Source organism: Acomys minous (genome assembly GCF_964271855.1).
Source record: "Acomys minous genome assembly, chromosome: 14".
Classification (NCBI taxonomy): domain Eukaryota; kingdom Metazoa; phylum Chordata; class Mammalia; order Rodentia; family Muridae; genus Acomys; species Acomys minous.
In genome coordinates, this window is record NC_140496.1 from 96767682 (window position 1) to 96911860 (window position 144179).

Here is a 144179-nt window from a genome sequence, read left to right on the forward strand (position 1 = left end):
TGTATTTTTTCAAAGGGGACTATGCCTACACACACTCAGTAAATGGTTGAATTTTAATGTTTTGTAATTATGTCAGAAGAAATAGATGATCTATTTTTGTGCCTAGATACATTCATATTTCCCAGGCTGAGAATGGCATCCTTTATATGAATGAAAGTTTGCTCTATTTATCTCAATTGACTATAAATTTTAAGAGATTGTGTAGACCTCTAAGCTGTGCCATCTATTCATTCATAGAAGAGATATTTATTATGTACAAAAGAACATTCAAGAGAAGCAATAATGAAAACACAATTCTTACTTCTATGCAATTTACATATTATGTAGAATATAGACAAGAGGGCTAAAGAAGAGAAGGCTCATAGGTTAAGCGTGTATATTACTATCCCAGAGAAGCCAAATTTTGTTCACAGCACCCACCTCAGGTGACATTACAACCACCTGTAACTCCAGCTCCAAGGGATCTGACACCCTCTTCTGGCACATGCACACAGAGTACATATACACAGACACATAAATTTAAAAAAAGTATTTTAAACAACTAACAACAGTGACTGGCCTAGAAAGGCATGCCCACACATGTGGCACATGTGGCACAAATGTTATGGAAGTAATTAACCACCTTCTCAATGGATTGAAATCCCGCTACACAAGCTGAAACTCATGCCTGGCACCATTACTGTGGCCAAGAACCTGTGGCTAAAACAGAACATAAACCCTAGGGAAGAGCCTACTACTGTTACTCTGCTAAATGGGCATGGTATTAATCTGACTCCTAATGATTTAGTTTTATACCCATCGATGAAAGCATTGGTTATTTCTCCTCAGAGAAGCTTTTTTTTTCAGTAGATGGCAGTTTACACAGAGATTCACAACAGACCAAGGTGCAAAGGATGAGAGACACCAGAATGCTCCTCCTGAACAGGAGACCTATATCATCCCTCTCGTCCAAGGTTTGGGGATAATGGTACAAGAGGAGGTGGCAAGATTTTAAGAGCTGACTACAAGGAAACAGTATTTGAGACATTATACAGAAGATATATTATAGCTCAAACAAGACAAACTTACAGCATGGGGAGGGGAGGTGGACACATAGTTCTATGTTTTATCTCAGAAGTTAGTGATAATTGATGAGTGTCTCCATGGGCTGATGCTAAGATCCTGTCTGGGAAAGAAAAAAAAAGATCATAAAGATTGAGCTAGGATGGTTACTATATCTGCAATGGTTTTGTAATCTTCTTTTTAAAAAGCAGTGTCTTGTGCAGGATAGGCACTGTACACTAAGCTGCATTCCCAGCCTGTTTGTCTTTGTAAGCTTTCTCTTCAACATTTCAATTAGAGAAAACTCACCTATGACAACAACAATCCTTCCCTCTGCTGCATGGTGCATTTCAACACCAGCCTTTCCAGTGACACTACAGTGTCACCAAGGGTAAACTGTATAAGCCAATGTAGGCACAAGTTCACTAATGCTACATCTGTACGCACTTAAATCTGATTGCATCCTGAAATGCTTTTGAGGTTAAAGCTCTCTGTCTCTGCTGGCAGATGGCTCTGTGTTAGAAAGGGAAAGGAGTACTGTCCGAAATGTGGACCATCCCATCACTATTTATTGCATTGATTCTTTAACAATCAATACAGGAAAAGGATCCCCACAAGAGATATGGAAAACAATAAAATCAAAGCCCAGTTCCTTCAAGGAGAGGATGTACACCAAGATAAGGCTTTGCATACTTTATTTTGTTTTTATTAATATAATAAGAAAAAAGTGCTTTGAAAATAACTGTTATTTTACACTAATTTTCCTATTACCAGGGCAGAAAGATTATTATTTCTATGACCTATATATTTATTATTTAGTATTGATTCAATAAATATTAAGGTATACCATCCATTCCAACAAACAGGTTATCTAATTTTCAAAGGCTGTATGAACATATTTCTTTTCTTTCCATAGAAGTAGCAAACACTATTTTGATTTTCCTGCTTATAATGTTGTCCACTCCCTTTCCTTTCATTATAGCTTTGACATATACATATATCTCCCTAAATATAGTCTTTGCTCAGTTTTAGTGTAAATGTTGTGAATTATCCTATTGCTTACTTTATTATCACCGTTTATGTTGATACATTTTTATTTTTGTATCTTTCTTAGGTTTGTATTTACTGTGTAAATATTGTAGGGTTGGGTATGTGTAGATGTCAGAGGACAGTTTGCGGGAGTGTGTGCATCCCTGGAATTGAACTTAGGTCGTTAGACTTGGTGGCTGGTACCCCCCACCCCCATCCCACATACACAAAATAAGAATGTAATTAAAAATACTGATCTGCTTTGCTAGAAATTTTGAGTAAGAATATAAGAAGATAAAATAGCAATATGCCTTCTTGTACAGTGAATGAGTCAATACTTAATTGCTATGAAGTTTTAACAGAGTTGACCCACCTTTAAAGACCAGCAAAATGAGCCACAAATATTTAAAATGAGGTAGAGGATAATGCTTTAACATTCTATAAAAATGTATTGGTACAAGTAAAATTCATAACCACCAGATCATGACTTCTCAAAAAACAAAACAAAACAAAACTCAACTATGCAAATCTACCAGGGTAAAAATGCCAGATTTGATTGTATTGAGTTATAAAGCCAGGGCCTATATCCTACGCCGAGCGAGGTATAATCTGGTCTCCCTTTTCCCTGCTCTGCAACTCAACAGTGCGTTCGCGTTCCCGCAGATGCAAAAGCACATTGCGTTCCTAAAAGATAGCCAGGGAAGGACATTCTACAGCCGTCTCTCAGGAATTTGCTCAGTATTTTACAACTCGCTGTGAGGAAGCTGTTCTTTATATCTAGCCCCAATCTCCCAAGCAGAAAGGTTGGAGCCGTTGCCTTTGGCTCATCTCTCTGTGGGGATGGAGAACAGCTGGCCGCCATCTGCATAGCATCCCCTTTGGAAGTCAGTAGGCTGCAGGTCACACCGCTTCTTTCTCTTCTATTGGATGATGGTCACATCTACTTAGCCTGTCTTTGTGTCACCTATTTTCAAACTCTTAATCATTTTTATTCAGCCTTTTGAATTCTAAATGTTTCATGTTTCTCATGAATTATATATAAGACTCTAATATTCATAGCACAGTTGACAGTAATTTCTCTGCTGCATCTTTGCCCATAACTCATTTCTCATTTGAGTGAGGCTCTTCTCTACCTTTAAACAATAGTATGAATTTCTCATAAATCACCGTCTTTTTTCCCCCTCTGATTACCATCTTCTTAGCCAGGCTCCATACTCTTTAACTTAATAATGTGAATTTTCTTCATTTATACTTGGGTTGATTTATAAACATAAATCTTATTGCTAGGTTGAATTAAAACAAATTCTACTTTTCTTTTTAGCTAGTCCAAAATCCATCTCCTCTCTAGGGTAAATACCAAATATCCATTAATGTGGTCATCAAAAATTCAACACAAACTCTATATAATATTTGACTCCCAGGACCATATTGCTTTTCATGACTTTTTCCTCCCTCAGGAGACCATTGCACTGCTCACTAGCATTCACAAAGCATGTGATGAGGAGGACACATGTATGCACAGGGTGTGTTCAGGTATTGATGTGCGATGTTTCCTCACTGGGTTTGTGATGAGAGCAACCCTTTCTCTGCCTGTGTTGACAGGTCACAAATGGCTCCCTGTGAGCTGTGCCATTTGGCTTGGAAGACAGTGGCTTGATCTGTGGCATGGTCACCCTCCTTCTTTGGTATGCCACCAGATTGTGGCTAGGAGCTGCCGCCAATATTCTTCCCATAATGACAAGAAGTGGCATGTTTAGAAAGCTCGAGCACAGCCTGACCAGCAGCTGGCTGAAGAAAGGGCTGACACAGCACCCCAGGCTATGTTTTTTCTGGGGTCATGGTTTCAATTCCTAGCATGATTCTGTTCACATCAAGACAAATTATCCCCATTCTACACAGCCCCGTCATTCCGCTCGCACACACGTTAGACTGGCCTCGTAGGATTTTCCACAGTCATGCTGCCCATTATACCATTGTCCTGACGTGTTTGCCAGTCGGCTTTATAATTTAGCTCTCTGGAGGAAAGAGAAGTAGAAATTTTCCTTTTGCTAATTAAAGAGTTGATCGTTAACTCAAGGTTAATCTTCATCAAACTACGTTTCTCAAGACAAGGCTTTTTTGGTTTCCATCTTCGTTTTATAAGTGAGTGGTTTTATATTTTATACTCTATCCAAACCTTGTGTCTTTGTTTATTCTGATAGCAGCCAGGCATGGTGGTGCATGCACATGCCTATAATCTAAGCACTATGTGAGGCAGAGGCAGAGGCAGGCAGATCTCTGAGATCAAGCCCACACTGGTCTACAAAGTGAGCTCAGGACAGCCAAGGCTACACAGCGAAACTCTGTCTTGAAATACCAAAAACAAACAAACAAACAAACAAATAATTCTGATGGCAGTAGGATATAGCCAAACAATCACAAGAAAAAAATTCAACTTTTTTATAACTACATAATCATGAGTTGGGGTAGGGGGCTGCCAAAGAAGATGACAGACATTGTAGAATGCAGTTATATATAAATAGAAGGAAGTTTATATTCACATTTGTCTTTTAATCTAATATCTTTTTTAATGGACAAACTGAAGGTTGACATGCTGGCACAAGCCTTTAATTCCAGCAGTCAGGAGGCAAGTGGACCTCTGTGGGTTCCCGATGGTCTATGTACTGAATTCTAGGCTACTCAGAGCTACGTAGTGAGGCCCAGACTAAAAAAGGAAAAAAAAAAACTTGCAAAAATAGGAAAATGACATGATGGATGATGGCTTTCTTTGCCTGAAAGAGCTTTGTTGGTGCCCAAGAAAGACTTTCCTGGATAAAAATGTAAACCTTCACATCTGCAACACTTGTTTCTCACTCTCTAACAACACCTCCCAGAGAAAGGCGAACAAGCCAGAGAAAGAGAAAAGATGAGCTTTTAGTCTCCAACATTTAAGGAGTAGTCAGGAGGAACAAATGCCAAGCCTAGAACTTTGCAGTTTCCAAAGGGCCACCATTAAAAAGACAAGCATTATGCTGAATTTTAACTGACAGGATTTGTAGTTAATGATTGGCAGCAACAAAGCTGATGCAGGAAGCAAATTCTTGAATTGGTCTTTTTAAAATCTACATAAGCAGGTACAGTGGAACTTTTCAGTATGTTTCTTCATTGTTTCCAAAACATGTAGAAATACAGAGGATGTCCTATTTCAAGCTGGGCATATATCAGGTACTTGCTCTTTGCTGATGTGAAAAAAAAATGACCTGCATAACTAATAACTTAATCTAATTTCCAAACTAAATTTAAAAATTGAAATGGGCAGTGAGATGGCTCAGGAAGTAAAGGTGCTTGCTGCACAGGCTAACAGCCTGAGTTTGACTCCTGGGACCGATGTAAAAGAGGAAGGAAAGAACAGACTCCAGGGAATAGTCCTCAGAGCTCCACACATATTCTTGGAGAACTTCTATTTAAAGTGTGGGTAAAGTAGGAGTGGGAATTCTCAGAGTCTCCCAAGGTCCATGTATCAAAGGCCGAGTCCCCAGGATGGTGGTATTGGGAGGTGGAAGAATCCCCAGGAGAGAGGCCTGGTATTAGGCCGTTGTGGCTTGTCCTCAAAAGATATCGTGCAAGGGGCCCTTTCTCCCTTTCTAATGGTGCTGAGTTGGTAAGGTAAATATTTCTACTCTACCACATGCTTCCAATATGATGTGCTCTGTCAGTGAAGGCCCAAGGCTGAGAGGCCCAAGGATCATATACCAGAACCTCCAAAACAATGTGAAGATAGGTTTTTCCTCTGTGCATGTTACTGACGTGAGGAAGCTGACTAACGTAAGCACTAATAGAAAGTAGATGGTAAAAGATGAAAATTTGCCCATGTGGAAAGGACAGTCTTCAGTCTGTGAGGGAAAGAGTAGTGTGTGTTCCCAAGTACAACTGCTGGCTTCTATTAATGATATAACAATAACCTTTACCAAAATAGTATATGGTTCCATTACTGGAGGGGTGCTTGTGGTGGTGGGAGACTGTGGAGGTATCAATAGTTACGACAAATGACAAAGGCTAGTCTGAGATCCTGGATGTTAATGACTGACAGGATGATGTATAGGGTAAATGGAGGCTGGAATTCAATCACTAGTAGCTGACTGGCTGAAATGAGGAAACATCACCTTGGTTACACATTACCATGAAGAGTTTTAATCCATAACATGGCTGTTCTATCCAGGGATCACATCCATAGACCTTCTGGGTCTATGTGATCCAGCTGGAATACGGACACACTCTGGATTACAATATGATTTGGCTGGAACACAGACATCCCCTTAGTATACATCTTTAATCCCAAACAATGATGGTACGGTTACTTTATAGAAGGAAGCAGACATGTTTGAAAGTGACATCTAATTTAGAGGCAGACAAAATGGTGAGTTAGAGAAAGGATATGCCCAACTCTCATGAGAACTGGACAGGAAAGAGAGGGGGAGAGTTTTCTTTTACCAAGAGTTTTTTTTTAACCTGTTTTACAGAGACAGGTTGCAGAAAGAATAAGCTAGACACAGGTGAATGCAGAAGGATCCAGAACATGTTGCCAAAATTAATTGAGGCCAAGCAGAGTAATTTAGTCACAAGCCAAGAGAAGCCGGTTTGAATCAATCAGCTTGGTGAGGAGTTTGGGCCAGAATAGCTGAGTTGAGACCTCCAGTGAGAGTTCAGAAAGAGCTAGAAAGGCTTGGGGATGGCTCTCATCTCATCCCTTCATCTGAGGGAATAAAAACAACATTTACATGTTTTCTATCTCCATACTGTCCCTAAGAATTCCCTAACTATAGGGACAATGAAAATAAGTCATCATTAAAAGTAGTCAACTCTATTGGTGTTTCTACTCTATGATAGGTGCAAATTCAGGACATTACAACAGGAATCCAATACTCTGTTTCCAATTCCAGTCACAAAAACATATAAAGGAGAGAGAACAACATAGAATCCTTTGGCGGATTTACAGTTCCTTTTAATGAGGCTTCACTGACAGCAATAGCTTTGAGCTTTGACTATGCTTGGCACTCACAGATATTCTCACACCCTGGCACAACGTACACATTAAAAACAGAATGGCCGAGCCACTCACCACACATGTGTGCAGTGGGAGGAAAGGTGAGAGAGGAAAGTTGGCATGCCTCCTTGGACACAGTTAAATTCTCAGGAAGACTGCTTTAAAGGAGGCTATGCATGAAAATTATGAATAAGGAAATTGATTTCCCTAAGACTTTCCATACTTACATGGAAAGGTCTTTAGGTGCCCAGTCTGTAAATTACTGAGACAAGGAACTACACATTTAAAACAACCTTTTTACTAAAATACTGTCTGAAAAAAACAAACGTACGTAATTGACATGGCTGTTTATTTCAATTAATACACAAGGTAAATTAAAGCCGAAGGAAGGGATGTCCTTTTCTAAATAAACGGTTGTTGTGAACGTTTCCATTTAGCACCGACTCCTCTATTTTTATTACATTGTATAGCATTTAACTGCCTAAACAGTGACTCCAGGGGTGTGTGTAAATCCAACCACCAGTGCAGGAGAGGCCCAAGGAAACCTGCTCTAACCAGAGTAGCTGAAGACACAGATTTAGTAAGCCAGGGGGCTCGGCAGGAAAGGGTTTCCAATGTCTTTAAACACAATTCAGCCAACACCGTCAAATACATTTGTACAAGCCAAAGCAAATGGATGTTCCTGCAAGCTGCTGAGACTACAGCAGAGGCTGCAATGAGCTTATTTATAATTTGAGTCATGACAAAGATATAATGATATATATGTAAGGAAATGTCACAATGAAACATTAAGTACTAAAATAAAATGAACAACAATGTTGACAAAGAAAGAAAAAATTGATTCATGCAGATAATAGCCAACAGAGAAGTCTATAGATAGCAGAGATTCTATAGTCAAAACTAGCAACCTATAACTAAATCAAGAACTTATATTTGCTGCTAGTACCGACACACATTGCTTCACAGAGGGCCGAGATATCCTTCATGATAAACTGGCAACAACTGACTTCAATGAAAATCATTATCCTTCATCAGAGTACCTCCCCCTCTGTTTGCCTCTGATAACAGACATAATGTTCATTTTCCTGATGTTTAAAAATAAAAATACGCTTATTGGGAGAGGTTGAAGAAAGGCAACAGGATGGGAGCCTTCCATAGATGTCCTCTGAAAAACTTCACAAAGCAGGGGATTGAAGCAGATGCTGAGGCCCACAGCCAGATTTTGGGCAGAATGCATGGAGTCTTTTGGAAGAGTGGGGGGCGGGAATAGAAGGACCGGGAAGAGACAGAAGAAACAGGAGCTCCACAAGGAGACCAACAGAGCCAACAGATCTGGGCCAAGGGGCCTTGTGGAGACTAACGCACTAAGGACCATGATGGAGAGGACCTAGATGTCCTGCTCAGATGTAGCCAATGGGCAACTCAGCCTGCATATAGGTCACTAGTAAGGGGCCAGGGGCTGTCTCCAACATGAACTTTCTTGCCTGCTCTTTGATCACTTCCCTGGAGCGAGGTAGCCTTGCCAGGCCACAGAAGAGGAGGGTGTAGGCATTTTCTGAAGAGACTTGATATCCTGGATCAGTTGCTAAAGGAAGAAGCCTCTCTCTCTCTGAGGACCAGGGGGCATGGATGGGGGAAAGAAGGAGGGGGCGACTGGGAGGGGAAGATGACCAGGATGTAGAGTGAATAAATTAATAAAGAGAAAAGAAAAAAAAAGAGAAGAAAATAGAAAGTCAGAGGGAAAACCCACATTTTCTGGATAACTTACAAATAATATATTTTTTTCATATGCTTTTAGAAAGTTAAGAAGCTCAAAATCAAAGTTCCAGCAGGTCCTTCTACGCAATGAGGGCTCACTTTCTAGCTTCAAGATGGCTCCTTCTTGCTACATTCTCACATGACAGAAGAAACAGAAGGCCAGACAGTACACTGGAGACTCTTTAATAGGGGATCAATTTCATTCACGAGGTGACGCCTGATGACTTAAGAGCTTCCAGAAAGGCTATGCCAACTTTACACCACCACGAAGGGGATTGCATTTCAACATGAACTTTGGAGAGATGCATTTAAACTAGAGCAACTTTCATCTTAAGAGTAGCGAGTAACTGATGGCAGGGGGGCAGGTAGTGGCAAGAGCTACCAGTAAACACTGACATGGGGTGAGCGTGCATGCACGTGCGTGTGTGTAAGTGTGAGTGTGTGTAGACCAGTGGTCAGCCCTGGTGTCTTCCTTAATTGCTTTCCACCCTTTGAGACAGGATCTCTCACTGAACCTTCATTGCATGCACTCAGCAAGGCTGGCATCTTCTTGTCTCCCCTCCTTAGTGTTGGGATTATAACGCCCAGGTTTTACCTGGTTACTGGAGATTTGAACTCAGATCCTCATGCTTGCCAGACAAGCTCTTTACTAGCAGAGTCATCTCTTCAGCCCCTACTTTGTTATTTTAAAGAAGCACTTCAGCAAACATATTGTTGAGACGTCATGCATGCTACATTCCTGTCATGTCTAAAAGATAGTAGCTTGCCCCATTAGTCTTGGTACTACGGCTCTTACATAATTCCTGGTTCCCTCTTCCACAATTTTCCTTGAGCCTTAGGTGAAAAGGTTACATTGTATCGACCAGGTTAATAAGCATCTATAGTCACTTGAGAATTATTCATACATGAGTATACAAAGTCATTTTATTAATTTTGAGCAATGTACATAAGATTCTACACTTCAAAATATTTTATAGTTAGAGCTAGAGGTTAAAAATGACTATTCAAACTCAATCCTTTCTTTTCTGTGTTATTTTGAATAAAGAACTAGCCAGGCCCCGGTGGTTACGTCATCTCTCTCTAGGTGCTGAAGCTGGGACTCCTGGTAGCATTTGATCACCACATAGTGTGACATGCAGTAACACACACAGGGTCCTTACATACCGGCCATTCCTAGGGTTACATGGGGGTAACACACATAAGGTTCTTACACACCAGCTATTCCCAGGGTTACACGGATGGGGTAACACAGACAGGGTTCTTACACATTGGCCATCCCCAGGGTGACGTGGGGAAGTGGTTTCTTATTCCAAATAATTTCAAAAAGAGGTAGTATGAAATTTATGAAAGCATGAATAGTTTGAAATGTTTAAGGTTCTGTGTATAAGAATGCAATTTGTCAAGAGTTCCGAAGGAAACTGTATGATTACCCTGACACTGAACGCTTGGACGGTAAAAAGTCTAAACAAGTTGGAGTAGCATCACGTGTACAAATAAGCCTTTCTTCAGTTTCAGCGATGGTTTCGTTAAAATGCTCTTTTATAGGAAGAAGGAAAAGTCATAAATAAAGCACAGGGAAAATGACTGCTAATGTTTTCCCATCTTAAATGAAGTCACCACCAGAGAGCTATAAATGTTTCTTTTGTACTTTTCCGAGTGTGGCTCAGAATGTTTACGACTGGAAAAATTCATTTCCAAGTGCTTTTATGTATTTGCTTTGCCATATGTTTGAAACGGTGTTTCAAACCAGCTCCCTGGATACATAAGTAAGCTTACAACAGTACTTATTTCCAAAGGAATCCTGAAGAAACACAAGAAAAATGGCAATAATGAAACAATTTGAGTGTGCTGTCCAAATGTACAGAGATTTCAAAGAATCAAATGTTTGGCTTATTTCCCTTGACTTAAAATCATAGGAATAATTTATTTATAAAAGTGTAGCAGAAGGCTGACATGATGGCTCAGTGGGAAAAGATGCTTAATACCAGGCATGACCTACGTTCAACCCTCAGTACTCACAAGCTAGAAGAAATGGTTCAACTCTCACAAGCTGTCCTCTGACCTTCACAGGTACAGTTTATATAAATATAAAACATTTACATTGAAGGCATTAGTTATAAGGCATCTACTTTTATAGGGATAGAATATGTATTTTCATGCTTACATTTTTATTGTAACTGATTTTTGAAACCTTTTGGGGACCATTGCTGTAATAAACGGGATTAGCTTTTCGTTACTGGAGTTTTAAGCAAAATAGTATTGCTATTTAGAAAGATTAACTGAAATTCACAGGATAGATTGGAAGGGGTAAGACTGTAGGTAGAAAGAACAGTTTCTTTCTTTTTCTTTTTTGAGACAGGGGTTCTCTGTGTAACAGAGCCCCTGGCTGTCCTGGACTCTTTGTAGATCAGGCTGGCCTTGAACTCACAGAAATGTGCCTCCTGAGTGCTGGGATTAAAGTCGTGTGCCACCACCACCACCCAGCCTGAAAGAAAAGTTTCTAATGATGTAATTTAATGTTCAGGACAGGATACTCTTTCTATGTCCTCAGGTATAGAGTACTGGCAATTTTTAACAATTCCCCAGAAGTCTAATTATCTAATGCAATTGGAATTGTCAGTTATGGAATACCAATTTTTCTTATCAAGTGTGAAAAAAATTAACTGGATTTCATAATCATTACCCTACATAATCAATCAACAGTCTTAGCATAACTTTTCAGAACTGTATACTAGGAGACTATAAATAGTATATTTTAATAAACTGAAAATAACTTTACTTTCAGACTATAGTTGCTGCGGTTTTCATAATGTGGTCTAGAATAAAAGATTAAAACTTCTACAGGCAGCTTAGACTAATTTTTAGTTTGTTTCCATGTTGTATATTTTTGCAAAATTAGTATTTTAAACCATTTATCTTAAGGAGAGTCAAGTCAAGAGATGGGGACAAATTTACATTTGCCTTCCTGATGTTACAGTTAAGGAGATAAATACATGTTCAGCATCCCATTCCTGGATCTCCCTGCACACTGTCATTATCATGTTCTTTTTCTCAGAGACATGCTCTCGAGAAGCATCAGTTTGCATGACTTTCATCATCACAGTTGCCAGAAGCCTCAGGCTTGGACAAATAATAGTGAGCAGAGGTGTGCAGCCATGAGAAGGCTCAACTGGAAAAAGCATTGTGGTACAAGTGTGATCACTTGCCCTTCCTCCTGCAGCCCACCTGTCACCCTCTAAGGTGGTAAGTGACTCCTGAAACTTGTCCTCTGGCCACCACACATGTATCTTAATGCCTGTTCCCACACACACATGTCACAACACACACAACAATAATGTATGACGTTATATTTTAAAGAGAAAAGAAAGATGCTAATGGAAGAGTATGGGATTGATTTGCACGAATGAGAAAATATAAGGGGGAGTGTGTTTGGCAGGATGGTCCAGTAGTTAAAGTACTTGTTGCTCTCACAGAGGACCTGACTTGCTTCCCAGAACCCACATCAAGTGCTCACAGCTGCTTATAACTCCATCTTTCAGGGATCAGGCACTATCTTCTGGCACTTCCCTAATACTAGTGCTCTCTCTCTCTCTCTCTCTCTCTCTCTCTCTCTCTCTCTCTCTCTCTCTCTCTCTCTGTCTCTCTCTCTCTCTGTGTCTCTCTCTTTTTCTTGTAAAAGAAAAAGGATATGAAAAAGGCCAGTAAAGGAGAAAAAGAGGTCTGCTAGTCTCAGCCTCAAACTACATATTCCTTTGGTCAATATATTTGTTAGACAAACAATGATCTTCATGAGTTAGAAAAAGCAGATCAAAAACATGTTCAAAAGTGGTCATATTCACAATATAGGAATGCAATTATTATAGATAAATAAAATAGCACCAGACTCAGGGACCTTAGTGTAGAGAACTTTTGGTGTAATACAATCCTGCCAGGCTTCTAGGGTAAGCCTTACACCTAAAGAAGTCAGTTTTCTCCTTACTTTATAGAGAAGATTCTATTATGTGATGAGGAATAAGATATTTTCCCAAGCTTTGCTGTACTGTTTCCCATAACCAGCTAACCACATGCTATGCCGCTAGCTTATCTGTACACGTTAGAGCTCTTGTCTCTTCTCTGAGTTTCTTCTGTACCTTCTGCTGCTGAGATTCCCACCTTCTTTACATGAACAAGGCTGTCAACAAACAGAAGAAGGTATAGAATGTCCATGCTCCATTTAATGAAGTGCCAAGGAAAAGTCATGAAAGAAAATTATTTTTTCCAGATCAGTATTGTACCTTAATCAGTATGTATACACACACACACACACACACACACACACACACACACACACACACACATATATGTGGGTATATATACACATGCCTAATATATCTATATATTGAGGAAACTCTAAATTAGACATTACTCACAAAAAAAATCACAAAATTGAGGAAAAGTATATAAAAACTGTGGACTAGGAATTGAGGGTGCACATTACTTCACAAATTCCAATTAGACTTTAGGTAACTTTAAATATCAAAACAAAAGACGAGCATGGTGGTGCATGTTTTTAATCCCAGCACTTGAAGAGGCAGGTGAATCCATGTGAGTTCGAGGCAAGGCCAGCCTGATCTACAAAGAGAGTTCCAGGACAGCCTTACACAGAGAAACCCTGTTTCAAAAAAGCAAAAACAAAAATGAAAAACAACAACAAAACAAAAACTTTTAGAGCCTGTTTTGGGCTTGTAATCCTTATTTCATCTTCCTTTCCAGAAACTCCGTTTCAGTTTCTTTTATCTGATTTTTTATTCAATTTACTTCAAACTTATCCAAAATAATTAGAGAATTATGCATAATTAATATATAAAGTTTCCATATGTGTATACTTTGTAGAGTGTGTACTAAGTTTAAATACAGCCCTCTTCTCAAACATTCATCACATCTTTACACTGGAAACTTCGAAGATTCTTTCTTCTAGATTTTGGAAACGTATAGTACCTGTTTGTAATCTATAGTCAAACTACTGCATAATAGCACACCAGGAATTTGTTCTCTTAGCTCTAACTTAATACACACAGATCAACCTCTCTCAAACCTGTCTACTTCCTCTCACTCACCCTGCCTCAGCTTACCACCACGACACAGTCAAGTTTATGACATGAGTTTTTTTCTAGATAACATATGTGAGTCAGATCACACAGTAGGTGCTCTTTCTTGTCTGGCTTATTTCCCTTACCATAATATCACCGTCTCCATTCATATTGTTTCCAATGATCAATACAGTACTTTAAAGAATCAATGAAAAATGCAGAATAATGAAAATATCAAAATATAAGTAATGATAGGCTCATAGTTTTTATTGTCTTCTTTTGTCTCTGTTTGCAGCAAAGCTGAGGCAATCTGCACTGAATGAGCTATTATCTAATGTACTATGTTAGAGTTGATAGTTGGATTATTTACTGAATTCTGATTACTTTCCATGTTTGTTTCTGCTATGTGTCCAAGTTTCCTTAGAAGATCTTGGATTGAAAACTAGGGATAGAGAAGAGCAGGAAGAAGAAGGCTGCACCATGGGTTAGAGGAAAGGAGGAGCACATGGCCAGAGTAGATGGAGATTTGGTCCAGATGATGATAATTAGCAAGTATTTGGGATTATGGATGGGAGGTAGCTCAATAGAAATCATTAGAAGCAGATGCCATAGGATTGGGGCAGGTATACCTGCCCCAATACGGGATGATGTTTAAGGGATTAATATCTGCAATGCCCCAGGTTAACTAAGCCTATTTTAAAATAGAACAGATGTCCATGTCTTGATTGATTATAGGCCTGGTAATAAATATTATTAGGCCATACTGATAAATTAACCACAACATATTATTGCCCAACTAAATTCACGTACCCACACCCTTAAAAGTCATACTTTGAGTCCCCTCTCCAAGGGGCTGACTGTGCCCTTTTCAGGAATGTAGCAGCTTGGAAGAAAATTGGGCATGCCCAAGTCTCTGCTGAACAAGGGACACTTGTTTCCTTGGCCTGCCTTTGGCTGCTTACATGTAAAAAAAAAAAAAAAAAAAAAAACAACACACATTTGGTCATAGCTTGGTGCGGAGAATATGTCTCAGAGAGATAACCCAAGCTTAAAATCAACTACGGGCAAACAGGAGACAAACTAAACAGACTTAGCAACACAGAGCTGACTGCTTCTGGAATGGTTCATTAACAATGGTGGTTTGTTTTGTTTTTGTTTTTCCAAAAACCTTTCGAGGTTCAAAAGGCACACATGCTAGCTTAACACACATGTGTCCATGGGCCAGAGCATTTCACAGGCACTGCTCCCAGCTGCCTCCAGGCTTAACTCTCATGGAGCAGAGATGGCTGCAGACACATGGCAGGTTGGAGAGGCAGAACTAGGAGGCTGGAGGTCTTCTAAACCCATCTGGGAAATGGAGTTAACTGCCTAAAAAATAATAAACTAGAGACTGCTCTGATCTCTCTCCAAGTCGCCATGGCAGAAGGCTCCTGGATCTCTTTTGGCTTTGTTTTGGCTGTTATTGTTGTTGTTATAGATTTGTTTGCAAGGTGCGTAGTGGTAGTCAAACCTCTCCATACCCTCTCTAAGAAAGTTCAGGGAGGTAGGCAGAAAGCTGAGAGATGTGAGGCTACAAGAAGGGAAGAAGGAACACAACTCTTCTCCATAGGGTTAATAGCAGCTGTAGTTCAGAGCTCCTTAGCTGTGAGGTGTTTATCAGCTCTTTCTGAAAAGGGCCCACCTATGTGATTTAGCAATAACTGAATTCCAAGGAATGACAGACAGGGCTTCGCTTACCGAAACCTAAATTTGCACAGCTGATCCAAGGCTTAGAATTTTTCTGTTTCCTTGCTTGATATTTTGCCCGAGATTTTTGAAGATTTTGACTGAAATTGAGATGAAGTATTTTAGCAGGGTGGTGGTGGTGAGTAGCTCTGAGACTGGCGGAGACTCAAATGTCTGTTCCTAGCCAGTCCTTCTTGTTGGGCACAGAAGCCCTGCGACTTATTATTAGATGCCATTCTTCCTATGGCATAAATGAAGATTTGCAGATGTCTTTCTTCTGCTCATACAAAGAGCAGAGAACCAGCCTTAATTGTTCAGTGCATCCTGCATACCTCATACATTTATAATTCTAGGACTGTATAATGTTTGTGAGAAATTGTGTTTTCAGAACAAAAGAACTGGACCTCAAACACTGGATCAGACCTGACAGGATTCATCCTCCAGCATGCTGAGGCACTGGCATCATGTATCCTTCATGTTCCAACCTCAAGTGCTTTGGTTGTTGCTCCTCAACAGAAGAAGATAGCTTCGAAGAAAGCCCCTGATCCCAATTGATTCAGCATTTCAGACTGTCCCACACAGGACTTTAATTAAGCCTGGAATTCCTGAACATTTAGGAACTGGACCACAAATGCTATTCCTAGCTTGCGTAACCATTTTTCCCACTTTTATTTGGGCCCCTACAAAGATATTATTTGTCCCAAAGCAACCAGAAGAAGCCTTAAAAAGAGAATGATGCCCCATTTCCCTTAAGGGAGTTTGGAGGGCTTGGTTGTTTTCTTGGGCTATGGATGTTTATTTTCAATGGGAGATGGTTATGTTATTACTGATCTTACTCAGAGAGGAAATGAGGGTGGACTCAGGAATTTCTTTCTTTTCCTTTATCCTTCTTTCTTAGGTTTGGAGATAAGGATTAAAAAGAAAGAAAGGGGAATATAGAAATATATAGGGATGACAGGACAAAAAGTAGATTATTAAATCTACTCAACTTAAGGCCTTAATTGTTACTCACAAATAAAGTTAATTTTAATTCACTTTTATAGAGTTTTATATATTGATACAAAATAAGTTTAATTTTGAAACATTGGTATAGAATTCAAATTTAAGGTTATTCTTCACATATTTTCTATATACTTCTACTCTGACATGAAGTAGTACACCCATACAACTCAATTATAATACAAGATTTACTTCCAATACTTTGAAAGTGTTACTGCACAATTACTGAATAATTAAGTAATACAAGTTAATTGTTAGTTGATCAACTTATGGTCATGTCAGATACTAGTCTATATGTATCACAGGAATACACATCCATGTTTAACACATAGATATGATTCTATAGATAGATAGATAGATAGATAGATAGATAGATAGATAGATAGATAGATAGATAGATAGGGTAAAATAGGTAGATAAGGTCTTCAAAACCCCCAGAGACCTATAAAATATGGCATGTAAAGATATTTTTAAAACGGAGTCTTTGACAAGAAGATAGGTTGACTCTTGGTGACACCTAGCCTGCTTCAAAGAAGATGATGAGCATTAAAGAACCTCCTTATGGAGATGGCTTCAAATGTGCAAACCAGCCACTGGACAAAAATGTCCTTTTCTGCCACAGACAGAATTCTGCCTGAAATGGGCAAGCTTGGATGCAGGCAGAGTTGACTGCCAAACTCTAACAAGATAGGGTAAGCAAGTCCTCAATAGTTCCTGCCTCAGAAATATGTCTGTCAGATATACTGGGCCAGAAGGCTGAAGATGATGCTCTAGTGTAATAGAGAATTTTAGGTGACTGTTCAGGCAGCAAACTGTCTCAGTCATTTGTTTTTGTTTTTGTTTTTTTCAGTTTGGAAGCTGCTAATCTGTACTTCCTGTTTACTCAGTTAATCAATATTATTCCTTCTCAAATCTCTGATGGGGTTGAAGACCAGATAGTTTAGCTTTACAATTAAGCTTAGTTATTTAGGAGTTAAGAAGATACTTTTAGGTCTAAATAGATGTTTTTTGAGTGATAGATATGAGATGTGATAGATATTGATTTAGGTTCGAAACTTTAAATACACCAAGATAGAATAGATAATATTTTCTTCAAGGTTGCCAAATACCTTTTGTATTTAAGTCTTATCTATTGGTTTTTATAATTTTTCCCAATTGTTCTTACTGCGTATTATTTTTTAAAATGGCCTTTTTATTTAGACAGAAGAGGGGAGTTGTTGGAGGTTGATCTGATATACTTTGATGATGATTGTTTGTACCTTGCCTAAGATCTTATTCCTGTGTGACCAATAAAAAGCCACCACACCTGGGCAGGGCAAATGGGATAGGCATGGCTAAGGTTCCCAGGCTTTGGAAGACAGAGAGAATCTTGAGAAAGATGAGAGACCAGAGGAGAAGAGCAAGAAGAAGAAGAAGGCCGCATCATGAGTTAGAAGAAGAGAGAAGTACATGGGATATGAGGTTATTGCATACAGCTAAACAAGGAGTCAGAGCTTATGGTTATGGCTAAATCAAGCAGACAGATTTAGCTAATTTCCATAGGAGTGTCCTCTGGAGGTAAGCAGTCTTCAGGTTGTAGATTTGGAGGAGGGAGAAAGCTATAGTAGACATTTTCTGCACACACTGTCGACATCTGCACGCGGACCAGAGGAGGGCTTTGCTATCCCGCTAAGCCTCATTCCAAGGTGGGGAAGGCTTTGCCCTTTCCCATGGGTCTGAGGCTGGGGTGGCTGTTGCGGCCTTGCCCATGCCAAGCAATGCACATTCACTTGGGATCTTATTAACTCGGGCCTTCCTACAGTAGGACCTTCATGCCTGGCTCTAAAGGCACCTTCTAAATACTGACTTTTTGGAAAATGAGTGAATGGCAGTGGGGAGTTGGAAAATGATTGATTGATTGATTGATTGATTAAATGTGACTGTAGGGTCTTCACTCATGACACAGTTTCCACACCTGGCCTGAATAGAACTCTGTTCTCACTACTTGCGGAGTGGAATGTTTTCAATTTCATCTCTCAAGTCTTGTGGGGTGGATTGGGATGGATCTGTTTCTGGCTTTCAATTCGCATAGAGGTGGCATTCTTACAGCCGCTTCTTGTAGAAGAGGAGGTTTCACGTGTCAGCTCCCATTTAGTTGCTAGACTGCACCTGCCAATACAGCCCATCCAGAAGGGAGCCCTCTGGAAATCAAAAGCAAAGGAAGTACTGCTCGGTGGAGGTTCTGAGCTCAGCAGCTGCCTTGCTCTTGCCTAGAGTAGTTGTCACCAGTGACTCTGAACAAGAAAGGACATTAAGAGTGGGCACTGTAAGATGTTTACATTTGCATCCTATTCTGTCACTTGCTACCTCTGGGGCCTTGAGTAGAGTCATCTGGGCCAGACTCCACATCTAGAAGGTTCATTTTTTCTGTGGTCTGATTATTAAGGTAAGTGGTAACAGATTTGTGATATATGATCAAAGGCAGAAAAGTTGGGGAATTGTGTAAATCTACTACCAACAACTCTAATTTCCCATATCTAAAAAGCATCCTGTGTGATCACGGTTCTGAAATTGTCTGGAGAACAAGGGTAAAATAAATAAACAAATAAATAAATATAAAATCTGATTGCCTGCATATTCAGTGGATCCTATTGTGTCTAGATTGTTTCTACAAAGGAAACATTTATCTCTTCACACCCTTTAGCTTGAAACGTACTGCTATGGAAGTCCCCATGAGAAGTCTTTCTTCAGTTTGTGAGAGTTTTGATTCTTAGGAAGGCAGAGGCAATACACTCAATGGCTTCAATTGTCAAATAATAAAAGACACATGATCTGATTCCTTGGGGGTGGGAAAAGGTTAATGTTCTGCAAGGATAGTATTCAATGTCACACACTGCTACATAGTGTAGGCTCCGATAATACAGTTTCTCTGTGCTCCAGACCAACAGCTCTGTCCCCAGGGCTTAGTAAGACTTTTTACAAGTACCTCCCTCTAAGTTTCAGGATGAAATAATCACTCCTTTTCTAATTTCCTTTCCAGTTTTCTAGGAAGATTTTGAGGCATATCCAACCCAAATCAGTGTAATATTTTCCTATGGTATCACCAATTACTTAAACTCTGCCATTGTGTTGGAATTTGTGACAATTGGAGACCTTTGAAAATGCGTGACTATCTCATATCAGGTACTGTTGCAGAAATGATGGGTTCATGGCATAGCCAACCAAGACAGAACAAACAGAAGAGGTAATAAAGAATAGCAAGCTGCTTTTCTGGCCAACCTAGCCTAAGATATTTTCAGTTAAACATTTATTGGATTCTGGACAACAAAGTGATACTAAACTTGTTAAAGAAGCAGCAGCCAAGCAAAACTAGGTAAATCGCTCTTACTGCTAGCCACATGATCACTCATGTTTAAACATCCCGAATTTCATTTGCCTCACTTACAAAATGGGACACAGTATTTGTACTGTCCTGGTTAGGATTGCTATTGCTGTGATGAACACCATTACCAAGGGTTTATTTGGCTTACATATTCAGAGTTTCAGTCTTCTGATGGAAGCCAAGGCAGGAACCCTATCTGGGCAGGGATCAGGAGGCAGGAGCTGCTGCAAAGGCCACGGAGGAATGCGGTGTAACAGCTTTCTCATCACGGTTTGCTCAGCCTGCTTTCTTATAGCACCCACGACCTCCAGCCCTGAGACAGCACCGCCCACAATGGGAGGGGCCATCACACATCCATCACTAAGTAAGAAGATGCCTTACAGGTGGATTTTATGGAGGCATTTTCTTGGTTGAGGTTCCCTCGTTTCAGATGACTCCTGCTGTGCTAAATCAGGACAATTACTTATCTTGTAGGTCACTAATGGGATTAAAGAAGGTAGAGTAAACAAAACAAAACAAAATAGCCCCAACTTACCCCAATGCAAGATACATGCAAGGTCACAAGTAAATGGTATTCTTCCTCTCTCTGAGAGTAGAAATGGTAACTTTGAAGAACTCTTCATAGCTCTTAACACATGATATGGAGGTCACTAGTAACAGTGTTGTCACAACAAATGAACACATTTTGGGAACAGAGGTGATTTTTGAGTTATTTGTAATAGTTTCCATAAGTCATCCATTGGAAGTAAAAAGAGTTATAAAGTTAGTTTCCTGTTGTGGGAACTAAGGTGTCTAGGCAGTGTTGTGACAACGTCTGGATGGAGTAGCACACACCGGAGCATGTTATTCCATAGGTGACTGCAAAATTCAAGTAGCCATGAAGAGCAAATTGCATATACATTTGCATAGCCAGCATACTCTGGGGGTCTCTAGTGGATGACCATTTGAGGTGGGCAAATACCCACATTAAAAAATCTTTTGTCACTCTGGTTTTCCTTTCTCATCATTCTTCTAGGGTACTTTCATCTTTCTGGCTTATGAATAAAGTGTTTAATAATATTGGCTTAAGTGAAATAAGGCTTATTTGCAATTTGATCTTCATTTGGGTCCCCTAGTAAGTTGGGCGGGTGCCATCTATGACATGGGACTCTCTTGCCTACTTTTGATCACTTCCCCCTAATGGGACTGCCTTGCCTGGCCTTAGTGGACAAGAAGGAGCTCAGTTTTGATGAGACTTGATGTGCTGGGGTGGGGTGGGGTGGGGTGGGGTGGGGTGGGGTGGGGTGGGGTGGGTGGTGGTGGAGGTGATGGCTCCCTTTTCTGAGGACAAGGGGAGGGGCATAGGGAGAAGAGGGTGGAGGGAGGGACTTGGAGAAGAGGAGGAGAGGGCTACGATCAACATGTAAAGTGAATATATAAATTAAAAAATAAATTTTTAAAAAGTAAGAAAAAAGAGAAATGGATAAAAGTATGATGATCTTTGGCAAAACTGTCTGGATGAGAACCAATTGTGGGTACAAAGCTAACACAAAATAGACATCAGTAAAGGCTCTTCAAACACAACTAAATGATTAAAATAAATTTAAATTAACGTATTAAACTGTGCTTTCAATGGATTAGTTAATATAGACGTTTTGGAGACTGCTTGTGAGTTTGTTGTGGTGGCTAAAAAGGAATTCTGAAAAAGAATTTAAGAGTTTTCAGTACCAAATATGGTATTGTTGTGCATAAGTTTGTAAGTAATTTTGTCTTTAAAATGTTTCCTGTCTTTCATTGTGTTTGTTGTACTTGAGGTCCAAATACTGGCTTTTCCTGGAGAAAATTTTACATCTATACTGGTTTGCAAGGTTTCACGTGGAAGGAATCCAGATATCTTTGGTTGTGTAGCGCCCTCTGCTGGACGTCTGCAAAATGGATGATTGTTTAAACAATTACTTCAATCATCAGGAACTCAGTCTCTGTCAGGTACCAGGTCCTGACCACCCCATTCTTGTGGACTGCTTTCCTGTGGGGACAATTCCTTTCCACAGACAAGTCCTGGATATGTGTCAGAGCTCACAGAAATAATAAGGACAAAGTCTTCCCTAAGTGGTTATCAGAGTTTCTCCGTTTCTTCCCAACTTTACCTGGAGTATCTAGGACCGCACGCTGGAGCTGAGGTCACCAAGATGCCCATGGGAGATGAATACCCTGCAAACACCTTGAAGCTGACTCTAGGTGCCAGCCAGGGCACTGTCTGGAAAAGGATTGGTGAGTTAGAGGTGAAAGACACTTTGTGCTTCTCGTCATGTTTTAAAGAAATTCTACATTTGAGGGAAGAGTGCCCTTCATAGAAACTGAGTTTTCGATTATTAGACCTTCACAAACTACAATAGAGCTAAGTCTACCTAGGATGGGCAGAGCCTTGATGCATACAGTTCCCAGAGCTTATATACGGTAACCCTTAACTGTAGAATCCCTAAACCACAGGAAGAATATGGCTAAAGGAAATTGTCAGGTGTTACCAAACTAGTAATAAACATAGAGAACTGCTAAGTGACTTTATTTCACTAAGAAAAGCCTGACCCCAGAACAATGATTTGAGGGAAAAGAGTGACTGTTGAGTCAAATGTGTGCATACATGCACACACTCACACAAGCATATTTTTACAAGAAGATGCATGGTGTTCATCTGAACTGCCATTGCTTTTATTGAAAAATAACATTCAATAGTAACTGAGTAAAAATCAAGATGGAACTAAATGAGCAGACAACAGTAGTATGCCCTTATGGTATTTAAGGCAGAAAGTAGGTGCCCTGTGGAAGTCCTGCTTCTGTCTACCTGATTACTCATTGATTGATTAACTAAAGTTTATTGATTTTACAGCAATCGTGATGTATAGACACTCTTCAGGAACTTTTCACAGTATTAAATAAAAGAATGTATGAAAAGTACTCGATATCAGTTTTTATTGCATTGCATGGAGGCAAAAAATAGTTAAAATGTGGTATATATAGCATTTTCATCAACTCTGAGTCCTGCGTCAAGAAAAGAGTGGCTGTAGGTATAGTGAGGTTTCAACAATGTGATAAGGAGATCTATCTGTGGTGAGGTGATGTTTGAACAAACATTCCATGTTGCCCTTTGTGGTTGTCCTTACTCCTCCAAGCTCCAGAGAAGTTTGTCCAGGGAAGCTTGCCTGAGATCCAGCATGCTGGAGGACTGGAAAGACCAGTCAGACAAATGGGGGACATGGGTCAGTGCGCTTTATGCCTATAAGCTGTGAGAAGGGAAGAAGGCTGCTTCCTGGGGAGCAGGCGGGTCTCTGTGTTCTCAGGCAGGGAGAATGCAGCCTCTGTGGGAGGGAACTTCCGCTGCACCTCTTGAGCAGAGGAAGGGAGTCCCTTGGCCAAGGTAGCCAAACTTGGGGGCCAAAATGAGGTAGCTGAGAATCAAAAGACTAAGCTTCAATGCATCCTAAGTTCCATACATTCAGTGTAATAGAAAGAGTCCAAACTAAGCCAAAAGCTTAAAGGGACCAACAGGGAAGGGGAAGGAGGAAAGAAAAGATAAGAACAAAGGAGCCCAGAGGACACAAGAAGGACAAGAGTGCCTCCCCAACCCAGGGACCCCAGGTTTAAAATTGAAGGGTAGTCCCAAGCAACGTATTGCCTCTGTTTACAGTAAGTTTCCCCAGAGCCTGTCTCAGGAACTGGCCCCTTGTTAATTCAGAGTCAGCTTTGAAGTGTCTTACCAAAGTGGAGCCAGGGCTGTGACACCTATTACCAACTGGTCTTTTGTTGCCCGCTGCAAACAGGAGGGAGTCATTTCCCCTTTCCAAGTGCAGATAGACTGGCTTTTCCAGAAGGGAGTGCACTCTGTCCAGCAATAGCCTATAACTCGAGGCAGCAGAAAGAAAATGTCCTCAGATAATAAGGAGGGGAAGCAGGGCAGATGTGTTTGAAAATACAAACCCAATGTGGCTGGAATTGAAGGAGTTGGGAACACAGTAGGTGAGACTGAGGAGACAATGAGGAGCCAATGAGCATGGGGTCAGCTGTCACTGTGGGAAGGGAGCCCTGGTAGGTTTTGAGGGGGGAAAAAAGATGTATTTTGTCCTATAGTTTAGAGGGTTCACTATGTATGATAGGTACAAGGTACCAGATATTATATTATATGAGTTTTATTGAATGAGAATGGGGAGAGAAGGAAAGAGGGAGGGGTACCCCAGAGAGAGAGCAAGAGAGAGAGAGAGAGAGAGAGAGAGAGAGAGAGAGAGAGAGAGAGAGAGAGAGAGAGAGAGAGAGACAGAGACAGAGACAGCGACAGAGACAGGAAAAGTAAGAAGAAGAAGAGAGAGTAGAGTAAGAGGGAGTAGAGAGGGGGCCATGTGGATGGTTTGTCCTTTTATACAAAGCCTTGGGCAGGGCCACACCCCTGTGGCAGATAAGCAATGACATCACAAGTAGGCAGACTGAAACAGAATCCTAACATTCCTACCTTTTCCTATAATTAAAAAATGAGGAACATTGGATTGCTTTTATATAAGGTAAGTTAAAGTATATAAATGTAGGTTCATTGGAAGCAGCTTTTGGCTGCCATGTAAGGGGAAAAGAGAGAAAGAAAGGAGAGAGAGAGAGAGAGAGAGAGAGAGAGAGAGAGAGAGAGAGAGAGAGAAATAGTATCAAAATGTCCAGATTGTATGATGAAGAGGAAGGAAAAGTTCTACCTTGAAAGTTCAAGGTAGAAGCAGGCTACACCAGCCATGTCCTGCAGCAGGTAGGGACCAAGGAGTGTTGGGGAAACCTGGAGCTATTTGTCCCAGGCCTGGAGCACACCATTTCAGCCTTTTGCAAATAGGATAAAGAGGTGAAGTAAGTTAGAATTCTAGGTTAAACATCTTTAAGGCAGTGATTTAAATTTTAACATTGTAAACAAATGAATGTTAATACAGTAGAACTTTATAAAAAATGGTATCAAATGCCTTAGCCAGCAATGGTTGAATCAAGGTTAGCTGATGACAGGAGGAACAGCACTTATTTACTCGTCTAGGAATTAACAAAAACATAACTTACTAATGAAAAAACATTTTGGATCAGGATAAAACATAGACAATAAATAATTGTATACCCACTAAACCATCATAAGTTTTTTGTTTGTTTGTTTTTTGAGAGTAGAAAAAAATTAGGGAGAGATCAGAGCAGCAGAAATTGACCTCAGCTTAGAATCGTGGCAGTCTTAAAAGGCTGTCTTGAAGGCTTGCTTACAACTGGCTTCACGCAAGCACGGGAAGTGGGAGAGCAGGACAGTATTTTGAGAAAGGAATTTAGACAACAGAATGGCCCTCTGGACTTATTATCTGAGTCACATGCACCAATTTTATATATAAAAATAAGGTAATAGATACAAGATACCAGATATTTTGTTATATGAGCATGGCGGGGGAGAAGAAAAGGGAGGAGGGGTACCCCAGAGAGAGACAGAGATAGAGACAGGAAGAATAAGGTGAGAGAGAGAGAGAGAGAGAGAGAGAGAGAGAGAGAGAGAGGAGGGAGAACAGAGAGAGAGTAGAGTAAGAGGAGAGAATGGAGAGAAAGAAAAGGGAAGAGGAAGAGAGAAAGGGGGCCACTTGGATGGTTTGTCCCTTTATATGGCCCTGGGTGGCGCCATGCCCCTGTAGCAGGTAAGCAATGATACCAGGATGAATCGGAGACAGGATACATCCAACTCTCACAAGAACAGACAGGAAAGAGAGGCTACTTAAGAGCAGCGCAGGGACAGAGTCAGTTAGTAGGGATACAGTGCAGTGATTGTGGTGCAGTGGAGTTGAGTTTTCTCGTGAGTTCATGCAGCTCAGCAAAGGCAGCTGAAGCTAAAGAACACGAAGGAACCAGAAGATGAGAACAAATTGCCAGGATTAGTTTGAGGCCAAGCAGAGCAATTCAATGAGAAGCTGACAGAAGCCAGATTGAATCAATCACCTTTGAGGAGAGGAGTGTGAGGCAGAACAGCTGAGTTGAACCAGCTGGCCAGAAATCAGAAAGAACTAGAAAGGGTAGGCCTATGCAGCAGTAAGCTTCTGCGATGACAGTTACATCAGATGAATAAAAGTTGGCATATGCCTTTAATCCTAGCACTCGGGAAGCAGAGACAGGTGGCTCGCTATGAGTTGAGGCCAGCCTGGTCTGCAAAGCAAGTCCGGGACAGCCAAGGCTACACAGAGAAACCCTGTCTTAAAAAACAAAACAAACAAACAAACAAAACAAAACAAAAGTTGCATTTACACCTGGCACCCAAAGTGATTGGAGGAGAAAGCTCATCAATTCATTAATGTTTCAGAAAGCAGAGGACATCTAACAGAAACATCGCTGAGAGCAGGAGACATCTGACAGAAAGCTGCAGAGGAGAAATTCGCCCGGAATGGTCTCCAGAGAAAGCATCAATTCTTTCAGTTCACCAGGGCTGCAGGAACCTCTGAGACAATGGATCATAGTAAGCCACCCACAAAGACAATTTGCGTTATATGGACAGACTCTTCTTGCACTAAAAAAAAAGTATTAAAAAATGGGAACCTCCACTTCAGAACCCTTGAGATCAAGGGAAGGACTTGAGGGGATAGACACATTACTTGAAAAAGGCATCATAGTATTTAATTGCAACTATGACCACAGGAGTAAACCCCTCCCTACTTTCAATTGCAATCTTTATATATTTCCTCTCGAAAATGGCTGAAAAACTAACTGTACAATAAGAAAACTGCTGTAATAGTACAAAGACACCAAAGACAAATGAAAGAAGAAGTAAAAGAACAGGAAGTGCTTAATTGTGAACCTACGATACCTAGTGAAATTGAGGATCCAGATAGACAGCCCATTGAGCCTATAGTGCCACCTATTGGTGAAATTGAGGAAAGGTGAATACCCCCACTAGCTTTCCCAATTACTTGGGATCAAATGCCAGAAAATAGCAAAAAATTCACAAAATGAAAAATTAGCCTGGAATCCTGCTAAAATATAAGATCTTAAACATTTTAAAGAATCAACAATAACTTATGGGATGCACCCTCCCTATGTGGGATAGATATTCAATACCTGGACTAGCTACCCAAAACAGGATTATCACAGAAGACTGGAAAGATTTAGCAGAAGTTGTACTGGAAGCTGGTTATCAATTACAATGCCTGACACAGTGATGAGAAAAAGCTGCAGTTATGGAAAATCATAATTAATCTAAAGGTGTTCATATTGTGAAAGACCAATTGTCATGAGAAGGTCAATTTGCTGGTTTAAGACAGCAGATGCAATTTGATGACTCTATTATTACTTCAGTAGCTTCAAGAGTCTAGAATAAGGTGGAGGAACAAAGAAAAAGGTCCATGTCATTTGCAAAGATTATGCAAAGCCCCAAAGAGAGTTTTCCTGATTTCTTACATAGATTAATGCCCACTGTGGGCAGGGCAATATCAGATCCAGATGTGAAACAGTCACTAACTGAATCTTTAGCTTTCAAGAATGCAAAGTGTAAAAAATTCTTAGACCTTTAAAAGCTCAGTTAGCACTCATGGATGAGTGGATTAGAACTACTGCAGGTATTGATCCCAATGACTATGTAATTGGGCAAGCAGTGGCCAATAATCCTAGATATCAAAATGTCCATTATTTAAACTGTGGGAGATGAGGTCATTTGAAATCCCTCGGCCTTCTGGGATTTGTAGAAAATGTGGTAAGGTTAAGCACTGGACAAAGAATGCAGATTAGCAAGAGATATTTGAGATAATCCCTTACCAAAGGGAAACTCCCTATGGGATACAGTAAATACGGGAAAGTCCCTAAAAGGCTTAGCTCATGCCCTAGCAACAGACAACATGAGCCAGGTACTTCCTGTCAGCAACCCACAGAGCAACTAGAGAAAACTCAACTAGGAGTTGATCTAAAGCATGCTACAGTCATTAAAGCAAACCCAGTCATTAAAAAAATTCAATGCTATAAATTACCCACGGGAGTTTATGGGCCTCTATCCACAAAGACAGTAGAAATTGTTTTAGGCAGAAGTAGCCTAACATCTCAAGGATTCACTGTGCATCCAGGAGTTATAGTGAGAAGTTCTAGGGAGAGATTGAGATCATGGCTTACGTAAAGAAAAATATGCAGTTTAAAGCAGGCCACAGGACTGTTCAGCTTCTACTGCTTCTGTATTTCAAAGGCAAAGCAGCTCCTAATGAAAGAACAGGAGAATTTGGGAGTACTGGAAGACTGGTTTTCTGGCAAATGGTTACCAATGACTAGAAACCAAAATTCAGATGAAAATTAATGGTATTGAAATTGAAATTGAAGCTTTGATGGACACAGGAGCTGATGTAAACATAATTTTATGAGAATATTGGAATCCACATTGGCCCATTCAGAAGGTATCTGCACAGTGTGTAGGGATTGGAACATTATCCCAAGTAAAACAAAATGTAAGACAAATTAAATGTGTGGAGCCTGAAGGTCAAATAAGAAGACTAAAGCCTTATATGAGAGATAATAGCCATAAACCTATGGGGGAAGAGATCTATTACCACAATGGGGAACTCAGATTAATATTCCCACAAGTCTCAGACACCTATTTTAGCTGACACCGAATGTTGACATTTTATGTAATATGGCTTGATTGTTTCTGTGTTTAATTAGGTAACACTAGTGCCTAATAGTATAGTTCTAAAGGAAAAAACTGCTAGCTCTTAATATGTGTGGATTCATAAAGATCTAATTGTACTTTGATAAATAAAGGTGAAAAAGTCCCAGAAATAAACTAAGTAATGCTTTATTGACTTTACATTTTTTGAGTGCCAATGAGGCAGGAACAACAGCTGCTGAGAGACACTGTATTATAGGAAAACTAACTAACTAACTAACGAACTAACTAACTAACTAACTAACTAACTACAGAATTAGATCAACCTGTATAATTTAAAGATATTTTAATATATGAACGGAAGGTTTTTGTGTGTATTTCTGCTGTGATGAAAGGCTATGGGCTCTATCAAAATTGATAAAGATCTGATCCAAGTAAGGGAAGCTTACATGAGTGGCATGACCAAAAAGAGGAGGAGATACAGAAAGACAGACAGACATGCAGGTGATGCAGAAAGTGGATGCCCCTCCTTTCATGAGGACAGCTCAACAAATCAGCTAAGAAAGGACTGATCAACATTCGTAAGACTAGTGGATTAGAAAACTTTGATGCTGAAATGGACATTTGTTGAAGGACAAAGGATCAGCACTGCAATTATAAAGGATCATCACATCAACGGATCTTCATAAGGACATTTGGACTCTTTAGATTGTGTGGTTGGTTAATTGTTTCTGTTGTACCACTTAAATTGTGTAAAATTTTAAGCTTAAATAGAAAAGGGGGAAGAGATAGAAACATGGATGCTCTGGCAAGGGATCACATAAAAAGATATGATCTGGTTGGAATACAGACACACCATTAATCCCTCTGACTGGACTACAGACAGGTCTTTAGTACACACCTTTGATTCCAAGCAATGATGTCTAATTGAGTGGCAGACAAAGTGATCAATCAGAGAAAAATTTGACAGAATGAGTCAGAGATAGGATATGCTCAACTTTCAAGAGGAAAGGGAAGCTCTTCAAGCAGTGAGGGAGAGAGTTGAATTCAGTTTGGTTCCTTGTGGTGCAGTTCAGTTGAGGAAGTTGAGCTCAGTTCAGAGCAGAGCAGTTGAGTTCTGAACAATTCAGTTTGTGGAGTTCAGAGGCAGTCCTTCCAAGCAGAGCAATTCAGTGAGAAACTGAGAGAAGCCAATTTGAATCAATCGACTTGGAGAGGAATGTGAGGTAAAACAGCTGGTTTTAACCATCCAGTCAGAGTTCGGAAAGAGCTAGAGCTAGAAAGGGTGAGTTCATTCAGCAGTAAGTCTCAAAGGCTGAAACATTCTAGGTCTAGGTTAGCAGTTGGAGGCTGGAAGCTGAAGCCTTGAAGGTCCAGGCTTGCAGAAGATTAGATTGTGTAGAAGCTACAAGCTTCCAGGCCTAGGGATAGTTAGAAATGCTGTGGGCTCAGCCCATGTCTTTATAAAGCTTGGGCATGGCTCTCTTACCTCATCACTTCATCTGAAAAATAGAAGTTACATTTACATTTACAGCTTCTAATTTTATCATAGAAACAGAAGGTGGGGTCCAAAGGACACTATAAAGAAAATCTTCAATGAACTGCATGCTTGCCAATGCCTGTTTATCTATGAATGGTTTTAGATAACATTTTTTTCAGAAGAAATGGGTACAATCTCTGTTTTTTACTCTTTGATATGAATGTAGACACTTTAAAAAAATTTTAAAAATACATATATTTTAATTTGATCACGTTACATCCCTATTGTAGCCCCCTCCCTCATTGCTTCCTGGTCCCACCTTCCTTCCTTCATACCGCCTCCCCGCTCCCCTAGTCCATAGAAAGGGGATGCTCTCCTCCCCTAATATCTGACCTCAGCCTATCAAGTCTCATCTGGCCTGCCTGTATCCTTCCTCTGTGCCTGCCAGGAAGAAGTGATCAATGTGTGAGCACCAGAGTCCATGTCAGAAGTGGTCACTACTCACCATATTAGGGTACCCACAAAGAGACTGTGCTGCTTATCTACGAATGTGGACACTTTAAAAGGTTATCCCATTTTAACTTTGTCAGCAAGGAAGAAAACCACATTCATTTATGGATAATTAGAATTTCAATAAGGACACACATGTTCAAGGAAAATTGGAATGAATGTATATTTATGTTAAATTCATAAAAACAGTTGGTGGTTATGATATTTGTTAGTCAAGAATCGAGATAGTGCTGACTAATTGAGGCTGCTTGATAAGAAAGGGGTTAGTGTCCAAATCCTAGCCCACAACTCTGTTAGAATACTCCTTCTCTACCAGAGCACACATGGGTACCAGAGCCCCAGGTAAGACCAGCCTGCAAATAGCCAAAGCTTCCTTAGAGCCCATTTAGCTTCTCCAACAGCAAACCCTCCCCTTGTCTACGTATCCCAGTCCATAACTCTGGCAGAAGCTCCCTAATCTACAAGAAGCCCACGCAGGTGTCCAGAACCCCAGAGGCAAGAGGGTAGATAGTAGAGTGCTTTCTCCAGGGTTGTCAAATACAAATGGACTGGACATTGTGAATGTAATCCTTACCTGATTGTTTTCATAATTGTTCTTATTGTCTATAGTTTATTAGTGTAAGAGAAAGAGCCTTTTATTGAACCAAAGGGGGTAATGTTGGAGGATAATTTCATATGATGATTTCTGTACCCAGAGAGCTGGTTGCACCCCAGACTTTGGCACTGTCATTACTATGGAGTATCTCCTGTCTTGGTATGTTGTAAACATTGTTCTCCATCACCTTCTGATTGGTTAAATAAAGAGCTGAACAGCCAATGGCTGGGTGGAAGAGTATAAGGTGGGACTTCTGATCCCAGTGAGGGGTTCTTAGGTGGGGACACGAGAGAGAGAGAGAGAGAGAGAGAGAGAGAGAGAGAGAGAGAGAGAGAGAGAGAGAGAGTTGCCATGAGGACGTGGATTGAGAAGGAACAGCCAGGGTGAGACTAAGATGGCAGGCCACATGGTAGGAAGGTAGCCCAGGCCAGTGTTAGAATAGCTGAGTATCTGCCCAGCTATAAAGCCTGAAGCTTTTAATAAATATAATAGGTTTCTGTGTCATTATTAAGCAGTTTGAGGGGGCATAAAAATTACATTCACACCAGATATATGAAAATCAATCTGATCTACCATATAAACAAACTGAAAAAAAACCCATATGATCATCTCATTAGATGCTGAAAAGGCCTTTGACAAAATCCAATACCTCCTCATGATCAAAGTGTTGGATATATCAGAGATACAAGGAAAATACCTAAAAATAATAAAGGCAACACAGCAAGCTAATAGCCAACATCAAATTAAATGAAAAAAAAAAAAAACAACTCAAAACAATTCCACTAAAATCAGGGACAAAAGAAGGCTTTCCACTCTCTATATCTGTTCAATATAGTACTTGAAGTTCTAGATAGAGCATTAAGACATCCCGTTTATTGTTTGTATAAAGGAGGGCTACTGGGTTTGGATTTTTTGTTTGTTTTGTTTTGTTTTGGGTTTTTTGTTGTTGTTAATTTTGTATCCAGCCACTTCACTGGAAATCAAAGAAACAACACCCTTCACAATAGCCACAAGTAATGTAAAATATCTTCGTGTAACTCTAACCAAGTAAGTGAAAGACCTGTATGGCAAGAACATGATGTCTTTGAAGAGAAAAATTGGAGAAGATATGAAAAGATGGAAATATCTCTTATGCTCATAGAGCAAAAAGATTGACATAGTAAAAATGATTACCTTACCAAAAGCTACAGATTCAATGAAATTCCCATCAAAATTACAACAGTTATTGAAGGGATAATAGTCAACTTTATATGAGAAAATAAAACATTCAGGTTATATAAATCCTCTACAATAAAAGAACCTGCAGAGGTATCACTATACCTGTCTTCAAGCTGTACTGCAAAGCTACAGTAATAAAAGCTGCACAGTACTGGCATAAAAACAGACAGGGTGATCAATGGAATGGAATTGAAGACCAAGAAATAAACTCAAACAACTATGGGCACTTGAATTTTGACACAGAAACCAGAATTACACAGTGGACAAAAAAAAATCTTCAGCAAATAGTGCTAGTCTAACTGGATGTTTGCATGGAGATATATCACACTGCACAAATTTAAATCCAAGTGGATTAAAAACCTCAACATAAAATCTAGATCTGATATACTAAACCTGATGGAAGAGAAAGTGGGGAATAGCCTTGAACGTGTCAGCACAGGAGACAGCTTCCTGAGCAGAACACCAATAGCTCAGGAATAGGAACTGAAGTTGATAATAAGTGGGACCTCTTGAGACTGAAAGCTCGGTTAAAGCAGAGGACACCATCAAAAGGGCAAAATGACAGCATACAGAATGGGAAAAGATCTTCATCAATCCCACATCAGACAGAGGTTGGTATCCAAAATATAAATAACTTAAAAAGCTAGACATCAACAAACCAAGTAATCTAATTAAAAATGGGGTACAGATCTAAACAGGGAATTAAAAAATATTTTATTAATTTATTCATATTACATCTAAATTGTTATCCCATCCCTTGTATCCTCCCATTCCTCCCTCCCTCCCATTTTCCCCTTACTCCCCTCCCCTATGACCGTGACTGAGGGGGACACAGCTCATAGGGTATCAAGTCTCTTCTTGGTAGCCTGCTATCCTTCCTCTAAGTGCTATCAGGCCTCCCCATCCAGGGGACATGGTTAAATATGGGGCACCAGAGTTCCTGTGAAAGTCAGACCCCACTCTCCACTCAACTGTGAAGAGTATCCTATCTATTGGCTAGATCTGGGTAGGGATTCGAAGTTTACTGCACGTATTGTCCTTAGCTGGTGCCATAGTTTGCACCTGACACCTGGGCCCAGATCTAAACAGGGAATTCTTAACAGAGGAATCACAAATGGCCTAGAAGCACTTAAAGAAATGTTCAACATACTTATTCAGCAGGGAAATGCAAATCAAAATGACTCTGAGATTCCTTCTGACACCTGTCAGAATGGCTAAGGTCAAAAACACCAGTGACAGCACATTCTGGTGAGGATGTGGAGAAAGGGGAACACTCCTCCATTACTGGGGGTGGGAGTGTGTAAACTTGCATGGCCACACTGGAAATCAATGTGGTGCTTTCTCAGAAAATTGGGAACCACCCTTCATCAGGACCCAGCACTACTGCTCCTGGGCATACACCCAAAAGATGCTCCATGATGCTCAACTATCTTCATAGAAGCTTTATTTGTAATAGCCAGAACTCAGAAACAACCTAGATATTCATCAGCCAAACAATAGATAAAGAAAATGTGGTGCATTTATACAATGGAGAATTGCTCAGATGTTAAAAAAAAACAACATCATGAAATTTGCAGGCAAATAGATGGACCTAGAAAAAGGTAACACACACCAAGAAATACAAACATGGTATATACTCCTTATAAATGTATATAAACTATAAAGTAAATGATAATATTTTACATATACTAGACAGGATAAGTAGTAAGGAGAGCTCAAGGCAGGATACACAGATATCCCTGGGAAGGGGAAATAGAATAGATATTGAGGTTGTACTAGGCAGGAGGGGATGGGAACAGAAAGGATCAAGTAAAGGGAGAATGGAAGGAGAGAGTACTGAGAGGCATTTGGGGGCTAGATAACTATCTAAGATTCTTAGTAATGGGGCATAAGGTGCTTGAACTGGCCATCTATAACCAGGCAGGAGTTTCAGCGGAGAGATTGGGACACCAACCCAGCTGCAAAATCTTCTGCCTGCACTGTGTCCTGCTAGAGAGAAACTGGGATTGGCCAACCAATGACTGGTCCAGTTTGAGACTCATGCCACTAGAGGGAGCCAATGTCTGACACTGTCTGGATGGCCAATAAAGCAGAGGCTGGATAGCCCAGAGATCCAAGATAGAAACAAACCAGAGTAGCAAAACCTAAACCAAACCAACCAACCAAACAAACAAAAACAAAGCAAAACACCTTAAGCACCCAAAACCAAAAACCAAAACAACAGCAACAACCAAACCAAACCAAACCGAAACACCTAAAGTCAATGAAATGATCCTTAATGATATATTCATGGACAGGAGCCTATGGTAATTATCATCAGAGAGAGTTCATTCAGCAACTGATGGAAACAGATACATCCGGTGAAAGAGGAAGGATTGTAGCAACCAGAGAGGTCCAGGACACCACAAGAAAACCCACAGAGTCAACTAACCTGGGCCCATAGGGGCTCACAGAGACTAAACAATCAGGGAGCCTGCATGGGTCTGGCTTAGAACCTTTGCATATTTGTTATGGTTTAATAAATTCATGTTCTTGTGGCAGTCCTAGCAGTGGAAGTACGGGCTGTCTCTGACTGCTTTTGGAACCCTGTTCCTCCTACTGTGTTGCCTTGTTCAGCCTTAATATGAGGGAGGAGGTGCTGAGTCTTACTACAACGTGATATGCCATTTTGGTTGATATCCATGGGAGGCCTATCATTTTCCTAAGAGAAATGGAGGATTGGCTGGAGGGAGAAATTGCATTCAGGATGTAATATATGAGAGAATAATACATAAAATAAATAAATAAATAAATGAGGTTGGATGGCCTTGGTATCTGGTATTGGAATGAGGAGACCACAATGAGTAGAAAATAGTGTTTTGGGAAACTGAGTCTTATCTCAGTCACGGGACAGCTCACAATGGGACTTGAGGTGGACTATCTGTGGCCCAGTTCAAAGGTCAGAGTGTAAGTGGTTGTATCTTAGACCTGACGTCAATGATTTCTCACCACTGCTCCAGTTTTTGCTTTTGCCTCTAGTCACTTGCAGGATGACATTTTTTAAACCTTTATAAAGGCATTTTTTCCCTACAGAACACATTAACTTTACAAATACATTAGGAGACAGATGACTGTATATAGATTCTGTAACAGCTCTTTTGTGACTTGCAGGATCATTCTTTGTCATTTTTCCCCAGATAATTTTCCCTCACCTTTATTGCAAAATTACTCTTACTTTATTCTCTTGCCTAAACCAGGTATTCGCAGACTTCTTCTATAAAAAGGCTTGAAGGAAATTATTTAGGTTTCTTGGTACATGCAGTGTTTCTTGCTCTAATCTGCTCCGTTCTTGTGTCATAATATTGGCTTGGACAACATGTACATGAATGGAGACAATTGTGTTTAAATAAAACTGTATTTACCAAACAACTAACAGAGAGGTTTGGTCTACAGGCCAGCGTCTGCAAATCCCACTATAGGTTAGAACTCATTTTCTCTTTTAAACAGTGTAATAAAATTTCTATTTACTTTATCTCAAATACGTTAAGGACATACTACTGTTGTCTACACATTTAGTTCCATCATGAGTTTTTACTAAAGTTCCTATTGAGTATTATTTTTAATAAAACCAATGGCAGTTCAGATTAACACCATCCATCTTCTTGTAAAATATGCTAGCAATGCACGTGTGTATGCATGTCCTAGTGCATGTATATGTGTGTGTGTGCATGTGCATGAGTGTGTGTGTGTTTGTGTGTTTGGCTTAATAGTCATTATTTTCCCTTAAATTATTGTTCTGGGATCAGTTCCTTTCTTAGTAAAATATACCCATTTAGCATTTCTCTATTTTTGTTTACTGGTTCAGTAACACCTGAAAGTGGCTTTTTGTCAAACTCCCGCCTACAGTTTAGGTGATTCTACACCTGAAGGTTATCATGTACAAGATCTGGAAAGCTCAAAGTGATGACTTTGCTGCATATCTTGACTTCTGTGAAGTTTTATAAGTTCTAGCTGCCTCTGTGGTAAACTAAGGTGTTTACTTAGCTGGCTTTTGAGGTATCTTCCTTATGAATCAATATAATTCATAAGGCTGAGAATCATATTTTTTTAATTATATTAACTGTGAACTTCAAGAATCACTTTCTTGTTAGATTGTGTTTCTTTTCCTTTTTCATTCCTACTTTTCTCCCTTGGAAATTTCTTTTAATTGTTTACTTTGTCTTCTCCCATGAAGAAGGGTTGATGCTCATATTAATGACTATTTGTGAGCATTTTGGAATGTGATCAATGTGTTTATTTAAGAAAGGGACACAGGCTTTGGGGAACTGAGAACAGGGGATTGGTCCTCAGCTGCAGCACCCCTAGAAGCACTGGGGTAAAAATGCTCACCTTACTTCTTTTTGTTATAATTTGCTTAGTAAGTTTTCAGCTAAAAGTCAACAGAATCAGACATCTCACAATTATTTTCATTTTCTGTGCAAAACATTAAATAATTAGTATTATATTAAAATGCCAAAAGATTGTTAAAATTGTGAAGTGTAAGTAAATCCCTAAACTTAACTTTGTTTACAATGTACTTATCTTTTGGATCATGGGCTTATTTTGGGTTGGAGAACCCCAGACCAAAATCTACCATGGTGGGAAGATGTTGTACCTGCCGATGAACAGAACAAGAGTAACACATGTCATGACAATGGGACCCCTCATCCAGAAGTCATGCTTCCAGAACTGTAGGAGGGAATTTCTATTGAACGTTCAGGTGTAAAGAGCAGAATTCCTGTATGAAAGATGAAAACAAAGTATCACTTTCCAACATTACTGCATCTGTTCATTCAAAGACTATGTACTGGCTACTGATGTCTGTTGGAGGTTGGTCTGGTGTATTTTGATGCTAATTACTGTTGCTGTCTCTGCCCCACCTGTACCATGCCTAAGAGCCTAACCTATTTGACCAATAAAAGATCATCACACCTAGGCAGGGCAAATGGGATAGGCATGGCTAAGGTTTCCAGGCTTGGGGAGAGAGAGTGGTCTGTCCTATGGAGGACAGACCTGAGGAGAGGAGAGGGGAAGAAGGCTACACCATGGGTTAGGTGGAGAAGAAGCTCATGGCCAGCATGGATGGAGACATGACACAGATGATGATAATTAGAACGTATTTAGGTAGCTTGATAGAAATTATTAGAAGCAGATGGTATGTGATTGGGGCAGGTATCTCATACCTGCTCCACTATGGGAAATAGTTTAGGGGATTAATATCTGCTCTGCCCCAGGTTAACTAAGGCTATTTTTAACTATAACAGCTGTCTGTGTCTTGATTGATTGCTAGAGGGTTAGAAAATACTGCTGTAATAATAATTACAGGCCTAATAATAAACATTCTTATGCCATACTTGTAAGTTAACCACAACAGACATGAGCTGGACATGAGGGAAAACAGCCAGGTTGTCCTCACAATCAGAAAAGTCATGATTCTCGTGCTGTATTGTTTTGGTTTTTAAAAAGAAGACATTAAACAGTAATGCAAACAAGCTATACCAATTTCTGCAAAGCTCTGTAAGGGAACAGGAGATGATGTCATGAGTAAGTATAGAAAGGAGACCCCCTCGTTGGGCAGAAATAGTTCCCTGAGGGATGCAGAATTAAGATACACTTTCAAGAAGAACAAGGTTCTCAGATAACAGATGATAAAAAACGTGCTCTGCGTAGAAGGATTTTGTGTGGAACTCCAGGTTGGGTGAGTGTTTGGTGTGGCTGTTTCTGGGTGTAGGACTGTGGTGATTTGGAGATAGACTGAGCTTAAAAAGGGACAGCACGGGGCAGACTGTGTACAACACTGCAGACTGGCTTTTAATCTGAGAAATGAAAGTGTTTATAACTGTTGGGCAAGCGATACAATTAGTGTGTGTGTGGGGTGTGTGTGTGTGTGTGTGTGTGTGTGTGTGTGTGTGTGTGTGTGTGTATTAAAAGTCACTGTGTCTCTCACATAGAATAAATTAGAGTTCAAGATGGTGATTCACATTTAGGACAAAGCCTAGCAGCAGGCCTGTCTGCATTCTACATGTATTCTGATCCTACAAAGATGTTAAACAAACCCATGTTATCCACTGACTCACAGACAGCAAGAAGGCAGGGTGGTGCTGGAGATCTGACACAGGAGGTTTCATTCTCCAAGTTGAACGCACTTCCGGATATTGTGTTTTCAAACAGCTTGGCAGGATTGTTCTCCCAGTGGGAAAATGAAAGCTCGAGCCAGAGCACAGCTCTCCAGAAATAATTTGATAGAAACTGAAAGCACTCAAATCTCTGCTGTAAGTTGGGCATTTCTAGGAATTCAGTTGTTTTTCTCTAGTAGCAAAATAAAAATGTCACCTTTTTAGGTTTGAGGGATATTAAACAATTAAGCAACTTATCTCTGTGGAATTTTTATTTTCTATCTTGTGTGTATGTTCTCTCTCTCTCTCTCTCTCTCTCTCTCTCTCTCTCTCTCTCTCTCTCTCTCTCTCTTTCTCTCTTTCCCACCCCTTCTGTGTGTATCCGTGCTTGTATGTGTAAGGTGCAGCCACACATGTGTGCTACACTCATGCAGGAGGGATGCTTTCCACCTTGTTAAAGGCAGGGTTTTCTGCTTCCTGTTTCATAAGATGTGCTCATGGCCCCACAGGTTTCCAAGGATTGTCCTGTCTGCTTACTTTTTTTTTTTTTTCATGAAGAGTGCTGGGATTACAGGCTCACAGTACAGCATGTGGCTTTTCTGTAGGGTCTGGGGATTCAAACTCCGGGTCCTCATGATTCTACCGGCTGAGCCATGTCTCCAGAGGTGCTTTCGATGACCACTTTTAGACACATTTTCCTTCTGAGAACATCTGTCATTCATAGTCCCGAAAATCTCCTGGCACGGACAATGTTGCTGGCTGGGAACTTGGCCAAAGGTTTGGAATCATCGCTGCGTCTGTTCAGTGTCTTTGGCGCCCGTGTCTTCCACATGGCTTCCAAAGTCAGCGTGTCTGCGTTATTTCCAATTTTGGCTATTCTCATGCAACATCCCCATTGCTTGACATAAAATCGCTACTGGAAAGAACAGCATAAAAAGACAAAACCAGAAGCTTATTGTTTCCAAGCATGACCCGACAATTATTGATAAAGAGGACTGCACTCATATTTATAAAAACTCTTGAAATACTTGTAGACATATGGGAAGGGTGACGGAAGATCATAAATACTGGAAGAAACCTAAATAATAGAAAAATGACACCAAAGTCTCATTAGAGATTATTTTCTTGCTTTTCAAGCAGAATAACGCAAAGAAGGGTGGAAGAACAAGACAAAGGAGAGTGTAGCCAGGTGGAAAGGGCAGAGCAGAGGGGCGAGAGCCTGTGGGCTCCCTCAAAATGTGGCAGAGAGGGCCTTAAGAAAAGCAGCCTTCTAGACCCCCCCGTGGAACACCTGCACTCAGTTGTCTGTGAGTTTTGGAGGCTTCCGTTTGGAAATCGGGGCTCCCATACTGTGCTCAGTCCAACTCTGTTACGGTTAAGTTACTGTCCACAAGCCAAGAGGCCACACTCATGAGGACAGAAACAGGCCTGCTACTGCAGAACTCAGCCCAGCATCCAGCCGCCTCTGAGTTCACTCTGGCAACACAGGAAAACAAGACGAGTGTGGGGTTGTTTTTTTGTTTGTTTGTTTGTTTTTTGTTTTTTGTTTTTTGTTTTTTGTTTTTTGGAGGCCATGTATCTGAGATCACATGTTCAAGTTAGACACTACTTTGTCTCGGGAAGTGAGTGAGTCCGTGGAAAGAGAGTCTGTTAAAGGGATCCAACAGAAAAAAATATTAAAAACTAATATAATAAAAACAAAACCAACCAACCAACCAACCAACAAAATGAAGGTGACGCTAGAATAGAAGGACTTCCAATGCTCACAGATAAATAGAGTTAGTGTAGTGATAATGGCTACATCACCCAAAATCATCAATGTAGATGGTGCTAAAAATAAAGTTGAAGATGCAGGAGCACCACCTGCTCTCCTAGGGTGCAGTCTTACTTTACCTGTCATCTAGGTAGAATACCTTTGACTCTCTCAGAAGGCTGTTATGCTAGGCTCCTGTCTACAAGCATAATGGAGTATCATTAATAGTGTCAGGGGTTGGCTGTCTCCCTTGGGGTGGGTCTCAAGTTGGGTCAGTCTGAGTTCCTCAATCTCTGCTCCATCTTTATCCCTACACTTCTTGTAGGCAAGACAAATTTTGGGTCAATGACTTTATGCATGGGTTGGTGTTGCCTCTCCTCCACTGGAAATCCCACTTTGTTACAGGGGGTGTTGACTTCAGGCTCCATGTACCCCTCTGTTAGAGGTCTCAGCTAGGAATACCCCAACACACTCCTGAGGGTCTCTCCTGTCCCAGAGAAGCTCCTCTACCAAATTCCTTTCTCTCTCCAGTTCCCCCCTCTCCCATCCATCAACCGCTGACCTCCATTCTCCCCAAACCTGATCCCATCCCTATTTACCCTCCCCACCCCTTCTCCCACACAGCTTCCTCCCTCCATCTACTTAAGGTGTCTGCTCTATTTCTTCTTCTTTGTGAGATTCAAGCATCCTCCCTTGGGCCCTCCTTGGCTTCTTTGGGTTTGTGGATCGTATCATGGTTATCCTGTACATTGTCCTGAAGGAAACAGATGCAGAGACCCACAGCCCAACAATAGGCTGAGCTCCAGGAGTTTTGTGGAAGAGTGGGAGGAAGAATTGAAGGAGTTAGAGGGGGCAGGAAGTCCACAGGAAGACCTACAGAGGGTCCAGGAAGTCCACAGGAAGACCTACAGAGGGTCCAGGAAGTCCACAGGAAGACCTACAGACTCAACTAACCTGAGCCCATGTAGGTCTCATAGAGACTAAATCACCAGCTAAAGAGCTTGCATAGGCTGGACCTAGACCCCACACACGTATGTAGCAGATGTGTAGCATGGTCATCATGTGGGTCCCTTAACAATGGGAGTAGGGGCTGTCTCTGACTCTGTTGCCTGCCTTTGGATTCCTTTTCCCTAGTTAGGCTGCCTTGTCTGGCCTCAGTGGAAGAGAATGAGCTTAGTTCTGCTGTGACTTGAGGTGCCAGGGTGAGTTGATATCCCTTAGAAGCCTCCCCTTCTCTGAGAAGAGATGGGGGAAGGGGAGAATAGGAGTGAGAGGGCAGGACTGGGAGAAGAGGAGGGTGGGGTTAGCATCTGGCTGTAAAATGATTTTTTTAAAAATTCTGTTGACCCACACCTTTACTCTGAAGCACGGTTGCCCTCCTGTCTGAGGACATAGAATCTTTTGGAACAGGCCCAGTCACTTAGACTCCTATAGAAAGGGGCTGCCTGTGCTATCAGAGTGTGTAATACAGTGTTATTGGCTCTTCTGACCTCTTCTCACCTCCACACCCAATGCTTTAGAGGTGCTTCTGCTGAAATGTGAACACTGTTTTGAATTACTTCACTTTCAATTTCAGTTTTGGAGAAGGATGTTACTGTTCTGAGCTTATATAAAAAATGATACAGACAGGCAGAAGGAAGAAAGTGAACCATGTGTGGGAGGCAGCTGAGTCTGTACTCGGACCCCCACTATAAGGAGCAGAAGTCTGTGAATTCTACCCCACTCTTCCCCTCTGCAACTTAGTCTTGGTCTTGACTTGATTTCTGCTTCTAAGAGGCAGTTGAAGAAGAGCAGGAAGGACAGGTTACTTATTTTCTGTTGTTCAGGGTTCTGGAGAAGTCAAGCTTCTCTCATAATGACAAATGCAAGGTGTCACTGTTTTGGCTGCTCCAAGTGACAGTGGGACAAGCGTCCCTGCTGGCCTCGCCATATCCTGCTGTGTCTCTGGATCATAAAGCAAAGACTGTCTCTACTGAAAAGCTTATAGGCAATTGTAATCTGAAGAGTTTTCTTTTAAAAATAAGATAATAAGATGCCAGGCAACACACATTAGACATGGAGTTTTTTAAATGAGCATGGGGAGAGAAGGAAAGGGGGGGAGAGGTACACCAGAGAGAGAGACAGAGACACACAGAGAGACAGAGACACACAGAGAGAGACAGAGAGACAGAGACAGAGAGACAGAGCAGAGACAGAGGAAGAGAGAAAGGGAGTAGGTAAGAGAGTAAGAGAGAGAGAGAGAGAGCCATAAGGAGGATTTGGCCTTTTATAATCTTGGGTAGGGCCACGCCCCCACACCAGGTAGGCGATGACATCACAGGTAGGCAGATTGAAGCAGAATCCTACCAAAGAGAGTGTGCTTATCTTTCTGAGAGTTAAGCTCCAAGTCTGCAAATATCAATGTACTGATCCATTCAGCTTCTACGGAACTGGTTCTCATTAGCTACATATAACCATAGCTCAGAATTCCATGTGTATGTGGCATTTACCTGTGTTTCCTTGTCCCAACAGTGTCTGCTGTATCATCTCTAGGACCTGCTAACATACTGATTATTTTGCCATGGGTCTTAGGAAGGTGGGGGAAGTATAGCTTTGTTGAAGACTCATTAAGGTAAGGCTATTTCTTCTTGGTAAAGCATAGCTACTTTATAGACCTATTTTTAAAATTATTTTAATTCACTCTGTTGCTTGAGATTTGCTCATAATAATTGGACTTGGATCATATCTGTTAGGACTCTGCTTTAGTCTGCTCACCTGTGAGGTCATTGCCTACCTGCTATGGTGGCGTGGCCCTGCCCAGGACTATATAAATGGACAATCCTACCTTGTCCCTCCCTCTTCTTATTCTTCTTCTCGCTTCGTCTTTCTTTCTCTTCTTATCCCTTACCCCCTTTCTTTCTTCCTCTGTGTCTGTCTCTCTGACTCTGTCTCTCTGTCTCTGTCTCTGTCTCTGTCTCTCTCTCTCTCTCTCTGGGGTACCACTCTCCCTTTCTTTCTCCCTCATGCTCATTTAATAAACCTCATATATTCTATTATCTGATCTCTTGTATCTTCTTATCATTTTCTTATATTAAATATAAAAATATCATTAGCCCTGGAGGAAGACATGACATTCCATGCTGTATCAAACAGTATAAGATTATAAAGACATATTGTTCCCTTCTTAAGAGTTTATCTAAATGAGACTGTCAATCACCTGGGCAGAAAAATGCCCCTGAAAAAGTTGTAACTTTTATATTTAATAAATATGAAAATAATTAAAAGGTAAGGCAATAAGGTAATAAGATAATAAGATGCCAGGCAACAGATATTATGTATAGAGGAGAGAGAGAGAGAGAGAGAGGAGAGAGAGAGAGAGAGAGAGAGAAGAGAGAAGAGAGAAGAGAGAAGAGAGAAGAGAGAAGAGAGAAGAGAGAAGAGAGAAGAGAGAAGAGAGTAGAGAGTAGAAAGAGAGCATGAGGGGGGTTTGTCTTTCTATATAGGCTTGGGCAGGACCACACCCCGTGGCAGATAGGCAATAGCATCACAGGTAGGCCGACTGAAGCAGAATCCTAACAGTAACTTCAAACACTTTTTATACTTGAAGATGTATTACGATGTATGGAGTATTTCTGTAATGAGATAAGTACTTATATACCCCAGAAGCTCCTCCCCCAGGTAGAGAGTATAACTTTCTCTTTCTCCTCTTTCCATCTTCCTTTTTTGAATACCAGTCAAAGTCCTTAAGCCTGCTGCCGGAAAGCTCTAGGCCTTTCCATTCTGTCTGTAGAAACATCTCCCACTCCCACGCAGCTGCTTAGGGCTCTCCCGCTGAGTTAGTGTGCTGCCTTGGTCTCTAACCCAGAAAACAAACCCAAAAATCTCTTTTTCCTTAATCGCCTCCCCCTTCTGGTCACTGGCTGCGATCTGCAGCTTGTCTGCCCTGTTGCTTTTTTCTCTCCAACTCCAATAGTCATCCTCAATTTTCTTTCTAAATCTGTTTTTATTTCTTTTTTATATGGGATTTAAGAACCCACAAAAGACATTGTGTTCCTTAGTCAAACTACTGCCAATGAAATAAGTATTATCCTAAGTGGATACATATACAATTGAGTCCTCAAATATTATGTGAGGTTTCCGTTCAAAATGTATCAGTTTCCAAACCAGAGAAAGTATCACTCCAGTTCAATAGTTACAAAAGATGTCCAAATGCTCCTTTAGGAGATACGGGCAACTTCTCGGAAATCAGCTCAGTGGCATCCAAGCTTTCCTCAGACCACACTGTGGGAAATCCCCGGTTACTGGGTGGTCTGAGGTTGTGTAGTTTCAGTTTCAATTTTTAAAAACCCTGTAGGAGTTTCCAATGCTTTTCATAGGCAAGCTCTCCGTCAGAGAGCCGGAAGGAGAAAGGAAATGCAGGGCCCGGTCTTTATTTCTCAAAGCAGGCACAGATAAATACCAGCGAGCTTGCCAAGTCTCTGGAAGCAGCTTTCTTAGAAGCTCTTCCTCTGGTCCTTTTCCTCAAGTTTCGTTAAGGTAAGACCAGGCATGGGTGGGATGAGACTGCTACAGTTTGGTTTTTAAAATGTTCTTTCCAGGATGGGATGCATCCTAGCCTGGCTGCTGGATTAGACCTACTTAAAATTAAAGTGTAGCGTTATCAGAGAAACAGAATTGCGCATCTGGCAGTCAGAGTGGGTTTTTTTTTTTCAGTGTTATTTTTGCTTCATATAATGGGGGGCAGCATGGGTATGGACTAAACCTTCTGGCTGTTTTTCTCCCATTGCTCTAATTTTTGGCATTCTTTTTTAAAATTCATGTTTAACCAGGTACAATTCTGCTATCATAGGCTTTGAGCTTTTAAACTGTGGGACAATGCCTCCCATCATTTTGGTGGAGCTGTATCTGTTCTTTTTAATTTGTTTATTCATTTCACATGCTGCTAGTAGCCCCCTTCCCTCCTCTCCTCTCAGTCCCATCCTTGCTCCCTTTCCCCCCCATCCTCCTCCCCTATTCCTCAGAAAAGGGGAGGCCCCCTACCCACCCACCCACCCCATCTTGTCAAGTTGCATGAAGACTGAGCACATCCTTTTCTCCTGTGGCCTGACAAGGCAAGCCTGCCAGGGGGAAGTGATCAAAAAGCAGGCAACACAGTCCTGACTGGAGACAGCCTCCCCACAACCCAGTGCTAGAGGACCCACATGAAACCTGAGCTGCATCTGCGTAGGGGTGCTAGGTCCAGTCCATGCATGGTTCTTGCTTGGTGCTTCCATCTATACAAACCCCTCTGGGCCCTGGTTCATTGGCTCTGTTGGTCTTCTTGTGGAGCTCCTGTGCCGTCCAGGTCCTTTTCTCCTTCCCCCACTTTCCTGTAAGACTTTCTAGCTTGGTTCCTAATTCGAACAGAATTATCTCCACAGAGCAACTTTTCAGTTTCGTTTGCATGAGGAAGAGCAAAGCGTGAGTTGCAAATTAAAATGCTAGGAAGCACTGAAACTTTGTCTCCAGCGTTCCAGACCCGGCCCTTCCTGAGTGGGGAGGTGTATTCCCAAGAGCAGGGCTCCATGCTGCGAGGGCATACTGTGGAAGAGAGGGCCAGAGTGGACAGATGCCTCCCTTGCTAGAGCTTGGAACTCTAAGACTGTAGTCGGGGGAGTCTGTACCAGGAAGCATCAAATGAGAGAGACAGAGACTGAGTCGATGCAAAAGCAAGAGGCTTTATTGTTCCAGCGTGCTGGGGTCCACCTGCACACAGGGGTCAGGAGACCCTGAACAGATTTTTGGGTTTTATATTCTTAGGCTGGGCAGATTTTGGTCACAGTTCCTGGAGGGGAGAGATAGTTGAAGCTGTGGAAACTTCACAGTTCCTTAGGCAGGTTCGGTGGAGACTGAGTTTCCAGGGAAGCGGTTTTATCTCAGCTAATCGCTCCGGTGGCGTTTCTGGAAACTGCTAGCAGGTCTAGTTTATGGCAGTGCATGGTCATTCCCGGAACGCAGGAAGAAGTGAAGTCATCTGGAGACAAGTTCTCATATAGAACATGGTATTAAATGCAGAAAATAAATTACATACAGGATATGGCATTGATTTTGCCCCTACAGAACAAACGCAGGGCCAGCTTAGAGAGAATAAAATGCTAAGATGCTAAAGACACAACAAAAACAAAGGAAAAAGCCAAGGGGAAACTTGAGGGAGCACAGGACAAGGGTTTCTGACTTAGCAGGGGACTTTTTAGCTGGACTCTCATCTCTTGAAGGTTCTAGGTTTGTTTTTCCTTGGCACTCATTCACTTTTTAACCCCTTTTGTGTTGGACTCGGTCTCTGCTACAATATCATCTCTCTCCTTCTACATTGATTAATCAGAAATTACCCACCTGGACCATTCAATATAGCCTAGCTATGTGGATCACTCCTGGGAACTCTTTCAACTGTTTGCCATGTCACATGCCTCTTGCATGCCATATTTAAATATTCAGTCTAGCTGCTAAGTGAGCACTTTACCCACTCTATCTTCAGTTTCAGACTGAAAGCAATACAAAACAAGAGAAAAGCAAAAATTTGAAACCTGAGCTAAAACCACTTCTCTTCCAGAAGTTCATCTCCTCTCTGAGACTCCTCAGCATTTTCCCTCAGATCTCTCTCTGTCTCTCTCTCTCTCTCTCTCTCTCTCTCTCTCTCTCTCTCTCTCTCTCTCTCTCTCTGTGTGTGTGTGTGTGTGTGTGTGTGTGTGTGGTGTGTGTGTGTTGAGTATATTTATCTACATCAAATGGTTGACAGTGTTCACAGAGGTAGGGTTAACCAGGGTTAACAGGTAGTGGTGAGCCACCTGATGTAGGCTCTGGGAACAAAACCTAGGTCGTCTACATGAGCCTCAAGTGCTCTTAAGCACTGAGCCATCTCTCCAGCCCAACACTCTACTGATGTACATGCATATTTATTTATTTACTTCTGGCTTGTAGGGAGCAGGCAGGAAGAGTTGACAGACAGCATCATGCTAATCAGTTGCAAGGCTGAGACTGGAAATCAAAATCAGACCTAACTTACAACAAAGCCAAATGCGATTACATTTTTAAAAATTAAGTTTATTTTGTTTTATGTGTATGGGTATTTTGCCTGTAGGTTCTTGAACTACAACCTCCAGGACCATAAAAGCTGTGGAGATCTAACAGTTGGAGGGAACATATTCCTGAGGCATAGGCTGGGTTATATAAGGCAGGAAAATGCAATAACATCAGAGATTTGGTTTTGGTAAGAGTATTAAGAATTGTATCCACGTTGGTGCCAACATGTAAATACTATGATTACTAGAGACACACAGTGCCCACGTTCTTCACAACGGCTAAAAACTAACTTGAATTAGTTTCTTCTTCCATTACTGACATCATCTAAAACCAAAAGATGCTATAAGCACCCACATTTCTTGTTGATGTTACCATTCACGTTCTAGCCATCTCTACAAGCTTTCCACACCTATATCATCTGCAGCAACCATTCTAACTCCTGCTGTGTGTAAATAAGGCTATCAGAATTCTACCAACGCAAGGTAGCAATATCGCACCAGAAATGGGTTAGCATGGAAACGCCCTTGGCACCCAAGTGCTTGCTCTACGCACATCCTGATGTTCATGACTTGATGCTACTCCCAGAAAAACGACTTCTGTCTCAGCGTGGTCACAGGTGTGATTCATGATTCATGCCCTGGCTCTGAGGATGAAGAGAGAATGTGTCTTTATGATCATTATATACAACGACAAAGAAATGCAGACTTTTTATGATCTGCTAGTGCAGGGGATTCAGATCTTGTTATGTTAATGTTGTAATGAAAACGCACTTGATAACGGGCATGGCTTTTTAGCTTCTCCAGTAAATAATCATAACCACCATGAAAGATAGCTGCTCCCCTCAAAAGTGAAGCCAAAAAGCAAGTGTTGCCTTCATCATTCAGCTTAAACTATTTTATTAGACAGTTGTCAGGGTACAAGTATTGATGTCTTTTCAATTATTTCGCCACTTACAAAATGATCATGCATAAAATTTTGAGGCTAATAAAGGCTATTCATAACTATGTAAAATATGTTTTCTTTTTTTTAAAGCATGCCTTTAAGAAGTGAACACATGTAATTCTCTTAAAAAATGATATGTGCTGGCATTATGGCTTGGGGGCAATAAAGTAATGCCGTTTTGTCATACAGCTGAATGAGAGCAAAGCAACAGGTGTAAACAGCCAGTCCCTCCAGGGAAATCAGCAGGTATAAACCAAGAAGCATTGGCAAGCAAGCAGCCAATGGAATGGGCTGGACACAAGTTGTCAGCAGGTAGGCTCAGGATACAGCTTTCCTGTGAATCAAGTACTTCAGAGGCTGTAGAGTATGCTGTTACAGGTTGTCTCTGTTTTTATTTTTCTATTTCTCAGAAATCCAGGCAATCCAAACGGGTCATTTGTTCCAAGATTCAGTGGGCAAAATGCCTTCCCTTAAACCACTAGAAATTTCAAGTCATCCCCTTTCTTCCCCTGCAGACAAGTAACAACTTAGACATGGCCACAGAGACCCACATGCCAGAACCCATGTGCCTCATTGGGAAGACCGAGGACCAGCTAGTGGCTAATGAGGAAGCCCTGAAGATCCTAGCTGCCATCACAGAGCCAGTGGTGGTAGTGGCAATCGTCGGCCTTTACCGAACAGGCAAATCCTACCTGATGAATAAACTGGCTGGGAAAGAGAAAGGTGAACACTGCTGGCAACACTTGAGTCCCCTCTTGTCCACCCACACTATGAGCATCCTGCCCAGAGTATGAGGAGGGAAAACTAGGGACCCAGGTGCATAATGAAAGCTAGAGTTTGCATTTTCTGGTAGATAAAGGGAGGCCCTCTCTTTATGCGACTTAGCATGTATTTATTACCCAGCATCTTCTGGAAAAAGCAAAAAATATGTTCCCTTTATAAGAAGTAACTCATCAATGAAATGAATGCAACTAAATAGAGTTAAACTACTAAGTTTTTAGACGCATGAAATCATTTTTTTTTTAAAGAGCATCAAATCCCAACTTTCAGTCCTTTAATATCATCTGCCCATTCCTCTGAGGCCATTTAGATCATCACTTGTCTTTTCTACTGTCTTCTTGTTTTCCTTACATCTTAGTTTAAATTCTCAAGGGAATCCATGGATTCCAGAACCCCTCTGCCAGCATCCATGCTCACTTTGCTTTTCAGGCTTTTCTGTTGGCTCCACTGTGCAGTCTCACACCAAGGGGATCTGGATGTGGTGTGTGCCTCACCCCCAGAAGTCAGGCCACACCCTGGTTCTGCTCGACACTGAAGGCCTGGGAGACGTGGAAAAGGTAAGGAGTGAGGTGTCCATTTGGATTCTGTTTGTTGCCTCATGCCTTTAAATACTCTTACTGCAGGGAGTTCCCTTCTCACCACCCATTAAACTAATGTAAACTATCCTGCAGAGAATATGGGCTAATAGTTGCCTACTGGTTAGATCAAGTTGCACAAGTCGTGCCTGCAGTACCTGTAGCTCTATAATTTTGACAAAAAGAGGAAGTCTCTTCAAATGTTTTTCTGTTTGTCTTTTCCAACTCATATGAACAGTGGGAAAATGGGCACTCTCTAGTTGTACTCTGGTAAGTCCTCACAACAAGCAGAGCACTTCAGTCTCCTGCACTTGACTGTTTCCTAAGTTTTCCTGTCATCGTTGACTTCAGGCTTCCAATATAGAGACCGACTTGGGCCTGGGGAGATGTGCCTTTTATGAATTGGTATGAGCTGGTTCTGGGACATAGCTAGGTCTTTCTCTTGAATGCCCATTGTGAAAGAGCTCTTTCAAAAAAATTTTTTTTTGATTTGTCAAGATGCAAAGATGACAAGCCACAATTTGAACTTGATTTACTCATGCTTGTGGGTAATAATAACACATAATATACATACATGCATATGTAATGAATATAAAGCAGTATGTTTTACCCCTATAAAACTTTAGTTTTAAGTATTTTAAATACTAACTATAAATATTTAGTTTTAAGTATTAAATATAAATATAAACACTTAGATACCCACTATTTTTATTCATTTTGTAACTATCTGAGTGTCATTAGAAGAAAGACTAATGAGTTTGTGATGGATAGATCAGTATAAAATTACTAATGAGAAAATCATGCCTACAATTTTTTGTTTGTTTTGTTTAATGTTTACATATCAACATCTTATTTTTAGTGATGCTCATGCAAGAATGCCCTGAGACATGATTTAAATTTTCTCTGATTTCCAGATTGATGAAAACAATGATACTCAGATCTTTGCACTGGCAATCCTTCTCAGCAGCACCTTTGTTTACAACACCATGAACAAAATTGACCAGGGGGCTATCGACTTGTTACAGTATCCTTTTATGGTCCAATGCAGAACCATAAATACTCCAAGACAGTTGCAGAAAACATGCAGCTTGTGCACCTATGAGACCTTGTGGACTCCTAACAACTAAAGCACAGACCTAAGGAGAATGCTCAGTTGATGAAATATTTGTCACACAACAATGAGGGCATGAGTTTGGGTCCATAGCATCCACATAAAAAGCCAGGCAAGGCACTGTGTACCTGTAACCCCAAGGTTGGGTTTGGGTGTGGACAGTCAGAGACAGAAGGAGTCCCAGGGCTTGCTAGCCAGCTAATATAACCAACAAGTTCCAGATTCAGTAAGAGACCCTGTCTCAAAAAACAAGATGGAGAGTTATAGAACAAGATACACAATACCAATATTTGGCTTTAACAGATATGCACATCTGCACACAGAAGTGCGCGCACACGCGCGCGCGCACACACACACACACACACACACACACACATGCTACAGAGTAGAAACACAAGGAAAAGAACCCTCATGCATGTCTTGAATGCAGTGTTGACTGAGTGATGTGCAGAAGGGAGCAGGAGATGTCTAAGGGACCATAAGATGGGGATGCAGTCCCCTTCTGCCAGCTTTCCTTAATTGTGTCTCAGCAACGTGACAGAACTGACAGATCTGCTCCGGACAAGAAACTCCTCTGGCCTTAATGAAATTGAGGAACCTGCTGACATGAGCTTCTTCCCAGACTTGGTGTGGACTCTGAGAGATTTCTTCCTGGGCCTGGAAACTAATGGGCATGCCATCACGTCAGATGAATATCTCGAGAATTCACTGAAGCTGAAACAAGGTAATGGAGCTTCAGTTTGGGGAAAAAAAGAAAGAAACATGCCTAGGAACTTATTTTTTATTGGTAACTAAGTATATCAATTTCCATATTTACCTACTCACGACTTTTACAGAATAACAATGAATATTTAATTGAAAATTAACTATAGATTCAATATTAAATTTAATTAGTCCTCAGTTATTGAACACATCTCTCTCCTTTTGTTTACTAGTTTTACGTCTTTATGCAACATCAGGAAAAAGAACATTTATTTAAAGTAAATAATCTAAAGTGGATATAAATTACATTCTAGATGCATCCCATATTTTCTTCTACAGGTAATGATGAAAGAACCCAAACATTCAATCTACCCCGTCTATGCATACAGAAGTTCTTCCCAGTAAAGAAATGCTTCGTTTTTGATTCTCCTACTAATGGGAGTAAGCTTTCCAAGCTCCAAACCCTCAGCAGTGATGAGCTGAGTCCGGATTTCGTGCAGGACCTGTCAGAGTTCTGTTCTCACATCTTCACCCATTCTAAGACCAAGACACTTCCAGGAGGCATCCAGGTCAACGGACCTCGTGAGTACTTCTAAGGGATTTCCTTCGAACTCATCATAGAGAATAAAGCACACAGAGATTCTTTGTGGATGACTTGAAAGCGGAGCAGCACTGCCATGACGGATATCCAGTGTACCATGTTGACAACGTGACAGTAGATATCATGCACACCTCTAGTATTATTTCAGTAAAGCCTCAAAGTTACATCAAATTTAATTATAAGAATGAGGACATCAAGTTAGAGAAGCTTTAACCATTAACTCTTGAAACAGATTAACTCGTGGTTTGACTACATTTTTACAGTACATATTGGATTTTTATTATGCGACACAGTATTTGATATGCACGAAATAATTTAAGTACATACATGTTTTATGTAGAAATAGAATTTGTTCAATACAGATGTTGAAAAAAACCCATATTGTTTAGATCTTAAGAGCTTTGTGTTTTATAACTAAGCAAATACTTAATATATTGTGAAAGGAATTTGTATTGCCTTCATGCAGAAGTTGGCAAGAAAGAAAAACAAAGGAGCTTTGATGAGGAATAAGAATCACTGAATATTATTTACAGAGGAAATCAACTCATATCACCTTAACTGCAATAAAGTAAAACATAAAGGAAAAAATATGAATAAAATAGAGAACTGAGAGAAAGAAAATGGAGAGGAAGCTTAGAGAAACAAAGACCTAAAGCATTTTAATCAAAAGAATTCTATTTTATTCTTTCAACAAAGATTAGATTAGGTTTTTGTTGTTGTTTTTATATTTATTTTCCTGAAAGGAAGAATGACCTGTCTTCTTGATCATCTAGTTCTTCAAAAAAGCAAACAAACAAACAAACAAAAAAACAAAATCAAAAACTCCTCTGGGCATGTGAATACTGCCCAGAATGCTGAAACACTTCAGGCAAACTATAGCATTCTAAGAATAAATCCATATAGATTAGACACCTTTTCTGCAAATGATACAAACATCTTTTCCTTCTCTGAAGGTCTAGAAAGCCTGGTGGTGACCTATGTCGAGGCCATCAACAACGGGGCACTGCCCTGCATAGAAAACACGTTGGTAACCTTGGCTCGGAGAGAGAACTCGGCTGCAGTGCAAAAAGCCATCGGCCACTATGATCAGCAGATGAGCCAGAAGGCACATCTGCCCACTGAGACCATCCAGGAGCTGCTGGACCTGCACAGGACCTGTGAGAATGAGGCCATGGAAATCTTCATAAAGCATTCTTTCAAGGATGAGGACCAACATTTTCAGAAAGAATTGAAGGTCATTATTTTGTGTATTTGTTGATAGACATCAGAGTCAACAGAGGGCAAGAGTACTTCTACAAGTGGTAAAATAGTACGTAAAAAAAATCAGTCCCCAATAGAATGAAAAGTTATGAGAGTCACTCATGAAACCTTGATATGAGTTTATTTGGAAAATGGGCAAGCCAGAAAGATCTGGCTGCAAAGATCTTGACACACACACCCTCTCTCTCTGTCACACACACACACACACACACACACACACACACACACACACACACACACAGGAGAGTGACTTCTTGGGACTAAGAAGGATTTCAGTAGATGAAGGAGAAAAGACGGGAGAAGGTGGCAGAGATAAACATGGGTTTATCAATGTATAAATGTAGGAAAACATCAGGATATGAATAAAGAGTTAAAGAGAACAAGACAGAGTATTCTTACACAAGTTTCTCCTCACTTTTCCCTAATAAAACACCTTAATAAATCTGCTGTTTAAAATGGAAGAAACTTCAGCCAGACAGTGGTGGTATGTGCCTTTAATACCAGCACTAGAGCGGTAGAGACAGGTGGATCTCTAGGTTTTAAACCAGCCTGGTCTACAGAGTAAGTTCTAGGACAGCCAAGGCTACATAGGGAAACCTTGTCTCAAACAACAAACAAACAAACAAAAAAGGAAGAAACTTCTAATACCAAATAGACATAACTTTTCTTAGAGTATCAGTTTTACAACTTTTCCAGCTTTGGTAAGGATATAATCTTATATACACTTCTCAATGTTTCTAAGAAAATAAAATGTAGATTCTTTTGAAAAACAATTCTCAGAAAGCCTGGAGTATATCTAACATCATTTTTTTTTTCTTTTGTCTATTTAAAGAGCCTACTAAGCGCAAAGCAGGATGAGATGTGTAAGAAAAACGTGGAAGCTTCTGCAGGCCACTGCTCAACCCTACTTCAGAGCATTTTTAAGCCTCTCGAACAAGAAGTGGCACAGGGAATCTATGCTAAATCGGGGGGTCACACTCTCTTCCTTCACAAGATGGAACAGCTGAAGGCACAGTACCATCAGCAGCCAGGGAAGGGAACACAGGTATTCTCCATCCCCGGTACAGATGCAGTAAGGTGCTTTAGTTCTCTGCCAATGAGGCACTCATCTGTTGCCTGAACACCTGCTTGGCACGGATGCTACAGCAGAGAGCTTGTGCTTCAGCAGCAGATGTAGATTAAAGCACCCATCGCTGTGATCATCAGACCGCTATCGTAGCCATCAATTTTCATGTGCATCAAAGGACTGATTAGGACTGCAGAAGACAAAGCCTCAATTAGTGAAGCCAATGTAAGGAAACCCAGTAACTAGTTGGCTTAAAAGACTTCTATTCCATGTATGGATACATTCCAGAGTTCAAATGAATGATGTCATTCATTTTTCTTATTTATATTTCTTTCCAACCCCACCTTCACTGTTCTGTTTTGTTTTCCTGGTGGTTGGCTTCATTTTCAAGCCCTGCCTGGCAAAGACCTCTGACATGTCCCAACTTTAGCTTGCCCCTAGTGACTTACATCTCAGAGGAGGACAAGCATATCTGCTCCAGCACCCATATTAATTTTTTAAAACACCCACACTTTAGTGTTTATCCAGCTATAAATAAGACTGTTTCGTGTAGCGTTTCTGAGTGCTCTGATTGGTCAAGCCAGCATCATTCCCAGGGGTGATAGGTGGACCCTTCATATACAGGCTGAGAATCTCCCAAGAGCGAGAGATAGTGGGAGAAGAAATAAAGACATTTCCCAGGTTGCAGATTAGCATTTCCCAGTTCTAACAGCATGTTTTGGGGTCCCCAGGCTGAGGAAGTGCTGCAGAAATATTTGAAGGACAAAGAACCACTGAGCAATACAATTCTACAAACAGACCAGGCTCTCACAGCCAAGGAGAGGCAGAAGAGAGGTGAGAGGGAACGGAAGCCATGGCCGATGTACAAGAAGGTTATCAGCACTGCCTGCGTTTGCAAGGGGAGAACGCTCACCCTAGAGATTGTTTTCCTTTCTCCTCAGAGGAACAAGAGAGAGAGGCAGCTGCAAGGGCTGAGGCACAGAGGTTGAAGGACATTCTCATCCAGGAAGAGAAAAAGAGAGCTGAACAGGAGAGACAGCATCAGGAGCAACTGCGGCAAATGGAGATCAACAGAGCAAACTTCCTGGCAGAGCAAGCGAGGATCCGGAAACAGAGGGCTCAGGTATTTGTGAAGTGTTTCCTCTCAGGTGTCACTAGGCTACTCCAGCTCTCTCCCATCTGCCAAGGAGGGAGATGTCAAGATGTCAAGGCCCATGGAGAGAGACAATCTTATTTGGTAGCTCAGGGAGGGGACCCTGGAGCCAGGCTGCTGGGTGGCAACCTCAGGCACAATCTTTTACCAAGTGTACATTTATGCAACTTGTCTCTTCCTTCTGTACTTTGGTGCAGAGTATAGACAGGAGCAACATGTGTTTTGCAAGGTTATTATAGTAAAAGCTCTAATACTTGTGTTAAAAAGATGTTTGGCACAGAGTATACATAATTATTAAATAAGAAGGCATTTCTTGATAACATTACATTTCTCTGGACAATCACCTGTCTAGATTACGGTGAGGATTATTATTGTTATTGTTATTATTATTATTATTATTATTATTATTATTATTATTATTTTACATGAGGTTTATGTTCTGTCTTCACTCCTGTCTTATGGTGATCATTTCTGTTTCCCATGGTCTTCACCTTGTAGTCTGTCCCTTTTATTTTATCAGCACTCGAGAAGTAGTAGGCAGCATTTAGCAGGCACACAGCCCTTTATATGCATTCTCTGATCTAATCGCCATGAGGCAGAGCTTCTGTGTTCCGAGATCGCAGATGAATTCCCACAAAATAATCCAAATACTGGCATCCCACAGGCTTGCCAAATGGGATCTTCTGCTTTGCTGCTTCTGCAGAGATGGTGCCCTCACTCTCACAGAACTTTCCGTACCAATCCCCCAACTTACTCGTACGTGTGAAGCTACTCTAACTTATCTTTGATAGCCCAGTGCTTTCCTGTAAAGGCAGAGTAGACAACCACTTCTGCCAGTCAAAGTATGGCAACCTGGACCCTACTTCACTTAGACCACAGGGGGCTTGATCCTGTCGCTCTGCATGGCAGGGTGTCACCTCGACACTCTGTGTACAGCCTCTTCTTGTAGAAAAATATATGACTCTATTCCATGTATGAATGGGAACAGAAGTATGTGACTGAGATTGCCAAGGAATTTTTTTGGTCTAAGGAAGAAGGGCGTGTTGGGATGGAATTCGAGAGACACTAACATTTCAGAGTTTGGAACAGGCTGCATCTGGAGCTAGAGAAAAAGGATGAAAAGTGCTAAAACTAGGCTGCACGTGTATGGATAGAAGACAATTCCCACATCTTTACTTAAGTATGGACAAGCCAATGGCTTAGGAACGAGAACAGAGTTGATCTGAGGTTTTGTTGTTGGCTTGTTTGTTTGTTTTTGTTTTGGTTAAGCTTATTTGTTTCTGTTCGTTGCTTCTCAGGAAGAGGCTGAAAGGATCAAGGCAGAACAGGAAGCTCGGCTCAGAGCGATACAACAAGAGCTTCAAAGGGCTATGGAGATGAGCTACCGCTCCAGTAACCACTGTATCTTAAGCTAAATCACCAAACCCCAAGACTTCCCTTTCTTACTGCTTCTCACGGAAGACACAAAGGAACAAGAGACTAAAGGACTTGAGACAAGCAGTAGTCCAGAAGCCCGAAATGCCCCCTGTCTGACTGCCATATTTGTTTTGAGGTGTTTTAAGATACTCGGGGGTTGTTAATCAAGGAGAGCTTGACCAACATCTTGCACTCACATGGTATCTTTCCTGTGGGTGGCGATGGGAAAGGTACCAATGAGAAATCAGAAACTATGTGTGTTTCTCAAATGGGTGGAGGCCCCTGGTCCGTGGGCAGTGGGCTGGCCACTCGCAGGTTCTTTTTCCTCTCCTTTTCTTTGTTGGGAACCCAATCATATTATGGTCAACCTTGTCACATGCCCAGCTATCATGTCACTCACACTTAGAGGTAGATTTGTTCCTAGATTGTCATCTCTGACATGTCCACAGTCTGTCTTTTGTTACATTCATTAAAGAAATTCTTCATCATTGATACTGTCATTTTGATGCACAGAATTACCATTTGGCTCTGTCTTTTTTCATTTTTCTTCCTTAAAGTCTACACCTGCCCATGCATATTTCTCACTTTTTACCAGATTTTTTAAACATAGTAATCTTACTGATTTTAAATCATCTTAATTATTTAACATTTTAATGATTTAAAACTTAAAATTTTTAAATTATTTCTGATCATTCTAAGTCTGTCTCTATTCCTGGGTCTATTTGCTTTATCTCTTTAAAATAAAAGCTGTACTTGGTTTTTCTGTGTGTCTCAAAAACCTTTTAATTAACTGTTGTCCATTTTTGGTGACATAACTAAGATTGGTAGATTTGTGCTTGGAATGTGCATCCTCACTTTATATTAAGATGCCTTTGGCAAACTTTGGCTTGTGTAGCTGTTCAGCTGAAAATAGCCTTAGTTTGTTCTAGTAAAATAGCTCTTGCCTGTATCCATCTAGAAGACAACGGGGGGGGGGGGGAGGGAGAGGGAAATGGTTACTTGCTTATGTAAGTCTCATTCTGCTGCTCAATAAATGGAATAAAAATGTAAAATGCATTAAATTGATTCACCTGTATGCCTCAACTTTATATCCTGTAATTTTTGCTCATACAGAAATTCACATATAATAGGGCAGAAGCATCCTAGCAGAAGCAAGAAATGAAAACTGAGATCAAATGTAGCATTTTCAGCATTTATAACTGCACTGATTAGTATTTATTTTCTCACTTTAAATAAGTGTTTACTTTTGAGCCTGAATGGTTGCTATCTCATTTAGAGTAGGAATCAAGGTAAATTAGCTTCATGACCTTACAGTCTAGACAGACAGCTCAGAATAAGCAGAAAACACAATCTGCAAAATCATTCAACAAAATAAAGTGATTATTTCTGATTGATAGCATTAGTGATTCTTATATACAGACCCACCTCTGACTGTCTGTCTGACCATCTGTCTGTCTGCCTATCTATCTATCTATCCATCTTATTTCTATGAAAGATGGATTTATAGAAAAGATAATTTCTATAAATTATCTTAATAGCATGAGTACTTTTTAAGGAACGGTGCAGGGGGAAAGAAAAAAGAAACCAACAAAAACTATGAATTCACACTGGCTGTGGGGTAAACACAGGAGGAGCCAGCCCAGGTGGTCAAGTGATAGCATGTGGTCAGACGTTGCACATCATGCCTTCAGCCTCTGCATTTAGGGCCTGCAGACACTGAACCCCAGGGCACACAGCTCTTCTTTGGGCATTCAGCAGGGGCTAAAGCAAAGAGCAGGTGTTTGCAAACCATTCCTAAGGTGGGCTTACAGAATGAGAGACCACGCCCTGGGCCCTCTGCAGAGACACTACTGTGCAGTGCTTTCCTGCTGGCTTCTACCTTCACCCTCATATGCTTCTTACATGTTCTGTAGTAGGGCTTTGCAAAAGCAAAAAGATGCTTATTGTACGTATGGTTTAATGTGTACTTTGATTTTTTAAATATAGACATATTTAATGTTCTATAGATTCCACAATGCTATGGAGTACTCCAATCCCTTTGTACTAGCTACCCATAAAAAATAAGTCTCAGGTTTGCTCTTATTTCTTTATCTTGTACTTTAAAAAAATGTATGACTCGCTCAAACTATGGCACCAGCCAAGGACAATACAGGCCATAAACTTCAAACCCCTACCCAGATCTACCCAATGGACAGGACATTCTCCACAGTTGAATGGAGAGTGGGGTACGACTTTTACACAAACTCTGGTGCCTCACCTTTGACCATGTCCCCTGGAGGGGGAGACCTGGTGGCACTCAGAGGAAGGATAGCAGGTTACCAAGAAGAGACTTGATACCCTATGAGCATATACAGGGGGAGGAAGTCCCCCTCAATCACAGTCATAGGGGAGGGGAGTAAGGGGAAAACGAGAGGGAGGAAGGAATGGGAGGATACAAGGGATGGGATAACCATAGAAATGTAATATGAATAAATTAATAAAATAATCAAAAAACTGTATGACTCACGAATACAAAACCATAACATGCTAGAATTATTCTCATTCTAGTTAAATGCAGAGTTAACGTCTCTTAGGTTTTGTTATCCCTGTCCTGCTTTGCAATAAGAACAAAATCCGAAAACAAGGAAACAAACGACAAAACACTCATACCCTATAACTTTGTAAACTCATAACTTTGTAAACTGTATCTTTGTAAACTCCTTCCATTTAGAACTCAGAAATATACATATGCAATACAACACATACAGCTAAGTATAGCAGGACTTTCTTGGACCAGCCAGTGATTAAATAATGACATGGAGACTTTGTAATATTTTAAAGCTTAGGCCTTTAGGATAAGGAAGTCTCCCAACCATCTATATAGCTTAACATGGCTAATCCTGGAACTATGTCCTGTCATGTGGCTAGCTCTACCTCTCTGCTCTGCTCTGGTCTGTCCAATCACCTCCCTGTCCACTGGAAAATCTCCCATACCTTTCTTCTCCCAGCATCTCTATCTCTACCTCTCTGTTGTTGTCTCTGTCTGCCTGTCTCTGTGTCTCTCTCTGTCTCAGTCTGTCTGTCTGTCTGTCTGTCTGTCTCTATCTCTCTTGGAAGTTCTACCTTCCATCTCCTGCCCATATATTGGTAGTCAGCTCTTTATTACTGCCAGTCAGATACAAGTCTAGATTGCCTCTAGGCTAGTGAGGAAGACAATATTTACAAACTACGAGACAGGTGATGGGCCATAGAAATAACAATAGCAAGATCCTGCCAGCATTAGCTCTCTGCCAGTACAGAATTACCAATTAAATATACAGAGACATACCTGCACACAATGTACTCCAATACTCAAGGCTCAGAAAAACATGTGAAGAAGGGCAGAAAGAGTGTAAGACACAGAGGGCAAGACTCCTGCTGCTGGATAGTGTGTCCTAGACAGAAGAGGGGAAATGTACCCCCTCCCAAAAATAAAAAATATGGTTGCCTGAACAAAACTGGTATAATGGCAACACCAGGTGCAATGCTTACATGGGCAGGGGAAATTCCACTTGACTCTACCCTTATATGTAGATTGCTAACAGTGACCACCACCCTTAGAAAGAATTCGGAAAACCAGATTGTTTAGCAAGGTTAAGTAAAGATGATTTTGCTATTGGCTGTGATGCAGAGATTCTTAGGGAACAATCTGAAGTTAAGAAAAGGTTCATTCTTAGTAGCTAGGGACTTTTTGAGGTTGGAGAGCAAGAACAATAGCTCAGAGCAGCACTGGCTGATGTGACTCTTTCAAGCTAGGCTGATGACTCATTTCCTCATCCGGTTTTTTGTCCTCAGCTTCCTGATATGATTTAATAAAAATATTAATGAGTAGAAGTGCACCTTTTGGATTTAAAGTAGAAATGGCTGACTTTTTTTAAATACAGAAGTTTAGATTTGTGATTGTTTCAAGATTTTTATAAGATCACTTTTTAAAATAATCGATTTTCTCCTTGTAACTGCGAATTCAGCCTGCCAGTAAAGAAAAAGCTGGCTGAGAAATTACCTTGCTTGCTAACACTTTGTTAGTATATAACAAGTTGCCCAGTTACAAATGTATATTGGTTCTTGGAAATGATTTGCTTCCCATATTTGTTTCTCACCCATAATACGTAAAACATTTGATCATGTGAGGGTATTGGGGAACATGTTTTTCTTACATATACTCATTGTAATCATTCACTTAAAGAAAATAGAATGTAATCACATTGTGGTTTTTGTACTGCTTGAAAGATTTTGCTGGAATATATGAGCTGTGGGAAAAAGAATAAAGTTATTGGAACTTGCTCTTTGGAGTTTGTTCCGTCTACCAAGATGTGTGTGTGTGTGTAGTTGTTGTAATCCGTTTCCATCCGTATGTGTGTGTATGTATGTATGTATGTATGTATGTATGTATGTATGTATGTATGAATCTGGATGAAGATAGAGAAACTAATAGAAGCAGCTTGTTGGAACCTACCTGCTGGAGTCTGCCTTACTTCATCATCAAATTTCAGTGAGTATGTATGTTCCTTTCCTTTCCTTCTTTCTTTTCTTTCTTAAGATGCTTTGTCACTACTAGTAGAAAGCCCACAGTGGCCAACAGCTCTAGCTCACGCTTACCAAAATAGGTATAAGCCCATGCCAAGAAGCTACCAGCACTGACCAACACCAGCAATTTAATTCTTGCCTCTCAGTTGCCACTATCAGTGGAAGCCACTGTTTGTAACAATCTTCTTTGGCCTGCAAATTTTTTCTCAGAGAAAGTCTGTTGGGTGACCAGACAACCACCAGATCTACACCCTGACTCAATTTACCCCTGTTATCGTCAAAGCTTGTCTTTCATAAAAACCTAATGTCACAAATGTAGTTTTAAATTTGGTCTGCATGTTTCTTTCCAGACCTTGTTTGGTCTAAGCAGGGTTCCATTCTGTAGCTCGTAAGAAACAAATGCTCCATCAGTGTAGATGGCCACCTAGAGAAGATCTTGAAGCTGGTCCCTGGAATCCAAGCAAGACCTGGGCAGAGAAAGGCTCAGAGGAATGCAGGATCTTCTAAGCCCAATCATTTTTCATTGACATCAAGCTTTGAGAGTGATTGATGCTCATGATACTGGGGAGGTGGTTGGTTCCTGTGGGATACTATTTGAAAGACTCCAATGTCTGGGATTTTAACTTATGACTCAACGGTAGACCAGGTCATGTTAATATAACTAGCACTAAAATGAAAGTGGGTAGTGTATTTTCAATGTCATAATTTCCCAAGGTCTACACAACCATGCTCTTGGTGGTATGTTCTGACTGGTCACCACCAGTAAACATAGCTCACCAGATTGGAAGTTCCTATAAATACAAAATCTCGATGAAACCAAGTTATTTCATGACACATAAATTATTTCATGCAGATATTTTACCTATTGGATGAACTGTCCCATACTTCAAAGAAATGAAATTCAGACATTAAATGATCCAGAAAATTGTAGCTGTAGGTTTTAAGTAAAACCATCAAATCTCTCTTTTTATTTCTTCACATGGTAATCTTCCTCATTCTGTATCCTTATGTAATGTGTTATTTTAATATTATAAAAATAACATTGTTTACCAACATGGATCACTGTTGGCACCTAGAGGGGGCATTTACTTCATTTATTCATTCACTTCACTATTCTGTGAAGAGATGTGTATTTGAACATAGGATGTACATAATAAGAGACGTATTGTAGGAAAAGTATGACATATGTGCTGTGGAGAAGTGAAAAACTCTCCAATTTTATGAGGTTAATGTAAAGGAAGTGTTCAGGGGTGTTTGTGACAGTTTTGCTTATATTTTGAACTTACTTTTATATTGACTTCAATACTTTTTTTTTTCTCCTGACATTTTTTCTTTCAAAACACTGCCCTTATTTCTCACATTACATTACTCAACGTCTCCTAAAGTCTCCTTTTCATTCCTTGCAAAACAAAAATCATCAGATATACTTCTGCTATTTTAAATATTTTATTAATCAACCACCTAACAAATATTTAACAAATACTCAATGGCAGATACCACACAATGGCAGAATAAAGCAGACAACAATCAATTGGCAGCATCAATAATCCACAGGGATTCAAATCAGAGGGAAAGGTCAGAAGAGCTTTCTGGGAAGGGCGTCAGGGCCATTGAGATGTAGTGCTTGTGCTAAGGGCTAAAGGATAGCCAAGGAGCCAGGCAGGGGAAAAATAATGTGCAGATATAAAAAAAATCAATCAGTTAAGTGCTCAGGGAACCTCACAGTGATCTGGTTGTCTGGAAGTTGGTGTGAGTGGTGACTGTGTCATTGGGGCAGGAAGAGCCTAAGAAGCTGAGAGCAAAGCTACCCTGGGGAGTTTTCATGTCTTCCCAGAGCTTAGACTTCAGTTCATCCACACCCAGAGGAAAAGCACAAGGATGCAAAGGAAAGGGAAGGATGCAACATTTACTGTGTCCAGGGTATAGTGACCTTTACTGTGTCCAGTGTATGGTGACTTTTACTGTGTCCAGGGTATAGTGACCTTTACTGTGTCCAGTGTATGGTGACCTTTACTGTGTCCAGTGTATAGCGACCTTTACTGTGTGCAGCGTATGGCAACCTTTACTGTGTCTAGAGCATAGTGACCTTTACTGTGTCCAGCATATAGTGACCTTTACTGTGTCCAGCATATGACTGTATAGAACTGCGATATATTCAGAAAGAGGCTGAGGCTTTGTCTGCCATGTCTGCTCCTTGTGCTCCCTTCGGCAATGGTGTTTCTCTGGAAATTCCTGAACAGTAAAGCAGTGATGTGGAAAGTCATCCTTTAGTTAGAGTTTTCCCTGTTAATACAAGCTATACAAGATAGGGGGCAGAACTCCTCTTAGAAGGCTGGCTGGGAGGAATTTCCTATAGCAAAAAGCACATTTCCATGGCAGGCACACCCTTCTGAATTGGAAAATCTGTAACCCTGGTTGGAGGTCAGCTGATTAGGGTCGTCCCCACCATATTCCAAAACCAGCTCTTGAGGGCTTAATAGAAAATAGTCCAGGCAGTTTCTTCTCTTCCCTCTCCACAGTCTCCGCATAGCACTCAGTGGGCCATGAAGGAGACACTGAAGCTGATAAGAACAAAAGAGAATCAGTAGTAAGCAGTGGATGCGAAAAGGGGAATGCTTCAAGGTACACAAATGAAGGGGGAAATGAGGTCAGAAAGAAAACCACCTGAGAGCAGGACGCTGGAGCTCAGGGTCAAGTCTCGCTGAGGCTGGGCCAGTGCTGGACAGTGCCCTGGCTCTTTCTGAAGGGAAGTGTGAAAGTTACGCCCAAAGCATGTAGCCAGAGGGAGACACAAAGGCATATGGCTCATTACAGTCTGTAACTCACATTGTTACAGTATTTGCCACATGCTGGGTCATTATAACTGGTGATAATCAGGGGGATCTCTCTGTGCTTCAAGTCAATCTGAAATGCATCCATTATGCAATTTAAAAAGCGTCATAAAGCAGAGGATTATGAAAGCTATAAAATGTGTGTTTCTCCCCAACCTGTTCCTACATTCAAGCCATAGCCTCGAGTCTGACAGCTAGTATCCTACAGAGTTCACAGTGTCCTTTGCTCAATGGGCAAAGTTTACTTTAATTAAACTAACAGGAATCAAATCTACATTTCCACTGAAAGGGTCACCTTGAGACACACTAGGGATGGTCCTCAGGCCTGACCTAGCCCCACATCCTCCCTGGCTCATTAAGATCTCTCCGAGGGAACCCTAGAAGGCCTGAAGCATGACACTAAATATAGACACTCCTCAACCCAATATGAGGCTCCATCCCAATCACAAAATCGCCCTAAGGTGAAATTTTGTGAAAACTGCCCCAAGACACCTAACCAACCAAAGTTTACAGCTTAGTCTGTTATATGTTAGCAGGCATCTGGGCAAAGCCACCTAAAGCAAAGCTTATTTAAAAATTTCAAAGCATCTGTTGTAATGCATTTTTTTTTTTTTGCCTTAAAAAGCTCCATGTGGTAGAAGGCACAGGCACGGTGATCAGTGGGGACTGTAGAAAGGAGAGAACCCAGAGTTCTGATGGGTTGCTGCAGAGCAAGGTGAGTGAGACAATGTGGTACACATCTCAAAAAGATATGCTAACTGAAGAGGTAAACGTGTTAACCCAATCTACATCATATGTCACGTGACGTATACAACGTGCCGAAGCCCCCATTACCTTGTTGATACGTACAGTATTAATATCATCTATAGGTTGAAAATTTTTAACTTAACTTTTCATTTGCATCAACTTCTTAGAATAAGCCAATAGCTCACTGTGGCAGGAGCTGGCATACTCCTGTTGCAGCACTCTGTTATTTCCCAATAAAAGTCGGCATTTGGAGAACCAGCTAATTGTTTTCCTCTGACCACATCCAGGGTGATTACAGGCTTTGCTCTTGTCTCCCATGATTCCGTTTTCTTTCCTGGAAACGGTGCACACACTTCTCAGAAACTAAGCATAAGCCAGTGTAGTTTCATTTTCCGTTCTCTGTCTCACAGCTGCATAATATCCGGTTTGACTTCGAGTTTTCAAGACCAGAGCTTCCAGGAAGAATCAGGCGCAGCAGCAAGCCTCAGGGTGCTGAACCAGGGTGCGGGAGGATCATCCGTGCAGGCAGGTGAGTTTCCCGCCACTCTGTACCCAGGGTAGACTTTTCTTAAGGATCTTACTGGAGATCCCTAGGTCCCTGGACACAAACTCCACACTCGGTGCAAGGTGGGGATGGGAGATGATGATCAGAGACAGCTCGGTGGCCTCAGGGCTAGTGGACAACGCTGTTCCGTGCTGTGAGAAGCAAGGCCTTTCTGGCGCATAGTGATGCTTGGTTTCAAAGGGAGCATCAGCCAGAGGCTGCGCAGTTCCCATCACCTCTTCCACTATAAGGGGGCGATGTCCTTTCTAGTTCAGAGGGACCTAACTCCAGGCTCCAGACAATGCTTCTTCCTTATCTACCACAAAGTTTAGGTGCTCCCGCCCTGTGCTCAGACTGGAGTTGAAGAAGCAGAAAACAGCCATGCCATGTCTTGTCAGATAGACTGAATCCCCTACACCCTCTGATGCATTTCTGTGGTACCTGCGGAGCACTCTCATGCCCTGTGGTGCAGGAGTCAGTCACACCCTTACCAAAGGTTAACAACATGACACTCTGCTGCGCTGGCTGACAGACAGGAGCCTAGCTTAACTCTCTTCCAAGAGGCTTCACCCAGCAGATGGAGAGACTGACAGCCAAACATTAGACCGAGCTTGAGCTTGGGGAGCTTTGTGGAAGAGTGGGAGGAAGGACTGAGGGACCCAGAGGGGCCAAGGAGTAAAGAAACAGGCCCTGGATTTTAAGATGACACCACAAGACTAACAGCACCCGATCAGAGTGCACTTTGTATCATAATAAGTCAGCTGAGAACAGTTGGCACCTCCCAGTTAAGACGTTTTTCGGTTAAAAAAAAAAAAAAAGCTGGACCGGGGATGTGGATTCTGGCAGAGAAGTTTTGGTAGTTGGGTTTCTAAAAGGGAGACAGGCAGACTGGTATGTATTCCCTTCTCCGCTGAGTAACTTACAGACTCCTTAAGCGTTCATTCAGCATGAAGCTTGGCTCCAATGCCTGTGAAGAGGAGAGGCAACAGTCTTTAATGCACATGGTTCTTTTAAGAGATAACACAGTGTTCGTACCACTGTCAGAACTTTGCCCATGCAAATGGTTATTCATTAGGATGTATTTTCAGAGAAATTAGCCACTGGAGAGAGAAATAGCATGTGTCACCTTCAGCACCATGGGCATGAAGCGGATGGGGCGTGACACATTAACACTGTAAGGCCACACACTTGTCATTTATCACTGGGCAGAGAGTAAGTTGAAATCCAGGGGCTGACAGCAGCAGGCAGAGTGCTTGGCTAACATTTGTGAGGCCCCGGCTTTGACCCTCAGTAGCATTATACATGTGGCGTGGTGATACCTATCCACTCAGGCAGTGCAAGCCTCAGAAACAGTAGCTCAAGAACCAGCCTCTGTTACACAAAATAAGCAAAATAAAAATAAATAAAGATTAGAAAAATTGGAGGCTATCCTACCTGAAAAGAACCCTATAATGTAACAAAGCAACACCCCTTTGCCTTAGGAAAAAAAAATCACAATTAGAAAGCCAGTTGTGATGATGCACGCATGCAATCTTAGCAGGATCGGTGTTCAAGCCAGTCTCCTACACAGGTTATTTGATGATGTCCTGGGCTACTTGAGACCTTGTTGAAATACAATAAAGTGACAACGACCAATTATTAGATTTACGGAAAGCACTGCACTTGGCTCTGCTTGTTGCCAAGCGTGGCTTCGCTTTGCTCTCCGGTACAGAATGATCTGGAGACACAGCTAAGACATAGTGGGCCATTGCCTTTCACCTGACCACAGAAGCTTTACCCCTGTCAAATGGATCATATATCTGCTTAAAATAAAAAGACAACTGCTGTATATGCTTCTGTTAAAAAAAAAAAAAAAGAATCCTCCTTACTTGGCTGCTTGCCACACCTTGTGGTCTTAGAGTTGTAAACCGAGAAAGGAAACTGGACCGTGGACAGAATCCTTCAGGAGCTATCCTGGCTTTGGTCCACTGGTGAATGCATCTCTTCTCTTCCCCTCTGATGGGTTTTGGAGTGCTTATTCCAGAGAGATTCCTGAAACACTGTCAGCCAAACCCAACAACAAGAAAGAAAATAAGAACCTAAGTTGATGTACACATTGTACACACACATGCTAAGAGACTTGCCAGCTAGGGGTGGCTTGGAGAGCTCACGTTCTGCTGAGAAGGCCTTTTGGGTTTTGCAGGTTACCATGGCATCCAGTGTCGGCATGAAGGCTCCCATCTGCCTAGTGGAAAATGAGAATGATGAGCTGAGGGTGAACCCCAAAGCAGTAAACATTCTTGAGAAGATTACTCAGCCCGTGGTGGTGGTGGCCATTGTCGGACTGTACCGTACGGGGAAGTCCTACCTGATGAACCGCTTGGCAGGACAGAACCATGGTGAGTCCTGTCCCCCGACAGAAGGCAGAGGCTGGCTGCTTGGAGTCATTGACAATGCAAGCTGACCGTTCTTTCCTGCTCAGCTCAATTCCAATCACTCTACCCTTTCTCTCATCTTGGAGTCAATGCAAATGCAACGCCTTGTCTTTCGTTTATCAAAATAATGAAGGTGGAATGACGGAAGGAAGCCAAAAAGAAAGGAAGAGCTGGCAGTTGGTTTTTGAAAGCATTGCCTTGTGAGACAGGAAAAGAGAGAGGGATGGAGGAGAGAGAAGAGGAAAGGGGAGAGAGGAGATGAGAGAGAAGGAAGGAAAAGAGGGAGGGAGGAAAGGGAAGGCGGAGAGAAGGAGGGTGGGAGCATTTGTGTTCATGTCACATCTTATTTGACTTAACTTCATTTTTATTCTGTGCTCCATCACAACACTTTAGTAACTATATCAATGTTTCTTTCATAAACCTTTTCAAACATGAATGATGTAACACACAAGATTACATAAAGCAGAGTGTGTGGCATAGTTAATAAAGAGACTTCTTTTTTCTTTTTTTTCTCCTTTATTAATTTATTCTTGTTATATCTCAATGGTTATCCCATCCCTTGTATCCTCCCATTCTTCCCTCCCTCCCATTTTCCCCTTATTCCCCTCCCCTATGACTGTTCCTGAGGGGGATTTCCTCCCCCTGTATATGCTCATAGGGTATCAAGTCTCTTCTTGGTAACCTGCTGTCCTTCCTCTGAGTGCCACCAGGTCTCCCCCTCCAGGGGAGGTCAAATATGGGGCACCAGAGTATGTGAGAAAGTAATATCCCATTCTCCACTCTACTGTGGAGAGTGTTTAATAAAGAGACTTCTTAGATCTTTACTGACCAGGCCAAAATGCTAAACTTTATGATATCCAAATGCATAATTCATATCATCTTACTCTCTCCCAAGGCTCATCAATATTTTTATTTTCATGATCCGTCCCCTACTGATTTACAAAACAGCTATAAATTCTAAATACGTATCTATTAAAAAATTCACTTTGACTTAGTTCACTTACTTTTAAACTCCGTCAGGATGATACATATGTATTTATATAACACATATAAGTACGTTTTAATGTGTCAGAATACATACATTGGATGTATCCTGATGTCACTGCCTTCTTTTGCTCAGCAAATTTATAAAATTCATTCAGTTTGGCGGAAGTAATATTAAATTACTTATTTTTAATTTCATAGTATGTCAATAAATGAAAATAACTTTATTTTTTTGTTGTTGTTGTGAGCATTGATTTCTTTCCAGAGCTTATTTGGATGTCGAGGCTTTCACACATAAGCTGGTCTTTGTGTTGGCACACCTGTGCACGAGCTTCTCCTTGTATAACAACCAGAAGCCTGTCTCTAGATTTCAGGACATTTGCAAGCTTAGCGTTTCCTGATGACAGCATATTTCTTTTTAAATTTTATATGTAATTTATATGTTTACTCACAGCAATAGGTAAGTCTGCACTTCTTTACAGAAATTTCACCTGGCTTTAATTTTTGCTAATGTGGTGAGCTAGGATCTATTCACTTGCTTATAGACAGACAAGGTGGGACAGCTCCTCATGCCTTACAATTTGCATGTCCTACTTTGTAAACTTCATACTTTGGTTTTTAAAAACCAGGTCATTCTGTTTTCTTTTTATTGATCTATAGACATTCTGGCCTGGTCCCACTACTATTCTCTTCCTGTACAGACCAGGCAGCTACCTTTTTCCTCCTAATATCAGCTCAGTGCCATTATGGGTGGAACTTCTGCATCCTACAGTCTAAGCATTCATGCACCTCCACCTTGCTTCCTTACCCTTTCATACAGGCTTCAACCTGGGCACCACAGTGAGGTCTGAAACTAAGGGCATCTGGATGTGGTGTGTGCCTCACCCCAGCAAGCCAAAATTCACACTTGTGCTTCTGGACACAGAGGGCCTAGGTGACGTGGAAAAGGTAAGTCTGTTTTTCATTCTTAGTGTAGGATTCGGTTGCTGATTTCGTCCAACTTCTGTGGTGGCTGCAAGAATTGCAACCCGGTTGTTGATAAGGAGAGTAAGCTGAAAGTGAAAATATTCCTTTGATAAACTCAAATTCCCTATTGTAACCGAGGGTAGTTTTATTTTGACACTTGTGTGAATAATACAGTTCAGTAAATGTTTATTGAGTATTTGAGTTCCAGGGTTTCATACTGTATACTACAGGCACTGCAGTGCAAGGCACACAGCTTAAGTCTAGGATGAAGCAGATGTATACAGCGAGATCAGTACAAATTGGGCTCACAGAAGTAGAAAACTAACCAAGTTATCTGATAGGGTAATGCTTCCTCAAGATGCTCTGTCACCTCTGATGTCATTGAAAACTTCAATGTAACTGGAGGTAGCAGCAGTAGCCTTAGATGTCTATTACTGTGGATGTAGGGGTAGACACTCATTATGGGCTGTAAAATCCCCAGTAACCAACCCTGTGCAAAACCAAGATCAATTCTCATAGAAGCGAGTTTCTGTCTGATCTCTAAACTTTGCTTCTATTTATATGAATTCAGTATTTTTAGAGATATCAAAATAGAGACTTGGAAAAAACATGTCCTCAGAATAGAAAAAGGTTTCCTGCCTGCTACATCGTATCTAGTAAGCACAGAAGCCATACAATGCACAGGAACAAGGGAGAGACACCATAGCACACGCCGAGGGTTCTGGGATTGGGTAGCCTCTAATTCTGTTTGCCTGGCTTTCACAGCATCATATGTTACGTGGAGGTCCCTGCCCCAACTTCCATGCCCTCACACAGCCACTGCTTCAGTCAAACAAAATAGGTATACAATGCATTTGTATGATCTGTACTTTATTATATTTTTTTACTTACTGAGTATGGATCTTCTCACATGTGTGACTAATTAAATCAATAATTATACTTTCTAGCAATTATGTTAAAAGGAGCTGTTTTTCTACCATAGCCATCACATCCCAGTTACACGGCCACATTACTCTAAAGTCACGTAGCCCTTTTTGCCACCTACTAAAATTGTTTTCTTCATTATTAGCATTTCATTCTATGTTTGGCACAGATGATCATTATGGTTGTATTTCTATATTTATGAGACTTTCTTCCCCTCCCTATTGTTATTTGAAAGTTTGCTTGTACACTGCCCAGCGTAGTGCCTGATATTCTGTAGATGTTCCATGAACAGCAGTTAAATTTCAGGAAATATTCCTGCCTCTAATACGACATAATTAAAAAAAAAAACCTGTTAATGCAATGGTATGTTAATATTGTGCATACACTGTGCTTAAGCACCATAGCAAACATTTTTCATATTTTGATTTTGGTTATGGAAACTATAAGGGTGAGTTTCAATACTGAAAATGAAATATGAATTTGTTTTTCCGTCACCCTACTATTCTGCCGTGTTTCTGCCTAAGCAGCAAATAAACAAACGAATGCAGGAACAGAGGTTAGAGTCTGAGGTCTCTCACTCCCGGGTGTCTTCCAGGGTGACTCTAAGAATGACTCGTGGATCTTCGCACTGGCCGTGCTTCTGAGCAGCACCTTTGTGTACAACAGCATGGGGACCATCAACCACCAGGCCCTGGAGCAACTGCAGTATCCTTCCAGGGACCCAACGCCGCCATCTTTGATTTGAGAGAGTGACAACTGGGAATATTGCCCATGTTACTCGGTTCTTAGGATTTAGGGAAAGGGTATGAGGGACAAAGGAGGGTGCTTGTAAAATGGGTTTGCAAGAGAAGTCCGGGAAGGGTAGAATGGTGCCTTTTATTCCTTAGCTAGGTTCCCAGCTACGTCACGGAACTGACAGAGCTGATCAGGGCAAAATCAACGTCAAGATCTGAAGAAATGGATGACTCTGGCGAGTTTGTGAGTTTCTTCCCAGACTTCGTCTGGACTGTTCGAGACTTCGTTCTGGAGCTGAAGTTAGATGGACGCCCCATCACAGCAGATGAGTACCTGGAGAATGCCCTGAAGTTGATCCCAGGTATCCAAGGCTTAGTGAGGGCGGGAACGGCTCTAGCTGTCTCAGTCATTACTTGGCATAAATGTTGATTTGACACTGACATGAGCTCTAACAATAAACTGATGATCGCTGAAAAGCAACTGATGAAGGTTTCCCGTGGTTACTAAATCTTCAGTGCTAAAGTTTAAGCACAATGGAAACAGTGAGGCACAAACGTGGGACCGAGTGATATTATTCCAATTAATAGTGAAAAAGTAATTTGCATGGTAATACATTCTATACTATCCACACTCCACACAGTCTGCTTTAGAAAGGATTTCTGTGTTCTTTCTCTCTCTCTCTCTCCCTCCAAATATATATACATATATTATCTCCAAATCCTAACAATATATATTCTAGTATAAATACATAAAAACATAAAAATTAAATAAATAATATTATATTTATGTACGTATTTATATATATATTTTTCTATACACATATTTTTTTTACAGGAATGAGTCGCAAAGCCCAAAATTCTAACATGCCTAGGGAATGCATCAGGCACTTTTTCCCAAAACGGAAGTGCTTTGTCTTTGATCGACCTACAAAAGAAAAAGAACTCTTAGTCCATGTTGAGGAAGTGCCAGAAGACCAGTTGGATCACAATTTCCAAGAGCAATCAAAAGCATTCTGTTCCTACATCTTCTCCAATGCGAAGGCCAAGACTTTGAAAGAGGGAATCATTGTCAGTGGGAGCCGTGAGTCACCTTTGCCTTAGTGACTAACTATCTCTTTACTTTGAAATTATGCACTGTAAACCTTTGATTACGTGTTAGTATCTGATATGAATACAAAGAAACTGCTATTCATGTTACTCAGAAAATTTTGTCTTTTTAAATTCAGTCTCTCTACATGGGGCTTTATTAAAATCTAATATATCTTAAGAAATGACTAATGATCAAAGACATAAGATGAAGGTTAAAGAGGAATGCCAGTATGTACAGGGACACAGTGTTTCTTTTTCTGGCTAGAGAAGACAGTTCTAAAGTAAGTAAGAGACCAAGGTTCCTAAAAGCTCACTGGTTTTGGCTAGAGCCACGGCTCAGTCAGTAGAGTGCTTAGCTTGCAAGCATGAGTTCAAATCCCAGATTCCAGCTATAGAGGTGAGAGTGGTGGTGCACACCTGTAACTAGGGGCCGGACAGAGACAGGCAGATTCTGGAGGCTTGCTGCCCAGCCAGTCTTGCCTATTTCCAGCCAGTGAGAGACTGTCTTAATAAATTATAAAATTGAAAGCAGGCAAAAGCATCAGAAATAGCTCCTGCTGTGTTGCCTTGTCCAGCCATTATATGAAGGGTGGTACTTAATCTTTGCTATGCCAAGCTTGGCTGATATCCCTGAGAGACCTGCCTTTTTCTGAAGGGAAATGGAGGTGGGGTGGATGGAGAGGGACAAGGTAGGGAGCGACGGAGGGGAAAGTGCAGTTGGGATGCAATGTATGAGAGAGTAAATTAATAAAAATACAAAATTAAAATGAGGGACTGCATTTGCAGCAACAGAGACTGTCATTTGGCTTCTACACACATACACATAAATACATGCAAGCGCGCGCACACACACAACGCCACTCCCCAAAATTAACTATTGGCTTATATGTACATATATTTCAGTGAAATGGCTCTGCACAGTCACATGATGGCCATACTATGGCCACACACAATGCTCTGTTATTGTCTTGAAATTGTTAAATATTTATTTGTTTGTTTATCTTAACAGACTATTACTTTCATTTAAGGCTGAGTCCCACAAAATAGGGCTTTGCTCTCATATGTGAAATTTTCATTGTCTAAGTAGTTTACTTCATTGCTGATTCATAAATCATGAGATTTTTTTGGCAGATGAAATATTTTATTATAAAAAAATGAATTGGTGCATAGAAATCAACTTTCCCCCTGACACACAGGTTGAATGTACTTTAGGTATATTCTTAAGTCCATGTAAAAATGACTTATCTGCCATCAAAGAAAGATCAAGCCTATTAAAGAACCAAGTCAATGTTTTGTAGATTTAAATTTGAATTTTAAGAGTAATGATTTAAAATATACTTATACTATTAGTTTCAATTTTATTATTCTATTTAAAATTTTTTATTTTATGTGGACTGTGTTTTTTAATACATTAATTTATTACACATGTATAAAACAAACTACATACAGCAGGGAGAACTATGTGACAATCATGAGAATCGTGAGTTCTATAAGAGATTTTTTTTTAAAGAAAAACTAGCTTGATAGTTAACTTTAAAATTCTTTGCCTTGGTCAGGGCTGGCAACTCTTGTGACTACCTATGTGGCTGCCATCAATAGCGGAACAGTGCCATGTTTGGAGAATGCAGTGACAACACTGTCCCAGCGTGAGAACTCCATAGCTGTGCAGAAGGCAGCTGACCACTACAGCGAGCAGATGGCCCAGCGAGCGAGGCTCCCCACAGACACGCTCCAGGAGCTGTTGGCTGTGCACGCAGCCTGTGAGAAGGAAGCCATTGAGGTCTTCATGGAGCACTCCTTCAAGGATGACACTCAGCAATTCCAGAAGAACTTGGTGGTACCGTGTCTGTGTCTTTCCTTTTTTATCCCAGATAAAGTAGATTTTATCCCAGATAGGGTCAATTTTATCCACCTTTAGGAGTGTTGACTAATGGCTGCCATTTTGACCTCATCATTCATCTTGATTCTTGTGACTGACAGGGTTGTACCAGCTCAAAAAGTTAGGGACTTGATTAGCTTTTCATTGATGCATAGGGATTTTCAATGACTCTATCAGTATTGAAAGCACATGTTCATTAACTCACGTTTGTAGGTTATCAGCACTGTGCAGGGAGGCTGGAAGGCTCAGCTCTGGTATCAGAGGATGGAAACAAGATGCCACTGAGTCCACTTCTCACCTGAATGCTCTGGAGGGCCTCGTAACTCGGGCAAGAGAGTCCCACAGACTGTAATTTATGAGTACAATACAAAGATTTATTATTACGTTTCCACCCACCCATATTCTCCAGGGAGCAACTAATGAAAGGATCATGAACCTATACAAAGTTGCATTCACCAGATGAGTTGCTTTTTCATTGATATTTCCTCCATATGAATCCCTGGAGGAAACTGGCAGCCAATCACATTCCATTGCTCAGTTGGGGATAGTGTCGCTGCTGTTGATCTCAGTGCTGTGGAGAGAGCCACAGGGTCTGCTCTTTGGCCTTATTATATCGCAGGAAGAGCGTGGCCACAGGAAGGGGCTCAGAGATGTGGGACTGAAGAGAGTTTGCTAATCCATGGTGCATTTTTCACCTCTGAGTCTATCACTTCCCCCAGGATCACAGTTGGATCTGTTTTCTAACAGCTTCCACTTTCTGATATCTCTACACTCCCCTGGCAGATCGCCATAGAGGAAAAAAAGGAAGATTTCTTGCGACAGAACGAAGCAGCGTCTCTCAGCCACTGCCAGGCTAAACTGGAGAAGCTTTCAGAGCCCCTGAGGGAGAGCATCTCAAATGGAGTCTTCTCTGTTCCTGGAGGGCACAGCCTCTACTTAGAAGCCAGGAAGAGGGTTGAGCGGGACTATGAGCGAGTGCCCAGGAAGGGGGTGAAGGTGAGGAATGAGGAATAAGCAATAAGGAGATGGAATTCGGGGTTACCAGGGAGTCTCCTTCCTCCTTAGAGCTTGACTGAGCTGTTTGAAAGGCAATGGCAGAGAGTGTCTAGGTGCAGAATTCTTATTCTTAGTTTTCTTTTTAAATTTTTCATTGTGTATTATACTGTCATACTGTACATGTTACTGTGTTACATTAATAAATTTTCATATACACAAACACACAGTATGATAAGCATATCTGCCATATCTCTCTATCCTTTACTTTCTCAATGAACCTAAAATTAGTTTTTCCCCCCAGAGTAGTTTAGCATAAATAATCCTAACTGGAATAGAAAACTTTTTTCCATTGACTAAACAAGGCAATTGTTTCAGAACGAACAGATCGGATTTGAAGATCAAAGACACACTTGTCCATGACATTCTGATGACCTTGCCTCGGATATAAATAGGCACTTGGATACATCAGGGTAAAAATTATCCTGGCATAAACAGAGAGTAGAAGTAATGGTGCAATTAATATTATGGTGATTGCAATAACAACAACAATAGCAATAATAATAATGTTCAGATATTCAACACCCTCGTTTTCGGTTTTATTTCCTTTTGGGTTGTTTTGAGATAAAATCTTGATGGAACAAAGCCACACTAGCACTGAACTTGCAATCTAGCAATCTTAGCCTCCCCACTGCTAGGATTGCAGACATCAGCCACCATGCCCGGATTTTAATACCTCGTGGTATATGATGATGTTGTTAGTAACCTGAAAGCTCGTGCCACTTTAGAAGTAAGAATTCAGTCCTCAGAAGAAGGGTATAATTCAGTACTGCTGCTGTGCACATGTAAAACTTGTATGCCTGAGACCCTAATGTATTGTCAGGCCTCAGAGGAACAGGCAGGGCCACTCAGTGTACTCTGCAGCCACGCAAACCTCAGCAGGATGTTCAGGGATGCGCTCTTTGAAGTGTGTTTTTGTGCTCTGACAATTTCACCTTCCTGTTTCACCAGGCAGACCATGTCCTTCAGAGCTTTCTACAGTCACAGTTTCCCATAGAAGAGTCCATCCTACAGTCAGACAAAGCCCTCACAGATGGACAGAAGGCCATGGAAGGTACATGGGAGGACTTGGCTCTCCCAGGGATGGGTGGGCTTCTGCTAAGCTTGCTGACCAATGACAGGAAGATCCTCTGGCATAGGTTGCACACCTTGCTAATCTGAAATGAAGAGGGTGGTAACGGTGTCCCTCAGCTAGAGTGACAGGTGCCTTCCAGCGTCATTCTGACATATGCTCTGGGGGTGTGGTGACTAGAGTTCAGACTTCTCTTTTGCGTGTTTCAAATTCAGTCATGTCTCTGAGCCCAAGAAAGAGCTCAGCCTCTACCACTGTGTTTTGCTTCTCTCGAACCCTTGTGGGACAGCTGAGAGAGCTCAGAAGGAGGCAGCTGAGAAGGAGCAGGAGCTACTAAGACAGAAACAGAAGGAGCTACAGCAAGTGATGGAGTCTCAAGAGAGAAGCCACAAGGAAAACATGGCCCAGCTGCATGAGAAGATGGAGAGAGAAAGGAAGAACATTCTAAAAGAGCAAGAGGAGAGACTGGCACACAAATTGAAGGTAAGGCTGGTTGGGCCCCAGAACTTATCAGAGGGACGGGGCTTAGTTTATCTCTGTCTGTCATCCATCACTCTTGTGAGTGGTACAGAAAGAATCACAGAGCTAGGTTATTTGTGTTGCTTCTCATAACCTAGGAATCAGGTAAATTCATCAATGAGCACCTTGTGGTAGAGTAATAGATACATGTCCTTAACTACTTGAGTTGCAGATGCAAGCTCCTGACTTTCAGTAAGCATGGCTCTCCAAGTCTATTTTCCTTTTTACAGATCCAAGAAGAAATGCTTAATGAAGGATTTAAAAGTAAATACGAAGCAATGGATTCAGAGATAATCCAACTGCAAAGAGAGATTCAAAATAGTAAGAAGCAGCATGAGTCACTGGCTGCAAAAGTATTTGATGGGTTTGGGAACGTGTTGCTTTCAGTATTGCCTGGTTCTGGTAAGTTATTTGGTCTAGGGCTGAAATTTATAAGCAAGCAAATGAAATAGGTGAAGAGCTCTTGTTAGAAAACCGTAAGTTTAGCTTCTTTTCCCCCCAGACTTATTTTTGAAGTCCACGTGTGTTAATTTCATTTACTAAGTTCAGAAACCGAGAATATAGGCCGCTCTTCACAAACTGGTGGCAAGGCCCCATTGCTGAGGACAACACATACACAACTCGTTGAACTGGAGAATTAAGCTGGTGCCTGTACAGCCTGCACCCTACATACTAACATCTTTAACACAGGAAGATACTTTGCAGGTTACCAAAGGAAAAGCATAAACACCAGCCCCGTCAGAAACCCCTTGATCTACTACGGTATCCTGTCTGCAAAATATGCTAGTGCAATGGTGACAGAGAGCTTCTGGGAATAACCAACCAATATCTGGTTTGACATAAGACTCACTGGACAAGATGAAACCCATACCTAACACTGCTTGGGTGATCAAAAACCCAAGACTAGACAGTCCAGGGAACCTAGAGTAAAACCAAATACTATTGTTGTATTTTTTTTTTTAAAGTAGCAATAAAGTGACTCCTCATGATGTTCTGCTGTACTCATAGATTAGTGCCTGCTCAGCCATCTTCAGAGACGCCTCCTCCTACAGGAAATGGCAATAAATATAGAGGCCCACAGCCAGAAATTATACAGAGAGTGGGAGACTTGGGGACACTAAGCCCAAGAATATAGGTCGCTCTTCACAAACTGGTGGCAGCCCTAGATGGGGTGTCCTTATTAAATCCCTCCCCTCAGGAAACTCTGAAACAGGAAGAGGAAAGAGCTTAAAACCAAATTCTGTTCAAGATGAGAATTTTTATTTTTACCTGGTAACTAAACTTGAAATTTTTATCTTAGGTAAGAGTTTTCCAGAATTTGTCTCCTGTGCAAACACTAAAATAGTAATCATTTGATTTTAAATAGTCAATATGTCCAAAATACTGGTAAAATTTATTTAAACTATTCATGGGCAATAAAGACTGATTAGAACACATGCATATGTATACATATACATTTTTGAAGCCATTGAATATGTTTCAAAAAATATAGTTATTTCTGAACTGTCATTTCCTTGCTGTTTTCCAACTGACCATGATAAGAAACGTCTTTCAAACAGGTGCTAACTGGTATGGACATCATTTGGTATAGACTGATAGAATGTTAATAATAATGGGTTTTTGTTGTTGTTTTTTTTCAAGACAGGGTTTCTCTGTGTAGCCTTGACTGTCCTGGACTCATTTTGTAGTCCAGGCTGCCCTCGAACTCACAGTGATCCACCTGCCTCTGCCTCCCGAGTGCTGGGATTAAAGGCATGCGCCACCACGCCCGGCTTTATAATGATGGATTTAATGATGTTCTTTGGATTTAAAACTATTTCCGTCCTTTGCTATTTTGCATTACTTGAAGAACCTAAGCTTAACTTCAGGTATATCATCAATAAATTTTTATTTGGAGTAAGAAATACTCCATTGTATTCTTGTGCTGTAATGTGGGAAAATGTTATATTTTTCACCTATCAATATGAAATAAAATTTAATTATGGCAAAAAATCTCTATATGGTGTGTGTGTGTGTGTGTGTGTGTATAAGAATGTGTGTGTGTGTGTGTGTGTGTGTCTGTGTGTGTGTGTGTCTGTGTAAGAATGTGTGTGATTGTGAGCATGGCAGACATTTCTGTTGTCTGTCTTCATAGTCTACCTTGTTTGAGGCAGGGTTTTGTATTTTTCTGTTGGTTACTGTTGCTTACCCCAGGCTAACTGACCAGGTTTTCTGAGGCTCTTGAACCCCTGTCAATGCACACTGTCTCTGAAAGCCACAATTACAGCTTTCCAGCACTCTAGCCTTATTTCTTCATATCTACTTGCATGGAGGAAACAGATGTCAAGGTTCCTTAAATAACGTTTCTAGGCTCCGTGGTTAGGTATCAGAGAGTCTTGAGTCTCATGGCCAAGAATTTGATCCATGTCACTTTGAGTCACCTGGGCATGACTTCAGTACAGCAAGAACGCAAAGAAACTCTCTAACGACTTGGGAGAGACCTCCATGTGAAGCCTGGGAAACGGGACCGTGAAGTTCTGTGAAATGAACTGTGGTCTGAATGTGATATTCGGGTCAGGTTCCCCTCTGAAGTGGGGTGAAGGAAGGCAGCAGGTTCTGGCCCTGAAACAAATTACTGTATGAAGAAAGTTAAAATATTGCCCAACTCCAACGCACTATTCGTATGACATTTTGTCTTTGACTTATTTGCAGGAACAAGTATACCCCTTCCTCCAGCATAACCTTGGTTTCTCTCTAAGTCTGCGTGCTAGGACAATTCCTCTTTCTAAAAAGCCTCTTCTGTCTAAACCTCTCTTACAACTCACCTGTGCCCCACACTAACACAATGGCTTTGCACACGATCTTATTTATTAAATATCTTCCTGTCAAGTAGATAAATTGAAAAGCAACCCTCATATATACCCTGGGACTACCTCTTTCAATGGGTTATTTACTTTTATAAACGAAAACCACACCATTGTTATGAAGATGCACTTGTGTAATTGCAAAAAAACAACTCATATTCAGTGAAATTCATAACAAAGCAAAAAGAAAAAGTAAACAGAGCCAGAGAGACAACTCAGCAGATGGAGGTGCCTGCCACTGAGGCAGATAACATGCTATCCGTGCTGGCCTACATGGTGGGAGGAAAGAACTGACTTTTGCAAATTGTGCTCTGACTTCCATTTGCCTGCTATGGCACATAGGCATTTACATATGGACATGTGTCCACATGTGCTCAAATGTGCACATAAGCACATTATTTTAATTGTAAAATTGCAAAAAAGAGGTAAACTTGAGTGTGGGATTCTGTTAGTCAAGCTTGAAGTCTGACTTCTACAGATAGCCATTTTGCCGGCCGGGCTAGGTCTATGAAGGAGGACTCCCTTTCCTTACCTGGCGGGGGAGGGGGGGGGACGGTGTTCTCACTCCACCTGATCTGGTAACCCTAGATATTGTAAGAAGTGTCACAATCACATAGCCCTCTTGAGGGGAAGATTTCAAGTCCCACCCTTTCCTGATAAGGAACCTGACCGGGAAGCACAGTGAATTCTTGGAAGCACCCACCCTATGCTGAGATCCTAGCCTCCAGAAAATGACCTTTAATTGTACCTAGAAGTCACCCCCTCACACATAGGATAAGTAAGTACTGTTTTCTCCTTCTTGTGATGGAAATAACCCCATCCCCACCCCCAGCGTTACTGAATGTAAATGAGGTACTGACCCACTGTATGTAGAGTAAGTATCCTGGCACCCTTAGCCCTAGCAACAGCCATATTAAACCTCAACTCCTGTCCCTAAAGTTTACAAATAAAGGTTGGCTGGCTCGTTGGGGGTGGGGCATGCACATTCTCATGCTTCGGCTCTCTTGCTCAACATTCCTTCAACTATGACCGCCTGAGACTCCATTTATTCTGGTGGCGGGCTCAGGGTCAGGGGGAGGGGACTGCCCCTGGATGCCAGGCGTTCAGGCACCAATGTCAGAACTACCTTTGCAGCAGCTGGGGCCTGCTCAACCACTGCTCATAGTTCCCGTGCTGACCCCCAGTGAGGTACTACCAGGCCTGCGTCTCACCTTGCTTGCCAGTGGTTTTCGGAAATTTGCCTGCTTCCACTGCTGTGCCTGGCTGAAACAAGGAGCTGTGAGACTTGGTATCATCACTGGCTTGCAGAGCTCCCGAGTCTCCACTGCCTTCTGAGACCTGCAGTCTGATTCTAAAATGAGCTAAGGCACGACACTGGGTGGAAAACTCATTTTCTACCTCCCCTAGAGAGGTCAGGAACCTGGCATAGCACCCTTGGTGTCAGGCCTCACCCCAAGGTGCTCTAGCCACCCCTGAGCTAGAAACGTTCTCGTCCAGAGGCAAGCAGTACCTGGACCAGCCAGAAGGATAGGGGACCCAGGCCAGCCACCCGCTGGACACAGAACAACACTTGGGTGTCATTGCTCAAAAACCATTCACTGTGTTTTAAACAAGGTCTCTCTTTGGGACCTGGAGATGGCTGATTAGGCTATGCTGTCTGGCCAGAAAAGCTCCAGGGAGCTGCGTGCCCACATCTGCAGGAGTGGGATTATCTGCACATACTGCTGTGCCCAGATGTTTTTTCTAAGTGTTCAGGGCTGAGCTTATGTCCTTTTGCTAGCATAGCGAGCGTGTTACCAGCGAAGCTATCTTTGTTCCTACCCACTCAGCTCTCTCCCTTTGTTTACACAATGCACACAAACTTTAATCTGTTGTCATCTCAGTGTGCAGTCTATTCCCTGGGAAGCTGGAGATGATGGCAGGACAGGATTGTGTCCACTCATATGGAGAGAGACATCAGTATGTGTACTAGGGAGAAAGAGTAAAGGAAGTGTGTGGAGCCGTTGTGTGGGAGAGTCTCCTGATGGACAGACATGTGCATTTAAAAAGTTGTTTATTGACTTTACATCCTGGTCATGCCCCCTCCCTCCTCTCCTCCTAGTCCCACTCTCCCTCCCTGTTTCCCCTGTTCCCCACTCCCCTACTCCTCAGAGAAGGGAGCTCCACCCACCCACTCACCACAGCACATCAAATGGCATCAGGACTAAGTGTATCCACTTCCCCATGTGGCCTGGTGACCCTCCAGGGGAAATGGATCAAAAAGCAGGCAACAGACTTTATGCCAGAGTCAGCTCCTCTTCCCCTTATTAGGGGACCCATATGAGGAGCTGGCCTTCAGCTACGTGTACATTTTTAAGGAGAGGATTTCTTTATTGATGTGTATTGTATTTCTTTCTCTCTCCTTTAAGTTATACATATTACAAAGACTACTTTATAGAGAAGGAAAGCAAAAATTTAAAAAGTAGGCAGGCACATCTTTCTCAACTAAAGGGCTAAGTAAGTAGTGGCACTTAAGAAACAAATATAAAGTTTCTACCTATTTCATGTGCCAATCTATCTTTGGTTGGTTTTTGTTCTTTTTTTTTTTTTTTTTCAAGACAGTGTTTCTCTATGTAGCCCTGGCTGTCATGAAACCCACTCTGTAGACCAGGCTGGACTAGAACTCAGAGATCCACCTGCCTCTGCCTCCCGAGTGCTGGGATCAAAGGTGTGTGTTACCACCAGGTGTGCCAACATATTTTAAGTCAATGGTGAAAGTGGCATGAAGAGATGTTCATGGGAAATCCTAGCAGAGTGAGTTGTTTTTGGAAATTCCTCCAGTGTCTGGTTTGGGAGGAGATAAGGGAGCAAATTCTTTAAATTCACATCTAGTCAGAGTCTCTTCCTTATCAACAGAGAAAAACACACTTGCTGATACTTTGAGCATTGCATTCTCAGATTTGCCTCATTGGGAACACTCTCTACAATATCCCAGAAACTTGCCCAAACACAGAAAGGCAGAGATAAGAACTAGCCGCCCAGAGGAGTGCATGGTTTGGGGAGTCTGCATCTATTTGGAAGATAGGCAGAAAAGTTTATAGGCAGATTACCATGCTTAGCTCACACATACATACTTAAAATAGCTTGTAAAACAGGAAACTTTCATAGAATAGAGTTTTCTACTTGTAGTTTTATGTCAGAACTCCAAAAACTTTAGTATTGGGAGGATTTGGAGTTTTGGATTTGTAGATTCAGAGTGTTCAAGCTTTTTGGGCCAAGAAAGAAATAAAGTAGTCTGACAGAACCCCAGAAAGCAGGGGAAGCACACTGGGATCCTCCTGTCTGTTGGGGCAGGGAAGGAACAGCCCAGAGTGGTTAACTCTGCTGACAGACCTGACAGAACCACATGTTCTCCTTCCCAAGCAGGCTACACTGGAAACAACAACCATCTCTATATTCTCACCATTGTTAAGAAGTGTTAGTTAAGGAATCAAACAGGAAGCTGACAGCACATACACACAAAAAAGAAATTGAAGTGTTTTTTTTTTGTTTTGTTTTTTTACACTAAGGCTAACATACCCAGGGCTTGCACATTCATCTTTGACTCCCTAAACAAAGCAAGTTCATGTCAGGATACAGCTTCAGTTTCTATTTCTCTTGCTCACTGGAAAATACAGGAAAAGGTGAAGGGTGGGCTGAGCTGCTGGGGGAAACCCAGCCATCTGCTTTGGCAAGGACACACAGACTGGGTTTGGGCTGCATAGAGACTGTGTTACTCTCTCCTGCTCCATCTCACAGGGGTCATTTCCTCTAAAATATGTGGAGGGAAAGGAAGAGGCCACACTGCTGATGTAGCTATCCAAATCCAAGAGGCCAAGTGACCCAGAGCACTGAATGGCAGTGTTTCCTGGGGAGATCCCCAGTCCGGATGTGTATGCTAAGTGTGATTCTGTTTTCTCCCTTTTAGCCTCTGTGATGGAATGTGCTCCCTGGAAGAAACAACAACAGTCTTTCCATGTAACTTCCTCACTTTCTGGGCTCACAGATATTGAACCACCAACCAAAGAACACGCACAGGCTGGACCTAGGCTTGTGCAGCTTAGTTTTCATGTGGGTTCCCTAACAACTGGAGTAGGGGTTGTCTCTGACTCTGGGTTGCCTGCCTTTGGATCCCTTTCCTCTAGCTGGGCTGCCTTGTCTGGCCTCAGTGGGAGAGGATGCGCTTAGTCTGGCTATGACTTGAGTTGCCAGGGTGGGTTGCTGCCCTTTGGGGGGAATCTCCCCTTCTATGAGAAGTGGAGGGAAGAATGGGGGGAAGTTGAACATGACGGTGGGACTGAGAGAAGAGGAAAATAAATTAATAAATAAGTAAATAAATAACACCTTCCTTTTCTAAATGGAACTACAGAGGCTTTGGAGTAGGCAGATCCCAACAGTGCATGAAATCAAGTTATCAAGTCACAAATTAAAAAAATGTAGCGTGAACAGCTGAGGCTGTAGCTCCCTTGTCGGAGTCCTTGCCTAGCATGCATAGAAACCTGGGTTTAACTCTGGACACCTCATACAATCACCCACGATGGTTTATGGCTATAATCCCAACACTTGGAAGTGGAGGAGGGCAGCATGATCAGGGGTTCAAGGCTGTCCCTTCCATCTCTGTCAGTTTGGAGGGCAGCTTGAATTTCATGAGACCCTCGCCTCTTACTTAAAACAAACAAACACCTACCACAATAACAAAAATAACAAACCCACCTTCCCCATTCCCTCCCCCGCCCCCCCAAGCTTAGCACTATCTTACACAGGGTTTCCCTCCACTTAAGCGTGATCCTGTCTCTGGGAGCCCCACCACACCCTCTGGGACTCTAAGAGAGGCTCGCTGGTCCACACACACATTTGCAAATCAATGCATAGAGTTTATTCTAGATTCAGGAAAGTGAGGTATAACCTGAGACGCGCCAAGAGCTCAATCAGTTATGCGGCACACACATAATTTTATCTGATTTTTGTTTTGCCTTGTTTCTTTTCTTCGAGGCAGTGTCTGGAACACGCTCTCTCGCCTGGGCTGAACTCGCGGTGGTCCTCCTGCTTCAGCCTCTTGCCTGCTAGCCTTGCAGGTATGAACCACCACTTCCGGATTAATTTGATCTGATTTAAGTGGTGCAGAGAGCAATGGTGAGCTCAATCTGCGACTTGTGGCATGGTGGTAACTTCAGAAAGTCCGGAGGAATCTGGGTCAACGCAGCTCAGCTCAGGTCACAAACTCAAGCCCTCAACTACTGAATTATCAGGAAACGAGGTTTCGATTTCGGTTCTCTTTATATCAGCTTGTGTTTGGGTGGCTGTTACTTTGCATTTCTAACACTGGCTGCTGCAAGGAGACCGGAGCAGTAGGAGGCTCAGCGAATGAGCCAAGTCGGCCGAGGATTGTCCCTGCCGCAGAGCCAACGACTGGGTGAGTTACTACGCGTGTTTCTCTCAACAGACACCGCGGGTGAAGTTCCCTCTCGGCTTGCGAGGGAGGTGGTGGGCGAGCAGGGACTAGCAGGGGACCTCACAGATGACTCCTGTGGTCCTGGGCAGAGCGCCGCCTGGCGTCCCAACGGTACCTGCGCTGCTTCTCTCGCGTCTTTAACCCCCCTGCCTTGGGAAGTAGAGAAATGAGCAAGTCAGAGGAAGCCCTGTCTGAGACCCAGGAGCCATAGCCAGCAGTTCCGCAGCAGCACTATTGCAGGGCAGCTTCTCCCAGTTTCCTTCCTTGTGTTCTGAAAGCTTTCTTGATAGTAGACATCTGTCTTCAAAGATGCCTCCAAGGGGCTTCATTTTACCATATTCTAGTGGAGTCATTTCGTATATATATGAATTCCACCTCCACTGTCCCTTCTTCCTTTTCTATTTATTTTATTCTAAGAGTTGTGTGTGTGTGTGTGTGTCTCTGTGTGTGTGTGTGTGTGTGTGTGTGTGTGTGTGTGTGTGTGTGTAATTTGCACCCATTCTGATTGTTCCTTGATAACAGCCATCTAAGGCAACTCCCAGCTAGCCTATGGGCAGTAAACTTCACACACTGAATGAGACTTTAGACTTTTCAGTGCCAGGAAACCTTCCTACCCACTTGGCAACTTTCTCACGTGCATTTTGCCTCACTTGCTGCAAGACCTGAGTGTCCTCAGGCTCAGAATCAGGATTGTTGCTTTCCTCGTTTTATTCTTAAAAAAAAAAATCCAGTCAATGCTTTTTATAGCTCCGATTAAGAATCATAAGATAATGCATGTGAAATGCTACAATAGGCTTTGAAAGGTTAAACTCGTTTTCCCCCCTCTTAGAAAAATACAGAAGTTGATATATGTGTTGCACAAACAAAAGTTGACATGTGCCTGCCTTAAATAATAACAAGAGGTGGCCTCAGGGATCACATATTTCAACAAGCGACTGTTGTGGCTTCCAGGGTGTTGTGGCATCTGAGCCGACCATGGAGGCACCCATTTGTCTGGTGCAAAACTGGAAAGAGCAGCTGACGGTAAATCCGGAGGCCATCAGGGTTCTCGAGAAGATATCGCAGCCTCTGGTGGTGGTGGCCATTGTCGGTTTATATCGTACAGGGAAATCCTACCTCATGAACCGCCTTGCAGGACAGAAGCAAGGTGAGTGTCCTTCGGGCATGTGGGGTCAGTTTCCTCCGGACTGGTGCCAGATGGAGCCTAGCACACTTTCCTAGGTTCATCTTAAGGAAGGGTGGGGCCCCTCTCATGTGTGAACATTCCCCATTCTCATCATCAATTCATTTCTTCTGAATATTGGTAGCTCCCCAACGTCATCAAGAGGTCTACCCCAGCCTTCCTCTCATCCTTCTGGTCTGCCCTGACCAGCAGCTGAACCAAGAGCACCTGTTCTTCCTCCTGTACCTTTGCCCAAACCTGCAGCCCATTTCAAGCGTGATTGTTGTTTCACCCATCCTACTAACACATAGGTGGGCTGAAGGGTACGTCCTGGTGCTTTCATACCAACATCCAAGCTGGGCTATCATCAGTTCTGTGGGGCAGGAGGTTGCTTTGTTGATTTTCCTTTGTTGTTGTTGTTTTTTACTTCTTGTCAAACCATTTTTAAAACTTTATTAAGTTCTTTTGCTATATTGTGTTACATATGCCATTTTTGGGCGTGGATATAATATGTGGAGCAGTTCTTCCGCCACCATAGCTCCTGGTCCCTTTCTCCCCTCTCTTTCCCACTTTCTCTTTCAGTCTTCAGTTGCATTTCTACTTTCACCCTTATGCATATGGTTTGATGTATATATTTAAATAACGACCCACAAATGAGAGGGGAAAAAAGATCATTTGTCTTTCTGAGACTAACTTAATAATCATAGCAAAGCTTGTTATGAATTCTTGACAGCGAAATTAAAGCACATGAAATTCATATCCCCATCAACATCCAGATCAAGAAATAAACCCTGACTAACCCCAGGAACCCAAACCATATTCTCTCACACTCTCTAAAGCTCCGCGACACTCTCTCTCTCTCTCTCTCTCTCTCTCTCTCTCTCTCTCTCTCTCTCTCTCTCTCTTTCTCTCTCTCTTCCTTCCTTCCTTCCTTCCTTCCTTTCTTTCTTTCCCTTGTTTCTTTTTCTGGTTTCTATTTTTTTAAATTTATTATAACTTATTCAGATTACATCTCAGTTGTTATCCTCCAGCTTGTATCTTCCCGTTCCCACCCTCCCTCCCTCTTCTGCCCTATTCCCCTCCCCTAGACCTCCGACAGGAGAGGACCTCTTCCCTCACCATATGACCACAGCCTATCAGGACTCATCCGGACAGCCTGCTTCCACTTCCTCTGTGTGCAGGGGCCATGTTCATCCTTTCTTTTTGTGTAGGAGAGCATATAAGTTTGTGTGTGTACAGTTGTGTGTACTGTGTCCATATCCACAGGCCAGACAAGGGCACTGAGTGTCCTGTAATTGTCACACGTATCCATAATTTGTTTATTTTCACCGCTTTATAGCATCCTGTTGTCTGAGGGTACCACATACCATTTAACCATGTGTTGTTCGTGAACAATGATCTTTTTCCAGCATTCTACTCATCCCTCAAAAATTGGGAGCATAAGACACATTTTTAATTTTTCTGACTTGTAGACTTCACAGTTGTATGGTATGTAGCTCACTGTAAATAACTGTGAGCATCTTGACACTTTAATTTCCTACTTTGTAAAATATGGTGTTTTCCCTCACTAAGTTGTCTCTTGGTGTTTTTAATGGACCTGTTGGTCACTCTTCTCATGATTCGGCCTCATCTTTCCACCTTTTAAAATCCTGCAGGCAGCTTTCTTCCTAATACACTACTCAGTATTTTTTTGCATCAGTGATTCAGTGCTGTGTCTGATAGAAACTTGGCTGCAAAACTCTACCAGAAGCAACAGGACACAGGAGGTCCTGGACACAGATAAAAACACTCCAATTAGAGTCTAAACTAGTCCTATAACACAGCTATTTTGAGGAGTTGCACAGATAAGGTAAGCAGAAGTTACCAAGTCTCTTTTGGGAGAGTCTATTATCTATAGACTGAACTCATCGTCCTTGCTGAAAGAAAAGTGAACCGTGTCCTTGCTGTTTACTAAGTACTCTCAGAACGCTACCAGCCTTGGTCTTCCTGCCTTTACCTTCTGTTGTTTGTGCTGTTCCCTTCAGGCTTCTCCTTGGGCTCCACAGTGCAGTCTGAAACCAAGGGCATTTGGATGTGGTGTGTGCCCCACCCTACCAGGCCGACCCACACCCTGGTCCTTCTGGACACCGAGGGCCTTGGTGATGTGGAAAAGGTGAGATGGTGTCTTCTCTAACTTAACGATTTCCTGTTCAAAATTCTCAGAATAACTCATCCCCTCTATGTGGTTTTCTATGACTTTTTTTGTTGTTGTTGTTGTAATTTTGGGTCTTTTCCTGGCAGAAATTGCCATGGTGGTTGTACTTATATGTTGACAACTTTATTTGCTATTGAGGAAAGTCATCTTCCAGAAGGAAAACATACGGAAACTGATAGCCACAATGAAGAGTTGTAATTAATGGAATAGGGTTTGTGTCCGTAACTGAGATGAACATTGTAAAAGTGTAACTGCCCATTGATCACTGCCTACTATATTCCAGGCACTTAGGAAATGTTTTATACACATTGGGTATCTTTTCTTTTTAGCAGTCAGTTCTGGAAAATAACCCCAGGTCCCTGTGCATGGCCGCATGCCTACCACTCAGCTATATCCTAAGGCTGTCAGTTAACTTAATCACTAAGCAATGAGAAAGGGCAGCGTAAGTATCAGATAATGAGGATTGGATGTAGCATTATCTTCATAGTTTGTTATTTTTCTCAGACTGAATAGTAGTGTATCTGAAAGAATGAGTAAACAACTGGGTAAATGAATGAATGTTAGACTCTTATTCCCTCGCTCTCGTATGTCTTCCAGGGTGACTCCAGAAATGACTCGTGGATCTTCGCTCTGGCCGTGCTTTTGAGCAGCACCTTTGTGTATAACAGTATAGGCACCATCAACCACCAGGCCCTGGAGCAGCTGCAGTATCCTTCCGGGGACCCAACTCCGCCATGTTTTGATGAGTTTACTACCCATTCATGAGTCCCTTGTTCTTTAGTCTAAGTCAGTGAGTCTTGGTTGGATTAGAATACACACAGGACAAAGGGGACTATTTTTAATAATTGACTCCACATGAGACCAGGACGGGAAGTTGTGTTGTTTCATGTCCTTAGCCATGATCTCAGATATGTGACTGAATTAACACAGCTAATCCGGGCAAAGTCCAGCCCCAGAGAGGATAAAGTAGAGGACTCCAGTGAGTTCGTGGGTTTCTTTCCAGACTTCATCTGGGCTGTTCGAGATTTTGCTCTGGAGCTGAAGTTAGACGGACGCGCCATCACAGAAGATGAGTATTTGGAGAACGCCCTGAAGCTGATCCCAGGTATCAGAGGGTGAGGGAAGTTTCAGTAGGGAAGTGGCATCAACAACTAAGCCCTTCTCAGCACTTGACATATCTGCTTAAGACTGGAAGCTCTTGTTAGTTCTGATGACAATTGACAAGTAGCCACAGTTTGGACAATCATTATTACTTGAAAGTATCCAGAGGCTAAGATGTAAAGCCATTTTAACATAGAACATGCCATACCAAATAATTTTATAGCCACTAGAATTACAAAAAATAAAAAAATAAAACAAAACCAAAAATATGTGAGGATTACATTTACTGTGACTACTTCCTAAGCCTTATGTATTTCTTACTTATTAATTTATGTGTTCTTCATAGTCTATATTTGGAACAGTAGTTCATCAAATAAATGAGAAAACCTAAAATCACAAGAAGATCCATTGATCCAATTTCACAAACATTTCTTACTCAGAATGCTTTCCTAGCTCAAATAGTTATTCTTCCCAGTGGATGTACATGTATAAAGTATATAAACTAAGTATCTCTCAGTGGACAAGAGTGTGTGTGGGGCCAGATATATGTTTCTACTACTGCAAAATAATTTATTTATTTTTTTAATTAATTTATTCATATTACATCTTGATTGTTAGCCCTTCCCCTGTTTCCTCCCATTCCTCCCTCCCTCCCACTTCCCCCCTTCTCCCCTCCCCTATGTCTGTGATTGAGGGAGACTTCTTCCCCCTATGTATGCTCTAAGATTATCGAGTCTCTTCTTGGTAACTTGCTATCCCTCTTCTGAGTGCCACCAGGCCTCCCCATCCAGGGGACATGGTCAGAAAAGGAGCACCAGAGTTCACGTGAGAATCAGATCCCACTCTCCACTCAACAGTGGAGAATATCGTGTTCGTCGGCTAGGTCTTGGTAGGGGTTCGAAGTTTACTGCCTATTTCTCCTTGGCTGGTGCCTTAGTTTGAGGAGGACCCCAGGACCCAGATCTGCCTGTCATAAAGTTCTTCTTGTAGGTTTCCAGGACCCTGTGGGTACTATTATTTCCCCATTCTTCCATGCTACTCTCGCCTAAAGTCTCAATAGGATGTCCTCTCCTCTGACCCACTTTCTTGGTAAGTAAGGTTTTTCATGGGACGTATCCCTTGGACTAGTGTTTTGATATAAGTGAGTATATACCGTTTGTCTCTTTTTGCTTCTGGGTGAACTCACTCATTATGATAATTTCTAGGTCAATTCATTTGTCCACAAATTTCGGGAATTCCTCGTTTTTAATAGCTGAGTAATACTCCATAGTGTAAATGTACCATAGTTTCTTAGTCCATTCTTCTACTGAGGGAAATTTCTTGATAATTTATTTTTTTTACCAGAATTTCACCCTCCAGCCTTATGAAATGTGCTGACATATTAATATTACAAATTTGTTACATAAATTAAATTTAGTAGCAAAGATATGTACCTAGAACCAACATTTGTGTTTATCTACTCAACTGTTATTTAGACAGGTATTTATTTGAAACAACTAGTTTGTGTCACAGAGTCTTTCTGCAAAACAATGTCAGGTCCAATCCAATGACTAAGTAGTGAGGTCTCCAAATGCACTGGTTACTTTAAAGCTGTTGGTACAGCCAGTCAGATGAAGGAAGACATTGCAGCTGCAGCCTGTAAGATATTTTGGAAATATCATCAGTCACCTTATCTTCCAGATGTCTCCTCAATGAGTGCTTTTTCCTCCCCAGGAAACAATCCCAAAGTCCAAAAGTCCAACATGACCAGAGAATGTATCAGATTTTTCTTTCCAGTACGGAAGTGCTTTGTCTTCGACAGACCTACAAGTGACAAAAATTTATTACTCCAAATTGAAAAAGTTCCAGAAAACCAACTGGAATGGAGTTTCCAGGTTGAATCAAAAGAGTTCTGTTCCTACATCTTCACCAATGCAAAGAGCAAGACCCTGAGAGGGGGAATTGTTGTCACAGGAAATCGTGAGTTTCTTTTGTTACAAGCCTGTCTCTATGGCCTAAGGTGTGTGGTGAAGTTGGTGATTCTTTTGTGGTATTGAGAATTTTTGTTTGCTATATAAAGGAATATGGAGAGACAAATGTACATATCACACATACATGTTACATACTTGAACTTTCTGTATATGAGTGTTTATTGAAGTCTAGCAGATATCAGACAACTCATGCCATAAGATGACTGGACAGATATCTACAAGGTGCCAGAGGAAGAGGTTCATCTCAGTTTGATTATACAGATTATTTATGAGCTAACACTGGTCAAAACACAGCAATCTAAGAGACCCACCCAATTTGAGAAACAAATTTAAACAAGTCTCATAGGCACTCTGCCAGTGTAACTGTGCTTTGCCCATGAGTTCATACTTGGCTCCCAGTTCTATAGTCTTCAAATTTCTGATTTTTTTTTCTGATGAGACTTTCATTTGGAATTTGGTCTCACCAAATATGACATTTACTTTCTCTTTCTAACAAAGTTTTATATGGTAGAGTGGTCCTCCACCCCAAAGAAAACTTGAAACATCTTGGTTATAATCACTGATTATTTTTAATGTACTGAATTTAAAAACTCCAAAGGAAAGAAGTTGATCTTATTAAATAAATACTGATTCCAAGAGGGCATGAGGAAAGAACAGAGGATGTTGAAGAAGTAAGAGGAGAAGAAAATTTCAAGATGAATAGAACTTTGTTGCTTTGAATAATGTGAGGTCTAAAGCTTATAAAAAATAATTAGTGAGAACTTCCCGTTTCTTAACAATGTTTTTCTCAGGTCTGGGGATTCTGGTTCAGACCTATGTGGACGCCATCAACAGTGGGACTGTGCCTTGTTTGGAGAATGCAGTGATGACCCTGGCCCAGCTTGAGAACTCATCTGCTGTACAGAAGGCAGCTGACCACTACAGCAAACAGATGGCCCAGCGAGTGAGGCTCCCCACAGACACACTCCAGGAGCTGTTGGATGTGCATGCAGCCTGTGAGAAGGAAGCCATTGCTCTCTTCATGGAGCACTCCTTCAAGGATGATGAGCAGGAGTTCCAGAAGATGCTGGTGGTAAGACATCTCAGCGTTTATCTTTCCTGATCCATGCACTTATGCTATGACCCTTTGATTCCATATTCCTTATCTTGCAGTCTGTATCTCTCTCATTATAATTTTTCTGGATAACGACTCACTAGCTAGAGTTTGTCCTTTCTCAAAATAACCACATTTCATTGTTTGTCTTGCTATGAAACAAGCTATTATGCGCTTAGTACCTTGAAGTAATATGCATTTTATAAGTCAAATTTTACAACAGAGGTGAGGTAAGGGTGTGTGAGTTTCTGCTCAATGCACTACAAACAGAAATGTTGTGTCAGATGGACTTAGTTCTGATCTGTAGGCCTAGGGAAAGCCCTCAACACTTACTAGCAAACAAGGAAGCACTGGGCCTTTTCTTGTTTCTACATGTTCTGATTTCTTTTTCTGCCACAGCCAGACAAAAATTAAGTACTAAAGGGTTTGGTCCTATAATGTATCATAGGATTACTATTTATCATGCTCATTAGCCCAGGGTGATAAAAGTATTGACACTAAGAAACAACTCTCAGGAGAGGACCGTGACTCATCAGACCAAAGGCACCTGCCCTTTAGTTGCTGGTCTTCTGTTTATCTGAGTTTGAACTCTGGCAGAAATCTCTTAGTTCATATTGAGGAAATTAATCAAGATTATCACTTATGAGCACAAACAAACACATAAAGAAACAAAACATACCTATTCTAGTATCCTGACTCTTAACAGTTATTGAGAGCATTCATGAGGTTTCAGTGCTTGCATAGAGTACACTTACCTGTGGAGAATTGGTTTGTCAGCCACCCCGACCTCCATTCTCAGAGGAAATGTCACTTCTAGCCAAAACCAAAAACTAGCTTTGTGTTGTTCATTTCTGAAATCTCTGTCTCGGAATAAACCATAAACATATGTCTTCCAACTCAATTTCACAGCTGTCGGGTATGAGCCCAAGGAAGGGAAAAGACTTACTGACATCACTAAGATTTGACCAGACTAAAGCAAGTTTCCCTGTCCTCCGGGTCCTCATTCTGTCCCAGTCCACTCTGGAGCTGTCACATGGCATCACCCAGGACAATCACAGTGGCACCTTCCTTCTAACAACTGACGTGTGTGTCTTCTCCTACCCACTCTGCAGGCCACCCTAGAGGAAAGGAAGGAAGCACTCATGCAACAGAACGAAGCAGCATCTCTCAGCCACTGCCAGGCTGAGCTGGAGAGGCTTTCAGAGCCCCTGAGGGAGAGGATCTCACGTGGAGCTTTCTCTGTTCCTGGGGGGCACAGCCTCTACTTAGAAGCCAGGAAGAAGGTTGAGCAGGACTATGAGCGAGTGCCCAGGAAGGGAGTGATGGTGAGCAATGACAGAAGCAATGGCCTGAGAGTTCAGCGGGAGCGGTCATGACTGGGTACTGGTTGGACTAATCAAGGTGACGATGGGTTCATGGGCAGCAGACACAGGGCACTCAGTTCTGGCACGAGGGTTCATTTGAGTGGCTTGGCTGGATTACCAGTTTAGTTCTCAGGATATATAAACTAAGTACAGACTTTCTCATGCTTGGATGACCTAATATGTTGACTATGACCACACCGCCATTCACTGGAAGATGTGGCAGGTCAGCCATTAGAATCTCAGAATTCTGTTTTGTTTTTTGTTTTTTTCCAGAATTCTGTTTTCTGAGGAATCTTTATGGTGTTGTGGATAATGACTGTAACCAGTTTCAATTCCACCAAGAGGGCTACAAAGCTTCCTTTGTTTTCTACAAACACAACTCAAACTTTTGAGTTTTGAAAACTAGCATAGTCACAAGAGTGACATGACACCTCATTGTGGTTTTAATTTATTATTTCACAAAGGACCAGTAATGCTGAGTGCAAATACTTATCATCAGACATTCGAATTTCTTATTTTGAAAAATATATACAGGGGGAGGTAATCCCCCTCAGGAACACTCATAGGGGAGGGGAATAAGGGGAAAATGGGAGGGAGGGAAGAATGGGAGGATACAAGGGATGGGATAACCATTGATATGTCACAAGAATAAATTAATTTTTAAAAAAGGAAAAAAAAGAAAAATATCTTTTCAGGGCAGTTACATGTTTTTTAAGCATGATAGTTTCCCCTATTGTGTTGTGTAAATTCTTCATTTTCTTCATATAAACTGACAGCTAATCATTTTCTCTCTTTTCATATGGCCCTTTTGTTTCATCAATTCTTTCACTGTACAGAAAGTACACGGTTGGCTGTAGTCTCACTTACCTATTTCTCTTTGCTCTTGTTGGGAAATCTAAAACACCATCACAAAGCCACTAGCACATCGCTTTTCTCCTAACTTTTTTTTAAGAGGTTGAAAGTTATAGGTCTTAGGTTTAATCCTTTTAGTTTGCTATGTAGAGAGTGCAACACAAGGATATAATTTCATTATGTCTTGGCTATCAGTTCTCTTTTATTGGTATATATGTCCATTGGATTCCAGTAACATGCTGTTTAGAATACTAACAAATTAAACTATATTATTTTACCTACCTAATTCTATAAATATCATCTATCTAATCTATCTATCTATCTATCATCTATTTCTATCATCTGTTATCTATTTCATATCAGTATAAATAACCACTATTCTGCATTAAAAATGCTGTCAATTGTGAAAATATGAATGAATCTGGAAGACACTATAGTCATAGAAACAAGCAAGACATCTTGTGTATCATGACTCTCATTCATTGATTCAACTGAGAAAGAGAGAGCAACAAACCAACACAAGCTAATATTAGCTCATATTACTGTAGTATTGCCATGAAGAGATACTATAACCAAGGAAGTTCTTATAAAATAAAGCACTTAACTGGGCACTTGCTAACATTTTAGAGGGTTAGTCCATAATTATCATGGTGGGAAGCAGACAGGCATGACACTGGAGCAGTAGCTGAAAGCTATACCTCATATGCACAGGGACCAGGCAGAGAAAGAGACTGAGACTGGTGGGGACTTTCAAACTCTCAATGCCCACCCACAGGGACACATTATGTCCAACAAGGCCATATCACTTAACCCTTATGAGCCTATGGGGCCCATGCTCCTTTAAAGCATCACATTAACATAGAGTACAATGGGGATTACTGTGGTGAGAATAGAGAGAAAAGGGAAATATTAATCAAGAGGTATGAATATACAGTTATAGAACATACTCCTTTTGAAAGGCAAATGGTGACTTTAAATGGAATAATACACTATATACCTGAAAGCTGGAAAAGAGTGGACTTCAAGCATGATTACAAATAAAGGTTATTATTGGAGGCAAATGATTCATACATTTCTTGATTTATATTAATTACTTAACAATAGATAATGGATCAAAACATGTTGTGTGCCTTAAACAGGTATAATTTTCATTTGTTCCTAATACCACAATAAAGCTGGGTAAAAGGAAACTAAGAAAGTTACCTAGCAACATCACTATAGACCATCTGAGAAACAAAATGACATGTCTGTACATGTTATCTTAGCTATAAAGTCTGGGACACACATGTAGGTAGGAGATAAAATATATTGAAACATGGTAAACAATGAAGGCTATGTGTCTGAGGAACTGCACATAACTGTGGCTGGAGCTGTCACCAGGGGCAGTGATAGGCAGTACCTCTGGGAAGGGAAGCTGTGAAGCTAGCAAGGAGGCTGAGGCAGAGGGTTTTTGTATCTAGGAAGACTGTAGAATATTTGTTATGGCTGTGGAATTAAAGGAACATCGTGGGCCAGGATTCAAACAATCAGATGATTTATTCGTCAAAAAAAAAATGGCTCAGGAGAAGACAAAAATCTTTACTTCCTATACTACATAGTCTCTTCTTGGTTCACAGGCAAAAGAGGCTCTCAAGAGTTTCCTACATTCTCAGGCTACTGTGGAGAACTCCATCCTGCAGTCAGACAAAGCCCTTACAGATGGGGAGAGGGCCATAGCAGGTAGGGTAGAGGGCTCAGCTGTTGGAGGGGTGGGTATGTTCTGCAAAACCTTCTGACTGATGAATAGGTAGGTCTTTCTGGAGTAAGGAGCTTTCTCCTGTTGGGGGCCATGAACACTCCTAGATGTGCAAAGAATAAGGGATGTTGGTGGTGTGTTGTACGCCCAGTAAAACAGAGCCTTTCCATCATGTTAGGAAGCATTACGCTGCCAGCCTAGCTAATGGGAGTACGCAGAGGTTTCCCTATGAGCCTTCTCTTCACTCTGACTGTGATTGCCTCCCTCTCTCAAACATCTGTGGAACAGCTGAGCGGACAAAGAAGGAAGTGGCTGAGAAGGAACGAGAGCTGCTGAGACAGAAACAGAAGGAACAAGAGCAAGTGATGGAGGCTCAGGCGAGAAGCTTCCGAGAAAACATTGCTAAACTTCAGGAGAAGATGGTGACAGAAAGGGAGATGTTGATGAGGGAGCAGGAGAGGATGCTGGAACACAAGTTGAAGGTGAGTGTGAAGTGGGCTTGGCAGTGCCAGGCAATGGGGCTGTGACTTCCCAGGAAAGGGAGTGTTAATTGCAAGCCTGTGATGTCAACTGTGAAAGTTTCATCAAAATTCACCTGGGTCTTACTGAAGCCTTCAAGCATACCAGATCCCAGAATCTGGCTAGGGTTAGGCTTTAGACTATATGCATAGTGTTCCCCAGGCTTCTGAGCTGCAGCTTAAGTTTCTAGCAAGGTCTTCTTGTGCTATAGTTGACCCTTCCCACTAGTCTTTAGGATTCTAAGATTTAACCTTCCAAGAGAAATGAGGTGGGCTCACCCAGTGAGAGTGTATCAGATTTGGTCCAGTATAAAACAGAGAAAGATGTGGCTGGGAAATGGCTCAGTCAGTAAAGCTCTCATTGAATATGCACAAAGAGCAAATTCAGATCTTCAGGACTCACATAAAAATCTGGAAGATTTTTACAAGTGCCAGTGACCCTGACACTCTTGGGGTAGAGACAGAAGGAACCCTGGGGCTTTCTTTTTTGTTATTATAATTTATTCAGATTACATCTAGATTGTTACTCCCTCATTTGTATCTTCCTATTGCCCCCACCCCGTTTTGCCCTATTCCCCTTGCCTAGACCTGTGACAGAAGGGGACCTCCTTCCCCACCATATAACCACAGACTATCAGATCCCATCCAGATAGCCTGCTTCCCCCTCCTCTGTGTGCCACCTGGCCTCTCCACCAAGAGAAAGTGATCAAATCCGGGCTACCAAATTCATGTCAGAGGCATCCCCAGTCTCCCCACAACCCGTGGAGAAGGAGCTGTCCATTGGTTATATCTGAATAGGAGGTCTAGGTTCACTGCATGTATGTCCTTAGTTGGTGCATCAGTTCATGCAGGACCCACACACACCCACGCCTGTCCAGATCCACCAGTCTTGATGGTCTTCTTGTGGGGTGCCTGGACCCTCTGGGTCTTTCTATCCACCCATTCTTCATACCACTCTCATCTGGAGTCCAGCAGCGATTCCCAGCATCTGTCCTGATTCCCTGCTGGTGGAATCTCTCAGAGGACATCTATGCTGGGTTAATATCCACTTACAAGTGAGAATATAGCATGCGTGTCTTCCTGGTTCTGGGTTACCTTACTCAGAATGATCATTTCTAGTTCCATCCATTTGCCTGCAAATTTTAGGATTCCCTTTTTTAATAGCTGAATAGTATTCCATTGGGTAAATGTACCACAGTTTCTTTATCCATTCTTCATTTGAGGGACAGCTAGGTTGTTTCCAGATTCTACCTATTAGAAATAGGGCTGCTATAAACATAGTTGAGCAACTGTCCTTGTGTGGTGGAGCATCTTTTGAGTATATGCCCAGGGGTGATATGGCTGGGTCTTGAGGTAGCACTATTCCCAATTTTCTGAGAAAGCACTAGATTGATTTCCAAAGTGGTTGTACAAGTTTGCACTCCCACAAGCAATGGAGGAGTGCTCCCCTTACTCTGTTTCCTTGCCAACATATGCTGTTACTTGAGTTTTTGATTTTGGCCATTCTGATGGGAGTAAGATGGAATTTGAGAGTGGTTTTGATTTACATTTCCCTGATGACTAAGGATGTTGAGCATTTCTTTAAGTGTTTCTCAGCCATTCGATGTTCTTCCATTGAGAATTCTCTGTTTAGCTTTAAACCCCATTTCTTAATTGGGTTATCTGGTTTGGTAGAGTTGAATTTCTTGAGTTTTTTATATATTTTAGATATTAGCCCTTTGCCAGATGTAGCATTGGTGAAGATCTCCCAGTCTGTAATTTGTTATTTTGTTCTGTTGACAGTGTCCTTTGCTTTACAGAAGTTTTTCAGTTTCAATGGGGTCCATTTATTAATTGTTGATCTTAGAGCCTGAGCTGTCGGTGTTCTGTTCATGAAGTTGTCTCCTGTGCCAATGAGTTCTAGGCCCTTCCCCATTTTTTCTTCTAATAGATTTAGTGTGTCTGGTTTTATGTTGAGGTCTTTAATCCACTTGGACTTTAGTTTCATACAGGGAGATAAATATGCATCTATTTGCATTTTTTTACATGTAGACATCCAGTTGGACCAGCGCCACTTGTTGAAGATAACTACTTTTTTTCCATTGTATGGTTTTGGCTTATTTGTCAAAACTCAAGTATCCATAGGTGTATGGATTTATTTCTGGGTCTTTGAATAGATTCCATTGATCATCCAGCCTATTTGTATGCCTGTACCATGCTGTTTTTATTACTGTTGCTCTATAGTACAGCTTGAGATCAGGGATGGAGATTCCTCTAGAGGATCTTTTATTGCACAGGGTTAATTTAGCTATTCTGTTTTTTTTTTTCCATATGATGTTGAGAATTGATCTTTTAAGGTCTTTAAAAATTGTGTAGGTATTTTGACAGGGATTGCATTGAATCTGTAGATTGCTTTTGGTAAGATGGCCATTTTTATTATGTTGATTCTCTCGATACATGTACATGGAAGATCTTTCCATTTTCTGATATCTTCTTCCATTTCCTTCTTCAGAGACTTGAGGTATTTGTTATACAAGTCTTTCACTTACTTGGTTAGAGTAACACCAAGATACTTTATATTATTTGTGGCTATTGTGAAAGATGTTGTTTCCCTAATTTCTTTTTCAGGCAATTTGGCATTTGTATACAGGTGGGCTACTGACTTTCTTGAGTTGATTTTGTATCCAGTCACTTTGCTGAGAGTGTTTATCTACTGCAGGAGTTCTCTGGTGAAATTTTGGGGATCACTTATATTATCGCACCATCTGCAAATAGCAATACGTCCTCCTCTCTGATGTGGATCCTCCTGATCTCCTTTTGTTGTCTTATTGCTCTAGCTAGGACTTCTAGTACTATATTGAAGAGATATGGAGAGAGTGGGCAGCCTTGTCTAGTCCCTGATTTTAGTGCAATTTAATTGAGTTTCTCTCCACTTAATTTGATGTTTTCTATTGGCTTGCTGTATATAGCCTTAATTATGGTTAGGAATATGACTTGTATACTTGAACTCTCCAAGACTTTAAACATGAATGGGTATTGGATTTTGTCAAAAAAAATTTTGGCATCTAAGGAGATGATTATGTGTTTTATCTTTTCAGTTTGATTATATGATGAATTACATTTATGAATTTCTATATATTAAATCACCCTTGCATGCCTGGAATGGAGCATATTTGGTCATAGTGAATGATATCTTTGATGTGTTCTTGGATTCAGTTTGTGAGTATTTTATTTAGTATTTTTGCATCAATGTTCATAAGAGAAATTGGTCTGAATTTTTCTTTCCTTGTTGGGGTCTTTGTGAGGTTTAGATATCCGGGTGACTGTGGCCTCATAGAATGAGTTTGGTAATGTTCCATCCATTTCTATTTTGTGGAGTAGTTTGAAGAGTGTTGGTATTAGCTTTTCTCTGAAGGTAGAACTCTGTGCTAAACCCATCTAGCCCTGGTCTTTTTTTGATCGACTTACTTTGATGACTACTTCTATTTCTGTAAGAGAAATAGGACTATTAAATTTGTTTACCTGATATTGATTCAACTTTGGCAAGCAAGATATAGCAAGAAAACTGTCCATTTCCTTAGTATTTTCAAATTTTGTGGCACATAGGCTTTTATAGTAAGACCTAATGATTCTTTGGATTTCCTTGGTATCTATTGTTACATCTCCCTTTTCATTTCTGAGTTTGTCAATTTGGATGGTGTCTCTCTGCCTTTTAGTTAGTTTGGCTAATGGTTTGTCTACCTTGTTGATTTTCTCAAAGGGCCAGCTCTTGGTCTTGTTGCTTCTCTAAATTGTTCTCTTTGTTTCTAATTTATTGATTTTAGCACCAAATTTGATTATTTCCAGCCATCTACTCCTCTTGGGTGTTTCTACTTCTTTTTTCTAGGGCTTCCAAATCTGTAATTAAGTTGCCTGTATGAGATATTTCCAATCTCTTTATGAAGGCACTTAGTACACTGCTTTCAATGTGTCCCATAAATTTGGATATGTTGTATCTTCATTTTCATTGAATTTTAGGAAGTCCCTAATTTCTTTTTAAATTTATTTTCTGACTCAGTTATTATTGAATAGAGAGTTGTTCAGTTTCCAAGTATGTGTAGCTTCTTTATTATTTATCTTGTTGATGAGGTCCAGCTTTAGCCCATGGTGGTCTGAAAGGATACAAAATATTATTTAAATCTTCTCGTATTTTTGAGGCCTGCTTTGTGACTTACTGTATGGTTAGTTTTAGAGAAGGTTCCATGAGGTGCTAAGAAGAAGTCATAACCTTTTGTGTTTGGGTGAAAAGTTCTGTAGATATCTCTTAGGTCCAATTGATTCGTGACATTTGTTACTGTCATTATTTCTTGGGTTAGCTTTTGTTTTGTTGACCTATTCTTTAGTGAAAGGGGGTGTTGAAATCTCCCACTATTAATCTGTGGAGACTGATGTGTGGTTTTAAGCTTTATTAATGTTTCTTTTATAAATGTGGGTGTACTAGTATTTGGGGCACAGTTATTCAGAATTGTGATGTCATACTGGTTGAGTTTTCCTTTCGCAAGCATGAAGTATCCTTCCTCATTTCTTTATTAATTTTGGTTGAAAGTCTACTTTATTAGATATTAGAATGGATACTCGACCTTGCTTCTTGTATCCGTTTGCTAGGAAGACCTTTTTCCAGCCTTTTACCCTGAGATAGTATCTCCTTGTGGCTGAGATGTATTTTTTGAATGCAGCAGAATATTGGGTCTTATTATGCATACATTCTCTTAGTCTGTGTCTTTCTATTGGAGAATTGAGACCATTGATGTTGAGAGAGATTAATGACCAGTGACTGCTAGACCCTTTTATTTTGATGTTAGATGTAGTAGTGTGTTTGCCTGGTTTTTGTTTTGCTAAAGTGAAGTTATCGATTTCCTTTGTTTTCCTGGGTGTAGTTAGCATCATCTAGTTGAAGTTCATTTCTTCCATTTTCATCTTCATTAGGAAATATTTGAGGTCATTTTGTGTGTGCGTGCGCACATGTGCTTTAATTTTGTTTGAGTATTCAGGGCTCATTGTTTTGGGATAACTGAGTTCTGGAGATGCCATATTATTTTAGCTTTTGTTGTTTGTAGTCTTATGCTGGCCTTTAGTCATCTTGTTGTTTCTGGCATTGGGTGGTAGTTTCTGGTGTCCTTCACTGGCCATTGAAGGCAGCTCATAGGTGAGTGGCTATAAGTTGAAATCACCCACCTGCGGGGATCAGGAAACTTTCTGTGGATCAGGTGGGTGACCTGGGTTCTCATCCAGGGACTTTCTGTGGACTGGCCAGGTGGGCTGATGTCACATCCACTTGTGCTCTACACCATGGGATCTCTTCTGGGCTCTAATACCCAAACAATGTTGCCTTGTAGCCCATAGTTGCATCTGAAACACAGGGCATGGGTGCTGCTTGCCACCCGGCTTGTGGCTAGCTACACTTTGGAGTCTGTGCCCGAGCCTTTTTGGACCCAGGAACTCACCCTGGATTGACCAGGTAACCTGAGGTTAAATCCACCTGTGCAGCCTCAGACCCTTGTGCACTGTAGTGCACAGTTCAGCCTGAGAAAGAGTGTCTCTGCAGCATGCTGGCTGGCATGTGGCTAGGCTTTGTTGACTTTGCCAGTACCAGCCTGCACCCTGGAGCCTTCCGTGGATTGGCTTGTTGATTTGAGGTCAGATTCACATGTGCTCTACATTCTGGGTTCTCCCCATGGCCTAGCAGACCTAGACACTGGTGCTCAGCAGCCCACAGCTCAGTCCGAGAGAGTGCAGTGTGCTAGCCTGCATTTGGCTGGGCTTTGGTGAACTTGCTGTGCCTGCATGGGCCCTGGGCCCTTTTATGGATTCATGGGGTGATCTGAAGTCAGATCCACCTGTGCCCCACACCCTAGGTTCTTCCCTGGCCTATCATACCCACATGCTTGTGCTTTGCAGCCCACTGTACAGTCTGAGACATAGAGTCTGAGGTTTAGAGCACAGATGCAGCTCACAGGCAATTATGCATCCAGACTCTGGAGACTGGGCACAAGCTCGCAGGGATCCAGAGACTCCTCTGTGGACCAGCTGGATGGCCCGAGGACAAAACCACCTGTTCTCCACACAGTGTGGACCCCTCTCACCAGGGCACTCCATCTCTTGTGGTCTGTAGCTCCCAGCCCAGTCCCTCCATTCAGTGCTGCCTATCAGACACACCGTGTGGTCGGCACTGCCATCTTGGATCTCCAAAGCATCCCCCTGGGGCTTTCTAGCCAGCTAGCCTGGTAGAGTCAGCTAGCTCTAGAACTGAGGGGGGACTTCATATTTGAAATGAGGCTCCAGAGTTGACTTGGTTGTTTAGAGCTCTTATTGTTCTCTACAGAGGACCCAAGTTTAGTTCCCATCAAGCACATGGCAACTTACACTATCCAAAACTAGAATTTCAGGGGATCTGATACACTCTTTTCATAACCATGGGCACCACACACACAGAGACACACAGACACACACACACACACACATACACACACACAACACACACACACACACAACACATACATGCAAGCAAACACATAAACACATAAAATAAAGATAAATATGTCTTATAAAAAATGGTGGAGGCAATTGAAGAAGATGCATGACATCAACCTTTGGCATCCAAAGACATGTATAAACACATGCGTGTGCACTCACCTACACACATGTTCACACATGCAGGCACAAAGAGAGTAATTAATTAAATTCAAAAATACAATAAAATAATGACACAATGTCATACATTGCTCTATTTATTCCCATGCCTTATTGATTCATCTTATACAATTGAAATAAAATAAACTATCTGTCCCATCCTGGAGTTTAATAACCAGTGTCCTTGATTCTAGGTCAGCACCCCTATTATTTGTTAAACAATCAAAGAGATACCATCTCATTGGCTTGATAGTCAGTTTCAGTTCTCCTGAGTTCCTCAATCTCTCTCAGATGACATTTTGTGCAGGAACAAAATTCTTCATTCTCTGAGGCGGTGCTGAGGAATGCCCCCATACATGTATAAAGCACGAGTATTTATATTATCATATGCAAACATCCTGAAATAGCTAAGACCCTCCTGAGATGGTAAAAAAAAAAATAGTTAAGCTGAACTTGTGAAATACAAAACTCTGCCTACATGTAATGGTGGATTTTTTTCCTCTACAGGTCCAAAAAGAACTGCTCATTGAAGGATTCAAGGAGAAATCTGACATGTTAAAGAATCAAATAAGTCAACTGAGAGAAGAGATTGAAAGAGCTAGAGAGAACCGCTCACTGTTCTCGAACATTCTTGATACAGTTGCCAATGCGTTCATTATGGTTTTGCCAGGAGCTGGTAAACTATGGGGTGCAGGGCTGAAAGTGCTCAGCTCACTTATTCCGTAGTCTGAGAGTTACTGGGAAGGAGCTTATAAAAACCAGGCTTCTATTATTTTGATACAACAACTCTGTGCCTTGTTTTTAAAATACGTGTGCTAGTTTGGTATCAGACTTCCCATTATTAGTTACATAATCAGATGTTGCTTCATTGTAATTGAGAGTCAGTGTCAGTTGACTGGCAATTACATTCTCAAGGTCCAAAATACAAACCAATTGTTAAAGAATATAAGGTCTGTCATCATACATCCCATGAAATTTCATTGACATAATATATAATAAAGTTTGAAAACAGTCATAATATAGTAAATTTTTTTCTAGAAAAAAATGTAAGTAAATCAGAAAGAAACATGGCCAAATGGAGAAACATCGGCAACTATATCCCAGTTGTACAGATAATTGGTTGTGAAGAGCTCTTGTAAAAAGTAGCAAGTAGTTTCCATAGGACAAAGTGTGAGAAAGATGTTTGGTTGATTGATAATAAAAAGCTGTTCAGATTAAAATTATGAAGCATTTGTGTCACTTTTGTTACATGCAGAGAAATCTGATTTGGACGGGATCTGGAACATAAGGGGTTAGTTGAAATGGAGAGAAGCCACTATTTTCTAGGGAAACAATGAGAAACCTGGCCTTGTGGTTCTTGGGCCTATGGAGCTAGTTTGCAGGAGAAATGTGCAGGAGTGTGGAACATTGGCATAGGAAAGCCCTAGAATGTTGTAGGAGAACTTAGTGCTCATTTGGTTTGGGAGACCAGAATGCCGAGAGAAAGACAGTGGTGGCATAGCCCATGAGGTTTCAGAGGAAAACAAGGACTCCATTGGGAATTGGATGTTGTTGCTCCATTCTGGCCACAAATCTGGCTGCACTCTGCCACGGTCTTATATATGTTTGTGAGGTGAACTTGAAAGTAACTGGTTAATTTCCTTAGCAGGAGAAGTTACAAGACTTTGAAATGGCTGCTGCTGAGTGCTTTCGTTAAGATCCACAGTGAGACAGGTTTTTAAAAATAAGGAAAATGTGAAGCTTAGAAAGAAAAGTTATAGAAGTGAGTTTAAAATTCCAGGCGAGAACAGCAAAGCTCCTAATCTTCATTTATTAAAGAGACATCCAGTCTCTTCGTTACAATAGCAAAGCCCTGAGAACACAGTCCAACCCATCTCATCAAAGGCACCAACTTATAAAACCACAAATTTATCTGCGAGATAAAAGCCTGTGCTAAGAATATCGCAGAAAGGGGTCCCTGCTTAAAAAACAAAAACAAAACAAAACAAAACAAAAAAGCAACAAAAACAAAAAGCAAAACAACAACAAAAACTACCTAGGAAATTAGTTTTGTAGATTCACCCAGCAAAGCATAAAGCAATAACTGCCTCTGTGGTCCAATGGACCCTGGCTACATCTCGAGTTAGGAACAGATCTCGGCAGCGTAGCCATTTGACACTTGGTTTTGGGGACATGAAGGATTAAAGTGGATATAGCGTCTTTGCTGCACAGTTTTAGAGAATTGCTGAGGTCAGGCAATGCGTGTCAGCATCAGAGTCTTTGCAGGAGGTCCCCTAGGCCAAGAGAAATGCTATGTGCTACAGCTTCAGCGCTGCTGAGGCAAGACTGGTCCCATCACAAATCGCAGATGCTTGAGAGGCTGCTGCAGGCTCCAGTGTTTGCCCTGTGGGCAATGCACCTTTCTTTGATATCATCACTACTTGCCATACTCCCATTCTTCCATTTTGGAATGAAAATGTTTATTCTGTGGCACCCTATCTTGGAATTAGACGAATTTTTTTTCACTTTGACGTTCAGAGCACTGGGCAGAAACCACATGGCTTCAACACCCACCTTCGAGGTGCTTTGTTTTAATTAAAAAGTCGGATTCCCACGGTCCGCACCAGTTCTAATAAGTAGGCTGCTAGGCGCAGGCCAAGGCAAGGCTCCTTGGGGGGTGGGGCGCGGTGGGGGGGGTGCGGCCCTGGGGGCAGACCCGGCAGCGCAGACCGGCAGGGCGGAGGGGGGGGGTTGACCAACGCGACCTCAGGAAGGGAAAGCAAGGAACTCCACAGGTCAATTAGCCAACTCTTTCTTGTTAATATAGAAAAGAATAATCCCTGTCATAAACCAGGTTTTGTGATAATTTTGTGACTCACATGCTTACTGAGCAATCTAAATAGAATCCACGCAACGGTCTGAATGTTTATGGATCCCAAACTCAGAGGCTGAAACCAAACCCCACCCCCCACAAAGAGGGGAGAGTTAGGAAAAGAGGCCTTGGAAAGTGATTGGGTCATGAGAGAGAAGGCCTTGGAAGGGATCTAAGAGGCTGGAATCCTTCCATTCTACCATAGAAGGGCACAGCTAAAACTCATATCTATAAACAGAAAGTGGACTTTTGCCAGACGTCTAGATCCTGTCCTGTCTTCTGCACAAACACAGCCAGTGATTTATGGATTTATTGTTATGGTCCTAACAAACTAAGGCACCCTAAAATAATTTGAACTAAATACCACATGCAATTCCAGCCTGCTTCTGCTAAAGAACTTTACCTTCATATTGCTCCTGGAGAAAACAATTTTTATTATCTCCTATAATGGTGTCAAAGGCAGCTGGTTTCTGTCCAAACAAGGAGCATGAATTAAACCCATATTTTTTCAATATACTAGGCTGTCTGTTCTTCAGTGTAAGAACTATAAATAGTTGAACACCGATGTTATAAAAGTTAGTACACAGTCATCAGCTGTTAAATGTGTATCTAACAGATAATCAACAGATCATAACAATACCTAGCAGGCACTCTTCCTGGAAGGACAGAGAAGTGGCTCAGTGAAGGAGAGTTCTTGAGGCCAAGCCTGATTTCTAGAACTCTCAGGTGTAAGGAGAGAACCAACTCCCACAGGTGCTCCTCTGACCTGACAAGCTCTGCTATACATACGTGTGCGTGCACACACACACACACACACACACACACACACACACCTGTACATACACAAATTAGTAAATAATTTAAAACTATGTTTCTTAAAATATATGGTTTACTCTTTCAAAGGGGGATGTTACTTCCTACAGTGCAGGTGTCTTTATATAACAAATAAATGATGGAAAATGTTCCCTATGCTAAGGAGAGTATACTGTTAAAAATAACTTCCAGCCTCATCAATAAGCTATACTACAAATACCATTAACCTTACAGCATGTATTCTACACATTTACGTTTTATTATTGATTTGTAGACTACTTCGTCAACAGCACAATTTAACACATACTCTGAAATGAATCATTCTCAGCAAACACATCCACACTTACCTATAGGTATTTCTTTTTCAGGAAGGGCTTGGAAAGTAGAGAGAAAATTGGCTTGCATTTTAGGAAAATTATAAGTTTTACAAACCAAAATGCCCTCTTCATAAAAACATAGAAAAGGATATTATTTTATTAAAGAAGCAGACCTGAGTATATGTTGCAAGTGATAAGAGACCCCAGATGAAACTTTCCACTGTCCATCAATGCAGAAGGGATAATTTTATCACCAACATTCCTACTTGGCATATGGCATGCTGCCCAGGATGGAGGCTATCTTATCTTATCTTATTTTATTTTATTTTACAAGACAGGATTTATCTGGGTAGCCTTGATTGTTCTGAACTTGCTTTGTATGCCATGCTGGCCTTGAACTCACAGCAATCTGCCTGCCCCTGTCTCCCTGAGAATGGAGGCTATCTTGTCTTTTCACATAGGGGGCTCAAAGAATGTCCTATCTAGACAATGAATATGGGTACCATGAAAAACTGTAGTCTGACCATGACACTCTCAAGCTGACAGCACCTGCAGTTGCTAACATAGAGTTTACCCAAGACTGAGATCATAGATGTTCACAGCTAGAGGAGAGGTGCTCGAGGCGCCGGCCCTGCCCAGGAAACCTACTGACAGCTGAGAGGTGCTGGAAATAAAGTCACTGTCTTCTGTCGTGTAGCCACTGCTGAATTACTCATGTTCCCCTGGACATGTCCTTACTCTTGGCCACTTAAGAGGCCCTAGTTAAACCCAATGGGACACAAAGCAGAACCAAAAACAAAACAAAAGACACAAAAGTGGGATGTATCCTTGGTGGCTGAAGTAGTGGGCTGAGGTGAGAGGAATTCAAGAGAGGGGGCGGGAAGGAGGATGATGGGAACACGCCACAGAGACGCATGAAGTCGTCACAAGTGGGCGCTTGCATGACAGACTTTGCTATGCCTTCCTTTAAACAGAGTATTATGTATTCATCCTTGGCAACTGGCGCACTGTATGTAGTTGATCTGAAACTGGAAAAGGGATGGCTAGGCCTTGTGGGGGCAGTTGGGAGCGGGGAGCGTAGAAGGGTAAATGGTGCGGCCACGCGGCACGGATCTCACTGCTTTGTTTTTAATATAATTAATATTCCTCAATATTTTCAAAATAAAAATAGCGGACCTGAAAATAAGATGCAAAAAGAGACAGAGTGTGTGTAAGAACTCATGATTACAGATGCAGGGGTGAAGCTTGTAGGTGCCAGACACACTGCCAAGCTCCGCCTGAGTGCGAGTTGATAGAAAGGGATGGAGCCCGCAGGCAAGCTTCTGGTGAGGAAGGCCTGAAAACAGAGTTGCTTTTGTCTCCATTCAGGCTGGCATCTGAGCAAGGTCATTGCTGGCCCTGAGAATAACAGTTGTATCCCAGAAGGAATCCTGCAAAATGGAGTACAAGCTGTTTCTGACTCAGGTCAAGGCCGTTGGGACTGCTGAGACATTCAGTCTCTTGAACGGAACAATTGCTGCATCCTTGCTTTTTGCATCGGGAAACAGCCATTGCTGGACTACATCAAGGCCAGTGTCTTGCCACTGTGTACGCAATGTAATAATTCTAGGACACCCAGACAGTGTTAATGTGAAGCTGTCAACAGCTTTTCTCAGTAGCTGGGACATTTAATTTATACTCAGTAGTTTAGAGAAAGGACTGTGACACTCATCTCTCAAGGAACACGCTGCAAAGAAGACTTTAAAACTTAAAAACTACATTTTTTTATTTTCCCTTTAATTCTGTAAGATTCACAAACATTCAAGCATGCAAGTAATTATGGGTTATCTAATGCAAACAACAGACTTTACTTGTCTGAAGAAAACAACTGATTTCCCAGAATTTACTTTTGCTGCTAAGAAACTTGGATCTGGCTTTCATTTTCAGTAATATTATCTCTTCCCACTCCCACAACATGCACTGTTTCACGCCTTTAAGGATGTGTTCTCTCTGCCTTTCTTTCATGGTGTAGAGTAGAGAAACATTTGCCTTATTCAAGCACATTTCCCATTCTGGATCCCACGCAGTTGCTTGCTCTTGTAGCTCTAGGAAACCACAAAGTCTTCATTCACACTCTCTCCGAATCACTTTCCTCCATGGACAGGCAGGGTTGTGAGTAACCCATACCATGAAGCAATACTGTGAACTCTCTTGATATACGTACAAATGTGGCATAAAAACAATTGGTGTATACAGTGTACATGATTAGATAGCGAACAGAGGACTTTTTGCGAAATGGTAAATGGTACAGGGGTTAGAATAAGACATTTTCATTTTTTTAAAAATTGCCCTCTGTGGCTTAAATTGCTTTAAAAAATATTTCCATTAGTGCTTTGTCTAAGCATATAAAATAATAGATTTTTCAATGTTTTCCTAAATGTATATCATTGTATGTGTCCTGGTATGCTTTTCTGTTGCTGCGGTCAAACACCAAAGAAAAGCAACTTGGGGAAAGAATGGTGTATTTTGTCTTACAGGTTATAATGCTGCTTTTGAGGGAACTCACAGCATGAACTTGAAGCAGGAACTGAAGCAAAGACCATGGAGGGACGCTCCTTACTGGCTTGCTCAGACCTTTCTCATACAGGTCAGGCCCACCTGCCTAGGCATGACACTGCTCACAGTGGGCAGGCCCCTCCTATAGTAATCATGAAGCAGTACAGTGTCCCACAACCCAATCTGATGGAGTCAGTTCCCCAGTTGAGATTCCTTATTTCCAGGTAGGTGTAGATGTGTGTCAAGGTGACAAAAACTATGAGAGTATTTTTTTTCCACATTCATTCTTTGTCCAACCTCTTTCCTCCCACTGGTACTCTTCTTCTTTTTTGTATTTAATAATAATAATAATAATAATAATAATAATAATAATAATAATAATAATAATAATAAATTTTATATCCCATTATTATCCCCTCACTCATATCTTCCAGTTCTCACTCTCACTCCTCCTTTAGGCATATTCCCCTCCCCTAGCACTCTGACAGAAGGAGACCTCCTCCCCCACCATATGAGCACAGCCTATCACCTCTCATCCAGATAGCCTGCTTCCCCTTACTCTGTATGCCACCAGGCCTCCCCACCAAGGAGAGATGATCAAATTGGGGGCACCAGAATTCATGTCAGAGGCAGTCCCAGGTCTCCCCACACCCATGGAGAATGAGCTTTCCATTGGCTAGATCTGATCAGGGGGTCTAGGTTTACTGCATGCATTGTCCTTGGTTGGTAATACAGTTTGTGCAGGCGGCCCTGGGTCCAGATCCACCAGCCTTGATGGTCTCCTTGTGGGGCTCCTGAACCCTCAGGGTCCTTCCATGCCCCTATGCTCACCTGGAGTTGAGCAGTGAGTCCCAGCATCTGTCCCAATTCCATCGGTGAGTGGAGACTCTCAGAGGACATCCATGTTGGGCTAATATCCACTTATAAGTGAGTATATACCATATGTGTCTTTCTGGGTCTGGGTTACCTCACTCAGGATGATTGTTTCTAGTTCCATCCATTTGCATGCAAATTTTAAGGTTTCCTTGTTTTTAATAGCTGAGTAGTATTCCACTGTGTAAATGTCTTAAGTATTTTCCTTCTACTATTCTCTCTCTGTGTGTGTGTCTTTCTCTGTGTGTCTTTCTGTCTCTGTCTCTCTTTCTCTGTTTGTGTGTGTGTGTGTGTGTGTGTGTGTGTGTGTGCACGTGCATGTAAGCATGTGATAAAAAGCCTAGGTTTCAAATGAACATGTGATATTTATTAGTTCGCTAATATCAACTTCTAGGACATGACTTAGGTTTACAGAATTGAGAGTTGTATCAACTTGGCCTATGTTCTGAGCACTTAATCTTAGATGGTTAAACAGAAGTAACTAAGTCCACTGCGAGCTTAGTGTTCAGAGCAACTGAACCCCAAATAATATCAGATGGAGCCTTCTCATTCCGATACAAACTGCCTCACAAACATGGGGTGTATGGTATTGCTTCAAATATGTCTCCTGCCCCCACCAGCTCTTTCTTATACCTTTAGCTGGAAAATTCGGAGAAACCATTTGATACTTCATTAGCAAACACTCTCCCTGAATTGTGCAATAGTCACTAATGATTTTATTGTTGAGTGCTTTTAATTTCACTTTCTTCTTTAGAAATGTATTTTCAGAAGTAGCTTTAATTTACCTGCCTCAGCAGAAAGTTATCTGCCAAAGCTCTGGACTCTGGACCACCCAGGAAATTGCCGAGGCATAGTGGTTAAGTACAAGATGCAGAAGGAGCTTGTCAGAGCATCCTGATTCAGGATGGACAAAGACAAGTGTTTTTAACTCTCTAAGTTGCTTTCTACCCCTAAGCAAAAGGATTTCTGCTCCAGGTGAGACAGGCCGAGGGGGGAACAGATGTGGGAAAGGCCTCCAGGACACTGAGGAATCCCTGTCAATAAGGGCTGCTGTGCTCAGAGGTGGGGATGTGGGTGGGTCAGGAGTCCACTTAGAATCTAGGGTTTGTGGGGAGAGAAGGTAAGCAAGGCACTGTTTCTGCCGTGCTCAGTTAATAGGCACCAGCCAGTGGGGTTCACAGAGGGCAGGGGGCTTCAGCGTTCCTTGTACTTTAAATAATCTTCAAGACTCTCACATATACTCACTCGCTCACACTGTTGGCACTTTGTACACTTCTTGAAAAATGAAGCCTGGAAGTTTGGAACATGGGAAAACTGACATTTTCCGTCCTGACCACTCAGGAGGTTATACATTGTCTTCAGGCACGTTTTTTTTCCTGGGCCATTGTCACTGATTTTGTTCCCATTTTATGGGGCCACAACTTGAGTAAAAATCAAAACTACCAGAACTAAAGAGATGCACCTGTGGCTAAGTGGACCGTCTGTTTCTCCAGATAAGCCAAGTTTAGTTCCCAGCACCCAAATTGGGCAGTTGATACTGTTGTATCGTCAGTTCTGGGCGATTCTATACCTTCTTCTGTTCTTTGTGGGCACCCTCAAATGCGTGGTAAATACATACACATAACTTCATTAAAAAAAAAAAAAGAATCCAAACTATGACCATGTTAGCTCCTTGGGTCTGTTGTTCAGGGAGGATGGTTCTGATGCAGAACCATGACCAGGCCCTTTGTCCTCTTCCCCACAACAGACAGGAAGCAGGGGATGCACGCCTGCCCCACTGCTGGGCTCTGTGAAGCCATCCAGAAGGGATGAATGCTAAAACAAATGCAAACAACTCTTTGTCATTTGCTTTCCAGATAATAACCCTTCTGACTGGGGTGAGATAGAGTTTCATTTCTCTGATGGCTAAGGATGTTGAATACTTTCAAAATTAGTTCCTGGTCATTCATGCTTCTTTTGAGAATTGATTGTTCAGCCTGTTGGCCCACTTATGGATGCACATTTTTGTATGTTGCTTTGTGTGTTTTTACTTTTTACAGTTCTAGATATTATGCTCTGAGGCTGGCCAAGATTTTTCTCCCACGCTGTAGGCTGTGTGTTTACTCTGTTTCCAGTCTCTATGGATGTGCCAAAGCATTTTAGTTTTGTGTAATCCCATTTGGGATGCTTGTGTTAATTCCCACACAATTGGGGTTCTATTCAGAAATGCCAAGCCTAGTCTGAAGTATTCTCCAATGTTTTTGTTTGTTTGTTTGTTTGTTTGACAAGTTCAGCATTATTTTGTTATTTTTATGTTTATGTATATAAGTCTGTGGGGGGGGGCTGTGAGCCTCTCTCCCTCCCTCCCTCTCTCCCTCCCTCTCTCCCTCCCTCTTCCTCCCTCTCTCTGTACACACACACACACACACACACACACACACACACACACACACACACACACACGCTAGAAGAGGGTTTTAGATCCCTGGAGCTTGAAGTGCGCATGATTGTGAGTTGCCTGACATGGGTGCTGGGGACTGAACTCCCAAACTCTGGAGAAGTAACAAATATTCTTAACTCCTGAACCATTTAAACAACCCAGCCACAGAACCATTTCTTTTTTCTTTTTTCTTTTCCTTTTTCTTTCTTTCTTTCTTTTCTTTCTTTCTTTCTTTTCTTTTGTTTTTTGTTTTTTGTCCAGTCATTCAGTCTGTGTCTTTTAACTTGATAATCAAGGACCCTTGCATTTAAGGCCATAGTTAAGAAGGGTTTTGCTACTATTCATGATTTTCTTTGTTGCTCTGGTTCAATCTTTTCTCCTCCCCATAATGATGGGTGTTTGGTGGTTTGCTAGGTTAGATGTAATTAATTTCTTGCCACTTGTCTTATTTTTTGTTTGTTTGCTTTTTGAGACAAGGTTTCTCTGTGTAGCCCTGGCTGTCCTGGACTCACTTTGTAGAGCAAGCTGGCCACCACACCTGGCTTGCCTTTTGCATCCATGAAATTTATTTCTTCCTGTGTTCTCTTATGTGCAATTGTTTCTCCTCCTTGTTCATCTCCTTCTCCTCCTCTTCCTTCTTTCTTCATTCTTATTTCTCTGTGAATAGAATTTCTTTAAGAATATTCAGGTCTTCTAGCTTAGTACCACAAACTACTTAAATTTGTGTTAGTCTTGAAATGTTCCTCTTTTCCACCAATTTTAATAAAAATATTGATGATTGTAGCACTTTTGGCTATTCATTATTTACTTTTAAGAAATGAAATACAATCATTTCACTGGGTGTTGCTTACCACAGATCTGATGTCTAATGTCTCTGACCCTTGCCCCAATTGAAAGTTTTCCCTGGCTTGTAGCTTTTCTGTTTCCACTTTAAAATTTTTATGTAATCTTCTGGTAATTTGGCTCCACTTGGGTTTAGTTTCAGGGCAAAAGTTTCCTGCAGCACCAGCTGTGACATTTTGATGGATTTCCTAATATTCCTTGCAGGAAAAGACACTGCGTTCACTGTGCTCTTGACTACAGGGATTTAACAGAGCAGTACAGCACCCTGACTGAGGAAAATGTAATGTTATGTAAGGAGCGAAAAGAACAGTGAATGGACTAAAGGCCTGGAGTAAATAGAGTAAGAATGAGTTAAAAGTAATGGGTTATATGTATGAAAAGCAGAGAGAATGCATTCTACAGTATGTTTTAAGAGAAGAAAGAAAGACACAAACTTTTTTCCAAGTTACAGTACATATACACTGAAGAGGCAGAAGGTAATCATGTTTAAAAAAAATGACAAAGAAATATATTTAATTATCTTTTATATCTGTATATGTGGAGAAAAAGCCAAAGAAATATATTTAATAATATGTGGATATAAGAGTTTAAAATAAGAATAAGAGAATAACAAATTGGAGAATGTATATGTGCATATATATGTGCATATACATATGTGTGTGTGTACGCATGTGTGCATACACACAAGAAAATAATGAAATAAAATTAAAGGCACTGGGTTCTCTGTCCAGGCTTCTGGCTGGACTAGAGCCTATCCCCAGTGTTCTGCTTAGTTCTGTCCATCAGGATCCTATTTACACAAACTTTTGTGACCCATGTAGCTCCTTCCTCCTATGACTTGGGTGGAAGATGTTGAAGATTTCTGAGCTCTGGACTTCTTTACCACCCATCTGCTTCTAATTTCATTGTCTCTATGGCTCAGAGTATGTTGCTCCAATCCAAACCACAGCAGGTTCCACACTCTGTTGAGGGATTCTAGGGACCCTCCTTGAGCTGATTCCTCCACCCTGTGGCTAGGAGTCCATTGCTCTTACAGGGGTGCCACACCAGTTTCTAGGATGGCTCAACATTTTCCTGGAGTTCCAACACATCTCTTGCTGAGGGCTGATTTTCAGAGGCAAGGACCAGGTACAGTAGGGTCCTTCTAGCTCCGATGTTTCTCCCTCCACATACCAGACTTTCTTTATGACACACATCTCCCAAGGACACTGCCCCCCCCCTGCTGCCACCATACTAAGGGAATTGTTTTTCCAACAGTTGGTGGTAGCTTGAGTCCCTTCACAACTATAGGAGACTCTAAGGCCAAACCCTTTTATTGTTAACTGGGGATGGAAGAGTATCAGTCCTGTGAACTTCTTGCCCAATAAATCAGAATAAGCAACATATTTCAAACAAATATTGGACAGACATCAGGCAAACAACAAGTTGTGGGTATTCTACAAGATGACTGGCTTGTTTCCTCCTAAAATGCCCAAGAAATGAAAAAGAATAAAAGCCTCCTGACAATGCAAGGAAGGTAATGAGACATCCAATGATTAACGAGAGATCCTGAATTTAATCACGTAGCAAGAAAAGGACATTAATAGAAAAACACATAAGAAAAAGGGGGGGAGTCTATGGTATGTAGGTTCATTAGGGTATTCTAAAACTATTTCAACCCTGGTTTCTATCATTTTATTGTGGTTCCAGAAAATACTGGGATGTGAAAAGTGTTACATGGGAACTCTAAAGCAGTCCAACTTTTCTATGTATCTATAGACCTGAAAATCAAAGTAGTTTTAAAATGAAGCAGTTAGCCTTCAGAATAGTCATAAAGACTTCTAGGATGTTTAAAAATATGCAAAGAATAAATTCTGAGTGCAGAACATTTTGGTCCATGTTATTTTAAATAATAATTTGCTGAAATAAAGATACAATTACATAATTTCTTTCCTTCTAGTCCTCTCTCCAACAGCCTCTCTAATGTGCCACCCCTGCTCTCTCTCAAATCCATGACCTGTTTTTTAAATTACTGTTGCATGCACGCTAATGCACACACAACACACACATGTACATGTACTTATTCCTAAATCAATAAACACAATCTGTTCCATCTGTACAACGCTGTTGGATGTATATGATTTAAGACCTCCAAGATCCATGGCCTCACTAGCCTCAGGTAGTCTGGTAGATTTCCATCAGTGTGTGCATGCCACTACTGCATCCTTAGGATTACAAGGCCATGCTGGTCACAGTCCATGTCACTGTGTTGAGTTCTTCTAATTGACTCAGAATGTGTTCCCATTTTGTCTCTTCCTGCAAACATAAGGATACTCTGGAAATGGCCTCAGAAATCTACATGCCAGGCCCAGTGTGCCTCATTAAGAACTCTAGTAAGAAGTTGGTGGCCAACCAGGAAGCACTGGAGATCCTGTCTGCCGTCAAGCAGCCTGTGGTGGTGGTGGCAATCGTGGGTTTCTACTGCACAGGCAAATCCTACCTGATGAATAAGCTGGCTGGGGAGCAGAAGAGTAGGTGCTGCCAGCAAAGCTCTGCTTAGTGCTTCCTCCCACTCCCACTGTCAACATCCAGCAAGCAGATGTGAGGAGAGAAAAGTTGGAGGCACAGGTGATGCCTTGTGTCCATCAGTGGACTTGCTCTTTGCTGAACTAGTTTTCTCACTGGTTCCTCCCACAACCCCATTACTTCTTCATTTAAAGATATAATGTAGGTTTAAATGGAAGAAATAATACATTCATAGCAAAAGTCAGCTAACTTAATGATGGATTATAAAATACTGGTCAGCATGTTCATCTGGGAAGAGCAAGAGTCTGCTGATGTCTAAGGTGGAGATGAACAGTTGACCAGCGTTGGATGCTCTGCCCTCCCTATTTCTAGGTTTGTAATTAAAACCAGTACTTGTAACTGGCTGTGTTCCTGTAAATGGTAACTATGTTAACTCTGATGAGATTTCAGGAAGCATGTGCTGTTTACCGCCCCATTTCATCCCTACTCTGCAGGCTTCTCTCTGGGCTCCACAGTGCAGCCTCACACCAACAGGATGTGGATGTGGTGTGTGCCTCACCCCAGGAAGCCAGACCACACCCTAGTTCTGCTTGACACCAAGGGCCTCGGAGACATAGAGAAGGTACAATATAATCTTTCCACTGTTGCTCACGGTGTATCAGGATTCTCCTGTGTCCTTCACTCCCAATCTTTCATTCGTGCTTCTGGAGAATCAAATTAGAATATCATTCTTCAACTTACCTGACAAGGAACCGAGAGTGGATAGTAAAGTCAACTGATTAATAGTGGATCAGCCTTCATAATAGTAACTGACAATTTTTTTTTTTTTTGCCATTTTCCTTTTACATCGTTGCTCAATGTTTTGGTGAGACTTTTAATGGTGTCTCTAAAGTTGACTGTACATTTTCTGAACATGCCTTATTCCAAAGTGTGAGCCGGTGGAGATGATGCAAACTATAAGTTCTGCACAGCATTATCAGTGAGAGGGAAGTTTAAAGTTTATGCTTTAGGTAGTGCTATTTTTTCCGAAGAGACACCTGAACCATGGCAACTATTGGATTTTTTTAAAAAAGGCATTTAATTGGGTGCTTGCTTACAGTTTCAGAGGCTCAGTCCATTATTATCATGCCAGGAAGCAGGGCAGCAGGAATAGCAGGCATGGTGCTGGACCATTAGCTGAAAGATACATCCTGATCCACAGGCGAGAAGGAGAGAAGAGAGGGGTGGAGGTGGAGGGAAAGGAGGGAGAAGAGAGAGGTGGGAGGAGCTGGCATGGGCTTTGGAAACTTCAACCCCCACTCCTGGTGACACACTTTCTTCACCAAAGCAGCACATCCTTATACTTTTAATACTTTCAAAATTTTCTACTCCACCCAAAGTGACTAAGAATGTAAAACTACGAGCCTATGGGGGGGGGGCCATTCTCAATCAAACCACCACAATTTGCAACATCTTGGTTCATGGAGAAGCATGTGTTACTACTCTGCCCAATCTCAGACAAACAAACTCTTACTGAAGGCCCTCATTTGCACTAGGGCTAACCCGTCCCTTATCATAACATGTGTCCAACTGAAACCCAGCATGCCAGTTTAGATCTTAGTAACTGATCAACATGATGACCTTTAACTGTGAACTCCTTCGTGCTGCCATATACATAGGTTTACATCATCTCATGTGAATTATAGAGCATGAACTGAACATTCATGAAATCATTGTACAGGTATAAAATTACAATGTAGTAGAAATGGCTTACCTTTGATGTCATAGCTAATGGGAGATGAAGGCTCATCTTTGCCTACTGAGTTGATGGACAGTCTCTTAGTCACTCTTCTTCACTCACTGCCGTGTAGGGAGACAACCAGAATGACTGCTGGATCTTCGCCTTGGCAGTCCTCCTCAGCAGCACCTTCATCTACAACAGCATAGGAACCATCAACCAGCAGGCCATGGACCAACTGCAGTATCCTTTTGGTGTGGTCTAGAGCAGTCCTCAACCTAGAAAGAACAGCGTCGGAATTTCTTCAGGCACACAGGAAGGTAAGGAGGTAGGACTGAGGGATTTGGAGAATTGTTTCCTCCTTACCCTCTGGGTTTACCTCAGTCTCCAACACCTGTTCAAACCCTCCTTGCCCATTGGCTTTAAATACAGCAACATTCTGCTCAGAAAACCCATATCTTTCTTAATCCAAATATATCTAAATCTTCAACATCAGATAAAACTTACGTCCCTCTGAATCACCACTCCTGGCAGCATCTCCAAGTGTTACCAGTTAATCACCCAGTTAGGTGCTGCAAATCTCCTGCAAATCTCTCAGGCGCTCTGAGGTACTGCTTGTTTTAGCTCCCACTTCACATGTTGTGGAACTGTAGAAGAGACAGGGGTACTTCTTCCTGCTTAGACTGTGTAGCACATTCTCATTCTTTTTTAAATCTTTTAAGTTTTTAAATAATTTATTCATATTACGTCCCAATTGTTATACCCTCACTTGTATCTTCCCATTCTCTTCTCCCTTCCTCTTTCACCCTATTCCCCTCCCCTAGACCTATGACAGAAGGGGACCTCTTCCCTCACCATATGACCACAGCCTATCAGGTCTCATCTGGACAGCCTGCTTCCCCTTCCTCTGAGTGCCACCATACCTCCCCACCAAGGGGAGAAGATTTATGAGTAGCATGTGAAACAGCTGACTGAGAAGATGGCGCAGGAACAGAAGGACTTAATGGCCGAGCAACAATACATCATATCCCTTAAGCTTCAGGTACCTGGCAGCACTGTTTTAATTTTCAGTTCCTGCGGTCCAATGAACAATGTATATCAGGAGGCTGAGATGTTAGGCTCATAAGGTTAAGGCTTGACTAGGTTGTGAATGGAGACTTTGCTCTCCCTCATCCTCAAGCCCCAAATACAAGGGTAATAACACAAAAACTCCCAAACTCTATTACATTCTTGTATCGTCACTGCTTTTTTTCTTGACCACTTCTGTCTCTTTAAGGATGTTCATCGCTAAATGAAACCCTTTATCGGGGTATCTCTATTAAACTGTATGCTTGAATTGCTGATTCTCTTCAGGTGTTTTCGAGAAGTTCTGTGACCAAATCTTCATCTACCCTTTCAAGGACTATTATTTTCTCATGTGCTAGAGGAAATTGTCATTTCTACATGTAAAATGACTTTTTGCATCTGATTAAATGGCATAATATCCAACTCTTATTTTTGAATGGGACCAATGGAAATTTTGTTTTTGTTGCACCTAGCATGATCTTAAATCTGGAAGTATTCTATAGAGTAGAGACATCCCAAACCTTCAAGCATGATTTACACTGTGAGTACCATGCTGTTTTCTGGGCATCCATCCACATTTGTACTTCTGTCTCCATGGTCATTAATAAAATGGCCTATGAGCACTGAAGACACAAGCTGCTTCAATATATTTCTGTCTTGGTCACAAAACTTTGTACTAAACTCCTTGATTGAATACCTGCTCTGATTCTGAATCAGGTAGTACCTGTCCACTTGGTTTGTGCCCATCTTCTTTATTATTATTATTATTATTATTATTATTATTATTATTATTATTATTAATGATTTATTCAGATTACATCCTGGTTGTTATCCCCTCACTTGTATCTTCCTGTTCCCACTCTCCCTCGCTCTTTTGCCCTATTCCCCTCCCCTAGACCTCTGACAGAAGGGGACCGCCTCTAGGTGTGTTTGAGAGTCAACACCACGCAGCTCAGAGATGAGGCAAGAAAGCATAAGCAAGCTGCTGTTGTTGTTGTTTTTTAATATAAAACTGTGTTTTACATGAGTCAGAGGACACAAGAACTGAACCTGAGAGCTGTAGGCCACTGGTGTTTTAGAACTGTCAGGCAATATTTTTGAGTAAAATGTCAAAATCCCCCACAGCATTTTATGTAACTACCAAAGGAGAGTCTTCGCAACACTCTGGGGAATGTGGGAAGCTCTCTGAATTCAGTCTGCATCTTCATTTTAGGAACAGGAACATCTCAAGGAAGGGTTTCAGAACGAGAGCAGGAAACTCCATCAGGAGATGGAGAAAATAAGAAACATGCAGCCATCTTCACTGTGTACCATACTCTAAAATTCAAATAGACTAAACCTCTGTACTGAGGTCTCACTCACCAAGGAATATGCTGCAGGGACATAATTCTCAAGTCTCAGGATAAATGCCTTCTGAAATATAGCAGAAACATGGGCTAAGTAAAAGCTCTTAATAAAAATGATCTGCCTACCATAACCATTTCAAATGTGTGCTAAACATTGTTCACAGAGTAATAGGGACCGCTCCTAAATTTCCATCAGAAGGGAATTAATTTGAAGACTGTTCACTGCCACACAGTGTCCCAGCAATGAGGACATTGGCTCTCCATATAAACATACAGAGTAAAAGTGTCACACAATAAAAAATGTAGTTATTTGTCTACTCACTCTCATGGAACACAGAAACATGAAGATACTCTCTGTGTAATTATTTTGCCGGTGGTGGCCTCAAACCCAGGCCTTTGAAAGAAAACTTTTGATGGCACATAAGCTTACAGGATAACAGCAGGTGGTATAGCGTTTCCACAATACACTTCTTAGTGCTTGCTGGTATCATGTGTGCTTATAGAAATGGCTCAACACTTGTTCCTGGAGAGTTAAGAAGCTTCCCTACTGTCTCATTTGTGTTAGGTCCCATGGGAGGCTTTAAGTGCTAGTCAGTGGGTAAATAGGCATAAGTGTTAACTAGATGTCTTCAGAACTTCAAAGCACAGTTTTGGACACTTCACAGTCACAGTGCCAGTGGCTTGTCAGCACCATGGCTTTTCCCAGCCTACTTGGGCCCAGTTCAGAGAGTTTATAGCTGACAGTGGCTTTGCTCAGCCTTTGGTGGATGTTATTACACTCAGTAGCTTAGAGAAAGGATTCTGACGCAGTTGTTTTTAAGAAAACACACTACTGAGAAGAGCAGAAAGGCGGCCCCTTCTAGCTTAGAAACCAAACAGTTACTTCTTGTTTACCCTTAGGTTCTGCATGACTGACAAATATTCACATGGTGCTGAAATTGTTTTGGACTTGTATATAATGTCAGCAGGTTCTTCCAGTACAGAGGCAAACACACAACCAACCACTTGATTTCTCAAGTTTTAGGTGTTTACGGGAACTCAGTTTCTTTCACTTTCAGTGCTATTTCCTCCCTCCTTCCCTCCTCCCTCACTGGCCCTTCTAACCCTAACATCTTTTTCGTTCCATCTTTATTCTTTCACAGTATAGAAAAGTGACTTTTTAATGAACCCATGTCCATCTCTGCTACCATTGTGCAACTCAGTGGGGCTTGCAACTTAACAAAACAAACACTAACGGACAAAAAGGAAAGAAACATTGCCGGGAGTGATTTCAGAACCATGCCCTCCTCAGGAAGTGCATCGTCACCTTGGAATTATGAGCACCCACAAAACTGTGCAGCAAGACTGCACCGTTTATCAGTCTCTACTTGAGAAATGTCCAAGGTCCTCCCATTAGCACCACCCTCATTCTGAGTAATTCCTCCGTGTCTGGAGTTTTTTGTTTTTTAACTTTCACTTTCGTCTTCCTAAGCTTTGCTCTTTTACTGAGCTAACTCCTCCTAAGTTCTCTGGTGAAAATCAGAAACTTCCTAGGTTATTGCAGGGGCGATATCACAGAGCCTGTGAGAGTGAAGAGCCCTCAGCAGCCAGACTGGGCAGCAAAGCTGACAGGCATCCAAAGATCCACACAGGCTGCTTTCCTCATTACTCTAAAGGATCTGGTTTCAGGTAAGACTGAGGCGGGGGTGGAAACAGCTTTAGCAGACCACTGGTTGGGGTTTACCATAAAAAGATCTGGCCATGGGAGGTTGAAACCTAGATAGATGTGGGTGGCAGAGAAGGTCACTTGAAATCCAGAGCTGATTGATGGTTGATAGAGGCACCGATTACCCTTAGGATTCCTGTTCTTGCTAGGGCAAAATTAATTAGGCTCTACTAAAGGAGAGTTCATAGAGAGAGCATGAGGGTTTTCAGGTTGATGCTGCTTTCTTGTTACCATTTTAGATAATCTTTACTGTCTAATGAAACTCAGACAAAATTCCTCCTCCTGTGGCCAATGTCTATCTATTATAAAGTAAGTTACTCTGCTTGGAATTTGTAAAAACAAACAATTCTCCTGTTGATAATTTAGGGAGCTTTAAAATCTTTGTGTATACTATTTTGAATATATATTTTATTCATTCCTTGAGAACACCACACATGTAATGTGGTTTTGATTCTATAGTCTCTCCTTTTCCCTCTGTCACCTCCTTCTACCCCCCAACTCTGCTTTATTCCCAATTTCATGTCCTCACTAAACCAGGTTGTTGAAGCTCATTCCAGTATGGACATAGGGCCACCTGCTGGAGTTTGGGTAGTTTCCTGGGACCATATATATCACTGAAGAAATCTAGTCCTCTACCCCCTAGCGGCCATTAACTGCCAGTACCCCCTGAGCTATCCATGGGGCCTCCTGAGCCTCACATCAGGTTTGGTGGAAACTTTTTTCATTTTGTTTTGTGTGGGGTTTGTTATTTTGTTTTTTGAGACAGGGTTTCTCTGTGTAGCCGTGGCTGTCTAGACCAGTCTGTCCTGGAACTCACAGAGACCCTATTGCCTTTGCCTTCCAGAATGGTAGGATTAAAGGAATGTGCCACCAAGGCTGGCTTTTTTGTTTGTTTGTTTTGTCTTTTTTTTCCCCCCTAAGGTGGAATATTTTTCTTTTTTAAATTTATTCAGATTACATATCGAATGTTATGCCCTTGCTTATATCTTCCTGTTCCCACTCTCCCTCCTTCTTCAGCCTTATTCCCCTCTCCTAGGTCTCTCACAAAAGTGGACCTCCTCCCCCACAATATGGCCACAGCACATCATTTCTCATTCAGATAGCCTGCTTTCTCTTCTTCTGTGTGCCCACTGGGCCTCCCCACCAAGGTGAAGTGATCAAATTAGGTGCACTAGAGTTCTTGTCAGAAGCCGTCCCTGCTCTCCATACAGTCGTGGAGAATGAGCTGTCTATTGGCTAGATCTGAACAGGGGGGCTCTAGGTTTAACAATTTGTGCAGCCCTGAACCCCTCACCCCCTGACACCTGGGTCCGGATCTGCCAGCCTTGATGTTCTCCTTGTGAGGCTCCTTAACACTCTGGGTCCTTCCATTCCCCCACTCTGTCATACCACTCTCAGTGCTCTACCTGGAGTCCAGCAGCAAGTCTCAGCATCCGTCCCCATCCCCCACTGGCTAGAGTCTCTTAGAGGACATCTATGTTGGGCTAATGTCCGCTTACTTTTTTTCTTTTTCTTTTTTTACATATACCTTTATATTATTGTACATATATACAATAAACTACTTACAGCAAGAAGAACCACAAAGCAGTCAGGAATTATATAAATGTTACATTCATAGTGTTTTGGCTATTTGTATTTGGCAGCCTTGAAAAAAACATCTTTCCTATCTTGGTGCATCTAAAATTCTGAATGTAAGTAATATTTATCATATATCGTCATTCTCACTTAAAACATCTCTCTAGACCTAAAAACATCCTAACCCCTAAACAACTAAGCTTAATTGTAAAACTAAACTATCTGGTCTTCAACCCATCAGAGACTTGAAAAGGAATAAAATTAATTATCTGAGTATACAGGGAGTGCAGGTTAGCAGTTTCCAAATGAGAAGATGACAAAGACAGTTTGCTATATATTGGGCCAGAAGGCTGAAGATGATGCTCCAATATTAATGTTCACTTATGAGTCTATAACATCCAAGTATTTTAGAGTTTGGGTTACCTCACCCAGGATGATAATTTCTAGTTCCATACATTTCCTTGCAACTTTTTTAAATTTTTATTTTAATTTTATTAATTTATTCAGATTACAACTTAATTGTTATCTCATCACTTGTATCCTCCCATTCCTCCCTCCCTCCCGCTTTCACCCTTTTCCCCTCCCCTAGGTCTATGATCAAGACGGACCTCCTCCCCCACTATATGGTCATAGGCTATCAAGTCTCATCTTGGTATCCTGCTTATTCTTTCTTTGAGTGGCACCAGGTCTCCCTACCAAGGGGAGGTGGTCAAATATGGGGCACCAGAGGGTTCATGTCAAAGTCAGTCCCCGCTCTCCACATAACTGTGGAGAATGCCCTGTCCATTGCATAGATCAGAGTAGGGATTCAATGTTTACTATTGTATTGTCCTTGGTTAGTGCAATAGTTTGAACTTACCCCCCTGGGCCCCCGATCCACCCATCACAATGTTCTTCTTGTAGGTTTCTAGGACCCTCTGGGTCCTTCTATTTCCCCATCGCCTATATTTCTCTTACCTAGAGTCTCAGTAGGATGTTCTCACATCTATCCCAATCTCCTGGTAAGTGAAAACTTTCATGGGATATGCCTTTTGGGTTAGTAGTAGTCCATTGCGTAAATGTACCACAGTTTATTTATCCATTCTTCATTTAAGGGAATAAATGCATGTGTCACCCACCACCCAGCTTTATGCAGTTTTTCTATAGGCAGCCATAGCTGCTGGGATTTTTCTGAGTTCAAAGACTCTATACCATGTTCCAGAAGATACTGTTTCACTTGAATCAATGAATATGCTCCATGTGATATTTTTGGGATAAATACCACTGTGTAGCACAGGGAATCAAAGCGTTGGGAAGAACACTCAACTCTAACACCACAGAGGAAGAATACGACTCAGCTCTAGAAGAATCTGTGATAACAGAAAATACTGCAGAGCTAGGAATGTGATGGAAGTCTGCCAGCCAAGCATAGTTTACAACTGAAGCATCCTTGGTGAACAAAGGGGACAAGTTGGGCAATGAAGTAAGGAATAGTCATAAAGTACTAGAGCACACAGAATGAAATACAAACTTAAGAGTCTACACTGATGCAACCAAATGAGTGAATGAATGAAGAGTGCTTGTAAGTGGGACAGAGGGCTGGTTTTCTTCCGTGAATACCATATTTGATGTAGAATTCCAATTCATAAGTATGTGGCCTGATAATAGTAGACAACCATTTGTAAGCATAATGCTACAGTGGTTATTTATAAGCTTGAATTATTAGTAGATGCTGAAAGTAGTGAGCAAAGTCCATGGGGTATTATAAAGTTACATGTGTTGAATTTTAAGTGTCTCTCCAAGTGGCAACTTTAAATTTTTCTCCTTGGGGTTTTTTTTTTTGACCCTTTAAATAAAAACATTTTAACTAGTATACACTGTAATGGGCTTCATTAGTACATTTTGCCCATTACTGTATCCTCCAAATAGTTCCTATCAGAATCTCTCTCTCTCTCTCTCTCTCTCTCTCTCTCTCTCTCTCTCTCTCTCTCTCTCTCTCTCTTTCTTTCTTTCTTTCTTTCTCCAGGACTGGTATCTGGTCATTTGGTAATTCTAATGTTTTTATGTTTTTGAGGAACCTCTACACTGCTTTCCACCATGGATACACCAGTTTACATTCCTACCCTCAATGCATAAGGTTGTCTTTCACACACCGGTGGAAGCATTTATTACCTGTGTTCTTTATGCTTGCCACTCTCGTGGAGTGAGCTGGAACCTCATTGCATTTTCACTTGTATTTCCCTGGTGACTAAGCTCCTAGATATTTTTTCCTAACTATTTCTTTGCTGTTCAAGTGGTGATTTTTATTACAAAACAGCAAACAGCTCTTGGCAGGTAGGTCCTTATTCAAGAGACCACATTCAAGGGAGTATGATCAGAGGAAGTAATGTCTAAATCATTAATCCTTTCATTTTATCAGTGAATACTACAGATTATCAGACCTGTGACCTTCTTGCCCAGTACATACCAATAGAATGTCAAACTGACAATAAGGAAACTATTTTAAAAATATAATTGAAGTCTACTCTATAAAATAACTGCTACATACTTTTCTAAGATATAAAGTGGTGAAGGAAAAGAAAGAATAAGGATCTATTGAAGATTGGAAAGCTAAAGAGATGTGAGGATCAATGAGAGATCCTTGGTTAGATCATGAAGCATAAAAATGGGCATTAGTAAAAATATGATTTAAGAAAAAAAAGGAAATCTGAACATAATGATGCATGGCTGTAATCCCAGCACTCAAGGAGGCAGAGGCTGGTGGATCTCTTTGAGTTCAAAGCTAGCCTGATCTGCAAAGCAAGTCCAGGACAAACAAGGGTACACCGAGAAACCATTTCTTGAAATACCAAAACAAAACCAACCAACCAAGCAACCAACCAATCAACCAACAAACAAACAAAAGAGAAAAGAAATAAAGAAAAAGAGGAAGTGTAAGGTATGCAGCCTTATTAGGGGTGTTGTAGAGATGCTGAAAGTCCAGTTGTTGTAGTCCAAGAATAGCTGCCACCCAGACACCAGTCTCAGTCAGATATGAACGGTTTATTGAGGAATGGACATGCACCTCAAAGAAGGCTGTTTGCAATTAAGTCCATAGAAAGGACTTGGAAGCCTAACTATGTTTTCCAGAGTCAGTTTATATAGGCAAAACTGGCAATTAGCTCATACATGGGGGTGAGTGAAACAGGATGGTCAGCTCTGACTCAAGTTATTTTGCTAACAGGCAGTTCCAAATGACCTTTAGTTTGATTGGTCCTAAGTGAGATAAGTGAGGCAGTGCTTAGGGAGCATCCAGAGTGTAACCAAGTGTGTAGATAACAAGAGTTCAGTCACAGAGTAGTCAAGTGTGTAAATAACAAACTGTGAATTGTGACAACATTGAATCATCTAGTGTAGGTTAACTTGGCCCTCTGGCCGGTAATATTAGTGTCAGCTATGAATAACTATGAACATCTAGGAAGCATAGTTGAAAAGTTAAAAATTTCGAACTTAATTTTACCTTATAAACAAAATGGAAGGTGAATACAGAAGTGCCTGCACCTACATCAAAGAGCACACGTCAACACCGTCAGCCACTACACCCAGGGTATGTGGGGTACCAAGGCTGGACAAAGCTAGGGAAATGGAATATGTAGCATTTTGAACCCAGTACATAACTTTCCTGATTATCTATGAACTTCAAAGTAGCTGTATTTAAATAGAAGTAGTGGTGACCTTTACGACAGCCATACAGGACCCTAGAGCTGTTAGAAATAGACAAAGAACACATTTATTTCAAAGAAGGGAAATTTCAATATATAATATTTAGTTCATCTAACTGACTAGAAGTTGTGGTCCAACTTATCTTCCCCTTAGAGACAAAAGAACACCTGGAGATGGCCTCGGAGATCCACATGTTGGGGCCCATGTGTCTCATTGAGAACACTGGGGATCGGCTAGTGGCCAACCAGGAGGCCCTGGACATCCTGTCAGCCATCACACAGCCTGTGGTGGTGGTGGCGATCGTGGGCCTCTACCGCACAGGCAAATCCTACTTGATGAACAAGCTGGCTGGGAAGAAAACAGGTGAGTGCCAGCAACAAAGTTCTTGCTCAGTCCCTTCTGTTCACTCAGGTAGCCAGCGTCCCAGAAGCAAATGTGACACGTATTAACAGATTGATCAGCATTAGCTATTACAAGTCCCCTATTTCTAGGATGGTAACTAAAATCGATACTTAAAGTTGCTCCACTTTTTCAAATGTAGCTAGATTAATTTTCAACTCAGTATGGGGAGACACTATTATTTACTCATCTCTCAGTACCATGCTGTTTTGCAGGCTTTTCCCTGGGCTCCACAGTGCAGTCTCATACCAAAGGGATTTGGATGTGGTGTGTGCCTCACCCCAGAAAATCGGGGCAAACCTTAGTTCTGCTTGACACTGAGGGCCTTGAAGATGTTGAGAAGGTAAAGTAATTGAATATTTCACATTCTACCTGTAGCTTGCCAATAGTTCACCCTGCAGTACCCTTCCTACTCCTGGATTTATGCTTCTGAATCATTCAATGAATGTGCTATTCCTCAAGTATTCCTAAGAGTCAAGGATAGTGGGTCAGCTTTTAAATAATAGCTAATGACACTTTAGTTATTTTTCTTTCATATCAAAATAGAATATTTTGATTGAAACTGCTAATGACAACCTGAACTTGCCTATACAGGTTATAGACATGGATGACTAATCAATGTGGGACCATGATAAAAATACAATATTTGAAATTCTCAGAGAATTAACCAAATATTTGAAAATAATGATCACTTCAACAATGAACTCTTAGTAAGAAAACAGCAATGCAAGATCTGCAACTACATCTTTGTTCATGGGGAATCATGTCTTACTACTCTGCCCAATCTCAGGCAAACAAACTCTTACTGAAGGCCCTCATTTGCACTAGTTCTAGCCGGTCCCTTACCATAACATGTGTCCAAGTGAAACCCAGCATGCCAGTTTAGATCTTAGTAACTGATCAACATGATGACTTTTAAGTGTGAACTCCTTCATGCTGCCATATACACAGGTTTACATCATCTCATTTGAATTGTAGAGCATGAACTGAACATTCATAAACTCATCGTACAGGTGGAAAATCACAATGTAGTAGAAATGGCTTACCTTTGATGTCATAGCTAATGGGAGATGAAGGCTCATCTTTGCCTACTGAGTTGATGGACAGTCTCTTAGTCACTCTTCTTCACTCACTGCCGTGTAGGGAGACAACCAGAATGACTGCTGGATCTTCGCCTTGGCAGTCCTCCTCAGCAGCACCTTCATCTACAACAGCATAGGAACCATCAACCAGCAGGCCATGGACCAACTGCAGTATCCTTTTGGTGTGGTCTCGAGCAGTCCTCAACCTAGAAAGAACAGTGTCAGAATTTCTTCAAGTAGACAGGCAGTCAAGAACCTTAGTACTTTTAAGTATCTCATTAGCAAATCCCCTGATACTTATCATGTGGGTTTGCCTCACTTTCCACTACAAGCTCAAACTTCTTACATCATGCATTGCCATAGACACAGTGACACACTATTGAGAACATCCCTGTCTGCCCCATGATCTTGCATTTGTCCAAATCCCCAACATGGTTTAGAACTCATGTTCTCAGTGGTCACTAGCATCATTATCTGTACATGTTAGCTACATCCTGGCTACCCACTGAATGACTGGTATTATTTATCATGCAAACTCATCAAGAGGTCTGAGCTAAAGATCACTAGTCAACCTAAACCTCCAGTGCCTGTCATCAAAGATTCTCCAATATACAGCTCACAGTCACTTTTTCATGCTTCTGCCACTTGAAAGGGGAAGCCAGTGCCCTCAGACCACAATACTTTTTTCTGTAGTCTTTTATCCACCCCAGAGTCCACACAGTCTTCTTTTGCTGAAGATTTTAGCCCCTGCTGTGTGGAGACTAGCAACCAATAGACCATGGTTTTCACTATTCTCTCCTAATTCTTTTTCCTGAGATCATTTTCCTCTGCCTTCCCAATGACCCACACTAGTTTATTGTCAATGCTGCTGGTATATCCATGGCCTTAACTTCAGGCATCACACTCTATTCTTTTCCAGACCGCCATGCTCAATAAGAAGTGATATTTATCTGACCTGTCAGCAGCATTTCAAATATCAATCCCTTTCTCTTTTGAACCACTTGTTCTTGAGTCTAGAACATCATCATTTGCTAATATTCTGTTTTCCTCTCTGGCTAAGCGTTCCTTTACTTTGTGGACTCTGAATATCACAGCTTATTGGTTACATGCTTTTCTTCATTCTCTCCTCTTAGGCAGTGTGATTAGGCAGTGTCTCCTCTCAGTGAGCATCATTGTGTCTGAAGGGCCTCTGTGCACCTGTATTTATGTCACCATCAAACTTCTGTTTAAGACTGAGACAGAGTTCATTTTTTTCTATCTTCACATAGACTTTTAAGAGGTGGTTTGCCCTCATACTTTACAAAAGCCTTTCCCCAGCCTTACCCTATAGAGCATCCCACATGTTCCACAAAGTTTCTCTGAGCAAACCTAAGAAATCATCTTGATCCTTTCTCACTCGTGTCCTAGAAAGCATGAGCTCACAAACGTTTAAAACTCCATCAGGAAAGCTATTTCCCTAGACTGACCTCCCTGTCTTCAGTACACTTGTTTCCTGTCTGCGCGCCTTTCCTGTCTGTCTCAATGACCACACTGCTCTTCCCCGACAGGCTTGACTGCCAGCTGGAATCCCAGCAGTGTGATCTTCTGAAATGCTGCCCCTTCTGCCCTCTCTACAGTGTGATCTTCTGAAATGCCATATCTACCTTCTGTACAAGTAAAAAAATCCACTGCTGGCTTTCACTTTGTAGAAAACAAACTAGAAACTTCTTGCTTTGGCCTTCAAACTGTCCATGTCCTGGTACTTATTTCATTAGCACTTGTTCATACACATATCAGACACACTCTTGTTTTTCTATCACAGGGGTTCTGATGACTCTCTGGAATGTTCTCCAAGTAGAAGTTTCACAGGTTTTATTTTATTACTGTTAAGTGTGTGTGTGTGTGTGTGTGTGTGTGTGTGTGTGTGTGTGTGTGTGTTGGTGCACATGAGATGTTTGCCGACACCAGAAACATCACCTTTCTGAAATCTAAATCTCATAAGACTGTGAGCCACTGCACTTGAGTGCTGAGAACTGAACCTGGGTCCTCTGCAAGAACATCAACCACTCCTAACCACTGAGCCATCTCTCCAGCTTCTCTACTGGAGCTTTTATGGAAGGCTTCTCTAATTCCTCTAGATTTCTGCTAACCAAAGACTTAAGAAAGCACATAAGTTCTCAAGTAACTAGACATACAGAATTTTTTTTTGGCCTTTAGGCTAGGCTCATGCTTTTTGCTACATCAAAATTGTAGTAAACATCTGAGGTGTTAAAATAATTCATTTATAGTTTTTGTTTCTGTCTCCATCTGTTACAATGTAACTCTATGATGGTAGCATCCTTTCATTTGTATTCCCTGGAACTGTCTCACTCATAGTAGAGGCTCAGTAGACTGTTGAATGATTGAATTCTCTGAATGAGTAAGCTAATGCCCTAGTTTGCTTCCTGTTGCTGGGATGAAAATTATGACACAAAGCAAGCTGGAGATGAAAGGGTTTGTTTGGTTTACAGGTTACAGTCTGTTTTCAAGGAAGCCAGGGCACACACCAAGAGGTGGAGAATAGAGAAAGCGCAGAGTTCCTGGAACATCTGCCTACTGGCTTTCTTCCTGTCCTTGCTCAGCTATTTTTCTTGTACAGCCAGGAACTGCCTGCCTAGGGATGGTACCACACACAGTGGGCTGCCCTTCCTGCACCAATTAGTAGTTGAGAAAAATATCCTTACAGAAATGTCCATATGCCTGGATGATAGAGGTAGTTTCTCAGTTGAGAAATTTAATCAGTTGAGGTAATTACTCTTCCAAAGTGTCTCTAGTTATGTGAAACTGACAAAAAGTAACCAACACAGCTAGTTAACAGACAAATATTAATTTGGGGGAGGCGCTGGTACAATATTAATCACAAAATGATAAATTTGTTTAACTTTTCTTAATCTAACATCTCAGCTATGTGACAGAGCTGACTGATCTTATCAAGGCAAAGTCGTCACCTGATCAGGGTGGGGTAGATGACTCTGCTAACTTTGTGGGCTTCTTTCCCGCTTTTGTGTGGGCTCTGAGGGATTTCTCCCTGGATCTGGAAGCTAATGGAAAACCCATCACGGCTGATGAGTATCTGGAGCTTTCGCTGACCCTGAAAAAAGGTACCTGGGCTTGGTGTGACTTTCTGATACCAATGGAAAACAATGTCATAAAGGTCATTTCTGCCCAGGTGACAAAGGTCTTTATTTTGTAGCTGTGTTATCCTGACTGTTGTTATAGGAAATGAAAACACAGCTTAGCTGTATTACCGAGCCTCCACTGAAATTTTACAAGCACCATCTTCTTAGAGAAAGGGCATTTTCTTTCTCATTCTTTTAAGTTTTGTATGACTCTTTCTGCATCAGGTGCTCCTCGGCTTACATAGGCTTTGTGAAAGTTTTAGTGTCATCTATGGAAATGATTCATTTGAAGTTCATTGCATCTAATGTTTACTCTTGCAGGAGATGACAAGAAAACTAAAAGCTTTAATGAGCCTCGGCTGTGCATCAGGAAGTTCTTCCCAAAGAGGAAATGCTTCATCTTCGACAGGCCGGCATCCAGGAAGTACCTTTCCAAACTAGAGACGATGCGGGAGGAGGACCTGAGTGGTGAATTTGTAGAACAAGTTGCAGAATTCACCTCATACATCTTCAGTTATTCTAGTGTCAAGACTCTGTCTGGTGGCATCATAGTCAATGGGCCACGTAAGTCTTTTTTTTTTTTTTTTCACTTCTTCCTTTGGCTTCTCTTCTCTTCATTATAGAGGATACCGAAGAAGCCACTTCCAGTTATACTGAACACCATTCATTGATGCCATTAAAAATGAAGTGCATACGTCACATGGTGGCATTTACTTGGGAACTAAATCCATTTCTCATCATCTCATTTCTGTTACAGCAAAAGGGAAGAGGGAAAAATAACTAGAATCTAATTCAATCTGTAAAGCATTTCCCCCCCTTACTCCTGGTTCCCACCCATGAAAAAGGATTGCTAAATGTAAGGAAAAATGAAAACACCATATTTGTGGAGTTCGATACCAAGGGCTACAGTGTTCACGTACAAACAAAATGTTTAGTCATGACGTTAAAAAGCCAATTATTGAGTATAATGAGAGGCTACGAGATGTGATTTCCACGCTTGTTCCGGCACAACACAACCAAAAGACACTTTAAAAGGAAACAAAAAGCAAAATCCAGAGTGATAAATAATAGTCACATAATTAATAAAAAATAAAGATCTACTAATGGGAGTCAGAGGTCTAGGCAAATGGGACATATGTTCATGGGGCAGAGAGGACATTGTTTTTGTTTGTTTCTTTGTTTTTTACTCTGAGGAGAAAGTGAGAAGTTGGAAACAGGTAGGGGTGACCCAGCAGGACAGAGGGTAATACCCGGTGTACTTATGTAACAGAAGAAGGCCCAAAGCAGGACTCAGCTTCCCAACTTCAAGAAAGTACGAATCAGGTGACTGAGAGAAGAGGGTGCATGAGAGAGTCCCCCATTGAAGAAGAGTGGAGTGATGATGTCCTGAAGGGACAGGAACATGATGGAAGGAGGGTATGGTTGGTCCTAAGCTCCATGGAGGACTTGGCAGGCAGGGATCTGGGGTGAAGTGGGGAGCTAAAGTGTTCTAGTTAACAAGCATAACTATCTTGAGGGTTCTGCATACAACACATTGTGGTGCTACAAAGGGGGCAGGACAGACTCCTGGAGTATAATATTTTCTTAAAGAAAACCTACATGATTTTCTCATTTGCCTACAGCTTGTGGGAGAGTGTCTGGGTTGAGTCCTTTACGCAGGCTAGAGGCAGGACTAGAATTAAGCATATTATTTTTAAATCACCACAACCAAACCAGAAGAAAAAGCAAAGCTGTCACTTTGGCTTTTTTTTTTTTTAATTAAGAATGAAAAGACCAATGAATGAGAGGAAAGAAAGGGAGTCGGGAGAGAAGGTTAGTAAAGGAAACAGATTTAATATCACAGATCTCCTCTCCCAACATCTATTTAGGAACAAATGAAGGAGAACAACAAAAGGATTTAATATTTTCTGGACCTTAATTTTAATAAATTATTACATTGCTATTCTTTCCTAGAGTATCTTGAAAGCTATAAAGTGTTCTTTCTTCCAACCAACAGCCATTTTCTTAACTTTTTCTATAGGTCTTCAGAACCTGGTGCTGACCTATGTCAATGCCATCAGCAGTGGAGAACTGCCCTGCATGGAGAATGCTGTCATTACTTTGGCTCAGATAGAGAACTCAGCTGCTGTGCAAAAGGCAGTTGCCCACTATGAAGAGCAGATGACTCAGAAGGTCCATATGCCCACGGAGACCCTCCAAGAGCTGCTGGACCTACACAGACCCATTGAGAGTGAGGCCATTGAGGTCTTCATGAAAAATTCTTTCAAGGATATAGACCAAAAGTTCCAGAAGGAACTAGGGGTAGGTGTGGTACCAAAATCATAAGACAAAGAAAAACAAGTGCCCCTTTGGGCATGAGTATCGTTCATTTTCTCCAAGGTAGTAATGCTCAGTAGCACAGATTTGCAGTAATAATTGAAAGATTAGATTCTGCTGGGAGCCATGTTCTCAGCCATGGAGGTAATTAAGACAATTGCGTTTACAAAGGATCATTGCATTTACTTTTTCATAATATAGTTAGTATTCTTTGAGAATTTTAAATGCAATGTATTTTTTTTTCATTTTCATCCTAGTGTAATTAGTATTGTTCAGGAATTCATTGTTTTCGTGTTTCCAGAGAATGAGAAACCAATCATAAGAATGTTTATATAGGGGCTAGAGAGATGGCTCAGAGGTTAAGAGCAGTGGTTGCTCCTCCAGAGGTCCTGAGTTCAATTGCCAGCAAACACATGGTGGCTCACAACCATCTATAATGAGATCTGGTGCGCTCTTCTGACATGCAGGCAGAACAGAGCATACATAATAATTAAATAAATCTTTTTTTTTTAAAGGCATGTACTTAAAAAAAAAAAGAATGTTTACAGATGTTTTGCCATTTAATCAGTGGCAGCGCTTCTCAGATTATCAAGGTAGGATTTTCCAAAGGCTTTATCCGGAGGTTCTGGTGAAACAGGATAATCAGCCCAACAGGAAATTGATTACTTTCTAACCTAAAGGAGATAAAAGAGTTGATACTTAGTTACTTGCTGGATGTCATATAGCTAGATAGCTCTCCCATTATGCTTTCCAAACATGCTTATCATGTCATGTTCAGCACTTTTATTGGCTATATGGTGAGAAACTGCAGAGAAATATTCCCATATTAAAGAATTTTTCTGGAGAGTTCCTGGGCTTAGCGCTTTCCGTCCCCTCAAAGTCTGACAAGAGATCTCTGAAACTGATGTCGTTACTCCTTCCTTATACATAAGGAAATCTTAGTCCACTAATGACAAGGCCACAAAACCACAAAGAGGTGAGTGCAGACAGTCCACACAGGCTTGCCTGGCTCTAATTTTTATAATCTGAAATATTCCTTCAATTAGAGATGTAAAGAAGCGATACCTATGCTCAGAGAATGTCTGTGAAACAGGAAAATAGGGAGAAAAGCCTTTAGAAAATCGAATTTGAGGTGTCATTTTCTGTAGCTAGCACCTTTTTCAGGGAGATCTCTCAATGAGGTAGAGAGCATGGTGTGATTGAAGACATTGTGCAGGAGTCTGTTGTGTTATCTCTCTCCTTTTAACTATCTGTGAAACTTTGTCCTTACCCAGAACCTACTGGTAGCAAAGCGAGATGCCTTCATTCAGAAGAATATGGACGTGTCATCAGCTCGTTGCTCAGATTTGCTGGAGGATATTTTTGGACCTCTGGAAGAAGAAGTGAAGCAGGGGACATTTTCTACACCAGGTGGCTACTACCTCTTCCTTCAAAAGAAGCAAGAGCTGGAGAGGAAGTACAAGCAGGTTCCTGGGAAGGGCGTCCAGGTGAGCTGAGTAGCTGGTTCCGTGTGGAGGGCTTGGTGAGACATCTTTTCCAAATGGCAGAAAGAACAAGGAGGATGCGATGGTGCTGGTGTGAAGTGCCCTTGTCTATGCTTCATCTAGGCAGACAGCTAACAGGAGACAGACAACAGATTTCTCCTTGGAAGCAGAAGTGGCCCTCTTAGAAATATTTGCAGAATTCGTTAATTCACCCAACAATCCAGTCGTCTAATCATCTAAAATGATTTATTGGGCCTTGTGTGTTGAATGCTTCTTGGGTTTCTGGCAACAAGAGGACTCAAAATAATGACAGTGGTAACACCAGTTAGCACTTAGATTATCTCTCTGTACTTCATAAATTTATTCTCTTAATTCTCACATCACCATACAAACCAGCCACTGTGCCTATAAAGAGAAACAGAAACGCCTAACCCTAACCCACAAGGTCACCTAAGACCACACAGCTAATGAACAGTAAAACCTGAATGCAGCTCAAGATAGCATCATCTGTATCCTCAGCTCTAGATTACCCTGTGCTGATAGAGTTTAGGATTTGTGTTATTTACAAACAACAATGACTTTTACATGCTGAATAGTCCTTTTTTTTCCCTTCTGGACAGTAAGTGAGGTAGAAAGAACCCAGTGTCGCTGTGGTAGCCTGCCACCTACTTGCTCCCAGGCCTCTTCCTCTGTCCTCCTCCAGAACGTTAGTGCAGGGCCTCCACCTGCCCCCTGCATCCATGCTCATGGTAGCTGCTGGAGAATTGGACCCTACTTCAACTTTATTCCTTAAAACAAAAGGGAGGGACAAGAAGACAAAAGAATAGTGCATCGACTCCTCTTAAGATTCTGAAGGCATGCCACGGTACTTTGCTGATTATAGGCTTTTCACAGGAATTTAATCCCATGGATAGCCCATATTTATAAGAGACACCGTAATTTACTGTTTTGATAGACCACGAGGTAAATATTTAACAAGCTGTTCAAAGATGTTGGACAGAGAGACGAGTGCCTAAGTAGAGGGTGGAAATGTTTAAACAATAGCAATAGTCCATAAGAGCAAATGAATGCATATTTCAGGGGTGGCAAGAAAGCTGATGCTCTGGGATGTGGTGGGCAAAGTGGAGGATAGCTAGAGATACAAAAGCTAGGCAAGGAGCATCCTGGAGGACACTGAAGAACGCTTGATGCTCACTTGGGTGAACTATGAAGCCATCGTCGAGCACTGGAGTAATATGACAGATCCTGAAGTAACATGGCAAAGTTCTGAATACTCTGAGATAAATGGTCTGGGGCAGCAGTTGAAGCAGAGGCATGCCCAGGCCTGTGAGGTCTGGATGCAACAGGTGACGAGCAAAAGACTCAGGTTACATTTTCTGAAGCTAAACCAACATGATCAGCTCACAGTTGCGTAAGAGATATGTGAAGCAGGTAAGAGATCAAAGATATCACTAGACCGGAGGAGTTATGAGATGCTACATGATAGGGCCACGGAAAGGATCCAATTTGGGGTGGTGCTGTCTCTACATCAGTTTTAGGACCGTCAAACTTAAGAATTGCTACACAGCTGATAACATCAATGTCAGTTAACAGACACATTGATTTGTCTTCAACTTATTCTATTCAACTAGGCAGAAGAGATGCTGAAAAAGTACTTAGAGTCCAAGGACGATGTGGCTGAAAGTCTTCTACAGGCAGATCAGTCACTCACGGAGGCAGCAAAGCAGATCGAAGGTGAGCTCTGAGGAAGAGACTTCCTATGTTGGAAGCTCTTGACATCTTTGCCAATACTGGTCCATATGGAACCCTCATTGGGGGAAAGGAATCACAAGCATCGACCATCGTGTGTTTTTTTAACTGGTTTATATGGTTATCTGTTTTCTAATTAATTGGTTATTTCGTGCAAAAATTGCCACAAAAATTTATCAGGGATAAAACCCAAAGAGTTTTGGGGTTTTTGTTTTGTTTTGTTTTTCTTTATGTTTGTTTCTTGTTTTTGGAGACAGAATTTCTCTGTGTAGCCTTGGCCCTCCTAGAACTTGCCACATAGACCAGGGTGGCCTTGAATTCAGAGATCTACCTGTCTCTCCCTCCTACGTTCTGAGATTAAATCCATGTGCTACCACACCCTGCAAAGAGAATTTGCTTAAGGGAGATAATCAGCAAAAGTAACTCATAAAATCAATTTCTGTATCTTCCTGTTCTTTTGCTTTTCCTTCTCAGTGGAGCGTATAAAGGTGGAAACGGCAGAAGCTGCAAACAGAGAGTTAGCAGAGAAGCAGAAGAACTATGAGCTGATGATGGAACAGAAGGAGAAGAGTTACCAGGAGCACGTGAAACAGCTGACTGAGAAGATGCAGGAGGAGCGGCAACAGATACTAGCAGAACAAGACAAAATCATATCTATTAAACTTCAGGTAATTGACCATATCATCTCACTACATTCCTGGGCCCCGATCAAAAATAAGTGAAAAAACATCTCAGGAGCTGTGAGCACTTGTTGCTCTTGCAGAGGACCCAGGTCTGGTCCTCAGCACTCACACAGTGGCCTACAGCAGTTCATAACTCCGGCTCCAGGGAATTTGGGCTCCCTCTTCTGGTCTCCACAGGTACCGCATACAGGTTGCAAAAACATTCATACACTTAAAACAACATAACTAAATCTAAAAATCGAGCAAGAAAACCAAAGTGCAAGTTTATCAGCAGGCTGAGGCAGGAGGATGACTAGCTCATAGTCAGCCTGGGTTATGAGGTAAGAGCCTCACAACAGACTGCTACAATACAGTGAGTAGCTCAGATACTCTGATACATTCTCAGTCTTTCACTGTTTATCCTCAGCCCTGTCTAGTGAGTAAGAGCTGTTGGTGGCTGCAGGAAACCATCATCTCGCTATCATAGACAATGGCTGGGAACGGCTCTGTGCTGCTCAACTCTCTCCTACTTATTTCCATTTAATAACTCTACACTGTTATTTTTTGTGCTAGATGAGGACACTGTAATTACAGGAGATCTAAAGTAATTGATATAGTATACAGCTTATTTTCCTTACTGAATGGAGCCCACAGGGACTTCATTTCTGCCACACCCAGTATGACCTTATCTCTGGAAGCCTTCCAATGAACAGTGAGAGTCAGGGACCATCTACCCACTTGAGCACATGGGCTAGTACTCAGTGCTGAGTCTCTATGGTGGCCCAGAATATCCTGTGAGGACTGAAGACCCCAGCTGCTTCAGTATATTTCTGTCACTGAAAACTCTGGGCATGCACTAAACTCCTTGATTGAACACTCGCCCTGATTCTGAATCAAGTAGTACCCTTCCACTTTGTTTGAGCCCAACTTTATCGCCTTCTTACACGTGTTTGAGAGTCCGCATCACATAGCTCACAGATGAAGTAAGAAAGTATAGGCAAATGTGCTAATTTTATTTTTTTTTTAATGGTGTTTTACATGAGTCAAATTGAGCCAAGAATTCGTCCTGAGGGTTGTAGGCCCCTGGTGGTTTATAAAAGTCAGACATCATTTGTAACCCTGGAGAAAGCAAAGGAGATTTATCAGCTTGCATACAAGACAGGAGAGAGATGGGGGGGGAGAGAAAGAGAGAGAGAGAGAGAGAGAGAGAGAGAGAGAGAGAGAGAGAGAGAGAGAGAGAATGAGTTAAGGAAGGAAAGACTTCAAGAAAAACACCAAGAATCCTGCCCCACCCTCCAGGGTTTCGTGAGTTTGTAAGACACTCTAAGAGAATGTGAGACACTGAGTTCAGCCTTCATCTCCACTTTAGGAACAGGAACGATTTCTCAAGCAAGGGTTCGAGAACGAGAGCAGGAAACTTCATCAAGAGATTGAGCGCATCAAGAGGAGCAGACCATCTGGGAAATGCACCATACTCTGAAGGGCTGAGGCCCAAAGCCCTGCCAGCTCCTGCATCACGGAGTATGTGGACTGAGCACGTCAGGCTTTGAAACTAAACTCAATTCAAAGTCACATGTGACTCCAGCCTGTGGTCACTCTATGGCTACTTGGCACTGTCACAGGAAGTTCCCCTCTGTGCGGAATGCATGTATGAGTGGAGGTTCTGCCACCTGGTTTCTGCGTCCTCCTGACCTGTACCATGCCCAGACCACATATGTTTCTCTTTTATATCTTAAGTTTTCCTCTTTTCTACAGTATAGCTTCTGGAATCACTGAGTGAACTAGCTAGCAAAATTAATTCCTTTTCATTTCTCCGAGGACCCTGACTTTTTTACTACAGTCCTTCAAAACTAAAATCCTGTCTTGATTTTTACTTTTAGCTTCCTGCTGTGACATCATGTCTTGAAATCTCTTAGGATAAATGTCTTGCAAAAGCTTATAGGAGCACAAGTTAATAAAAAGTATTAGCCTGGTGTAATTGTTTCAGAATGGGTATTATTGTGGTTCATTAAGGGCATAACAGAATCTTCTAATAAACTAACAAGTTATTTAATTTTAATATCGTTAAGTAGCATCCAGACACCCCAAGATGTTAGGGTGCCTACTCTTCTATCTATTTCATTAAGAATAATGCCACCAACCAAAGATACTATTGAAGTCTTGGAGTCTTGGGTCCTATCACTTCCATGGAATACAGTAACAAAACCCCCTTTATATGTACATTTTTGGCTGCTGTTCATATCAAATGCAGGGCTGTGACAAGGCACTTTGATTATACATTAATTCACAGAATAACAACTGTACATGTAATGTTTTCTTAGTATAAGTTTGAGTGCAAGGCGTTATCAATATGTGTGCTTGTAGAACTGTCTCAGCATCTACAGCTGGGGAATCAGGAGACGTGTCTGCTTGTGTTAGGTCAGATGCAGGTATCAGAGGCTACTCAGTGGCTGTCACAACTGGAGACTTGACTACTTAGCACTGGAAAGCACACCTCAGAAACAGGTACCCCAGTTAATAAAGGCTCATGCGTTGACTCACACACCAGTGTTTTCTTTTATTCAAAGAAATAATTATAGGGCTGGCAATGTGACTCAGTTAGTAGAGTGCTTAATAAGCATGCACAGGTCCTGGGTTCAAGTGTTGTATAAACCTGGTGAGGTGGGACATGCCTATAATCTCAGCATTTGGGAGTGGAAGATTGGGTGATCAGGAGGGAGAGAGATGTGTCTCAACAAAAAACAGCGTGCATTTTTGGTGAAATGATCTAACTGCCTTGAACTTTTGTGGAAAAATGTTCTTTTAGGTCCCTTCTCTATCTACCAAAAGCACACCAACCCTGGCTTATAATGACTTCAAGCGGTGTCCATGGAATACAGGAAGGAAAGCCTCCTCACACAGCACATTGCTGGTGGTGTTAGTGCACTCTGGGAGTGTCTGCAGTCTTTGACCTCCACAGAGGATCTGCATTTTCTGAGGATGGCACAGCTGGAACCTTCCAAATCGTTCTCCCATTGTTGTTCTCTCTGACTCCCTTCCTCATACCTGCTCTTCTACAATATACTCCAGAAGACAGTGAGGACAGTGTTGTGGTTCTTTTCCTTCTGGGGGGGGGGGCTCTTGGACACCTCCATCCCACCAAGGCAGGAGGAGCAGAAGGCAAGATCCAGAGCATGGATGGCCAAGAGCTTGATGGAAGTCAAACACTCTGAGAACCATTTCAGAAAGCTAGTCCAACTTTACTTGGGGAGAGCAAAGGCTATATAATCCTTGGGAAGTAGGTGGGAGACTTCCAGCACAGGTGTACAGAATTAGCTGAAACGAGGTTACCTTAAAGAGGCTTGATTTGTAGCAGGCTCATATCATATGAACGGGAACACAGTACCTACTTACCCTATAGGCTCAGTGGGGGGAAAGCTAGCAGGGGACTGTGTCAAAGGCGATATATCACATGTGGTTAAGGACATCAATGTCTAAAGACACACTCCAGATGGAGTCAGTTGGAGAATAAGAGGCTTTGCTGGGGAGAGGGAGTCCTCATCTAATGAAAAGCTCAGAATGGCTATCCGGACTGGGATGACTACAACCTCAAACAGGGTCCCTCTAGCATAGTGTTTCACTCCAAGCATTTCGCTTGGGAAGGCCCAGGTCCGGAAACCCCGGGGAGTCTACTCAGAAGACAACACATGTGCACATGCTTAGCCACACCTGGGAGAGAGTGTGCCCTTAAACATACTGTTTCCCCACAGCCCACACAACCCAGTATCTTGTGTTAGCTGTTTCAGAGCAGAGTCAGGTCACCAGTGCTTGCATCCATGCATTCTAGAATACACTTAACAGCTTTGAACAGGACCCCCAAAGCCCCCAGATCTGCTTAGCTTGCAAAGACAGAGACTAAGAATAACCTCGCATGGCCCCGTTGGCAGGGTGAGGGGACAGAAGGGAGCGAGGATATCAATGCAACGTCATAGCTCATTCTCTCCATGGAACCCACTTGCCAATCTGCATTGTTCTAATAGAGCCTCTCACGTGCCCATGTGGGATTTGGTGACAATGCTACAAAAGGCCGGGCAATGCCTTAGTTGTGTGTTTTTATTAAAGGAATAATCACACCTTCAAAGTTGGAGGGCAGAGCTAGAAGTGTAAAGTACAAGAGACTTTGAGTCCACTTTCAAAGAACAATTGGCAGGAATTAAGCCCAATTAAGTCTTTTCTTTCTGAACCTCTGGGCTAATCACCAAGACCAAATGCTAGTAATCTTGAACATGAACTAGTATGAAAATCACCGTAGGTCTTTAAATTATATGTACCGTGAAATGAGAATGACAATACCAACTCATACTGTGAAAACTTGAAAGAATTTAACATAGTATATCATATAAGTTTTAAATACAACATTCTTTTTTTCTTTCAGGGTAGGTAGGAGTTTATTTATTTTAAAGCTACAATTATTAACACATATTAATTACACAAATTAACGGTACATTTTTGGCTTGCTTAAATTGTGTGTTGCTCACACTACCCACCTACCTAGATTTGTTTCTTGGCTGGTCTCTCCCCATTTCCCACAGTCCTCTTCAGAGTTCCTTGTAGTCCTTTCTCTATCTTCAGATAATCTTCATTTGTTCTACATATGAGGGGAAACATGTAGTTCTGGTCTCTCTGTGCATGAACATTTTACTTTGTGTGACATCCTATAATAATATTCATATTTCTGAAAATGACAGGATTTCATTTTTCTTATATTTTTGGTTGTGAGCCTAGTTCTTAATGGCTGAGCCATCTTCCCAGCCTGGACTTCATTTTTCTTAATGGCTGAACCTACTTCATTATATGCACATGTGCACACACACACACACACACACACACACACACACACACACATTCATTCACACACACATACACATTCACACACCCAT

The 144179-nt window shown here is 41.5% G+C and overlaps 4 protein-coding genes across 6 annotated transcripts; all 4 read left to right on the forward strand.

Moving 5' to 3' along the window:
• Window positions 1-26324: 26324 nt before the first annotated feature.
• LOC311582507 (uncharacterized protein) lies at window positions 26325-79230 on the forward strand. Its single transcript, XM_084755648.1, has 23 exons — window positions 26325-26477; window positions 48787-48994; window positions 49481-49608; window positions 50541-50650; window positions 51268-51461; window positions 51779-52021; window positions 52994-53274; window positions 54133-54345; window positions 55098-55200; window positions 55308-55489; window positions 56818-56929; window positions 63608-63719; window positions 65469-65587; window positions 67678-67980; window positions 69821-69948; window positions 71486-71595; window positions 71790-71986; window positions 72460-72705; window positions 74270-74550; window positions 75376-75588; window positions 76597-76699; window positions 77007-77200; window positions 77467-79230. The coding sequence occupies exons 1-23, from the start codon at window positions 26406-26408 to the stop codon at window positions 77686-77688; spliced, it is 4074 nt and encodes a 1357-aa protein (XP_084611774.1). The 5' UTR covers window positions 26325-26405; the 3' UTR covers window positions 77689-79230.
• Window positions 79231-85034: 5804 nt separating this feature from the next.
• Window positions 85035-105406, forward strand: LOC311582797 (guanylate-binding protein 3-like). 3 transcript variants are annotated; one of them, XM_084756069.1, is made up of 11 exons: window positions 85035-85514; window positions 86501-86696; window positions 88736-88863; window positions 89503-89612; window positions 89814-90010; window positions 91720-91965; window positions 92768-93048; window positions 94182-94394; window positions 96902-97004; window positions 97309-97502; window positions 104694-105406. In XM_084756069.1, the coding sequence occupies exons 2-11, from the start codon at window positions 86525-86527 to the stop codon at window positions 104910-104912; spliced, it is 1863 nt and encodes a 620-aa protein (XP_084612195.1). In that variant the 5' UTR covers window positions 85035-85514; window positions 86501-86524; the 3' UTR covers window positions 104913-105406. The 3 variants fall into 3 exon arrangements, with proteins under 3 accessions (XP_084612195.1, XP_084612194.1, XP_084612193.1); XM_084756068.1 differs by having other exon boundaries at window positions 85037-85510; XM_084756067.1 differs by lacking the exon at window positions 85035-85514 and adding an exon at window positions 85639-85660.
• An 11751-nt stretch (window positions 105407-117157) lies between these two features.
• On the forward strand, window positions 117158-119334 carry LOC311582508 (guanylate-binding protein 1-like; the record flags this gene model as incomplete). Its single annotated transcript, XM_084755649.1, has 3 exons — window positions 117158-117347; window positions 117837-117964; window positions 119193-119334. 3 exons carry the CDS (start codon window positions 117158-117160, stop codon window positions 119322-119324), a joined length of 450 nt encoding a protein of 149 aa, XP_084611775.1. The 3' UTR covers window positions 119325-119334.
• A 3319-nt stretch (window positions 119335-122653) lies between these two features.
• Window positions 122654-141233, forward strand: GBP2 (guanylate binding protein 2). Its single transcript, XM_084756089.1, has 11 exons — window positions 122654-123138; window positions 128585-128794; window positions 129046-129173; window positions 129974-130083; window positions 132835-133031; window positions 133371-133613; window positions 135070-135350; window positions 136640-136852; window positions 138481-138583; window positions 139073-139266; window positions 140630-141233. Exons 2-11 carry the CDS (start codon window positions 128605-128607, stop codon window positions 140738-140740), a joined length of 1770 nt encoding a protein of 589 aa, XP_084612215.1. The 5' UTR covers window positions 122654-123138; window positions 128585-128604; the 3' UTR covers window positions 140741-141233.
• Window positions 141234-144179: the final 2946 nt, after the last annotated feature.

Excerpts from the sequence above, each read along its gene's own strand:
- GBP2 (XM_084756089.1), top strand. The coding sequence starts at position 128,605 with ATGGCCTCGGAGATCCACATGTTGGGGCCCATGTGTCTCATTGAGAAC. Across the intron at positions 133,032-133,370 it reads TTCGCTGACCCTGAAAAAAG|GAGATGACAAGAAAACTAAA; the intron begins GTACCTGGGCTT and ends TTACTCTTGCAG. Across the intron at positions 138,584-139,072 it reads GGCAGCAAAGCAGATCGAAG|TGGAGCGTATAAAGGTGGAA; the intron begins GTGAGCTCTGAG and ends TTTCCTTCTCAG.
- LOC311582507 (XM_084755648.1), top strand. The coding sequence starts at position 26,406 with ATGGTCTCCAGAGAAAGCATCAATTCTTTCAGTTCACCAGGGCTGCAG. Across the intron at positions 48,995-49,480 it reads ACTGGCTGGGAAAGAGAAAG|GCTTTTCTGTTGGCTCCACT; the intron begins GTGAACACTGCT and ends TTTGCTTTTCAG. Across the intron at positions 55,201-55,307 it reads CAAGGAGAGGCAGAAGAGAG|AGGAACAAGAGAGAGAGGCA; the intron begins GTGAGAGGGAAC and ends CTTTCTCCTCAG.
- LOC311582797 (XM_084756069.1), top strand. The coding sequence starts at position 86,525 with ATGGAGGCACCCATTTGTCTGGTGCAAAACTGGAAAGAGCAGCTGACG. Across the intron at positions 88,864-89,502 it reads GCCTTGGTGATGTGGAAAAG|GGTGACTCCAGAAATGACTC; the intron begins GTGAGATGGTGT and ends TATGTCTTCCAG. Across the intron at positions 94,395-96,901 it reads TGCCCAGGAAGGGAGTGATG|GCAAAAGAGGCTCTCAAGAG; the intron begins GTGAGCAATGAC and ends CTTGGTTCACAG.